Consider the following 144,179-nt stretch of genomic DNA (forward strand, 5'->3'; position numbering starts at 1 on the left):
AAAATGGAATTATTACAACCAATCCCTCAGAGATACAAACAATTATCCGGGAATACTATGAAAAATTATATGCCAACAAATTGGACAACCTGGAAGAAATGGACAAATTCCTGAACACCCACACTCTTCCAAACTCAATCAGGAGGAAAGAGAAAGCTTGAACAGACCCATAACCAGTGAAGAAATTGAATCGTTTATCAAAAATCTCCCAACAAATAAGAGTCCAGGACCAGATGGCTTCCCAGGGGAGTTCTACCAGACGTTTAAAGCAGAGATAATACCTATCCTTCTCAAGCTATTCCAAGAAATAGAAAGGGAAGGAAAACTTCCAGACTCATTCTATGAAGCCAGTATCACTTTGATTCCTAAACCAGACAGAGACCCAGTAAAAAAAGAGAACTACAGGCCAATATCCCTGATGAATATGGATGCAAAAATTCTCAATAAGGTACTAGCAAATCGAATTCAACGGCATATAAAAAGAATTATTCACCATGATCAAGTGGGATTCATTCCTGGGATGCAGGGCTGGTTCAACATTCGCAAATCAATCAACGTGATACATCACATTAACAAAAAAAAAGAGAAGAACCATATGATCCTGTCAATCGATGCAGAAAAGGCCTTCGACAAAATCCAGCACCCTTTCTTGATAAAAACCCTTGAGAAAGTCGGGATAGAAGGAACATACTTAAAGATCATAAAAGCCATTTATGAAAAGCCCACAGCTAACATCATCCTCAACGGGGAAAAACTGAGAGCTTTTTCCCTGAGATCAGGAACACGACAAGGATGCCCACTCTCACCGCTGCTGTTTAACATAGTGCTGGAAGTCCTAGCATCAGCAATCAGACAACAAAAGGAAATCAAAGGCATCCAAATTGGCAAAGATGAAGTCAAGCTTTCGCTTTTTGCAGATGACATGATATTATACATGGAAAATCTGATAGACTCCACCAAAAGTCTGCTAGAACTGATACAGGAATTCAGCAAAGTTGCAGGATACAAAATCAATGTACAGAAATCAGTTGCATTCTTATACACTAACAATGAAGCAACAGAAAGACAAATAAAGAAACTGATCCCATTCACAATGGCACCAAGAAGCATAAAATACCTAGGAATAAATCTAACCAAAGATGTAAAGGATCTGTATGCTGAAAACTATAGAAAGCTTATGAAGGAAATTGAAGAAGATTTAAAGAAATGGAAAGATATTCCCTGCTCATGGATTGGAAGAATAAATATTGTCAAAATGTCAATACTACCCAAAGCTATCTACACATTCAATGCAATCCCAATCAAAATTGCACCAGCATTCTTCTCGAAACTAGAACAAGCCATCCTAAAATTCATATGGAACCACAAAAGGCCCCGAATAGCCAAAGGAATTTTGAAGAAGAAGACCAAAGCAGGAGGCATCACAATCCCAGACTTTAGCCTCTACTCCAAAGCTGTCATCATCAAGACAGCATGGTATTGGCACCAAAACAGACACATAGACCAATGGAATAGAATAGAAACCCCAGAACTAGACCCACAAACGTATGGCCAACTCATCTTTGACAAAGCAGGAAAGAACATCCACTGGAAAAAAGACAGCCTCTTTAACAAATGGTGCTGGGAGAACTGGACAGCAACATGCAGAAGGTTGAAACTAGACCACTTTCTCACACCATTCACAAAAATAAACTCAAAATGGATAAAGGACCTAAATGTGAGACAGGAAACCATCGAAACCTTAGAGGAGAACGCAGGAAAAGACCTCTCTGACCTCAGCCGCAGCAATCTCTTACTCGACACATCCCCAAAGGCAAGGGAATTAAAAGCAAAAGTGAATTACTGGGACCTTATGAAGATAAAAAGCTTCTGCACAGCAAAGGAAACAACCAACAAAACTAAAAGGCAACCAACGGAATGGGAAAAGATATTCGCAAATGACATATCGGACAAAGGGCTAGTCTCCAAAATCTATAAAGAGCTCACCAAACTCCACACCCAAAAAACAAATAACCCAGTGAAGAAATGGGCAGAAAACATGAATAGACACTTCTCTAAAGAAGACATCCGGATGGCCAACAGGCACATGAAAAGATGTTCAGCGTCGCTCCTTATCAGGGAAATACAAATCAAAACCACACTCAGGTATCACCTCACGCCAGTCAGAGTGGCCAAAATGAACAAATCAGGAGACTATAGATGCTGGAGAGGATGTGGAGAAACGGGAACCCTCTTGCACTGTTGGTGGGAATGCAAATTGGTGCAGCCGCTCTGGAAAGCAGTGTGGAGGTTCCTCAGAAAATTAAAAATAGACCTACCCTATGACCCAGCAATAGCACTGCTAGGAATTTACCCAAGGGATACAGGAGCACTGATGCATAGGGCCACTTGTACCCCAATGTTCATAGCAGCACTCTCAACAATAGCCAAATTATGGAAAGAGCCTAAATGTCCATCAACTGATGAATGGATAAAGAAATTGTGGTTTATATACACAATGGAATATTACGTGGCAATGAGAAAAAATGAAATATGGCCTTTTGTAGCAACGTGGATGGAACTGGAGAGTGTGATGCTAAGTGAAATAAGCCATACAGAGAAAGACAGATACCATATGGTTTCACTCTTATGTGGATCCTGAGAAACTTAACAGGAACCCATGGGGGAGGGGAAGGAAAAAAAAAAAAGAGGTTAGAATGGGAGAGAGCCAAAGCATAAGAGACTGTTAAAAACTGAGAACAAACTGAGGGTTGATGGGGGGTGGGAGGGAGGAGAGGGTGGGTGATGGGTATTGAGGAGGGCACCTTTTGGGATGAGCACTGGGTGTTGTATGGAAACCAATTTGTCAATAAATTTCATTAAAAAAAAAAATTAAAAAAAATAAAAAAAATAAAAAATTAAAAAATAAAAAAAATAAAAATAAAACAAACAAACAAAAAAAATATACAACTAAATCTGTCCAAAGGGCCAAGCTTTATGCTGTACAGGTAGCCCTAAGAACTTACCCAAAATCTATAAATGTCTATTCTAACAGTCAATACGTTATCAAAGCCGTGTTACAGCTTCCCACTGCCTTTATACTGACAACAGATGAGAAGCTTTCTCATCTATTTCATGCTATACAAAAACTTCTTAATTCACAACACAGTCCAATTTATATTTCCCACATTCAAGCTCACACCGATCTGCCTGGTCCCCTAGTTGCTGGAAATCGGATAGCCAATGCAGCAACCCATTTATTACAAGTTCTGCCCATTACCACTCCTTTAAAAACAGCCAAAAAGAGTCATGATAATTTTCATCAAAATGCGGCAGCCCTTCGACAAAAATTCAAAATATCTCGTAAAACGGCCAAACAAATTGTTAAACAATACGACATCTGTCCACAGTTCTTCCCACAGCCGGTCTATGCCATTAATCCCCGAGGTCTTCGGCCCAATGACTTGTGACAAATGGACGCCACCCAATATTTATCTTTTGGAAAGTTACAATATTTTGTAGTGTATTTCCACTACAAGTGTCTGTAGATACTTGCTCAGGCTATATACATGCTTCAGCCCACTCAGGAAAAGCATCTGTTGATGTTCAGAATCACCTATTTTCTGCCTTTGCAGCAGTGGGCAAACCTCATAAAATAAAAACTGACAATGGTAGTGCTTATACTTCTAAATCTTTTGCAAAATTTTGCCGCCGACTCCAAATTGAGCATACAACTGGCATTGCTTATAATTCCACAGGACAGGCTATTGTTGAGCGAGCTCATCTGACTCTAAAACAGTATCTGCAAAAACTTAAAGAGGGGGAGATATTAAAGGGAAAGATAAAGTATTCCCCACATGTACATCTCACTCTTGTGTTGTATGTTTTAAATTTTTTAAATGTCAATGAAGCAGGGATGACTGCCGCAGAGCGTCGCTGGGGAAAGAGTCAAGAACCTCTCTTGATGGCAAGATGGAAAGATATGCCGGAAGGCATTTGGTGAGGCCCAGACCCAGTCCTTCGAAAAGGGAGAGGGTATGCTTGTGTGTTTCCACAGGATGAGGAAGCGCCACGCTGGGTCCCGCTTCGGCTCCTCAGAGACATTACGGTTGCGCCGAAAAATGGCCAAATTGACAATGACGGAGCCCCCCCAGAAGCGACAACGGTGGAGTCATAAGGCGGGTACACCCACCTGGGGACAGATAAAGAACCTGCTGACCCAGGCCACTGATGTAGTGATGGCCTCAGGTAGAGAGGTAAGGGCCACACATGTCTTCTTGGCATGCCTGTGCATTCTCACTACAACCGGGGAGTCTGCCCTCTATTGGGCATACATGGTAGGTCCTCCTGCAGTACAACCTGTAACATGGAGGGACCCCACACCCATAGTATACACCAATCTCACCTTTATGGGAGGGGAAGATGCAGGGTTTTTGCCCACTGTGTCGGCCTCTATAAATTGGACAGCACTCTCTGCAGGAGTACCCATCTGCCTGCAAAGGGAGTCTACGCCATACAAACTTGCTTATGGGTGTTTGGGTACAAAACCAGTAGGGCGGTCTATTACTTATACTATTTGGCAAAATGACAAGCGTCCTTCTGAATGGGTACCCCGCTCCGTTGCCGCTTATTGGCAAAAGAGAGAATTATTAGGAGAATGGATGTTTTTTGGACCCCGTGATCCCCCTCAGAATCTTCCTACATGTCCCTCAGCTGGTCAAGGCCTTACTGGGGACTCACCTTGGGGTATATGTGCCCAATCCTCTTCATTGAGGATGACTTAAACTATACCATTACAGATTATTCCCAAAAGGCCCGGCTAGCTCAGTCGGTAGAGCATGGGACTCTTAATCCCAGGGTTGTGGATCCACCTCCTAGCGAGGTACAGGTACACCATAAGATTATCCCACAAACCATTTTGCAATCCCCTGAAGGAAGAATTCATTCTGATCTTTGGAAATTATATGCTACCTTTGATAAAATATATACTAATGACAGCTTTAGTTTTCCAGAATATTATGTTTCTCCAGTTCTGCAATTGCATGCCTGTGTTCCTCCACCCTACTATCTGATTGTTGGAGATGGAACTATTACTCCAGTGAAAGAAGATGGTCATCAGTTATACTGGCTAACGTGTCCTGCTTGTGTTTTGACCAATTGTCTACCAGTAGATGGACCCTCTAGAAGTGGAATAAAGGTTTATCTGGTCTTACAACCTCCCTATTGAATGTTGCCAGTAAATGTTACAGGACCTTGGTATCCTAATTATGGGATGCAACTGGCTTTAGAAATCAGTAAACGGCTGTGCAGGACCAAACGGTTTCTTGGACTCTTAATTGCTGGACTCATAGCAGCAGTGACTGTAATTGCCTCTGCAACTGTATCTGTAATATCCTTACATAAAAGTGCCCAAACGGCATCCCATGTAAATAAATTAGCTCATAATGTATCCAAAGTGTTTGCCACTCAAGAACGAATAGACCGTAAATTGGAAGCCCAATTAGAGGCACTACAAGAAGGATTAATGTATCTTGGTGATCAGTTTGCTGTTTTGCATACCAGACTTTCTTTAATTTGTCATGATACATATAAGCATATCTGTGTTACCCCTTTAGAGTATACCAATGTAACATGGGGACAAGTGCGTCGTCATTTACAAGGGGTTTGGCATGATGCTAATACTAGCTTAGACCTCTTACAGCTATAAGAAGAGATAAATGTTGTTGCAAGTAGCTCACTCAGTTTCCCTAACCCTGGAAATCTCGCTGAAACCATACTGCACCAACTTAATGGGTTTAATCCATTTAATATTCTTCAGCATTCCTTTTGGATCTTTATTGGAATTGTTTCCGTAATATCTGTTACACTTGTCTTGCTGTGTTGTTTCTAGAGATGGGGTCTTACTGCCTTTACCACATACCAGGCCAGGATGCACATGTTGCAATTACAAACAATAGGGGGACATGTGGGGGGCCGGGCCCCGGTGCCAGGCTGAGACCGGGTCGAGCAATGTTCCCTGTTGACTCAAGCCAACCCGGTGGTTCCCCCTCCCATTCCCCCACTTTCAAGGGCATACAAAAGCCTTGTCAAGGCTGAGAAAGTTAATTCCTGAAGCCTGTGGTCTGCAGGTGTTGGCAGTAATGCTACCTCCCTTTTTCTACCCCGAGTCAGATAGAAACAAACATGGGAACTGTGTTTTGCTAGCAATCTATCAACAAGGTCTTGTGACCCGTTCAGAAAGTTCACAAGGTATACAGAACTAAATGTTTTGGCTGGCAGTGATCATGTGAAACCTGTTTATTCTTAGAATGACCTGATCCATAAGAGTCTTATATTATAAAAGATTGTGTACAGCAACAATAAAGCCGTCACTTGGGCCATCAGCCCAGGGGACCCTCCTGTTCCAAAACTTTCTCTCTTCTCTTTTTTTCTTGCATTCCCCTACCCCCAGGACCCTGACCTTGGTGTTTGTCGCACCGGTTGCGACATTTCACAGATGCGAGATACACAAAAAGCTTCCATGCTGTTCCGCCATCTTGGCTCCTCCTGGTAGACACTTTTCTAAAGAAGACATCCAGATGGCTAATAAACACATGGAAATATGCTCAACATCACGCATAATAAGGGAAATACAAATCAAAACCCCAATGAGATACCACCTCACACCTTTCAGAATAGCTAAAATTAACAACTCAGGCAATGGCAGATGTTGGTAAGGATGTGGAAAAAGAGGTACACTTTTGCAGTGCTGGTGGGAATGCAAACTTGTGCAGCCACTCTGGAATACAGTGTTGAGGTTCCTTAAAAAATTAAAAATACAACTACCCTATGACCCAGAAATTTCACTACAAGGTACTTATCCACAGATACAAATATGCTGATTCAAAGGGGCACATCCACCCCAATGTTTGTAGCAGCACTATCAACAATAGCCAAAGTATGGAAAGAACCCAAATGTCCAACTGATGAATGGATAAAGAAGATTATATATATATAATATATATATATATATATATATATAATATATATATATATATAAAATAGAATATTACTTGGCAATCAAAAAGAATGAAATGTTGACATTTGCAACAACTTGGATGGAACTAGAGTTTATTATGGTAAGCAAAATAAGCCAGAGAAAGACAAATATCATATTATTTAACTCATATGTGGAATTTAAGAAACAAAACAGGTGAACATGTGGGAAGAGAAGCAAAAATAAGATAAAACCAGAGAGAGATATAGAAACCATAAAACACTCTAAATACAGAAAATAAACTGAGGGTTGCTGGCAGGGTGTTTGGTCAGGGGATGAGCTAAATAGGTGATGGGCATTAAGGAGGTCACTTGTTGGGAAGAGCACTGGGTGTTATACGTAAGTGGTGAATCACTAAATTCTATCCCTGAAACCATTACACTATATGTTAACCAACTTGGATTTAAATAAAAAATAATAATAACAATTTTTTAAATCAAATAAAGGAATCTAGATCCTACATGTGTTTTGGTTTACTTGCTAAATGAAACTTGATAGAAAAAAAGAGAAAGAGAAAAGGAGAAAAAAACTAAAAATTAAAAAAATTAAAAATTAAAATATCATAAAATAATTAAATTAAAAATTTTGATCTTTCTGTATTCAAGAAACAAACGAAAACAACAATGACAACAACATAAACAAAAACAGAAGCAACAACAAAATGAACAAATGAACAAAGAAAAAAACCCATATGAACCTAGATCCAGTTTTTCCTAGAGCCGAAACATTGTAGCACTATGTATAGTAGACTAAGCACATAGAAGGGATTTGTGCTGGTCTTCTGGGTAAGAGCTTGCTTCTCTGTTTTTCCAGTCAATTTACCCTAGTGGAGATGTGCCTTTAGGGTGCAGAGAGCAGGACTTGTTGTAACAGCTACACTTGGTGGCATTGTTTAGATCACTGGGGTCAATCCTTGTTGGGCTAATGGTGAAAATGGCCTTGCCCTGCTCTCTATTCTCCAGAGCCGGATGTTCTCACACTCACACAGCATCAGTCAACCCTCCTGTGTCTCCCGCTTCCATTAGCTCAGAGCTGTCCACCTACCAGGCAGCGCCTCCCTCTAGAGTTTTATCTCAGGTGCAGCAGTGTTTCAAAACCCCACCCTTCAGAGACTTCTGAGGTTTAGATACTCAGTGATCCTCTCGTTGGGGATGAGGCAGACTCGCAGCATTGTGGTTGATGCTGGCTTGTCACAGGAAATGGTTGTGCAACCGTGCAGTGACAGCAGCTCAGAGTTGGTGGTAAATCACAACACACCGCTGGTGCCAGTGTTTTCTGCCCTCAGCCTCTGTCCTTGTTCCTATTCAGGTGAATGGGGCAGCCTGATGTTACCTGCTGGGTCTTTTGCCCATGGAGAGGCCATATCACCTCTACCAAATGCATTCCACGCAGGGGAACCGCTTCTCCAAATGTGACCTAGGGAATCCTCAGACCACACTCTTCGCTCCCAGGATTCTGCCCTGCATCCTCATCAGAACACCACCAGGCACTGATCTCTGAAACTTCAGACTCTGTGCTCCAGTGTTTATAAAAAAACTGACAGTATTGAAGCCCTGTCTTTTGGGAACAGTTTTCTTGTGTAGTCCCCTGCATGTGTTTTCATTTTATCTCTACTTGCTTTCAGGGTGCTTTCTTGTGCAAACCCAATATGTTGCTCTCTCTCCTGCTCTCTCTTTCTCCTCTCCATGAAAAGGGTTCCCTTCCCTCTGTGGAGTCACAGCTCTTCTCTTCCCCAATTCACCTGTCCACACAACGTACCTGCTACATTCTCTCCCTCAAATTATACAGATTGTTCTGTTAATCCTCAGATTGATTTCCTAGGTGTTCAAAATGGTTTCATGTTGATCTAATTTGTTTGAGGGATGAGACAGGCCTAGGGTCTCCTTACTACTCTGCCATCTTAACTCCCAACTTTTTCTTTAATAATACTGATATGTCTATAAAAATGACAAAGTTCTATAGTTCTGAATTTTGATTATTCAATATATTATATATACTAAAAAGGATAAATGTATCCTCATGAAAAACTAATTGTGATATCATTGTTACCTTAAATTTTTATTGTTCTTATAAAATAATTTTTTGTAACATTGGTAGAAATTAAAGATCTAAACATGAATTTATCATTTAACCCTTAAAATGATAGAGTAATGAAAACATAAAGGGATGGAATAAAATGTTATCCAAGTGTTAAAACAAAATTTGATTCCTCATATAATAAACATCATTTGGGGTGCCTGGGTGGCTCAGTTGGTTAAGCATCTGACTCTTTGTTTCAACTCAGGTCATGATCTCACAGTTCAACAACAGACTCCACACTGTCAGGGCAGAGCCTGCTTGGGATTTCCTTTCTCCCGCTTTCTCTGCCACTCACCCACTAGCTTGATCTCTCTGACAATAAATAATATACTTTAAAAAAATTTTAAACCAACATCATTTAACCTGTAAAACTTAAATACTAAAAACAATTTCTCTAAATTGGACACAATTACATATAATGTTAACTTGTTAATAGGAATTTTTAAAACATTTATATGTTAAGGAATATACCAACTAATTTTAGTTTCAAAACAATTAAAACTCCCTTCTCAATTTTTACTCAAGTATAGTTATCTACCTCAGACTGTCCATTTTGAATCTGTTGATGTATGGATGTCACCCAAGATTGAATCAATGATTAAATTAATTCTAGATCTTTTGGTGCCCAACTATAGAAAAGATAAAGAGATGAAGCAGCAAACTCTATTAATATGACATATCATGTGCACCAATTATTGGAAATTCTGATGAAAATGAATAGGTTAAGGGATGGGAGGGTATATATACACATACACATGCAAAGAGTTTGTTGCCATAGTCTCTATTTTAAAAATGTCATTGTAAGTTGTTTCAAATCTTGATCAATCAAGTCATTAGAATGAGCTGGAGAACAGTGACTTTTGCCATAAGTGAAACAAATTTTGTGGTAATACAAGAGAGATTTAAGTTAGCCTAAAGTGCTTTCCACTGTTGAGTAATCTAAAAAGAACATTAAGTCCATAGCTAGTCCCTATATCTATATCCTAGAAGGACATACACATTTTCCTGCTGGATATGCCCCCTGCTTCTTTATGAATCCCAATACTTTTCCTTTCAAAAAAAAAAATAAGAGTCTCTCATTTATAAAAAGTTGTATTTCCAAGCAAAAAGTATCCTAATACTGTATAAAAAACTTGATAAGGAAATGATGTAAGTAGTGACTAGAATTATGACATATGAACATTCTTTTAAATCAGTGTTACCAAGGATTTGTGAAACACAACAGTACACTTCATTTGGAAGACTTGCCTAGCTCCAAGAGGTTCTCTCTTGAGTAGCCTCTTTCTCCACCTTCAAAAGAATCATATTTTTCTTTCTGATTTTTGTCCAAGTGTTTATGGAATCAAGAATCTGGACTAATCTACCATATTTTATCACTTGTAGCCATCTACACATGAAGTATTTGAATCTGGAAATTATTTTAAGTTTAAAGGTTTGGGTTTGAAGCTTTGCATTATGCTTAAGATATTTGGTTTTAGTATCTAAGTTAAGGTAAATAGCTATGTTCCTATCCTTTTTAATAGGATCTAGTTAATTCTTACAGCCTTCTAATCCATATAAAGTCTTATTTGACCGTTAACATCATAGATTGGAAATTAACCGAACTTGATCTGAGTCAAATGACGAATGACTTAACTAAACCATTCTTCACACTGTGAAATAGAGCTATCTTCACTTGTTTTCATGAGTGAGGAGTGAACAAATCTCTGCACTCTATATTTCATATATTTTTATTTGTGAAAATCAATGATTATTTTGAAATGTTTCCATAAAACAATATCAGTTAAGTAAACATTTTCGGAGAGAAAAGTTATCTAAAATGGCTTTGCTAAGGACTATTTCATCAGGTTTTGTCATTTAAAATCACTACTTTGACTTAATTTGTTTAATCTTTCACTTTTAGAAACATCACTTACTGTAAAAGTCAATCTTTTTAGACATGGCTGAACATGGACTTGCACCTACTCTTACTGAAATACCTCCTATAGTTCCAGTTATCAATGGGGACTCCATGCAACAGGTAAGGATAGTTTTGCTTAAATTTTCATTATAACTGGACAATTTTTTCTTGAATCCAGTATTGGCTTTTATTTAGAAAAAGTGTGTCATTTTTATGTTTGGTCATTTAGTTCACAAGTTTCCAGTCTTTTCACCAACATTGATTAATCTTACTTGTAGGCCTTTTAAAATCCTTTTAGAGACATTTAACATTACCTTAGGCCACATATAACCTCTTTTTAGGTTGCTTTAGCTGTTTTTTCAGTCTCCCTTGATCAGCTCAAAACTCCTGGTGTTGAAAGTTTATACTATCCACAGACAGTATCTTCTGAAGAATAGTTTAAAAATATGACTCTAGGGCACCTGGGTGGCTCAGTCGGTTAAGCATCCAACTTCAGCTCAGGTCATGATATTGCGGTTCACAAGTTCGAGCCCCACATCGGGCTCTGTACTGACAGCTCAGAACCTGGAGCCTGCTTTGGTTTCTGTGTCTTCCTCTCTCTCTGCCACTCCCCCCACCCATGGTCTGTGTGTGTCTCTCTCTCTCAAAATGAATAAATATTTTAAGAAATTTAAAAACATGACTCTAAAGCAGACTAAACTTTTTTCATACTCATTCACAGCTGTGAGTTCAACTTTCTAATATTTAAAAGTAACATTTTGAGCTGCGATGACTTCTACCTACAGGACTGGTTTCAAGAAAGAAAGAGTATGGTTTACATTTGACATTTATTCACTTAAATTTTTTTAATGTTTATTTTTTAAAGAGAGAGACAGAGACAGGGCGTGAGTGGGAGAGGGGCAGAGAGAGGAGGAGACAAGAATCCGAAGCAGGCTCCAGGCTCTGAGCTGTCAACACAGAGCCCGACATAGGGCTCAGAACCATGAACTGCAATATCATGAGCTGAAGTCAGACACTTAACCCACTGAGCCACCCAGGGGCCCCTAACATTTATTCATTTAAAGTAACCTATTCAAGGGGCACGTGGGTGGCTGAGTCAGTTGAGCTTCTGACTCTTGATTTCAGCTCATGTCACAATCCTGAGGTCGTGGGATCAAACCCTGCACTGGGCTCCTCCCTGGGTGTGGCGCCTGCTTGGGACTCTCTCTCTCTCTCTCCCTCTAAAATAAAATATAAATAATTTTTAAAATCTATTCAAGAAAAGTCTTATCTATATACACAATGTGAAAATATCACTTAACTTTTCTTTGGAATTCAAAAAAGTAAATATTGTACTTCTGGCTTATACATTGGCTTGACATCACCATATCAAAAGGAACTGAGATAAAAATGACCATATTGAAATTAAAAGTCCTTTTTTACTAGATGGAGAATTATCATCTGGACACCACTGTTGGAACACAGTATACTACAAATTATTCACAAATGATGACTCATCCCAAGAGATATACAAGATGGCCTTCTTGTCCACAATACTGGATACAACAAGTATGTCTGAATTTTACCATCAGACAAATTTTGTTTTCTGTTTTTCTTTTTTTGTAGGGTTTTTTACTGGAGAGTGGGTGTTGGTCTTTCCATGTCAATGCACCTGTTTTCTATGACTTTATTAAGTTTCATTTGGGTTGGAAAGGACCCATTACTTAGGGATATTGAATTTCTCCTAAGTCCCCATTGATCCAATTGTACTCTTCTTCTTGAGCATTTCAAAACTTCAATAATTAGTGAATCTGAATATTTCTCAAAATGAAAATAATGAACCTCCATACTGTTTTCCAGAGTGGCTGCACCAGTTTGCATTCCCACCAACAGTGGAAGAGAGTTTCACTTTCTCCATATCCTCACCAACACCTGTTTTTTGTGTGTGTTGTTAATTTTAGCCATTCTAACAGGTGTGAGGTGATAACTCATTGCAGTTTTGATTTGTATTTCCCTGATGATGAATGATGTTGAGCATCTTTTCATGTGTCTGTTGGCAATCTAGATGTCTTCTTTGGGAAAATGTCTATTCATGTCTCCTGCCCATTTTTTAAATATAATTTCTTGTCAAACTGGCTTACATACAACACCCAGTCCTCATTCTAACAAGTGCCTTCCCCAGTGCCCATCACCTGCTTTCCCCTCTCCCCACCCCCATGAACCCTCAGTTTGTTCTCTGTATTTAAGAGTCTCTTTATGGTTTGCCTCCCTCCCTCTCTGTTTGTAACTATTTTTTCCCCTTCCCTTCCCCCATGGTCTTCTGTTAAGTTTCTCAAGATCCACATATGAGTGAAAACATATGATATGTCTTTTCCTGCCAATTTTTAACTAAATTATTTGTTTTTTGAGTGTTGAGTTTTATAAGTTCTTTATACATTTTGGATACTAACCCTTGATCAGATACGTCATTTGCAAATATCTTCTGCCATTCCATAGGTTGTCTTTTAGTTCTGTTGATTGTTTCCTTTGCTGTACAGAAGCTTTTTATCTTCATGAGGCCCCAATAGTTTATTTTTGCTTTTGTTTCCCTTGCCTCAGGAAATATATCAAGTAAGTTGCTGTGTGGCTAATGTCAAAGAGGTTGCTGTCCATATTCTCCTCTAGGATTTTGATGGCTTCATCACATTTAGGTCTTTCATCCATTTTGAATTTATGTGTGTGTACAGTGTAAGAAAGTGGTCCAGTTTCATTCTTTTTCACGTTGCTGTCCAGTTTTCCCAACACCATTTGTTGAAGAGCCATTTTTGCATTGGATATTCTTTCCTGCTTCGCCAAGGATTAATTTACAATATAGATGTAGGTTTCTTTCTGGGCTTTCTATTCTGTTCTATTGATCTATGTGACTGTTTTTGTGCCAGTACCATACTGTCCTGATCACTAGTTTTGTAATAGACCTTGAAGTCTGGAATAGTGATGCCTCCAGCTTTGCTTTTCTTTTTCAATGTTGCTTTGGCTTCTCAGGGTCTTTTCTGGTTTCATAAAAATTTAGGATTGTTTGTTCTAGCTCTGTGAAAAATGCTGTTGGTATTTTGATAGGGATTGAATTAAATGTGTAGATTGCTTTGGGTAGTATAGCCATTTACACAAATTTGTTCTTCCAATCCATGAACATGGAATGTTTTTCCATTTCTTTGTGCCATCTTCAGTTTCTTTCATCAGTGTTTTATAGAGTTCAGACCACAAGTCATTTACCTCTTTGGTTAGGCTTATTCCTAGGTATCTTACGGTTTTTTTGTGCAATTGTAATGTGATTGATTCCTTGATTTCTCTTTCTGTTGCTTCATTGCTGGTGTATAGAAATGCAACAGATTTCTGTATTTTGATTTTATTTTGTATTGTGTGACTTTACTAAATTTATGTATGAGTTCTAGGAATTTTTTGATGGATTTTTGGGGGGGTTTTTACATAGAAAACCATGCCATCTACATAGATGAATATAATGAATACCATGTCATCTACAAATAGTAAATGTTTGAATTCTTCTTTGCTGATTTGGATGCCTTTTATTTCTTTCTGTTGTCTTATTGCTGTGGCTAGGATTTCCAAAGCTAGGGTTAAAAAAGAATGGTGAGAATGGATATCCCTGTCTTGTTCCTCAAAAAATTAAAAAAAAAAAAAAGAACTACATTATGATCCACGAATTACATTGCTAGGTATTTATCCAAAGGATATAAAAATACAAATTTGAAGATATATGTGCATTCCGATGTTTATAGCAGCATTATCTAAAATACCCAAATCATGGAAACAGTCCAAATGTCCACTGACTGATGAATGGATAAATAAGGTGTGGTATATCTATACAATGGAATATTATTCAGCTATAAAAAACAATGAAGTTTTTCCATTTGCAATGACATGGACAGAGGTAGAGAGCATTATGCTAAGGTGAAATAAGTCAATTAGAGAAAGACAAATACCATATTATTTCACTCATATGTGGAATTTAAGAAACAAAACAAATGAGCAAAGAAAAAGAGAGAGAGAAACCAAGAAATAGACTCTTAACTGTAGAGAACCAACTAGTGATTAGCACAGGGGAGGGTCCTGGGGAGATGGGTTAAATAGGTGATGAGGATTAAGGAGTACACTCTTGTGATTAGCACTAGGTGTTGTATACAAGTGTTGAATAACTAAATTGTACAGCTAAAACTAATATTACACTTTATGTTAACTAACTGCAATTTAAATAAAAACTTTTAAGAATTACAATAATGATTTTTCATAGATTAACAGAAAAGTATGTCACCAAAGAATGGTTTATTTCTAGATTATATTGGTGCAAGTTAACCCTGGGGAGACCCTCACCCTCAAGTCTGATGATGGGAATATTCAGAATATCCAAGGTCAGTAAAAGTATAATCAGGTTTGTGTTACTTGAAAGCAAATAGATTACTAGTAATTAGTATCCTTTCCTGTTGGAGCCAGATGGAATGCTCTTAAATTTAATGTGTATTTATTTTTGAGAGATAGAGGCAGAGTGCAAGCAGGGGAGGTGCAGACAGAGGGGGACACAGAATCTGAAGCAGGCTCCAGGCTCTAAGCTGTCAGCACAGACCTCGACGCAGGGCTCGAACTCATGGACCATGAGATCATGACCTGAGCCGAAGTCGGATGCTTAACCAACTGAGCCACCCAGGGACCCTGGAATGCTCTTAAATTTATATAGTCCTCACAGGAGCATAGTATCAATAGAACAAACAGAGCTAGTCTTACTAGAAATCTTCATGTAAGATACTTTTTTAAATTGAAGATTAAATCAAGAATTCCATTTGAAAAATTTCACATTTGGAATATATTGATGGCCACCGATAGTTTTAGACTATGCTCTTATTGGAGGTTATTATGAGGCCTTCGGAGAGCTGATTCATTCATACATTCAAATATTTCTTTAGTGCCTATCATGTTCCAGCACTATACTAGATATTCAAAATATAATAATATACAACAAGGGGGTAAATTATTTATATATGCATATTAATTTGCTATATATGTATAAATATACATATAGAATTGATTCCACAGCAATATGAAATTAATATTTATGTACTATAAGATTTAGTATTATTTCAAATTGTGATGACTGTTTCTGTTCTTATGCCATTATTTTGTATCCTGAAGTGCTTTAGAGTTATGTCCCAAAAATTTTTTAAACATTCTCATTTAGCAATGGATTCCACATGGCTGCTATATAAAGTTTATTTCAAACTAATGTTTATTATTTTCCCCATTATTAAAAATAAATTGCCATTCTATGACTTGAAAGCCACATATATTATTTAAACTAAACATTAATTATAATAATTTCAAATAAAAGAATGATGACTCATGAAAGTTTCCATTCTATGTCTGATTTTTAGTTCCTATGCAATTGTATGTATAAGACGGTAAGAATACATAGTATAGAAGTAGGGTATCACATGAGTAGTATTGGGTGCTTCTCTATATTACTCTGTTTTCTAAAAACTATTTCACTTTACTATTATCACTGAAAAGCTTAAAATTTAAATTTTATAATGTAACATCACTATATGAAATATATTTTATGGTTCAGAGTAAAACTATTACTCAATATATACATAAGTAAAAGTACAATTATACTGGAAAGCTGATAGTTCATTTTTATTAGCAGTAAAATTTGCCAACATTTTTATAATATAAATTTTACCCAATCCACATTATGTGCTTTATTTTCCATCATTTGGATGAATTTGCATTGATTCATCTACATTCATACCTAGTCTCCTTTACAAGTAAACAACTTGCACTTTCAAAATGGCTGGCTGTTGTTAAAGTTTGCAGCTAGTTTTCACTGTGAAAAGTTAAATAGACTTTGTTTAAAGTTATTAAAGAGTTTATTAATAATAATTCTCTTTTAGGACCCGCTGATGTACCTCTAATGTCACCAAGTGGCACTTTGCCACCAATATATCTTCCTCCTGGTTACATGTCTCAGGTATACTAGTATGTTTTGATTTAATATTTAGCACTAAGGCATCATTCAACAGTTATTTTTGTGTCACTATATGATAAGAGAACTTCTGGAATACTATTTAGTTGTTCATTTTATTGTTATCATCATTGCTAAAAAGCAATTTCAGTGATGCTTAACCAAATCTCCCTTAGATTGTCTTGTAAATAATTCCTTATTCATCTAACGAATTTATATCTCTTCACATTTATTAATCCTCTATTGCTTTTTGTTTCCGAGTACCTTAACCAATCTTAATTATCTATTACAATTGCTGCAGTAATGGCTTCTGATAGTATGTAGGCTTTAGTCCCTAAAATTAGTATTTTCAGTTTAGTAGTATTTCATTCACAGATGCTAGACAACAAAGGACACTTTCTGTAAATTCCTCAAATATTTACTAAGCACTTAAATAGAAAAGGATGTTTGGCTTCCATAGATATTAACAAGATATTCCATGGCCTCAGAAGTTTATAATTGAGAATGTGTCTGTTTCTATTGCACAACTGTGGAAATCAAAAACATGCTTAAGTCAATATGGTTTGATTCTAAATGGAAATTATCTATTTCAACAATACCTAACAAAAATACAAATGCATATACTTTTTCACCTAGCAATTCCATTTTGAGGAATTTATCCTACAGATTTTTTTACAAATGTGGAATAATGAGTGTACAAGACTATTCATTACAATATTCTTTATAATCTCAGAAGGTTGGAAACAACTCGCGCTTGTTAATGGAGAACTGTGTATAATGGAGGACATCCATATAATGGAGTACTATGCAGCTGTGCAAAAACGTGGAGAAGTTCTATGTACTGATATAGAAAGATCTTTAGGATATATTGCTAAGTGTAAAAAGCAATCTACAGATGGTAATAGTGCAAATTATGCTACCTTTTATGCCATAAAAATGAGGAAAATAACAATCTGTATTCTTGCTTGTATAGACAAATTCTGGAAGGATTCATAAGAAACTAAGAACAATCATTATCTATTGGGGGAGCAGATAAGGTTTAGGAGGGAATTTACTCATATATAGTTTTTTATACTTTACGGTTTTAAACCATGTCAATATATTATCTATTGTCAAAAAATTACCTTTTTGGTGCCGAAGGGGTACTTGAAGAAATAATAGCTGAGAACTTCCCTGAACTGGGGAAGGAAAAAGGCATTGAAATCCAAGAGGCACAGAGAACTCCCTTCAGACGTAACTTGAATCGATCTTCTGCACGACATATCATAGTGAAACTGGCAAAATACAAGGATAAAGAGAAAATTCTGAAAGCAGCAAGGGGTAAACGTGCCCTCACATATAAAGGGAGACCTATAAGACTCGTGACTGATCTCTCTTTTGAAACTTGGCAGGCCAGAAAGAATTGGCACGAGATTTTCAGGGTGCTAGACAGAAAAAATATGCAGCCAAGAATCCTTTATCCAGCAAGTCTGTCATTTAGAATAGAAGGAGAGATAAAGGTCTTCCCAAACAAACAAAAACTGAAGGAATTTGTCACCACTAAACCAGCCCTACAAGAGATCCTAAGGGGGACCCTGTGAGACAAAGTCCCAGAGATATCACTACAAGCATAAAACATACAGACATCACAATGACTCTAAACCCGTATCTTTCTATAATAACACTGAATGTAAATGGATTAAATGCGCCAACCAAAAGACATAGGGTATCAGAATGGATAAAAAAAAACAAGACCCATCTATTTGCTGTCTACAAGAGACTCATTTTAGACCTGAGGACACCTTTAGATTGAGAGTGAGGGGATGGAGAACTATTTATCATGTGACTGGAAGCCAAAAGAAAGCTGGAGTAGCCATACTTATATCAGACAAACTAGACTTTAAATTAAAGGCTGTAACAAGACATGAAGAAGGACATTATATAATAGTTACAGGGTCTATCCATCAGGAAGAGCTAACAATTATAAATGTCTATGCGCCGAATACCGGAGCCCCCAAATATATAAAACAATTACTCATAAACATAAGCAACCTTATCGATAAGAATGTGGTAATTGCAGGGGACTTTAACACCCCACTTACAGAAATGGCTAGATCATCTGGACACACGGTCAATAAAGAAACAAGGACCCTGAATGAGACATTGGATCAGATGGACTTGACAGATATATTTAGAACTCTACATCCCAAAGCAACAGAATATACTTTCTTCTCGAGAGCACATGGAACATTCTCCAAGATAGATCATATACTGGGTCACAAAACAGCCCTTCATAAGTTTACAAGAATTGAAATTATACCATGCATACTTTCAGACCACAATGCTATGAAGCTTGAAATCAGCCACAGAAAAAAGTCTGGAAAACCTCCAAAAGCATGGAGGTTAAAGAACACCCTACTAACGAATGAGTGGGTCAACCAGGCAATTAGAGAAGAAATTAAAAAATATATGGAAACAAACGAAAATGAAAATACAACAATCCAAACGCTTTGGGACGCAGCGAAGGCGGTCCTGAGAGGAAAATACATTGCAATCCAGGCCTATCTCAAGAGACAAGAAAAATCCCAAATACAAAATCTAACAGCACACCTAAAGGAACTAGAAGCAGAACAGCAAAGGCAGCCTAAACCCAGCAGAAGAAGAGAAATAATAAAGATCAGAGCAGAAATAAACAGTATAGAATCTAAAAAAACTGTAGAGCAGATCAATGAAACCAAGAGTTGGTTTTTTGAAAAAATAAACAAAATTGAAAAACCTCTAGCCAGGCTTCTCAAAAAGAAAAGGGAGAAGACCCAAATAGATAAAATCATGAATGAAAATGGAATTATTACAACCAATCCCTCAGAGATACAAACAATTATCCGGGAATACTATGAAAAATTATATGCCAACAAATTGGACAACCTGGAAGAAATGGACAAATTCCTGAACACCCACACCCTTCCAAAACTCAATCAGGAGGAAATAGAAAGCCTGAACAGACCCATAACCAGCGAAGAAATTGAATCGGTTATCAAAAATCTCCCAACAAATAAGAGTCCAGGACCAGATGGCTTCCCAGGGGAGTTCTACCAGACGTTTAAAGCAGAGATAATACCTATCCTTCTCAAGCTATTCCAAGAAATAGAAAGGGAAGGAAAACTTCCAGACTCATTCTATGAAGCCAGTATTACTTTGATTCCTAAACCAGACAGAGACCCAGTAAAAAAAGAGAACTAAAGGCCAATATCCCTGATGAATATGGATGCAAAAATTCTCAATAAGATATTAGCAAATCGAATTCAATGGCATATAAAAAGAATTATTCACCATGATCAAGTGGGATTCATTCCTGGGATGCAGGGCTGGTTCAACATTCGCAAATCAATCAACGTGATACATCACATTAACAACAAAAAAAGAGAAGAACCATATGATCCTGTAAATCGATGCAGAAAAGGCCTTTGACAAAATCCAGCACCCTTTCTTGATAAAAACCCTTGAGAAAGTCGGGATAGAAGGAACATACTTAAAGATCATCAAAGCCATTTATGAAAAGCCCACAGCTAACATCATCCTCAATGGGGGAAAACTGAGAGCTTTTTCCCTGAGACCAGGAACACGACAGGGATGTCCACTCTCACCGCTGTTGTTTTTTTTTTTTTTTTTTTTTTTTTTTTTTTTTTTTTTTCTGAAATTTATTGACAAATTGGTTTCCATACAACACCCAGTGCTCATCCCAAAAGGTGCCCTCCTCAATACCCATCACCCACCCTCTCCTCCCTCCCACCCCCCATCAACCCTCAGTTTGTTCTCAGTTTTTAACAGTCTCTTATGCTTTGGCTCTCTCCCTTTCTAACCTCTTTTTTTTTTTCTTTTTCCTTCCCCTCCCCCATGGGTTCCTGTTAAGTTTCTCAGGATCCACATAAGAGTGAGACCATATGGTATCTGTCTTTCTCTGTATGGCTTATTTCACTTAGCATCACACTCTCCAGTTCCATCCACGTTGCTACAAAAGGCCATATTTCATTTTTTCTCATTGCCATGTAATATTCCATTGTGTATATAAACCACAATTTCTTTATCCATTCATCAGTTGATGGACATTTAGGCTCTTTCCATAATTTGGCTATTGTTGAGAGTGCTGCTATGAACATTGGGGTACAAGTGGCCCTATGCATCAGTGCTCCTGTATCCCTTGGATAAATTCCTAGCAGTGCTATTGCTGGGTCATAGGGTAGGTCTATTTTTAATTTTCTGAGGAACCTCCACACTGCTTTCCAGAGCGGCTGCACCAATTTGCATTCCCACCAACAGTGCAAGAGGGTTCCCGTTTCTCCACATCCTCTCCAGCATCTATAGTCTCCTGATTTGTTCATTTTGGCCACTCTGACTGGCGTGAGGTGATACCTGAGTGTGGTTTTGATTTGTATTTCCCTGATAAGGAGCGACGCTGAACATCTTTTCATGTGCCTGTTGGCCATCCGGATGTCTTCTTTAGAGAAGTGTCTATTCATGTTTTCTGCCCATTTCTTCACTGGGTTATTTGTTTTTCGGGTGTGGAGTTTGGTGAGCTCTTTATAGATTTTGGATACTAGCCCTTTGTCCGATATGTCATTTGCGAATATCTTTTCCCATTCCGTTGGTTGCCTTTTAGTTTTGTTGGTTGTTTCCTTGGCTGTGCAGAAGCTTTTTATCTTCATAAGGTCCCAGTAATTCACTTTTGCTTTTAATTCCCTTGCCTTTGGGGATGTGTCCAGTAAGAGATTGCTACGGCTGAGGTCAGAGAGGTCTTTTCCTGCTTTCTCCTCTAAGGTTTTGATGGTTTCCTGTCTCACATTTAGGTCCTTTATCCATTTTGAGTTTATTTCACCGCTGTTGTTTAATATAGTGCTGGAAGTTCTAGCATCAGCAATCAGACAACAAAAGGAAATCAAAGGCATCCAAATTGGCAAAGATGAAGTCAAGCTTTCGCTTTTTGCAGATGACATGATATTATACATGGAAAATCCGATAGACTCCACCAAAAGTCTGCTAGAACTGATACAGGAATTCAGCAAAGTTGCAGGATACAAAATCAATGTACAGAAATCAGTTGCATCTTATTCACTAACAATGAAGCAACAGAAAGACAAATAAAGAAACTGATCCCATTCACAATGGCACCAAGAAGCATAAAATACCTAGGAATAAATCTAACCAAAGATGTAAAGGATCTGTATGCTGAAAACTATAGAAAGCTTATGAAGGAAATTGAAGAAGATTTAAAGAAATGGAAAGATATTCCCTGCTCATGGATTGGAAGAATAAATATTGTCAAAATGTCAATACTACCCAAAGCTATCTACACATTCAATGCAATCCCAATCAAAATTGCACCAGCATTCTTCTCGAAACTAGAACAAGCCATCCTAAAATTCATATGGAACCACAAAAGGCCCCGAATAGCCAAAGGAATTTTGAAGAAGAAGACCAAAGCAGGAGGCATCACAATCCCAGACTTTAGCCTCTACTCCAAAGCTGTCATCATCAAGACAGCATGGTATTGGCACCAAAACAGACACATAGACCAATGGAATAGAATAGAAACCCCAGAACTAGACCCACAAACGTATGGCCAACTCATCTTTGACAAAGCAGGAAAGAACATCCACTGGAAAAAAGACAGCCTCTTTAACAAATGGTGCTGGGAGAACTGGACAGCAACATGCAGAAGGTTGAAACTAGACCACTTTCTCACACCATTCATAAAAATAAACTCAAAATGGATAAAGGACCTGAATGTGAGACAGCAAACCATCAAATCCTTAGAGGAGAAAGCAGGAAAAGACCTCTCTGACCTCAGCCGTAGCAATCTCTTACTCGACACATCCCCAAAGGCAAGGGAATTAAAAGCAAAAACGAACTACTGGGACCTCATGAAGATAAAAAGCTTCTGCACAGCCAAGGAAACAACCAACAAAACTAAAAGGCAACCAACGGAATGGGAAAAGATATTTGCAAATGACATATCGGACAAAGGGCTAGTATCCAAAATCTATAAAGAGCTCACCAAACTCCACACCCAAAAAACAAATAACCCAGTGAAGAAATGGGCAGAAAACATGAATAGACACTTCTCTAAAGAAGACATCCGGATGGCCAACAGGCACATGAAAAGATGTTCAGCGTCGCTCCTTATCAGGGAAATACAAATCAAAACCACACTCAGGTATCACCTCACGCCAGTCAGAGTGGCCAAAATGAACAAATCAGGAGACTATAGATGCTGGAGAGGATGTGGAGAAACGGGAACCCTCTTGCACTGTTGGTGGGAATGCAAAGTGGTGCAGCCGCTCTGGAAAGCAGTGTGGAGGTTCCTCAGAAAATTAAAAATAGACCTACCCTATGACCCAGCAATAGCACTGCTAGGAATTTACCCAAGGGATACAGGAGTACTGATGCATAGGGCCACTTGTACCCCAATGTTCATAGCAGCACTCTCAACAATAGCCAAATTATGGAAAGAGCCTAAATGTCCATCAGCTGATGAATGGATAAAGAAATTGTGGTTTATATACACAATGGAGTACTACGTGGCAATGAGAAAAAATGAAATATGGCCTTTTGTAGCAACGTGGATGGAACTGGAGAGTGTGATGCTAAGTGAAATAAGCCATACAGAGAAAGACAGATACCATATGGTTTCACTCTTATGTGGATCCTGAGAAACTTAACAGGAACCCATGGGGGAGGGGAAGGAAAAAAAAGAAAAAAAAGAGGTTAGAGTGGGAGACAGCCAAAGCATAAGAGACTGTTAAAAACTGAGAACAAACTGAGGGTTGATGGGGGTGGGAGTTAGGAGAGGGTGGGTGATGGGTATTGAGGAGGGCACCTTTTGGGATGAGCACTGGGTGTTGTATGGAAACCAATTTGACAATAAATTTCATATATAAAAAAATAAATAATAAAAAATTAAAAAAAATTAAAAACATAAAAAATATATATACACTTTACACTGCTCTCTTCTTTTAAAACTTTAATGTAAATTGCTACTAGGTGTTTAGTAGTTCCCCTGGTGATGATGTATTTGTAGTTGGATGATAGATATCTAACTTCTTTCTCTTGTTTTTGCCAATGTAATATTTTATTTTGGGGTTTTTTCTTTTAGAATGCATAACAGAAGGTGGAAAGTCATGCTGTTTCAGCATTGAGAAACCTATAGTAAGTAACTAAACTGAAAATTTAAGCATTCCTTTTAATTTACCTTTTCACTCTAAAATGTGCAAGTTCACTGATATTTTTCTCTAGTAAAGTGTTAATTTGAAGCCTTGACCTCGTTAAAATTTCATAATCTCCTTTAGCTATACATAAAGATTCAGAATGGCCTTATTAAAGATAATATTAATGGCATTGTTTAATCACAGTATTTAAGCACCTAATATGAGGAGAACAATATTCTTAGCATCAAAAAGATGTAAGGAAAGATTATATCATAAGTTACAGGTTATATTTTTTAAATGTCCCACTTGAATTTTTGTTATTTATTTTAGGTTTCTGATATTCAAACAAGATCTGCTGTTATTTCATGGAAACTACATGGTTCTAAGAAGTGTAATCACACCAAATCTCCTGTGACATTTGAACTGGCAATATCTAACAGTGGTAAAAATGGAAACTATAAAAATCTATATATGTAAGTCTCTTTCTTTTTAATCATCTCTCATTTCTCATAATTAAATTCAAATATTCTATCTAAATGTATAGACCTCAGTTTATACCTAGACTGAGTTCTAAAGATTTTATCTGAAAATTTTCCCAAGCTTTAAAAGCAATTTTCTACTAAAATAGTTTTACACGTGGTGGGAGGTTGCCAGGTCAAAATCCATGAAATTCAATGAATTGTAAGCATGTTAGTGCTGAGAAGGACCTTAAATATCAACTGGTCAATTCTCTTCAGTTTACAACTTTCCTATTTAACAAGTTTATAGTCCAGGAAGAAAATGTTCCCTCCAATTCTCCCTTCTGTTTTTTCACTTAGGTCATTTTAGGAAAAAAAAAGTCACTTTATGGTTGGCCTTTGGCGACACAAATGAGGTATTTGCACTGCAATGGGATTTATGACTTAGGCTTTTTTCAAATATTCATTACAGAAGCTAGTTATAAGGTGGAGCTATGACAGTAGCAGTATGAGCTTAGGAATGTGCCTAGAAGATAGAACCAGGACTAGGGAGGATAGAGTGGAGGACACAGCAAAATTATACCCAACCACTCTTAACAAACAGCTTCTCAACTGAATCAGGACATGCAGTCTGAAAAAGAACAAACTGAGAGACACAGTAGAAAGGAAATCACAAGTGAGGAAGAAGGAGAAATTATCTCGCCCACCAAACAATTATGCAAGATATGTCAGAGATCTGGAGCTGTCTGTACAGCACTTTAAAAATCATAACACATCTTAAACTTAATTTGCTAAAATTTGTCATCTTTACACAGAGACTCAAAGTGAAAATTTAAGTGTAATTAGTTATAATGAAAAGTTTTACTTCCTTTATAATTAGCAGGTGGAAATTTTAAATTTAAGAATTATAATACACAGTCTTCTACATTGGGTAGAGGGATGGGAAGATGTAAAATGTGATTAAAAGCTATTTATGAAATTAAGTTTTGCATAAGGTTACATGGTGGTCTTTTTCGGTGTTATGTATTTCATAAAAGTCTGTTTTTTATAAAAATACTCTAATCGCCCTACAACCTTGAGTGGCCTTTGCTTAGAAATATAAGTCTTTGCTTAAAAATAATAATCTTTTAGCACTTTTTGGAGGCTACTTCTGGGGTTAGAGCCTGAAGGAACTCTTTGAGTTGGTAGAGTACACCTACGTACTTATGACTGTTTCAGAAAGACATGGGTGTGAAAGCACAGCCACTTTATCCACTATAGCAAACAGATGCCCTCCCCAGAAAGATTTCCCTGTGTAACTGAATGAATAAATTGCACAATGCACAGTGTCCTTGAGGCTTTTCATATCAGCACTATTTAAAATAAGCTAATTAAAGATAAATCCGTATTATTACAGTGTGAAGAAGTTGTAGTGGTAAAATTATAAAATTTCATTTCTTAAAGCCATATTAATTTAGCATGCAAATGAAAAATTTGAAGTATTAGTATCACTTTTTTGCATTCATATAAAATGGGCCAAATTTATCTAAACTTCAAGAAAAATTGTGCTTCTTTGTTTATCACTTGAATATATAAGATTACGACTTAATCAGCTATTAAATATGTGTGAGATCATTTATAAACAAAGATTATGTTCACAGTGGTGATGGAGTTACATTTACTCTACTTGATCTACAACCATCCATGGCCTATTTTGTAAGGTAAGAACTCCATCCTACACAATCTCCACCCACCCTGTAGCCAGGAAGACTCCCCAGTCTGTATCAATTTACTACTTATGATTTCTGCAGTCAGGCTTGCTACTGCCAGGAGCATGGCCTTTCCTTCAAGCTTCAGAACAGCCCCCCAAAAATCCAACATTAGTTTACTTTTTGTCATTTAGAACTGGTGAGAGGGCGATTTGGGAACCATTATCTGTAACAATCCAAGTTTGCTCTATTCGAAAATGTTTTATCTCCTAAGGTATATATGGAAACTGAAGTACCCAATTTAGTACATGTTAGGATAAATATCTGAAAGCTTACAACAACTATCATTACATTTTTAGAATCACAACCATAAGAGGCTCAGCACACAGAACTGTGTCTGAACTGGTTAGCTTCACAACTCCAGGTTGTGAACCAGACCCTCCACCTGCACCCAAACTAATTAACCGATCCAAGAGCAGCCTGAATTTACAGTGGAAAGTAAGTATTCTACCGCCAAAGTCTCCTCCACTTTTTATTTAAAAACATTCTTTCTACTTTGTCCTGAATTTTAAATATGAAATTATGCATGCCCCACCTGATCTATTTCCCTAACACTTTCCCTTTTCCATAATCATCTTTCTCTTCAATCTATATCAAGCATCAAGTAAATTGAGAAATGTCAACCGGAATTTCAATTAGTAAAAGTTGAAGTGTCAATTTCCACAACTAAATTTATTTATAAGTACTGCATGCTAACCAATTGCGCCAATGGAGCTCCACTACAACCTAAACTTACTTATAATTGTACTTACCAATAAATCTACCTCTTAACTTATTTAAATACTAACTTCCTTTGTCACATAAAACTTGGAAAACACAAGACCTAGAATTTGAGCATGCCTTATAGACTGTTAAAAAAAAGTGCATTTTAACTTTAAAATCAGGATTGTTTTAAAAACAAAATGTAGGGGCGCCTGGGTGGCGCAGTCGGTTAAGCGTCCGACTTCAGCCAGGTCACGATCTCGCGGTCCGTGAGTTCGAGCCCCAAGTCGGGCTCTGGGCTGATGGCTCGGAGCCTGGAGCCTGTTTCCGATTCTGTGTCTCCCTCTCTCTCTCTGCCCCTCCCCCGTTCATGCTCTGTCTCTCTCTGTCCCAAAAATAAATAAACGTTGAAAAAAAAAATTTTTTTTAAATAAAAACAAAATGTAAGCAAGTTTAATTTTACAGTAATTTCAGTCGCTTAATTATATAGTGTGTGTATGTGTATATATATATATATATATATATATATATATCTACTGTGTAAAAACATCCCATCATAATTTAATCTTTTTGATATATTTAGGGTTCCAATGATAATGGTTCCAAAATAAATGGCTTCCTTTTGGAATGGGATGAGGTAAACTGTTTTATTTTGGAAAAGCACTTCTTTATAAATGGTTATTAATGTTATGGTAAATTTTTATATTTGCAACATTTTATAATATTCTAATATTTTGTGTCTATGATTAAGGGCAAAGGTGAAGACTTCAAAAGTTGCTATATGGGTACCATGAAACAGTACAAAATCCTTAAACTAAATGCTTCCACAAAATATTCATTCAGAATAGCTGCCAAAAATAACTTTGGCTTGAGGTATGTTGAATTATTGCAATATTTAAAAGTCTGCACTTCAATAAGAACCTGAAAATAATTTTTCCACATTAATTTATTTTTCAGTGATTTCAGTGAAATAGCAGTTTTCCATACATCAGGAACTATGCCTCCAACACCTTTACCTCCTAAGCTAAAAGAAGCAGGAATCTGTTATTTGTCACTAGAATGGTGTGCTCCAACTAACACAAACCCAAATGACAGTCTTACTTATGTACTAGAAATGGAGGAAGAAGGATCTGTAAGTTTTCTTTCCACATGTTTTAATCTTCAACTTCAGTTTTAGGTACAATTTATATGCATTTTATACTAAAAAACCTTAGATTTAAGCTAATTTATTTTTTTTAAGTTTTTATTTAAACTCCAGTTAGTTAACATACAGTGAAATATTAGTTTCAGGTATACAATTTAGTGACTCAACACTTACATACAACTCCCAGTACTCATCACAATAAGTGCATTCCTTAATCCTTATCACCTATTTAAACCATCCTCCTACCCACCTCTCCTCTGGCAATCATCAGTTTGTTCTTTGTAATTAAGAGTCTGTTTCTTGCTTTGTCTCTCTCTGTCTCTTATTTTTTCCCTTGGTTTGTTTTGTTTCTTAATATCACATATGAGTTAATCATATGGTATTTGTCTTTCTCTGAGTTATTTTGCTTAGCACTATACTCTGTAGTTCCATCCATGTCTACTAACAATCAGTTTATTCTCTATAGTTAAGAGTCTGTTTCTTGGTTTTCCTCTCCTTTTTTCTCCTATGACTAAGTTAATTTCTACTCAATCAAACTGTATGATTCCTGAGTCTCTGTGTTCTGGATGGGACCAATGCAGAGCCAAGGTTAGGCAAACCAGCGCAGGGAGATTTTCCCTGAAAATTAGCTAAAAGCAGCAGCACCCATAACAACACAGTAGATACTCAGTGAAATGTGTTAGTTCTTCAATTTTGGGCTTATCCCAGAGGACCTTGCATGGTCACAGAGATCGTCTGCATACTTCTACCTGGGCAAACTCTTTTCTTCATCTCCCTGGATTCCTGATGTGGGTGGGCAAACTGTTTCATTGCATTCTGAACTTTCAAGTCTATACTAAATAAGCTAGTCAAGTTAAAAAGCAGCTGTAAATTTTATATTATGTATATTTTACATTTTAAATGAAGAGACTAACATTAAGAAGAGTTCTGTATAATTAATATGCTAAGCACCTTCATATACATTATCTCATTATATCCTGAAAAAAAGAAAATGAGCCCTTTAAAGTAGAAAGTATCAGGGTGCCTAGGTGGCTCAGTCAGTTGAGCATCCAACTTGGCTTCAGCTCAGGTCATGATGTGGGTTTGAGCCCTGCATCCGGCTCCATGTGGAGCCTGCTTGAGATTCTCTCTCTCTCTCCCTCTGCCCCTCTCCCCCACTAACTCTCTCTATATAAAATAAATAAAATGAAAAAAAAGTTAAAGTATCTCCTTTTTTTTTTTAAGAGAAACTAAGGTTCAGAGAGACTAAGGGACTTGCTCAGGACTACCCAGATGGAAAATAGGTTGAAGTTGGAACTTGAACCCAGGCCTGCCTGATTCCTAAGTTTATTGTCTTTCATTTCCAGGGCTTGGGTTTTAAACCTAAATATAATGGAGAAGACCTCTCATGCACTATAAGAAATCTTCAGAGAAGTACTACATACAAATTTAGGGTATGTAGCTATAATTTCTAAATTTGTATCATATTTTAATATTAAATTATACTCATCACTGGAGATAAAAAGAAATGTCTTTTTTGGTTGAAATTAAATGTTATTTTGCATTTAGTTCTCAGAAATTTTTAGTCAAATAACTTGCTTTATAATATTATTTGCAAATTATGCACATTTTCAAATCAGACATTTATTTCCAGTCGTCAACCAAGGTATTCTCTTTTACTCAAACAGATTTTTGCCTACACTTTGGAAGGAAGGAGTAACCCCAGTGGAGAAGTAAAATACACTACTTGTCCAGATAAGCCTGGATCCCCTAAAAAACCATATATAAAGGGAAAGATCTATGCACACAGAGTAAAAATTGGATGGGGTAATGTTTTTGTATTTAAAATGTACTCTGTCTTAATATTAACTACTGAGGAGAAATCTTCCCTAATTGCCCTCAGCTTTATAAAATATTCTCTTAATTATTTACATAGGAAGTATTTCACCATATAAATTAGTTATAAATGATGTTTTTCCAGTTCTCTGTTGAGTTCTCTATTGCTATCTCATTAATTCACACATGAACAAATCATTAAATTTTTATGAGCCCTTAACAACTATAGTTATTCCAAGTAAAAGTATATCTAATATAGAGGCCACAATTAAAACAATACATCAATGATAAATGTCAACTTGACAAGAAAAATATTTTTATAAATTATTTTGCCTCTAAACTGGAAAAATCAAATTCAAGGTACAAATACTTAGTATTTTAGTCTTTTCCAAAGAACTTTAAAATCTCACCTTAAATGTTTCATGTCCAATATTAATATTCTATTGTGTCATGTTTATATTTTTTCTCCATAAAAAATTAATTTATAAATTTCCAGTGAAAGACTTTTAAGTTTATTCAAGAATAATTTTAATTTTATTTCTCTTTCCAGAACCACCACAAGATAATGGTGGTACATACATTTCAAGTTACAGTTTAGAAGTTAGTGAAAATTCAGATGGTAAGACATTATGATTTTTTTCAAAGATAAATTACAGGTTTTTTTTAAGTTTTTATTTAAATTCCACTCAGTTAACATCCAATGTAATATTAGTTTCAGGTGTACAATATTCAATACTTCCATACAACACTGGGTGCTCATCACAACAACTATGCATCATGATTTTTTTTTAAGTTTTTTTATGTTTATTCATTTCCTGAAAGAGAGAGTGTGAGCAGGGAAGGGGCAGAGAGAGAGCGAGACACAGAATCCGAAGCAGGCTCCAGGTTCTGAGCTGTCAGTGCAGAGACCAATGCGGGGCTCGAACTCACAGACTGGGAGATCATGACCTGAGCTGAAGTCAGATGTTTAACTGACTGAGCCACCCAGGCACCCCATATCATGATTTTTTTTAAGTTTTTATTTTGAAATAATTTATGCTTACCTAGAAGTTGCCAAAATAGTATAGAGAATTCCCATATATAACCTTCATTCAGCTTCTCCTAAAATTAATTTCTTACATAACCATAGTGCAATTATCAAAACCAGGAAATTGGCATTGGTACAATGCTATTAACTAAACCCCAGGACCTACTTATATTTCTCCATTTTTTAGTGACAAATTATGTTTACTTACTGATCTTTTATTATTTTATGTCTAGTTCTATAAGGAATATAATTATTGTAAATAGGTAACTGGACCTATTGTAAATAGGAACTGGACCACGGTTAATTTCCAAAATGCCTATTTCTTGGCGTATACATGAGATAATAATGGGGCCCATAGCATTTATAAGCTAACTATAAATAAATTGGATAAATTTGCTTTCATCCCTTCAGTGAATTCCTGGAAGATAATCTATAATGGAACCACAAAGGAATTTCTATATGATCACCTGCAACCTGGTAATACATATAAACTGAGAGTCTTTTGTACTTCACCTATAGGTCAAAGCCAGGTGAGGAAACAGAGAGGGAAATTTTTAAATTAAGGATTTGTGTTTTAAAAATTGTTTTAAAAACTTAACTTGAATTTAATATAATCATAAGGTATTTTGTACCTCTCTTAGCTTTCAGATATACTGACTACTCAAACACCTAATCTTTCTCCTGCATCTTGCCATCCTCCACCCTTGAATGGTGCGGCAAAGACCAGAGAAAACAACATCAAATGTGGTGAGTCTTCTTGTAGGATTTGAATGACTTTACCTAAATTACTTGTTTTGTAACTCCTGATTTTAATTAATTAATGTTACTAAGGGGCAACTGGGTGGCTCAGTCAAGCATCCAACTTCAGCTCAGGTCATGATCTCAGGGTCCATGAGTTTGGGCCCTGTGTCAGGATCTGTGCCGACAGCTCAGAGCCTAGAGCCTGCTTTGGATTCTTTGTCTCTCTCTCTCTCTCTCTGCCCCTCCCTGACTCACTTGTTCTCTCTCTAAAAAGTAAACATTAAAAAAATTAAAATTAATGTTATTAAAGCAGAGCAAGTAGGTTTTTTAACTATAAAATTGAATATTTAGAATATTTAGAAAACTGTTTCTTTGTAATTGAAATCACAAAAATTTCTGGAGTATAATTAACATTCAATGTTATATTAGTTTCATGTGTACAACATATTGATTCAAAGATTCTATATATCAGTGCTCACCACAATAAGTATAAATACCATCTGTCAATATTATTGATTATATATATTCCCTATGCTGTACTTTTCATCTCCATTACTTACTTTTTTAATTTATTTTTATTTTTATATTTATTTATTTTTGAGAGACAGAGTGAGACAAAGTGAGAGTGGGAGAGGGGCAGAGAGAGAGGGAGACAGGATCAGAAGCAGGCTCCAGGCTCTGAGCTGTCGGCACAGAGCCCGACGTGGGGCTCGAACCCACAGACCATGAGATCATGACCTGAGCCGAAGTCAGACACTCAACCAACTGAGCCATCCACGCGCCCCTTACTTACTTATAACTGTTAGTTTATACCTCTTAATCCCTTTTATATATTTTCCCATCCCCCCACCCACCTCTCCTCTGGTAATCACCAGTTTGTCCTTTGTATTTAAGAGTCTGGTTTTTTGTTTGTTCATTTTTAAAATCCACATATAAGTGAAATCATATGGTATGAAATCATATGGTCTCTCTGTATGACTCACATCACTTAGCATAATACCCTCTAGGTAAATCCATTTTTTAATGGATTTTTAAACTTTTTAAGTGTCTTTACATTAAATTTAAAAGTTAATTGACACAAACTAATATAATTTGTATTTTCTGTTACTTTATTATGTGCTTTGACATTGTGTCTTATAAAGTTATTTTGTGTTATTTTAAAGTAACACCCTTAAAATTATTTGCAATTTTTTAAGTTTATTTTGTACATTTTTGTAGTTTATTTTGTACATTTTTGTAGACAATCCTCCTACTAATGGAAACTCGGAAGCATTTGCAAATGTCAAAAAGGCAGAAGGTAACCAAGATGACAAACGAAGGCATCCTGGCTCCAAAGTGAGATGCACAGTGAGTAAATTAATTTCTGAAGAATCCAGTTTCTGGTTAAAAGCAGTGAATAGTGCTGGGGAAGTTATATTGTTCAGTTGGCCCATTCATCGTTCATTTCACTTTGGATGAATATATGTTTCTACTCCCTGTCAAGATAGAGAGTAACTATACCTGCACAATCATTTTTGTGTTTTCTTATTTGCTTGTGTTTATTTGTAGTCTGGATCTCATTCAATGAAGTGTGAAAGTGCACCAGTTCCAAGCCCTCCTTCTCAATGTGGTACACCTGTGGTAACCTGCAAGGGTCCAACCTGCATTGCTGTTAGTTGGGAGGTATGTTATCAACTTACTTTTATTAATTTTGTTCCATAAGAGCACAGCAATTGCTTTAGTATGTTTTTGAAAGTACACAACTCCCTAAGGAGTTAGAGTTTAGATTAAGGTCCCATAAGCCTTGGATCATGATTCTAGAACACACATAAAACCTGATACTAGTACTATTAGAAATGCTAAGACTATAGTAATCTTGCTTTCCAGATCCTATTTTTATGGAGATTATTAACTTGGAAAACCAAATAGACTATTAATAGGTAACTAATTTAATTCTTAAAACCAAAATATGAGGTAATAAAATTAAATGAATTTATAATAAAAAAACAAATAAGTAAATTTATAGAATCTATTATTTTTTAAAAAACTTCATTGGGAAATCTCTGGTCGTGTTTGTTTGCATGTAACTCTACAATATGACACATTAAAATGTGGCTATGAGATAATGAAGCTTAAAAAAATGTTTTGCATCACCAGAAGAGACTCTTAAAATTTTTTTAAATGTTTATTTATTACTGAGAGACAGAGACAGAGCATGAGCATGGGACGGGAAGAGAGAGGAGGAGACACAGAATCTGAAGCAGGCTCCAGGCTCTGTGCTACAGAGCCTGATGCATAGCTCAAACTCACAAACTGTGAGATCATGACCTGAGCCGAAGTTGGACACTTAACCGCCTGAGCCACCTAGGCGCCTCAAGAGACTCTTAAATACAGAGAACAAACTAAGCGTTGATGGGAGTGGGGGGTGGCGGGGTGGGGAAAATGGGTGATGGGCATTAAGGAGGTCACTTGTTGTAATGAGCACTGGGTGTTATATGTAAGTGATGAATCTCTGGATTCTACTCCAGAACCAAGACTACACTGTATGTTAACTAACTTGAAAATTAAAAATAATTAATTAAAAATGTTTTGCATTCATGTGAATACCTTCCCATTTAAGCAAGCTGAAAAAAGTCGGCCTAATTATTAAGCCACCTAGGTAACTTTGAATTTTTCTTCCATTTTTCCCAGACTCTAGCAGAGGGTTTCTAGTATTAACACAAAAGCTTTTAATCTGATAATAATAAAAGGTCTAATTACAGCACTGTACAAATTCCAGAGACTACTGGAATTTGTGTTTTATCCCACTATCATCAATAGTAATGTTAAGCAACATTAATATATCTAAGAGTGCTCTTTTTTAAGTAAGCTATTTGAGAATAATTTTTAAATTACAAACAGGAGGGACGCCTGGGTGGCGCAGTCGGTTAAGCGTCCGACTTCAGCCAGGTCACGATCTCGCGGTCCGTGAGTTCGAGCCCCGCGTCAGGCTCTGGGCTGATGGCTCGGAGCCTGTTTCCGATTCTGTGTCTCCCTCTCTCTCTGCCCCTCCCCCGTTCATGCTCTGTCTCTCTCTGTCCCAAAAATAAATAAAAAACGTTGAACAAATTTAAAAAAAAATACAAACAGGAATTTATCAAATATGTGCGATTAGCCAATCTTTTCTCTTAATTTTGAGACTTTTAATGTCAATTACAGTGCTCTTATGCTTAATTATTTCTATTCTTGTCTATATCTCATACCATTTAATATGAGTTTTGACATCAAAAGATCATATTGTAATGCTCCACAGTATCTAGTATAGTGACAATTTATAGAAAAAAAATCAATTTCTGTTTTTGTTGAATCTTTTAGATTCCTGTATGTAATGGTGCCGAAATCACAGATTACAGACTAGAGTGGGGAAAAACTGAAGAATCGATGCACTTGATATATACTGGCCCTTGTCTGAGCTATGAAGTTAAAGGTCTCATTCCTGCAACTACATATTTTTGCAGAGTTCAGGTAATCCTAACAGTTATTTCAATGTAAACAAGAGAACAGTTATTAACCTATGCTACCCACATCCATAATACTGGCACCATTTCCAGTGTAGTGAATAGAAGGGAGTCACAGAATTCCAAATGTTAAATATTCCTCATGTTCAGCAACATCATTCTGAGCTTCTTCATCTGGCATTTAAAGCCCCCCCATAATCTGGAACCTACTTTTATTCCAACTTGATCTGCCATTATCTTTTCTACAGTTCTGTTTCCCAAATTACCTTGAACTTAACAATAACCTGAAATGCTTGTTTAAAATAGATTCCTACACTTCCACTCAGACCTACTGAATCAAAATTTCTAATCCAGTGACTTGTTAATCCATAAAATTAAAAAGCACTGTAAGTGATAATTATCATTAATTAGGAAAAATGTCAGAAACCATTTCAAACAAACAAGTCTATTCTACCACCACCCCAAGTATGCCTCGTATATTTGCTCATACCTTGTTTTTTGCCTGTCTTGTCCCATAAAACCAAGCTTTTGCATGAATGCTTCCCTGAAAACCGTAGCTAGAAGTGATTTCTTTCTCCTCTGAATTACCATAATTGTAAGACTCATAACTTTAAGATTAGGGGAGACAATCCAAATTTATAATGATCTTATTTATTGTCCCTATCAACTTAAGTCATCAAATCCTAAGAGCCCTAATACTAAGAATCTAAGTTCCATCTCCCAAATTGTCTTCAGCACTGGAAGTAATTATTTAAAATCCGTTGTTAACTTTTTGGGTGTCTATATTTTTTGTTGGAAAAATGCTCTTACAATATATATTTATTAGTGAGGAGGCCACTGTGGTTGTCCAAAGGATGGGTGAATTTATGAATATTAAGGATGCTACAATGGGAATTCCGGGACATTAATGGATTTGAAACATATTAGAGAGGTAAAAATCAACGGAATAGGATCCTGCCAAGACAGAGTGTCCCCATACCTCCCAGACCCTCCCTTTTGTAACTAAAAAATCTGAACATAACACAACAAACAGCACAGGAAGACTCTGAATGGTGGAAAGAAAGAAAAATGTAGAAAGGCAAAGATCCTAAGACCTCATAACTTGAGAAAGAATACAGTAGTGAGCCCCCTGCTAGACTTATCTCCTCACACATGTCCCAGAAAGGGTATGGGAGAAGCCTCCAACTCAAAATTGCAAACAGGAACAGACAGGAAAAAAACCTCCAGAAAAAGCCTGCTTCCCCTCAACAAAGTGACTAGGAAAATGCTAGCCTAATCACAGAAAATCTCTTAAGTAATTCCCACCTTACTCCAGCCAAAAATCAATTGAGAAAGCACACACACTCCTGTCCTTCTTCACCCCTGAAGTTTCAACAGGCAGAGTGGGAAGTTGACCATCCAACCCACCCCAGAAACAACAAGGAACATGCTCCAATTTCCCTACCAAGTGGTTTCAGTTTCAGCAGGGCCAAGCATGGAATTGATCTTTCATTCCTTGCATATCAAAAGCAGGCAGTCTCTGCTCCCATTCCCCTGTCAACTGGTGTCAGTAATGGCCAAGTAGGGATCTTAAGATCTTCCATACCTCTCTGATGGAAGCATGAGGCAGCAATATAATCCCCTTGAAGGGTTAGTATTGGCAAACTGAACCTCCGCCACCCTCAACCAGCAGCAATAGACTGACCAAGACTGATATAATTCAGGCTAGTCAGCACTCTACTTTCTTCCTACTCCTGTGTCAATAAGGCCTAGTGAGAAGTTTAACCTAAATTTCCACCTACCAGCACTAAGACTGAATAACAATTTGGGAAATAGAGCTGGTCAACACTCATATTCCTCCTTCACCTGCTATCAGCAGGGTCTGCTGGAGAGCTCAGCCTTTATCTCTACTCAGCATCAAAGATGCAAATCTAGGTGGTGAGAGGCTATATTACTTGGCGCCCCACTCCCCCATTCCCTTCCCATGGTGTCATTTAGACCCTACTGGGAACTGAGACCCTACTGGGAACTGAGTTTCCACCTCCACCCTACAGGAACACAGAGATGTTAGTCAGATCTCCATTTCCCCCTTCGTGGTATCATCAGGAACCTGTGGGGGGCTGAGCTTAGTCCACACTCAGAGACAGTAATACAGTACAAATAGTTGCTCTACTTCTGTTAGAAAGGTTTCAAAAAGGTGTAGATAGGAGAGGAATTTCCACCTTACCCAACTTTGCACTATACTTCTAAGGGATACTGCTTACTATGATAAGGATTAAATATAACCCAGACTCTTATAATATAATATTAAAAATGTCTAGAATAATCATTTGTTATAATGAGGACCAGGGAAATCAGAACCTGAATGATGAAAACAATCAAAAACAATTAATTCATCTGTGATGAATCAGAAATTTGAAGTATCTGATAAGGATTTAAGTAACCATCAAAAAATGCTTCAACAAGCAATTATGAGATACCTTGTAATAAATTTAAAAAATATTAAAAATCTCAACAAAGAAATAAAATATATAAAAGAGATAAAAATTTATAGAAAAGAACCAAATGGAAATTATAGAACTGAAATATATAATAACAAAAATAAAAACCTTACTGTATGGGTTCAACGGTAGAGTGGAGATGACAGAAGATAGAATCTGTGAACTTGAAGGCAGATTAATAAAATCTTGAATACATAAAGGATTTTAAAAGAAAAAATTGAACAAGGTTTCAGGGACATATGAAAAAATAACAAAAGAGATAATAGTCATATCATTAAACTCCCAGAAGGAGAGAAGTAAAAGAGTGTGAATTAAAAACTTGCCCAAAGAAATAATGAAAACTTCCCAATTTGGGGGAGAACATAAGCCAAAATATTAAAAAAACAGAATATCTAAAATAGGATAAATGTGAAGAAATCCACACCACCAAAACAATTCATAATTAAACTTCTGAAAAAAAAAACAAAGAAAAAATCTTGAAAGCACACAGAAATGGTGCATTACTTATAGGTGAAAATCAATTCAAATGACAAATATATCTCTTTTGAAACCATTTTAATAAGTTGCATAACATTTTTCAAGTACTGAAAGAAAACTGTCAACTACAAACTATATTAGGCAAAAAATATCCTTCAGGAATGAAAATATAAAGACACTCTCAGATAAAGAAAAACTAAGAATTTGTTGCCAGTAACACTCCCAATTAAAATTGGTTACAAAAAGCACTCTTTAAAAAAAAAGGAAATGATAACAAAAGAAGGCTTAGAACTTCAGAAAAGCAATGACATTGGGATTCTGATCCAAGTTGGTGACACAAAAGGCTCCTGAAATCATCTCCTCCCACAGATACACTGAAACCACAGTTACATATACAATTTCCTCTGAAAGAAATCCAGAAAATAGCTGAGTGACTCATAAACACCAGGCAAATGAGAGAAAAACCACATCAAAATTGGTAAGAAAGGCTGAGATACACTCTCGGTATAAACTCCACACCAGCACAGCAACATACAATGAGGGAGGAAACACAACTGCCAACATCTCCGTGAGGAATCAAGATTTTGGACCCAACATCTAGTATACCAGGTTTGAAAACTTCCACCTAACAGACAGGGCTCTAAAACGACCTATCCTTTTTTTTTTTTCCTTCCCCTCCCCCATGGGTTTCTGTTAAGTTTCTCAGGATCCACATAAGAGTGAAAACATATGGTATCTGTCTTTCTCTGTATGGCTTATTTCACTTAGCATAAAAAAAAAAAAAGTTAGAGTGGGAGAGAGCCAAAGCATAAGAGACTCATAAAAACTGAGAACAAACTGAGGGTTGATGGGGGGTGGGAGGGAGGGGAGGGGGGGTGATGGGTATTGAGGAGGGCACCTTTTGGGATGAGCACTGGGTGTTGTATGGAAACCAATTTGACAATAAATTTCATATATTGAAAAAAATAAATAAAAATAAAATAAAATAAAATAAAATAAAATAAAATAAAATAAAAATAAAACGGCCTATCCTGAAATCCAATGGGGGCATGCATCCATGAGACCCACAACACTAACCAAACAAAGAAGCAGTCTTAATTGGCTTGTTAGGACTCACACTGGCTATTCCCTCAGGTCTCAGTGCAGAGGTAGTAGAAACACCCATCTCCCAGTCTTTCCCTGAAAAAGGGCCTAATTGAATAGTTTTAAGGCTGTAACCTGAGGGTCAGGCTCCTAATTTAGCACACATCTAAGGGATGACTGAAATCTCCCTCTGCCACACTCCAGGTCACCAGTATCTCCTTGAAAGGAGCTTGTGCACATGTATGGCACCCCAGCATTTTGGTTGCAACCCAGAGGATGCAACTATTGATTTCCTGGCTTTTGTGACCAGTGAAACTTGCATCTGTAGGTTTCAGAATACTGTATCAAACAAAGAAACAGTTCTTGACTGGCTATAACCCAAGATCTCAGTACAGAGGCACAAGTTAGAAATACTCATCTCCCAGTCTTTCCCTGAAAGAGACTGTTTTGCCTATCATAGAAGCTATAGCTGAGGGTCCAGCTTCCAATAAGCTCAAATTAAGTGCCAACTGGTATCCATCCTTTTCGGACACTGACAGATATTGGCAACAACTTCAACTACTGGAACCACTAAGAACAAAGATGCTAGCTTGCAAAATCACTAAGGTTTGAGAGAAAACTAAGAGCTAGGACGAGGCCAAATGATAATGTTCATACCCTACACAAGGCTACTCCTTCAAGATTGTGGGAGAAGTAGATGTTTTATATATTGCACAGAAAGTCAGGTAAAATGGGGAAACAATATGTTCCAAACAAAATAATAAGACGAAACTCCAGAAACAGCTTTTAATTAAATGGAGACAAGAGATTTACCTGATAAAGAGTTCAAAACAGTGGTCATAAAGATGCCCTCTAGATCAGGAGAACAGTGCATGGATAAAGTGAAAATTTCAACAAAGAGATAGAAAGTTAAAAAGTACCAAGGAGATATCACATAGGTGAAGAATATAAAAACTGACATGAAAAATTCAATAAAAGTGCTGAACAGCAGACAAGATCAAGTGTTAGAAAGGATCAGCAAATCTGAAGACAGGGCAGTGGAACTCATCCACCATAGAAGCAAAAATATGAAAAAGACAGGACTTATGGGATACCATAAAGCAAATAAATATATGCATAACAGAGATCCCCAAAGGAAAACAGAAAGGGGAAGAAAGTTTAGTCAAAGAAACAGTAGCTAAAAACGCTATAAACTGGGGAGGAAACAGCCATCCAGATTCAAGAAGCCCAGAAAGTCCAACTAAGATAATCCAAAAAAGACCCATATCCAGACACATAATTAAATTGTAAAAAGTTAAAGACAAGGAAAAAATCTTAAAAAGAGCAAAAGAAAAACAACTTGTTACATGCAAGAGAACCCCCCATAAAAGTATCAGCAGATTTTTCAGCAGAAACTTTGCAAGACAGAAGGGAGTGGCATGATATATTCATAGAGCTGAAAGAAAAAAACTTCCAACCAGGAATACTCTACCCAGAAAAGTTGTTCTTCAGAATTAGAAAGATCAAGTATTTCCCAGACAAGCAAAACCTGAAGGAGTTCATTACCAACAGACTGGTCCTACAAAAAATGTTAAAGGGACTTTTAAAACTGAATGAAAGGACACTAACTAGTAATAGGAAAACATGAAACTATACATCTCACTGGTTAAGGTAATTATATAGTTAAATTCTGAATACTATAATGTAATGGTGGTGGGTAAGACATGTATAAATCTATTATGAATGTTAAAAGATGAAAGTACTAAAAACAGTTACAAAAATTTAATGGATACATAAAATTAAAAGATTTAAATTGTGCCATCAAAGACATAAAATGGGGGGGGGGTACAGCAAAAATACATATCTTTAGTACACATTTAAATTTAAGTTGCTGTCAGCTTAAAATAAACTGTTATAAATATGCTTTATATAAGCCTGGAGGTAATCACAAAGCAAGAACCTATAATAGATACACAGGAGATAAAGAGAATAATCTAAGGATATGACTGTAGAAAATTATCAAATCACAAAGAAAGCAAGAGAAGAAAAAAGAAACAAGAGAATTCTGGCAAAACAGCCAGAAAACAATGAACAAAATGGCAGTAGTAAGCCCAAACCTATAAATAATTACTTTAAATGTAAATGGATTCAATTCTACAATCAAAAGGCACAGAGTGTCTGATAAAATAAGGCCCAGCTATATAATGTCTATAAGTGATTTGCTTCAGCTTTAAAGACACACACAAACTGAAGGTGAAGGGATGGGAAAAGATATTCCATGCAAAAGGAAATCAAAAGAAGGCAGGGGTAGATATACATATATTAGACAAAATAGACTTTCAGCCAATTGTCAATAAGAGACAGATAAGGTTACTATACAGTGAAAAATGGCTCAATCCATTACAATATCATTTGTAAATATTAATGAACCCAACACAAAGCACCTAAATATATAAGGCAAATGCTAACGGACCTAAGGGAGAAATAAGCAACAATGCAATAATAGTAGAAAACTTTAATATTCCATCTTCAACAATGGATAGATTGCCCAAACAGAAAATTAGTAAGGAAACATGGGACTTAACCTGCATGTTAGACCAGATGGACTTAACAGACATTTATAAAACATTCTATATAACAGTGGCATACACATTCTTCTCAAGCACATATGGAATACTCTCAAGGATAGATCATATGTTATGTCGCAAAAAAAGCCTTAATGAATTTAAGAAGATTGAAATGATATCAAGTATCTTTTCCAACCACAGTGGTATGGAACTAGAAATTAATTGCAAGAAGAAAATTGGAAAATTCACAAATATGTGGAGATTAAACCACATACCACTGAATAGCCAATAGGTCAAAGAAGAAATAAAAAGAGAAATAAAAAAATATCTTGAGACAATTGAAAATGTAAATACAACATACAAAAATTTAATAGGATGCAGCAAAAGCTCTAAGAGAGAACTTCATAGTGATAAATGCCTACAATAAAGAAAAAGAAAGAGCTCAAATAAACTAAATTTACACCTTAAATAAAACAAACTAAACAAACTAAAAAAAGAAAACAAACTAAGCCTAGTATAATAATGAAATCACAAAATGAACTAACAGTAAACTAGTAAGAGAAATGAAATAACAAAGATCAGAGCGGAAATGAATAGAGACTAAAAAGAAAATAGAAATCAACAAAACTAAGACTTGGATGTTTTTCTTAAAGATAAACAAAATAGACAAACATTTATCTAAACTTACCAAGAAAATAAGAATAAGGATTCAAATAGAAATGAAAGAGGAGACTTTACAACAGATGCCATAGAAATACAAAGCATCATAAGAGTTTACTATGAATAATTACATGCCAAGTTGAAAAACGTAGAAGAAATAGATATGTTCCTGGAAACATACAATCTACTCCAACTGAATCATGAATAAATAGATAATATGAACAGATCAATAATGAATAAGGAAATTGATTCAATAATAAAAAAACCTCCCAATAAAGAAAAGTCCAGGACCTGACAGCATTACTAGTGAATTATACCAAACACTTAAAGAACTAATAGCAATTCTCAAACTCTTTCAAAAAATAGGAGAGAATACTTCACAACTCATTTTATGAGGTCAGCAGTATGATACTATACCAGACAAAAGCAGTACAAGAAAATTACAGGCCAATATCCCTGAGAAAGATAGATGAGAAACAAAAAATCCTCAAAATAGTAGCAAACCAAATTCAACAGTACATTAAGTGTATAATGCACTATGATCAAGTAGAATTTATTCCAGGAATTCAAGGATGGTTCAACATCTGCAAATCAATCAATGTGATATACCACATTAATGAAATGAGGGATAAAAGTCATATGATCAAAAAAATCATATGATCCTCTCAATAGATGTAGAAAAAGCATTTGACAAAATTATACATCCATTCAAAATAACAAATACTTTCAACAAACTGCTTACGGAGGAAATATACCCCAACGTAATAAGGCCAGATAAGACAAGCTCACAGCTAACATTATTCTCAGTGGTACAAAGCTGAAAATTTTTCCACCAAGATCAGTTACAAGACAAGGATCAGTTACAAGAGTTGTCACTTTTTAGTCAGCATAGTCCAAGGAGCACTAGCCAGAGAAATTGGGGAAGAAAAGGAAAAGGCATCCAAATCGTAAAGAAAGAAGTAAAACCATCCTTATTTTCAGATGATACATTATATGGAGAACATTCTAAGGACTCCACCAAAAAATTGTTAGAAATCATAATTGAATCCAGTAAAGTTACAGCATACAAAATGAATATACAAAAATCGATTGTGTTTCTATACACTAATAACAAACAATATGAAAGAGGGAGTAGGAAGACAATCCCATTTATGATTGTATCAAAAAGAATAAAATACTTAGGAATAAATTTAGCCAACGTGAAAGATTTACTGAAACTATATAAGACATTGTTGAAAGAAACTGAAGAAGACACGATTAAATGGAAAGATATTCTGTACTCATGGATTAGAAGAATTAACATTGTTAAAATATCCATAACTATCACAGAATCTATAGATTCAATGCAACCCCTATGAAAATTCTAGTGACATTTTTCACGTCAATAAAGTAAACAATTCTAAAATTTCTATGGAACCACAAAAGACTCCAAATAGCCAAAGAAATCCTGACAAAGAACAAAGGAGAGGCATCATACTTCCTCCTATCAAACTATATTACAAAGCTATAGTAATCTAAACAGTATGGTTTTAGCATAGAAACAGATACATAAATAAATGGAACAGAATAAAGACCCAAGAAATAAACAGGATATGTGGTCAGTTAACTTATGTCAAAGGAGCCAGGAATATATAAGAGGAAATGGATTATCTCCTCTAAATGGTAAACTGGGCAGCCATGTGCAAAAGAATGAAACTGAACCACTATCTTACATCATACACAAAAATCAGTAAAAAATGAGTTAATGGCTTCAACATAAGAAATGAAACTATAAAAATCCTAGGAGAAAACATACGGGGTAGGCCTCTTGACATTAGTTGTGGCAATGATATTTTGGATTTGACACCAAAAGCAAAGGAACCAAAAACAAAAATAAATAAGTGGGACTACATCAAACTAAAATCCTTCAGCACAGCAAAGTAAACATCCAAAAAGTTAGAAGGCAACCTATAGAATGGGAGAAAATATTTGCAAATCATATATCTGATAAAGGGTTACTATCATAAACATATGAGGAACTCATACAATTCAATAGCAAAAAAACTAATAATTCAATTTAAAACTTAGTAGAGTAAAAGAATAGACATATTTCCAAAGAAAACATACAAATACCCAACAGGTACATGAAAAGATGATCAACATGACTAAACATCAGAGAAATACAAACAAAAACTACATGCGATATTAACTCACACCTGTCAGAATGGCAGTCATCACCCTTTTTTTTGTATTTTAATTCCAATATACCTAACATACAGTGTTATATTAGTTTCAGCTGTACAATATAATAATTCAACAATTCCATACATCACCCAGTACTCATCACAACAAGTGTATTCTTTAATCCCCATCATCTATTTAACTCATCCTCCCACCCCCTTCCCATCTGGTAATGAAAAGTTTGCTCTCTATAGTTATAGTCTATTAGTTTCTTTCTCTCTCATTTTTTCCTCTCATTTTTTTTCTTAAATTCTACATATGCATGAAATCATGTCATATTTGTCTTTCTCTCATGGACTTATTTCACTTAGCATTATACTCTCTAGCTCCATCCATGTCACTGCAAATGGCAAGATTTCATTCTTTTTTTCCTGGCTGAATAATGAGCCTATACATATACATATACATATATACCACATCTTTTTTTAATGTTTATTTATTTTGAGAGAGATAGAGTGCAAGTGGGGGAGGGGCAGAGAGAGGGAGGGAAACAGAATCCCAAACAGGATCTGCACTGCCAGCTCAGAGGCCAATGTGGGGCTCCAACTCACAAACTACGAGATCATGACCTGAGCCAAAATCAAGAGTAGGACACTGAACCAACAGAGCCACCAAGGCACCCCATACATACCACATCTTTACCATTCATCTATTGGTGGATACTTGGGCTGCTTACATAATTTGGCTATGTTAAATAATACTGCAGTACACAAAGGGGTGCATGTATCACTTTGAATTAGTGTTTTTGTCTTTTGGGGGTAAATACCCAGTAGTGTGATTACTGGACTGTAGGGAAGTTCTATTTTTAACATTATGAGGAGCCTCCATACTACTTTTCACCGTGACTACACCAGTTTGCATTCCCACCAGCAGTGCTAGCAGGTTCCATTTTCTCCACATCCTAGCCAATGTTTGTTGTTTATGATTTTAATCATTCTGACAGGTGTGAGGTGATATCTCACTGTAGTTTTTTTTTTTCATCACTGAAGTTTTGACTTGCATTTTTCCCTGATGCCTAGTAATGTTGAACATCTTTTTGTGTGTCTGTAATACATTTGAACGTCTTTTTTGCACAAGTGTATGTTCATATCTTGTTTCCATTTTTTACATGTTTATTTTGAGAGAGTGTGTGTGCAAGCAGGGAAGGAGCAAAGAGGGAGGGAGAGAGAGAAACCCAAGAAGACTCCACACTGCATGGAGCCCAATGCAGGGCTCAATCTCACAAACCATGAGATCATGACCTGAGTTGAAATCAAGAGTTGGACACTTAGCCAACTGAGGCACCCAGGTGCCCCTCCACTCCCACTTTTAATTTGATTATTTGATTTTGGGGCATGGAGCTGTACCAGTTCTTTATATATTTTGGATACTAACCCTTTTTCAGATATATCATTTGAAAATATCTTCTCCTATTCAGTAGGTTGACTTTTAGTTTTATGGATTGTATCTTTCATATACAGAAGGATGTTATTTTGCTGTAGCTCCACGAGTTTATTTTTGTATTTATTTCCCTTGCCTCAGGAGATATATCCAGAAAAATTATTTGATGGCCAATATTAAAGACATTTATGCCTATGCCTCCTTCTAGGATTTTTATGGTTTCAGGTCTCATATCTAGGTCTTTAATCCGTTTTTAGTTTATTTTTGTGTATGGTGTTAGAGAGTGGTCCAGTTTCACTGTTTTGTATGTAGCTGTTCAGTGTTCCCAACACCATTTGTTGAAGAGATGGTCTTTTTTCCCATTGAATATTCTTTCCTGCTTTGCTAAAGATGGATCATATAATTGTGGTTTCATTTCTGAGTTTTCCTTTCTGTTGCATTGGTCTGTGAGTCTATTTTTGTGCCAGTACCATACTGTTTTGATTACTATACCTTTGTAATATAACTTGAAGCCCGGAGTTGTGATGCCTCCAGCTATGCTTTTTTTTTTTTTCTCTCCAAAATTGCTTTGGCTATTCGGGTTCTTTTGTGATACCATAAAAATTTTAGAATAGTTTATTCTAGTTATGTGAAAAATGCCCTTGGTAGTTTGAAAGGGATTGCATTAAATCTGTAGATTGCTTTGGGTAGCATAGACATTATAATAATATTTGTTCTTCCAGTCCATGAGCATAGAATGTCTTTCCATTTCTTTGTGACATCCTCAAATTCTTTTAACAATTTTTTATAGTCTTCAGAGTTCAGCTCCCTCATACCTTTCATTAGGTTCATTTCTAGGTATCTTGTTTTTTTGTTGTAATTGTAAATTGGATTGTTTGCTTCATCTTTTTCTACTGCTTTATTACTGGTGTATAGAATACAGCAGATTTCTGTACATTCATTTTGTATCCTACAAATGGGAGTCTTTCGGGTTTTCAATACATAGTATGATGTCATGTGCAAATGGTGAAATTTTTACTTCTTCCTTACCAATCTGTATGCCATTTATTTTTGTTGTTATTGTCTGATTGCTGTGCCTAGGACTTCCAGTAGTATGTTGAATTAAAGTGCTGAGAGTGGACATCCTTGTCTTGTTCCTGACCTTAGGGGAAAAGCTCTGAATTTTTCCCCAGTGAGTATGATGTTAGCTGAGTGTTTTTCATATATGACCTTTATTATGTTGAGGTATATTTCCTCTAAACCTACTTGCTTGAGGGTTTTTATCATTAATGAATGATGTACTTTGTGAAATGCTTTTTCTTCCTCCATTAAAATGATCATGTGTTTTTAATATTTTCTCTTATTGATGTGATGTATTACATTGATTAATTTGCGAATACTGAACCACCCTTGCATCCCGAGAATAAATCCCACTTGATTGTGGTGAATGATTTTTAAATGCATTGTTAGATTCAGTTTGCTAGTATTTCGTTGAGAATCTTTGCATCTATGTACATCAGAGATACTGGCCCATAGCTCATTCTGTGCTGTCTTTATCTGGTTTTGGCAGGTGATAGTGACCTCATAGAATGAATTTGGGAGCCTTCCTTCTTCTATTTTTTGGAATAGCTTGAGAAGAATAGGTATTAACTTTTCCCTAAATGTTTGCTATAATTCATTTATGAAGCCATCTCGTCTTGGACTTTTCTTTGTTGGGGTTTTTTGATTATTGACTCAGTGTCTTTGCTGCTAATTGTTCTGTGCAAATTTTCTATTTCTTCCTGCTTCAGTTTTTGTAGGTTATATATTTCTAGGAACTTATCCATTTCTTCTAGGTGGACCAATTTGTTGACATATAGCTTTTCATAATATTCATTGACAATTGCCTGTTATTTCTGTGGTGTTGGTTATTTCTCCTCTTTCATTTGTGATTTTAAGTTCTCTCTCTCTTTTCTCTCTCTCTCTCTCTCTCTCTCTCTCTCTTGCTCTCAATAAGTCTGACTAGAAATTTACTGATTTTGTTGATCATTTCAAAGAACCAGCTCCTGATTTTATTGATCTGTTCTATTTTTTTTACTTTATATATCATTTATTTCTACACTGATCTTTATTATTTCCTTCCTTCTGCTGTTTTGAGTTTTGTTTGTTCTTCTTTTCTAGCTCCTTTAACAGTAAGATTAGGTCGTTTGAGATTTTTCTTGATTTCTGAGTGGGAAGGAAAGACAAAAAGTGACAAACACTAGAAAAGAACAGAGAAAATCTCTAGAAATGATAAAACCAGTAATAAAATGGCACTAAATACATATCTATCAATAATTATGCTAAATGTAAATGGACTGAACACTCTACTCAAAAGATATAGGGTGTCATAATGGATAAAAAACAAGACCCATCTATATGCTGCCTACAAGTGACTCAGTTTAGACCTACAGATACCTGCAGATTGAAAGTGAGGGGTGGAGAAACATTTATCATGCAAATGGACATCAAAAGATAGCTAGAGCAGTAATACTTATATCAGACAAACTATATTTTAAACCAAATATAGTAACAAGAGATAAGGAAGGTCACTATATCATAATAAAGGGGGTTATCCAATAAGAAGATCTAAAATTTGTAAATATTTATGCCAACAGCTTGGGAGCACCCAAATATATAAAATAGCTAATAACAAACATGAAGGAACTCAGGAACTCATTGGTAATATACAATAATAGTAGGGGACATTAACACCCTACTTACATCATTGGACAGATTATCTAAACAGAAAATCAACAAGGAAACAATGGCTTTGAATGACACAGTGGACCAGATTGACTTAACAGATATATTCAGAACATTACATCCTAAAGCAGCAGAATACACATTGTTCTCAAGTGCACATGGAATATTTTCCAGAATAGAATACATACTAGGTCACAAATCAGGCTTCAACCATTACAAAACATTTGAGATCATACCATGCATATTTCCAACCACAACACTATGAAACTTGAAGTCAACAACAAGAAAAAATTTGGAAAGACCACAAATATATGGAGGTTAAAGAACATGCTACTAAAGAATGAAGGAGTCAACCAGTAAATCAAAGAAGAAATTTTAAAAATACATGGGAACAAATTAAAACAAAAACACAATGATCCAAAACCATTGGGATGCAGCAAAAGTAGTCACAAGAGGGATATATAGCAATACACGACCAACCTCAAGAACCAAGAAGCATCTCAGATAAACAACCTAACCTTACACCCAAAGGTGCTAGAAAAAGAACATAAACAAAGCCTAAAGCCAGATGAATAAGTGAAATAACAAATATTAGAGTAAAAATAAATGTTATAGAAACAAATAAAAAAAAAAACCAGAACAGATCAATGAAACCAGGAGCTGGTTCTTTGAAAAATTTAATAAAATTGATTAAGCCCTAGCCAACCGTATCAAAAAGAAAAAAGACCATGGGGCGCCTGGGTGGCTCAGTCGGTTAAGCGTCTGACTTCGGCTCAGGTCATGATCTCACGGTCCATGAGTTCGAGCCCCACATCGGGCTCTGTGCTGACAGCTCAGAGCCTGGAGCCTGCTTCAGATTCTGTGTCTCCCTCTGTCTCTGACCCTCCCCCGTTCATGCTCTGTCTCTCTCTGTCTCAAAAATAAATAAACATTAAAAAAATTTAAAAAAAAAGAAAAAAGACCATAATCAATAAAATCACCAATGAGAAAGGAAAAATAACCAACACCACAGAACTACAAACAATTATAAGAGAATATAATGAAAAATTATATGCCAACAAATTGGACAACCTGCACAAAATGGATAAATTCCTAGAAACACATAAGCTACCAAAACTGAAACAGAAATAAATAAAAAACTTGAACAGGTCAATACCCAGCAATGAAAGTGAATCAGTAATCAAAAAACTCCCAACAAACAAAACTCCAAGACCAGGTGTCTTCACAGGGGAATTCTACCAGACATTTAAAGAACAGTTCATATCTATTATTCACAAACTATTCTAAAAATAATAGAAATTGAAGGAAAACCTCCAAACTCATACTATGAGGCCAGCTTATCCTGATGCCAAAACCCTACAGGGATTCCACTAAAAAAGCAAACTACAAGCCAATATCCCTTATGAACATGAATGTACAAATTCTTAACAAAATACTAGCATATTGAACCCAACAGTGCATTAAAAGATCATTCACCATGATCAAGTGCGATTTATTGCTGAGTTGCAAGGGTGGTTCAATATTCACAAATCACTTAATGTGATACACCACATTAATAAAAAATGGGATAAGAACCATATGAACAATAGATGCAGAAAAAACATTTGACAAAGTACAGCATCAATTCTTTTTTTTTTTTTTTAGTTTTTTTTAAGTTTATTTATTTTGAGAGAGAGAGTGCAAACAGGGTAGGGGCAGAAAGAGAAGGGGATACAGAATCTGAAGCAGGTTCCAGGCTCTGAGCTGTCAGCACAGAGTCCGATGCAGGGCTCGAACTCATGAACCATGAGATCATTACCTGAGCCAAAGTCAAACACTTAACCGACTAAGTCACTCAGGTGCCTCGTATCCATTCTTGCTTAAAAAAAAAAAAAGGAAAAAAAAAACTTCAACAAAGTAGGGATAGATGGAACATACCTCAACAAAATAAAGGCCATATATTAAAAAACTCATAGCTAGTATCATCTTCAATGGGGAACAACTGAGAGCTTTTCTTCCATGGTCAGGAACAAAACAGGGTGTCCACTCTCACCACTTTTATCTAACATAGTACTGGAAGTCCTAGCCTCAGCAATCAGACAACACAAAGAAATAAAAAGCATCTAAATTGTCAAGGAAGAAGTCAAACTTTCACTATTTGCAGATGACATGATACTATATATAGAAAACTCAAAAGACTCCACAAAAATATTGCTAGAACTGATACAGAAAACTCAGCCAAAATGAAATGGACATCTGAATATCCCTATAGCCATTAAAGAAGTTGAATTCATAACTAAAAAGCCCCTGAAAGAGAAATCTGCAGGTCGAGATAGTTTCACTGGAGAATTCCACAAAGTCTTTAAAGAAAAAGTAACACCAATTTAAAATAATATTTTCCAGAAAATAAAAGATGAGAGAGTTACCAATTCCTTTTATGAGGAAAGTATCGCCCTAAAACCAAAATCCAAGAGTGTAGAAAAAAACCCCAAAAACCAATAACTCATTTAGATGCAAAAAACCCTCAACAAAATAATGGCATATCAAATCCAGCACTGTACAAAAAGAATTATACACCAAGACCAAGTGGGATTTATTTCAGCTATGCAACCCTAGTTTGAAATTGAAAAACCAATGTAACTTTTTATACAAACAGGATGGAGATGAAAAATCATATGATCATATTAATTGACACAGAAAACACATTTAACAAAATCCAACACCCATTAGTGATGAAAAAAATCTCATAAAGTTAGGAATAGATGGGGACTTCCTCAACTTATACAGAGCATCTACAAAAAAACCTACAGCTAACATCATATGTACCAGTGATTTCCTCCAAAAACAAAGCAAAGATGTCAGCTCTAATCAGTCTTAATCTTAATTCAGCCATTGCAATAAGGTGAGTAAAGGAAATAAAAGGCATCCATGTTAGAAAGGAAGAAATAAAACTACTTATTTTGCAGATAATATGATTATCTACATAGACCACCACCTGGAATGTACAAAAATCTCCTAGAACTAATATGTGAGGTCAGCAAGGTTGCAGGACACAAGATCAACACCCCCAAAATAACCCACATTTCTAGTTACTAACAACAAACATGTATAAACAGACATTCAAAACAGAATACCATTATACTCTTTAGCTCCATCCATGTCATTGCAAATTGCTAGAGAGTATAACGCTAAGTGAAACAAGTTAGTTAAAAAAATACCATATGTTTTCCTTCATATGTAGCATTTAAGAAATAAAATAAAGGAGCAAAGGGAAAAAAAGAGAGAAAAACAAAGAAGCAGACTCTTAACTATGGAAAACAAAACTTATGCTTACCAGAGGGGAGGGGATGGGTTTATGGGTTAAATAGGTGATGAGGACTGAGGAGTGCACTTTTTGTGATGAGCACCAGGTGATGTATGGAATTGTTGAATCACTATATTGTGCACTTGAAACTATTATAACACTGTATGTTAACTGTACTGGAATTTGAAATAAGAATAAATAAATACATACATACATACATCGTATATACATATACAAATACATAAATAAATACATAAATAAAGTATGTATTTAAAAACACAGTACCACTTACCATCACTTCTAAGAAAATATTTAGGTATAAATCCAACAAAACATATACTGTACATGTATGCTGAAAATTGCATAATGCTAATTAATCAAGAAAGACCTAAATAACTAAAGAGACATACCATGTTCATAGATGGGAAGACTAAATATAGTAGAGATGTCAGTTTTCTCCAAGAAGATTTATAAGTTTAATGTAATTTCTATGGAAATCTCAGCAAGTTTATTTATAGATATGTGCAATCTCATTCTAACTTTCATTTGGAAAGTCACCAGACCTAGAAAAATCAATCTTGAAAGAGAAAAAGAAGGTGGACAAAACCACTCTACTTAATGTTAAAGCTTACTATTTAACTACAGTAATCAAGACAGTGTAGTATTAGTGGAGGGAAAGATACATAAGTCAATGAAACAGAATAGAGGACCCAGAGAGAGGAAGTATGGAAGATGGCAGCGTAGGAGGACACTGGGCTCACCTCGTCCTGCTGACTGCTGAGATTCTACCCACATCGACCTAAATAACCCAGGAAACCACCGGCAGACTAGCAGAATGTACTCTCTGGAGCCAAGCATAAACAAGAGGCCCACGGAAGAGGGTAGGAAGGGTAGAGAGGCAGTGCGTGCTACATGGACTGGCAGGAGGGAGCCAGGGCGGTGGAGGGGCAGTGTGCCGGGCAAGGCAGAGCCCCCGAAGTCTGGCTTCCAAAAGCAGAGGGGCCGGACTGTGTGAGTTCTGACAGCCAGCAGGACTTAACATCTGGAATGTTAAAAGTCGACAACTCTGCTCTCAGAGAGCAGTGAGGGTGAGAGGATGCTGGGAGGGAGAGTTGTTGAGCCCAGGAAGACAGAGTTCAGCTGCCGAAATTCCAAAGGGAACTAGTTCCTGTCACTGAACTTGCTTGCACCATGCACACGCCCAATGCTGTGTTTCTGTGGATCCACCCCTCCAACAGCCCTGTCTACTCCTGGTGCTGCAGGGCCCCTCCACAGGGGACCACCAATGGCAAAGCTAGCTAAGCCTACCCCTCCCGCCCCTGTGCACCTTGCAGATCATCCCCGGCTAATACGCCCTTGGGCAGATCTCCTCGAAGCAGCACCACAAGCCTGGCAGTGTGCAAGCAGCCCAGACAGGGGCCACACCACTCCACAGTGAGTCCTGACCCTGGGAGAGGGGAAGATAAGGTACACACCAGTCTGACTGTGGGCCCCACAGTGGGCTGGGGACAGACATCGGGTCTGACTGAAGCCCCGCCCACCAACACAAGTTTCTCCAGACAGCACAAGGGAAGTGCCCTGCAGTTGGGAGCTACCACAGGGACTAGCCAAAATGACAAAACGGAAGAATTCTCCTCAAAAAGACACTCCGGGAAGTAGCGACAGCTAACGAATTGATCAAAACCGATTTAGGCAATATAATGGAACAAGAATTTAGAACAATAGCCATAAAATTAACCGCTGGGCTGGAAAAAAGCATAGAGGACAGCAGAGAATCTACTACAAAGACCAAGGGACGAAGAAACAGTCATGAGAAACTAAAAAATTCTATAAATGAGGTGCAAAATAAAATGGAGGCGGCCATAGCACGGATTGAAGAGGCAGATGAGAGAATAGGTGAATTAGAGGATAAAATTATGGAAAAAGAGGAACCTGAGAAAAAGAGAGATAAAAAAAATCCAGGAGTATGAGGGGAGAATTAGAGCACTAAGTGATGCAATCGAACGGAACAATATCCATATCATAGGAATTCCAGACGAAGAAGAGAGAGAAAGGGGCTGAAGGTGTACTTGAACAAATCATAGCTGAGAACTTCCCTGATCTGGGGAAGGAAACAGGCATTGAAATCCAAGAGGCACACAGAACTCCCTTCAGACGTAACTTGAATCGATCTTCTGCACGACATATCATAGTGAAACTGGCAAAATACAAGGACAAAGAGAATTCTGAAAGCAGCTAGGGAATAAACAGGCCCTAACTTACAAAGGTAGACACATAAGGGTAGTAGCAGACCTATCTACTGAAACTTGGCAGGCCAGAGAGGAATGGCAGGAAATCCTCAATGTGATGAACGGATAAAATATGCAGCCAAGAATCCTTTATCCAGCAAGTCTGTCATTCAGAATAGAAGGAGAGATAAAGGTTTTCCCAAACAAACAGAAACTGAAGGAATTCATCACCACTAAACCAGCCCTACAAGAGATCCTAAGGGGGATTCTGTGAGTGAAATGTTGCAAGGACCACAAAGTACCAGAGACATCACTACAAGCATGAAACCTACAGACATCACAAGAACTCTAAACCCATATCTTTCAAAAATAACACTGAGTGTAAATGGACTACGTGCTCCAACCAAGAGACATAGGGTATCAGAATGGATAAAAACCAAGACCCATCTATTTGCTGTTTACGAGAGACTCATTTTAGACCTCAGGACACCTTCAGATTGAAAGTGAGGGGATGGAGAACTATCTATCATGCTACTGGAAGTCAAAAGAAAGCTGGAGTAGCCATACTTATATCAGACAAACTAGAGTTTAAATTAAAGGCTGTAACAAGAGATGAAGAAGGGCATTATATAATAATTACAGGCACTATCCATCAGGAAGAGCTAACAATTATAAGTGTCTATGTGCCAAATACGGGAGCCCTCAAATATATAAAACAATCGCAAACATAAGCAACCTTATTGATAGGAATGTGGTAACTGCAGGGGACTTTAATACCCCACTTACAACGATGGATAGATCATCTAGACACAGGATCAATAAAGAAACAAGGGCCTTAAAGGGTACATCGGATCAGATGGACTTGACAGATATATTTAGAATTCTGCATCTCAAAGCAACAGAATATACTTTCTTCTCGAGTGCATGTGGAACATTCTCCAAGATAGATCACATACTGGGTCACAAAACAGCCCTTCATAAGTATACAGGAATTGAGATCATACCATGCACACTTTCAGACCACAATGCTATGAAGCTTGAAATCAACCACAGGAAAAAGTCTGGAAAACCTCCAAAAGCATGGAGGTTAAAGAACACCCTGCTAAAGAATGAATGGGTCAACCAGGCAATTAGAGAAGAAATTAAGAAATATATGGAAACAAATGAAAATGAAAAGACAACAATCCAAACGCTTTGGGATGCAGCGAAGGCAGACCTGAGAGGAAAATACATTGCTATCCAGGCCTATCTCAAGAAACAAGAAAAATCCCAAATACAAAATCTAACAGCACACCTAGAGGAAATAGAAGTGGAACAGCAAAGACACCCCAAACCCAGCAGAAGAAGAGAAATAATAAAGATCAGAGCAGAAATAGACGATATAGAATCTTAAAAAAATGTAGAGCAGATCAATGAAAGCAAGAGTTGGTTTTTTGAAAAAATAAACCAAATGGATAAACCTCTAGCCAGGCTACTCAAAAAGAAAAGGGAGATAACCGAAATAGATAAAATCATGAATGAAAATGGAATTATTACAGCCAATCCCTCAGAAATACAAGCAATTATCAGGGAATACTATAAAAAATTATATACCAACAAACTGGACAACCTGGAAGAAATGGACAAATTCCTCAGCACCCACACACTTCCAAAACTCAAACAGGAAGAAGTAGAAAACTTGAACAGACCCATAACCAGCGAAGAAATTGAATCAGTCATCAAAAATCTCCCAACAAATGAGTCCAGGACCAGATGGCTTCCCAGGGGAATTCTACCAGACATTTAAAGCAGAGATAATACCTATCCTTCCCAAGCTGTTCCAAAAAATAGAAAGGGAAGGAAAACCTCCAGACTCATTCTATGAAGCCAGCATTACTTTGATTCCCAAACCATACAGAAAACCAGCAAAAACAGAACTACAGGCCAATATCCCTGATGAATATGGATGCAAAAATTCTCAACCACATACTAGCAAATCGAATTCAGCAGCATATAAAAAGAATTGTTCATCATGACCAAGTGGGATTCATTCCTGGGCTGCAGGCCTGGTTCAACATTCGGAAATCAATCAATGTGATACATCACATTAATAGAAGAAAATAAAAGAACCATATGATCCTGTCAATCGATGCAGAAAAAGCATTTGACAAGATTCAGCATCTTTTCTTAATAAAAACCCTTGAGAAAGTCGGGATAGAAGGAACATACTTAAACATCATCAAAGCCATTTATGAAAAGTCCACAGCTAATATCATCCTCAATGGGGAAAAACTGAGAGCTTTCCCCCTGAGATCAGGAACACGACAGGGGTGTCCACTCTCACCGCTGTTGTTTAACATAGTGTTGGAAGTTCTAGCATCAGCAATCAGACAACAAAAGGAAATCAAAGGCATCAAAATTGGCAGAGATGAAGTCAAGCTTTCACTTTTTGCAGATGACATGATATTATACATGGAAAACCCGATAGACTCCACCAAGAGTCTGCTAGAACTGATACATGAATTCAGCAACGTCGCAGGATACAAAATCAATGTACAGAGATCAGTTGCATTCTTATACACTAATAATGAAGCAGCAGAAAGACAAATAAAGAAACTGATCCCATTCACAATTGCACCAAGAACCATAAAATACCTAGGAACAAACCTAACCAAAGGTATAAAAGATCTGTATGCTGAAAACTATAGAAAGCTTATGAAGGAAATTGAAGAATACACAAAGAAATGGAAAAACATTCCGTGCTCATGGATTGGAAGAATCAACATTGTTAAAATGTCAATACTACCCAAAGCTATCTACACATTCAATGCAATCCCACGCAAAATTGCACCAGCATTCTTCTCGAAGCTAGAACAAGCAGTCCTAAAATTTATATGGAGCCACAAAAGACCCCGGATAGCCAAAGTAATATTGAAGAAGACCAAAGCTGGAGGCATCACAATCCCACACTTTAGCCTCTACTACAAAGCTGTCATCATCAAGACAGCATGGTATTGGCACAAAAACAGACACATAGACCAATGGAACAGAATAGAGATTCCAGAATTGGACCCACAAACGTATGGGCAACTAATCTTTGACAAAGCAGGAAAGAATATCCAATGGAAAAAACACAGTCTCTTTAACACATGGTGCTGGGAGTACTCGACAGAAATATGCAGAAGAATGAAACTAGACCACTTTCTTACACCATTCCCAAAAATAAACTCAAAATGGATAAAGGACCTGAATGTGAGACAGGAAACCATCCAAACCCTAGAGGAGAAAGCAGGAAAAAGCCTCTCTGACCTCAGCAGCAGCAGCAGCAGCAGCAGCAACTTCTTGCATGATACATCTCCAAAGGCAAGGGAATTAAGAGCAAAAATTAACTACTGCAAACTCATGAAGATAAAAAGCTTCTGCACTACAATAGAAACAATCAACAAAACTAAAAGCAACCGACAGAATGGGAAAAGATATTTGCAAATGACATATCGGACAAAGGGCTGGTATCCAAAACCTATAAATAGCTCGCCAAAATGCACACCCGAAAAACAAATAATCCAGTGAAGAAATGGGCAGAAAACATGAATAGACACTTCTCTAAAGAAGACATCCAGATGGCCAACAGGCACATGAAAAGATGCTCAACGTCACTCCTCATCAGGGAACTATAAATCAAAACCACACTCAGATACCACCTCATGCCAGTCAGAGTGGCTAAAATGAACAAATCAGGAGGCTCTAGATGCTGGCCAGGATGTGGAGAAACGGGAACCCCTCTTGCACTGTTGGTGGGAATGCAAACTGATGCAGCCGCTCTGGAAAACAGTGTGGAGGTTCCTCAAAAGTTAAAAATAGGCCTACCCTACGACCCAGCAATAGCACTGCTAGGAATTTGCCCAAGGGATACAGGAGTGCTGATGCATAGGGGCTCTTGTACCCCAATGCTTAGAGCAGCACTTTCAACAATAGCCAAATTATGGAAAGAGCCTAAATGTCCATCAACTGATGAATGGATAAAGAAATTGTGGTTTATATACACAATGGAATACTACGTGGCAATGAGAAAGAATGAAATATGGCCCTTTGTAGCAACGTGGATGGAACTGGAGCGTGTTATGCTAAGTGAAATCAGTCATACAGAGAAAGACAGATACCATATGTTTTCACACTTATGTGGATCCTGAGAAACTTAACAGAAGACCATGGGCGAGGGGAAGAGAAAAAAAAGGTTAGAGAGGGAGGGAGCCAAAACTTAAGAGACTCTTAAGAACTGAAAACAAACTGAGGGTTAATGGGGGGTGGTCGGGAGGGGAGGGTGGGTGATGGGTATTGAGAAGGGCACCGCTTGGGATGAGCACTGGGTGTTGTATGGAAAGCAATTTGACAATAAATTTCATATTAAAAGAATTAAAAATAAACTACTTTGTGTATTTAAAAAAATAAAATAAAGTGATTAAAAATGAATAAATTGCCTTGTCTTTATGCACAAAACAAATAACAATGAAGCTCTAACAGAGTATACTTCTTCAGGCTGTAAACGTAGCTGGAGTTGGACTGTTTGGAGGAACTGGCAGAGTAACCACACCAGCAACTGTACCAGCAGTAGTACCAATGCTACATGAAGTTGAAAACAAAGTTCCTGCCAAATTGGCATCATCTTGCATTGCTATTAAATGGGAGGAACCAGATTGCCATGGCTCTCCAATCACTGGATATAACATTGAATACGGAGACAGAAAAATTCAGACTGTTGATAGAGTAACAGAATGTCTTCTGAAAAACCTACAGCCTGATACCACATACATGTAAGTTGCTTATATCTTACTTTGGGTAGACACAAAGTTTTTTGAGAATTTTAAACAAGTCTACATCTCTATGTTTTATATAGTCTACATATTTTTTGAAAGAGAATTTTACTGGTTCAGAAAAATTTGACGTTACTAAAATCCAGTGTCTCTCATCAAAATTTGTCAATAGTGATTATGCAAATTCAAGATTTTGGCTTCACAAATTTGTCTCTAATTATTAGTATAATATGATGGTCAATACTCTTTCATGGGGTTGCCAGAGGCATAGCTTAAATGTAGAAATTTATTTTCCTTTCTAAACCCAAATTAATAAAGTTTAATTTTTTTTCTTCTTACCGCTAGAATCAGAATTCAAGCCATCAATCATTATGGACTAAGCCCTTTTAGCCAATCAATAAGAACCAAAACCAAGCCACTACCACTTGATCCTCCACATCTTGATTGTGTGGTCTATGGACACTAGAGCCTCAAACTGAAATGGGGTAACTCTTCAAGCAAAGGATTACTTTCCAACCTTATAAGCTACAATTTGTTAATAGGAGATCGATCTGGCAGTTAAGCTATTTGTACTATTAAACATGTATTACAATAAAAATGTTTTAAAATTTCTAAAATTTTAAAATTTCCTATGAAACCTATAATCCAAAGTGGTTTCAATGAACTGATAGATGTGAAATCAGTATATTATTATGTAAAGCATACTTTCTTAAATTCCTACTGATAATTTAGCTCTCTATTTTTGCCTCTTCCAAAACACTTCTTCCTTTATAAAACATACATTAATACCGGGGAATAGAAGTTACCAAAGGAATATGAAAGCCAACACCGTGCCATTATGATATGTACAACCTGATTTTTTTTCCTTTTATGTTGTACATACCTGGCTTCAAGTTGATTTATTTAGGCCTTACTGAGGTACCAGTTTCAAGTCAGATAAATAGAGTTATGTGTACTTGAATAACTGTTGACTAATAATATTGCTTCTCCCATATTGTTTCCCACTCCCAGATTTTCTATAATTTACCATGGACCTTGTCAGACTCACAAAGTGAACAGACTGAGTGAATATACTCAATACAAATTTAAAATACAAACATGCAATGAAGCTGGTGAGGGACCACTGTCTGGTATCTACACTTTCACTACAACCAAAACTCCACCAGCCGCACTTAAAGGTAAGTATTATAAGCCAGACAATGAAGGGTGCATTAATATGAGCTCCAATAGTTCATATATAAAACTCTGCAGTAAGGTTTATTTTAAATGTTCAAAAATAGCAAAAGACTGTGTTACTTAATTATGGGCTCAAGGGGCAATTAAAAATTTAATAAGACTCTGAAAATCTTATTTTACTTTTTGAGGATTTTATTTAAATTTGTTAGTAAATGCATAGTATACTACTAGTTTCAGGTCTACAATATAGTGATTTCAACACCCAGAGCTCATCACAAGTGTACTCCTTAATCCCCTCTCCTATTTAACCCATCTCCACACCCACCACCCCTCTGGTAACCATTAGTTTGTTCTCTATAGTTAAGAGTCTCTTTTGTCATTTAATTCTCACACTTTTCTCCCCTTTGCTCATATGTTTTGTTTCTAATATTCACCACATGAGTGAAATCATATGGTATTTGTCTTTCTCTGGCAACTTATTTCGCTTAGGATAATCTTCTCTAGTCCCATCCACATCCTTACAAATGGCAAGATTTCATTCCATTTTGTGAGTAATATTCCATTGTAAATATATACCACTTCTTCGCTATTTATTCACTAGTTAATGGAAATTTGGGCTCCTTCAATAGTTTGGCTATTCTTGATAATGCTGCTATAAACATCGGGGTGCATGCACCCCCTGAGAACCTGTATTTTTGTATCCTTTGGGCAAATACCTAGTAGTGCAATTGCTGGATCATAGGGAAGTTCTATTTTTAACTTTTGAAGAACCTCAATACTGTTTTCCAACGTAGCTACACCAGTTTTTATTCACACTTACCATGTAAGAGGGTTCCCCTTTCTCCACATTCTCACCAACACCAGTTGCTCGTGTTGTTGATTTTAGCTATTCTGTCAGGTATGAGGTGATATCTCATTGTAGTTTTGATTTGTATTTCACTGATGATAAGTGATGAGCATCTTTTCATGTGCCCGTTGGCCATATGACTGTCTTCTTTGGAAAAAATGTCTATTCATGTCTTCTGCCCATTATACTTTTTCTTATATGTTGAGTTTTACAAGGTATTTGTATATTTTGATACTAACCCTTTGTCAAATATGTCATTTGCAGATATATTCTCCTTTTCAGCAAGTTTCCTTTTAGTTTTATTGATTGTTCCCTTTGCTGTGCACAAGCTTTTTATCTTGGTGAAGTCCCAATAGTTTATTTTTAATTTTGTTTCACTTACTTCAGGAGACATACCTAGAAATAAGTTGCTGCAGCTGATGTCAAAGAGGTTACCGCCTGTGTTATCTTCTAGGATTTTTATAGTTTCCTGTATCACATTTAGGCCTTTCATCCATTTTGAATTTATGTTTGTGTATGGTGTAAGACACTGGTCCATACACAAACATAAATTTCACATGTTGCTGTCCAATTTCCCAACACTATTTGTTGAAGAGACTTTTTCCCACTAGATATTCTTTCCTGCTTTGTCAAAGATTAATTGACCATACAGTTGTGGAGTTATTTCATGGTTTTCTATTCTGTTCCCTTGATCTCTGTCTATTTTTATGCTGGTACCATACTGTTTTGATCACTAACACTTTGTAATATCACTTTCAGTCTGGAATTGTGATGCCTCTGGCTTTGCTTTGCTTTTAAGTTTGCTTTGGTTATTTGGCATCTTCTGTGCCTCCATACAAATTTTAGGATTGTTTGTTATAGCTCTGTGAAAAATGCTGGTGGTATTTTTGTAGGGATTGCATTAAATGTGTAGATTGCTTTGGGTAGTATACACATTTTAACAATATTTTTTCTTCCAATCCATGAGCATTGAATGTCTTTCCATTTCTTTGTGTCATCTTCAATTTCTTTCATCACCATTTTACAGTTCTCAGAGTACAGGTCTTTCATCTCTTCAGCTAGTTTTATTCCTAGGTATCTTATTGTTTCCAGTGCAATTGTAAATCAGATTGATTACTTACTTTCTCTTTTCACTGCTTCATTATTGGTGTATAGAAGTACAAAAGATCTCTGTACATCAAATTTGTACCCTGTGACTTCTCTGAATTCATGTATCAGTTCTAGCAATTTTTTGGTGGATTCTTTTGTATTTTCTATATACAATATCATGTCATCTGCAAAGAATGAAAGTCTGACTTCTTCCTTGCTGATATGGATTGATTTTGTTTCTTTTTGTTGTCTTATTGCTGAGGATGGGACTTCCAGTACTCTGTTAAATAACAGTGGTGAGAGTGGATATCCCTGTCTTATTCCTGACCATAGACAAAAAGCTCTCAGGTTTTCCCCATTGTGGATGATATTAGCTGTGTTTATATATATATATATATATATATATATATATATATATATATATATAGTCTTTATTATGTTGAGGTATGTTCCCTTTAATCCTACATTCTTTTTTTTTAATATGAAATTTATTGTCAAATTGGTTTTCATACAACACCCAGTGCTCATTCCAACAGGTTCCCTCCTCAATACCCATCATTCTTAAGGGATTTTATCATAAATGGATGTTGTACTTTGCCAAATGCTTTTTCTACATCTCTTGAAATAAACATGTGGTTCTTATCCTTTCTGTCATTAATGTGGTGTATCACAATGATTGATTTCTGAATACTGAACCACCCTTGCAGCCCAGGAATAAATCCCACTTGATCATGGTGAATGACTCTTTTAATGTGTTGTTGCAGTTGGTTTGTTAGTATTTTATTGAGAATTTTTTCATCCATGTTCATCAGGGATATTGGCCTGTATTTCTCTTTTTTTAATGGAGTCTTTATCTGGTTTTGGTATCAGGGCACTGCTGGCCTCATAGAATGAGTTTGGAATTTTCCTTTCTTCTCTGTTTTTTGGTGGTTTGATAAAAGGTATTAACTCTTCTCTAAATGTTTGGTAGAATTCCCCTGTGAAGCCATCTGGCCTGGACATATATTTGTAGGCTATTTTTTGACTACTGATTCAATTTCATTGCTGGTTATTAGTCTGTTGAAGTTTTTTTTTTTAATTCTTCCCGTTTCAGTTTTGGTACTTTATGTGTTTCTAGGAATTTATCCATTTCTTCCAGGTTGTCCAATGTATTGCCATATAGTTTTTCGTAATATTCTCTTACAATTGTTTATACTTTTGTGGTGTTGGATATTTCTCTTCTCTCATTTGTGATTTTATTTATTTGTGTCCTTTCTCTTTTCTTTTTGATAACTCTGGCTATGAGTTTGTTGATTTTATTAACCTTTTCAAAGAACGAGCCCCTGGTTTCATTGATCTGTTCTATTGTGTTTTGTGTGTTTGTTTGTTTGTTTCTTAGTTTCTATATCATTTATTTTTGCTCTAATATTCCTTCTGTTTAGGCTTTGTGTGATGTTCTTTTTCTAGTTCCTTTAAGTGTAAAGTTAGGTTGTTGATTTGAGATTTTTCTTGATATTTAAGGTCTGCATATATTTCTATATACTTCCCTCTTAGGACCACTGTTGCTGCATCCCAAAAGTATTGGACCATTTTGTTTTCATTTTCATTTTAATTTGCTTCCATGTATTCTTGAACCTCCTTTTTGATTTCCTGTAGCATGTTGTTTAACCTCTGTGTATCTGTGGCCTTTCCAAATCTTTTTTTCTGGTTGAATTCAAGTTTCTTAATGTTGTGGTCAGAAAATACACATAGTATGAGATCAATCTTTTTGTATCTGTTGAAGCCTTATTTGTGACCTGGTATCTGATTTATTCTAATGTCCCATGGGAACTTGAAAAGAATGTGTATTTTGCTGCTTTAGGATGGAATGTTCTGAATATATCTGTTAAGAACATCTGGTCCAGTGTGTCATTCAAAGCCATTGTTTCCTTGTTGATTTTCTGCATAGATGATCTGTCCATTGATGTAAGTGTTTAAGCCCCCTACTATTGTTGTATTATTATCAATGAGTTCCTTCATGTTTGTTATTGTTGTATATATTTGGGTTTTTTCAAAGTTAGGGACATAAATATTTACAATTGTTAGATCTTCTTGTTGGATTGTCTTCTTTATTATGATATAGTGTCCTTTATCTCTTGTTACAGTCTTCGTTTTAATGTCTAATTTGTGCAATATAATTATTGCAACTCTGGCTTTCCTTTGACATCCATTTGCATGATAAATGTTTCTCCATCCCCTCACTTTCAATCTACATGTGAGTTTAGGTCTAAAGTGAGTCTCTTGTAGGCGGCATATAGATGGATCTTGTTTTTTTTAATCCATCCTCACATGTCTTTTGATTGGAGTATTTAATTCATTCACATTCAAATTAATTATCGATAGATATGTATTTATTGCCATTTTATTACCTTTTTTGTCATTGTTTCTAGAGATTTTCTCTGATCTTTTACTGTCTTTGTTACTTTTAGTCTTTCCTTTCCACCCAAAGAGTCCCCTTCAATATTTCTTGCAGAACTGGTGTAGTGGTCACAAACCCTTTTAGTTTTGTCTGGGAAACTCTTTCTCTCTCCTTCTATTCTGTATGATAGGTTTTCTTGATGGAGTATTCCTGCCTGAAGATTTTTCCCATTCAGTACTTTGAATATACCATACCACTCCATTCTTGCTTGTCAAGTTTCTGTTGAGAAATCTCCAGCTAGCCTTATGGATCTTCCATAGTACATTAAGGATTTATTTTGTCTTGTTGCTTTTACGATTTTTTTATCACTATATTTTGCAAATTACAATATCTCTTGTTGTTGACTTGCTTTTTTTTTTTTTCCATTTTGATGGCAGTTCCCTGTGCCTCCTCGATCTGTTTCCTTCCCCAGATTAGGGAAGTAATCTATTATTTCCTCACATAAATACTCTATTATTTCCTCACATAAATTTTCTGCCCCTTTTTCTCTCTTCTTCTGGGACTCCTATAATATGAATGTTACTACATTTGATGGAATAAGTGATTTCCCTAAGTCTATTCTCATGTTCCATAATTCTTTCTTTCTTTTGTTCAGTTTCATTATTTTCCATTACTTTTTCTTCTATGTCATTAATTCATTCCTGTGCTTCTTGTAGCCTGCTGTTCATTGCTTTTAACCTATATCCAATCTCATTTATTGGATTTTACATTTCTGATTCTTTTTAAACTCTTTTATCACTGTGGTAAGGGTCTCTCTGATGTTTTCGAGTGTTTTCTCAAGCCCAGTGAGTACCCTTATGATTATTGCATTAAATTCTCCATCAGGCACATTACTTTTATCTACTTCACTTAATCTCTCCCATGGCCTTATCTTTTTCTTTCATATGGGATAAACTCCTCTACCTTGGAATTTTGTCTAAGTCTCTGCCTTCTTTGTGTTAGAAAAGCCAGTTATGTTCCTGCTCCTGGATATAGTGGTTTTATGAAGAAGAGCTCATGTGGTGTCCAAGATCTGGAAAGTCAGGGAGTGTCTCTGGTGTGTGCTCTGCTTTTGTGTTTTGGCTGCTTTATCCCTCAGACAAGTCATCTGCACAGTCCTCCCTTGCCTGGTCTGGGCAGTTTTTGGCTCTAGCCTGAATATGGTGAGAGTTAACTAGATGTGCTCTGGTCTGCTTGAAAAATGAGACCTGATACTACTTCTACGAAAACTGACTGCCTTGCAGAACTCTCTGATTGGATGATGTGGTGTGGGCAAGGGTTTCTGCTGGTCTTCTAGGGGAAGGGCCCATCACACTGGGACTGAAACAAACTTGGCTGAAAAGGGCAGCACTGCCAGAGCACAGGGGCATGGGGCTTGGTGTAAGCAAGTTAGGCAACCAGTGTAGATGCTGGGCTGCTTCCTGCAGGTGGCTCTGTGTTTATGCTTAGTGACAGGGAAGGAAACTTGGTGCCATCCAGCTGCTTTGTTCACAGAGGCATCTCCATAAATGACTGCCTCTCAGGGAAGCACTCCAAGAAGACTGAATAATCTCCCTTCCATGTGCCCCAGGCATTCTTCATATCCCTGTTTCCTTGCTGTATGCCCCTGGGTTGTTTGCCTGCCATCTCTCCAGGACCAGGACAGTGCCCCCAGGGCTCTATCCCACTCAAGCCCACTGACCCTAAAAACTCTAGGCTTTAAGGGGAAACTGGGTGGCTCAGTTGGGTGAGCATCCAACTTTGGCTCAAGGTCATGATCTCACAGTTCGTGGGTTTGAGCCCCGCGTTGGACTCTGTGCTGACAGCTCAGAGTCTGGAGCCTGCTTCAAATTTTGTGTCTCCCTCTCTCTCTCTCTACCCCTCCCATGCTTGCATGCTCTGTCTCTCAAAAATAAATATTAAAAATTAAAAAAAAACAAAAATTACAGGCTTTAAGCACCACTGGTTGAAGGAACTCACTTGCAAGAAATTCAAACTCTCTCATTTTCCACGCCAACAGCTTTGGGGAAACATTCTCTTTATATGTCTCTTTGTGTGCTTCTCTGTCACCCTTTGCAACCAGTTCCTCCCCGATGTAGTACTAGTGATCCATATCTCCCCTAAACCATGTCTCCACACATCCTACATTCTTTGCTGTGGCTTTTCCCTCCCGTTAACTGTAGAGTATTTTCTGTCAGTCTTCGGGTTCATTTCTGGGTTATGGATGATTTGATAGTTATCCAGGTGTTTTCATTGGACAAAACAAGCCTAGGTCCTACTACTCTGCCCTAAAAAATATTTTTTATATATTTGGGGGCTCCGGTATTCGGCGCATAGACATTTATAATTGTTAGCTCTTCCTGATGGATAGACCCTGTAACTATTATATAATGTCCTTCTTCATCTCTTGTTACAGCCTTTAATTTAAAGTCTAGTTTGTCTGATATAAGTATGGCTACTCCAGCTTTCTTTTGGCTTCCAGTCGCATGATAAATAGTTCTCCATCCCCTCACTCTCAATCTAAAGGTGTCCTCAGGTCTAAAATGAGTCTCTTGTAGACAGCAAATAGATGGGTCTTGTTTTTTTATCCATTCTGATACCCTATGTCTTTTGGTTGGTGCATTTAATCCATTGACATTCAGTGTTATTATAGAAAGATACGGGTTTAGAGTCATTGTGATGTCTGTATGTTTTATGCTTATAGTGATGTCTCTGGGACTTTGTCTCACAGGGTCCCCCTTAGGATCTCTTGTAGGGCTGGTTTAGTGGTGACAAATTCCTTCAGTTTTTGTTTGTTTGGGAAAACCTTTATCTCTCCTTCTATTCTAAATGACAGACTTGCTGGATAAAGGATTCTTGGCTGCATATTTTTTCTGTCTAGCACCCTGAAAATCTCGTGCCAATTCTTTCTGGCCTGCCAAGTTTCAAAAGAGAGATCAGTCACGAGTCTTATAGGTCTCCCTTTATATGTGAGGGCATGTTTACCCCTTGCTGCTTTCAGAATTTTCTCTTTATCCTTGTATTTTGCCAGTTTCACTATGATATGTCGTGCAGAAGATCGATTCAAGTTACGTCTGAAGGGAGTTCTCTGTGCCTCTTGGATTTCAATGCCTTTTTCCTTCCCCAGTTCAGGGAAGTTCTCAGCTATTATTTCTTCAAGTACCCCTTCAACACCTTTCCCTCTCTCTTCCTCCTCTGGGATACCAATTATGCGTATATTATTTCTTTTTAGTGTATCACTTAATTCTCTAATTTTCCCCTCATACTCCTGGATTTTTTTATCTCTCTTTTTCTCAGCTTCCTCTTTTTCCATAACTTTATCTTCTAGTTCACCTATTCTCTCCTCTGCCTCTTCAAGCCGAGCTGTGGTGGTTTCCATTTTGTTATGCATTTCGTTTAAAGCGTTTTTCAGCTCCTCGTGACTGTTCCTTAGTCCCTTGATCTCTGTAGCAAGAGATTCTCTGCTGTCCTGTATACTGTTTTCAAGCCCAGCGATTAATTTTATGACTATTATTCTAAATTCACTTTCTGTTATGTTATTTAAGGCCTTTTTGATCAGCTCATTAGCTGTTGTTATTTCCTGGAGATTCTTCTGAGGGGAATTCTTCCGCTTGGTCATTTTGGATAGTCCCTGGCGTGGTGAGGACCTGCAGGGCACTTCCCCTGTGCTGTGGTGTATAACTGGAGTTGGTGGGCGGGGCCGCAGTCAGACCCGATGTCTGCCCCCAGCCCACCGCTGGGGCCACAGTCAGACTGGTGTGTGCCTTCTCTTCCCCTCTCCTAGGGGCGGGATTCACTGTGGGGTGGTGTGGCTCGTCTGGGCTACTTGCACCCTGCCAGGCTTGTGATGCTGGGGATCTGGCGTATTAGCTGGGGTGGGTAGGCAAGGTGCTCGGGGGCAGGAGGGGCAGGCTTAGATCGCTTCTCCTTAGGTGATCCACTTCAGGAGGGGCCCTGTGGCAGCGGGAAGGAGTCAGATCCGCTGCCGGAGGTTTGGCTCCGCCGAAGCGCAGAGTTGGGTGTCGAGCAAGTTCCCTGGCAGGAACCGGTTCCCTTTGGGATTTCGGCTGGGGGATGGGCGGGGGAGATGGCACTGGCGAGCGCCTTTGTTCCCCACCAAACTGAGCTCTGTTGTCAGGGGGCTCAGCAGCTCTCCCTCTGGTTGTCCTCCAGCCTTCCCGCTTTCCGAGCAGAGCTGTTAACTTATGACTTCCCAGACGCTAAGTCGCGCTTGTTGTGGGAACACAGTTCGCCCGGCCCCTCCGCTTTTGCAAGCCAGACTCGGGGGCTCTGCTTGGCCGGCGAGCCGCCCCTCCGCCCCAGCTCCCTCCCGCCAGTCCGTGGAGCGCGCACCGCCTCGCCGCCCTTCCTACCCTCTTCCGTGGGCCTCTCGTCTGCGTTTGGCTCCGGCGAGTCTGTTCTGCTAATCCTCTGGCGGTTTTCTGGGTTATTTAGGCAGGTGTAGATGGAATCTAAGTGATCAGCAGGACGTGCGGTGAGCCCAGCGTCCTCCTAAGCCGCCATCTTGACGCAACTTCCTCAAAAATATTTTTTAAAAGATCTGTGAAATAAACTAATCCAGCCAATCAATCTATCACCACAGCCATTTTTTAATAGAAACAAGCAAACTCCCCAAATGGTAAGTAACCTAACTAAAGAACACTATGAGCCAGTAACAGAGTCAAAATTGGAATTGTAGGCTCCTGATCCCCATCACAGTTCTCCTTCCACTTTATCATGGTATCCATTCCTTGCTATATCTCACATTTTCTGATATGGATTAATACGTGAAAACATCACCTGATAGGTATAATTATACTAGTAAAGCTAAAAAACGGATTTAGTAAATAGTACATATTTGTACATATTTATTACAAATTTGTAATTTCATACGTCATAATTAGTACATATTTGGTAATTTCTGAAACTGAATTTAATCTCCTTGTTTGAACAGTGAAATAAACTGCTTTCTATAATACATAACAAGGCAAATTTACAGTCATGAAAGCTCAAGCTTTGAGTTTTTTCCTTCTCATATGTAAAATTCAGTTGTTTCTATCTTTCCACACATGAGTCAAATCACTATTATGAAGTAGTTTGTTCTCAGTGAAAAGCTAATTGGAATATACTGGAATTAAACATGACTTAGATCACAATACTGCCTTACTCTATTGTGACATATTTAAGCCCCGTTTTCCTGAAACGTAGAGAGGCTAATAATATGAAATAAAGATCCTTCCCTCCTTTCTTCACACAGTTACTGTGAACCTGAAATAAAATTTTTAATGTATGCGAAACGCTTTCAAATGTATGATGTACCATATAAGTACAATACAGAAGATTATAGCAGTAGGGATTAAACAATAGTAATAAAATTTGTAATAAGATCTTACTAAAAACCAAAACAGGCATTATTTTTTTCATCATTTATTTTTTTCATATGAAATTTATTGTCAAATAGGTTTCCATAAAATACCCACTGTTCATCCCAACCGGTGCCCTCTTCAATACCCATCACCCACCCACCCCTCCCGACCACCCCCCATTAACCCTCAGTTTGTTCTCAGTTCTTAAGAGTCTCTTAAGTTTTGGCTCCCTCCCTCTCTAACCTTTTTTTTCTCTTCCCCTCGCCCATGGTCTTCTGTTAAGTTTCTCAGGATCCACATAAGTGTGAAAACATATGGTATCTGTCTTTCTCTGTATGACTGATTTCACTTAGCATAACACGCTCCAGTTCCATCCACGTTGCTACAAAGGGCCATATTTCATTCTTTCTCATTGCCACGTAGTATTCCATTGTGTATATAAACCACAATTTCTTTATCCATTCATCAGTTGATGGACATTTAGGCTCTTTCCATAATTTGGCTATTGTTGAAAGTGCTGCTCTAAGCATTGGGGTACAAGAGCCCCTATGCATCAGCACTCCTGTATCCCTTGGGCAAATTCCTAGCAGTGCTATTGCTGGGTCGTAGGGTAGGCCTATTTTTAACTTTTGAGGAACCTCCACACTGTTTTCCAGAGCGGCTGCATCAGTTTGCATTCCCACCAACAGTGCAAGAGGGGTTCCCGTTTCTCCACATCCTGGCCAGCATCTAGAGCCTCCTGATTTGTTCATTTTAGCCACTCTGACTGGCATGAGGTGGTATCTGAGTGTGGTTTTGATTTATAGTTCCCTGATGAGGAGTGACGTTGAGCATCTTTTCATGTGCCTGTTGGCCATCTGGATGTCTTCTTTAGAGAAGTGTCTATTCATGTTTTCTGCCCATTTCTTCACTGGATTATTTGTTTTTCGGGTGTGCATTTTGGCGAGCTATTTATAGGTTTTGGATACCAGCCCTTTGTCCGATATGTCATTTGCAAATATCTTTTCCCATTCTGTCGGTTGCTTTTAGTTTTGTTGATTGTTTCTATTGTAGTGCAGAAGCTTTTTATCTTCATGAGTTTGCAGTAGTTAATTTTTGCTCTTAATTCCCTTGCCTTTGGAGATGTATCATGCAAGAAGTTGCTGCTGCTGCTGCTGCTGCTGCTGAGGTCAGAGAGGCTTTTTCCTGCTTTCTCCTCTAGGGTTTGGATGGTTTCCTGTCTCACATTCAGGTCCTTTATCCATTTTGAGTTTATTTTTGGGAATGGTGTAAGAAAGTGGTCTAGTTTCATTCTTCTGCATATTTCTGTCGAGTACTCCCAGCACCATGTGTTAAAGAGACTGTGTTTTTTCCATTGGATATTCTTTCCTGCTTTGTCAAAGATTAGTTGCCCATACGTTTGTGGGTCCAATTCTGGAATCTCTATTCTGTTCCATTGGTCTATGTGTCTGTTTTTGTGCCAATACCATGCTGTCTTGATGATGACAGCTTTGTAGTAGAGGCTAAAGTGTGGGATTGTGATGCCTCCAGCTTTGGTCTTCTTCAATATTACTTTGGCTATCCGGGGTCTTTTGTGGCTCCATATAAATTTTAGGACTGCTTGTTCTAGCTTCGAGAAGAATGCTGGTGCAATTTTGCGTGGGATTGCATTGAATGTGTAGATAGCTTTGGGTAGTATTGACATTTTAACAATGTTGATTCTTCCAATCCATGAGCACGGAATGTTTTTCCATTTCTTTGTGTATTCTTCAATTTCCTTCATAAGCTTTCTATAGTTTTCAGCATACAGATCTTTTATACCTTTGGTTAGGTTTGTTCCTAGGTATTTTATGGTTCTTGGTGCAATTGTGAATGGGATCAGTTTCTTTATTTGTCTTTCTGCTGCTTCATTATTAGTGTATAAGAATGCAACTGATCTCTGTACATTGATTTTGTATCCTGCGACGTTGCTGAATTCATGTATCAGTTCTAGCAGACTCTTGGTGGAGTCTATCGGGTTTTCCATGTATAATATCATGTCATCTGCAAAAAGTGAAAGCTTGACTTCATCTCTGCCAATTTTGATGCCTTTGATTTCCTTTTGTTGTCTGATTGCTGATGCTAGAACTTCCAACACTATGTTAAACAACAGCGGTGAGAGTGGACACCCCTGTCGTGTTCCTGATCTCAGGGGGAAAGCTCTCAGTTTTTCCCCATTGAGGATGATATTAGCTGTGGACTTTTCATAAATGGCTTTGATGATGTTTAAGTATGTTCCTTCTATCCCGACTTTCTCAAGGGTTTTTATTAAGAAAAGATGCTGAATCTTGTCAAATGCTTTTTCTGCATCGATTGACAGGATCATATGGTTCTTTTATTTTCTTCTATTAATGTGATGTATCACATTGATTGATTTCCGAATGTTGAACCAGGCCTGCAGCCCAGGAATGAATCCCACTTGGTCATGATGAACAATTCTTTTTATATGCTGCTGAATTCGATTTGCTAGTATGTGGTTGAGAATTTTTGCATCCATATTCATCAGGGATATTGGCCTGTAGTTCTGTTTTTGCTGGTTTTCTGTATGGTTTGGGAATCAAAGTAATGCTGGCTTCATAGAATGAGTCTGGAGGTTTTCCTTCCCTTTCTATTTTTTGGAACAGCTTGGGAAGGATAGGTATTATCTCTGCTTTAAATGTCTGGTAGAATTCCCCTGGGAAGCCATCTGGTCCTGGACTCATTTGTTGGGAGATTTTTGATGACTGATTCAATTTCTTCGCTGGTTATGGGTCTGTTCAAGTTTTCTACTTCTTCCTGTTTGAGTTTTGGAAGTGTGTGGGTGCTGAGGAATTTGTCCATTTCTTCCAGGTTGTCCAGTTTGTTGGTATATAATTTTTTATAGTATTCCCTGATAATTGCTTGTATTTCTGAGGGATTGGCTGTAATAATTCCATTTTCATTCATGATTTTATCTATTTCGGTTATCTCCCTTTTCTTTTTGAGTAGCCTGGCTAGAGGTTTATCCATTTGGTTTATTTTTTCAAAAAACCAACTCTTGCTTTCATTGATCTGCTCTACATTTTTTTAAGATTCTATATCGTCTATTTCTGCTCTGATCTTTATTATTTCTCTTCTTCTGCTGGGTTTGGGGTGTCTTTGCTGTTCCACTTCTATTTCCTCTAGGTGTGCTGTTAGATTTTGTATTTGGGATTTTTCTTGTTTCTTGAGATAGGCCTGGATAGCAATGTATTTTCCTCTCAGGTCTGCCTTCGCTGCATCCCAAAGCGTTTGGATTGTTGTCTTTTCATTTTCATTTGTTTCCATATATTTCTTAATTTCTTCTCTAATTGCCTGGTTGACCCATTCATTCTTTAGCAGGGTGTTCTTTAACCTCCATGCTTTTGGAGGTTTTCCAGACTTTTTCCTGTGGTTGATTTCAAGCTTCATAGCATTGTGGTCTGAAAGTGTGCATGGTATGATCTCAATTCCTGTATACTTATGAAGGGCTGTTTTGTGACCCAGTATGTGATCTATCTTGGAGAATGTTCCACATGCACTCGAGAAGAAAGTATATTCTGTTGCTTTGAGATGCAGAATTCTAAATATATCTGTCAAGTCCATCTGATCCGATGTACCCTTTAAGGCCCTTGTTTCTTTATTGATCCTGTGTCTAGATGATCTATCCATCGTTGTAAGTGGGGTATTAAAGTCCCCTGCAGTTACCACATTCCTATCAATAAGGTTGCTTATGTTTGCGATTGTTTTATATATTTGAGGGCTCCCGTATTTGGCACATAGACACTTATAATTGTTAGCTCTTCCTGATGGATAGTGCCTGTAATTATTATATAATGCCCTTCTTCATCTCTTGTTACAGCCTTTAATTTAAACTCTAGTTTGTCTGATATAAGTATGGCTACTCCAGCTTTCTTTTGACTTCCAGTAGCATGATAGATAGTTCTCCATCCCCTCACTTTCAATCTGAAGGTGTCCTGAGGTCTAAAATGAGTCTCTCGTAAACAGCAAATAGATGGGTCTTGGTTTTTATCCATTCTGATACCCTATGTCTCTTGGTTGGAGCACGTAGTCCATTTACACTCAGTGTTATTTTTGAAAGATATGGGTTTAGAGTTCTTGTGATGTCTGTAGGTTTCATGCTTGTAGTGATGTCTCTGGTACTTTGTGGTCCTTGCAACATTTCACTCACAGAATCCCCCTTAGGATCTCTTGTAGGGCTGGTTTAGTGGTGATGAATTCCTTCAGTTTCTGTTTGTTTGGGAAAACCTTTATCTCTCCTTCTATTCTGAATGACAGACTTGCTGGATAAAGGATTCTTGGCTGCATATTTTATCCGTTCATCACATTGAGGATTTCCTGCCATTCCTCTCTGGCCTGCCAAGTTTCAGTAGATAGGTCTGCTACTACCCTTATGTGTCTACCTTTGTAAGTTAGGGCCTGTTTATTCCCTAGCTGCTTTCAGAATTCTCTTTGTCCTTGTATTTTGCCAGTTTCACTATGATATGTCGTGCAGAAGATCGATTCAAGTTACGTCTGAAGGGAGTTCTGTGTGCCTCTTGGATTTCAATGCCTGTTTCCTTCCCCAGATCAGGGAAGTTCTCAGCTATGATTTGTTCAAGTACACCTTCAGCCCCTTTCTCTCTCTTCTTCGTCTGGAATTCCTATGATATGGATATTGTTCCGTTCGATTGCATCACTTAGTGCTCTAATTCTCCCCTCATACTCCTGGATTTTTTTTATCTCTCTTTTTCTCAGGTTCCTCTTTTTCCATAATTTTATCCTCTAATTCACCTATTCTCTCATCTGCCTCTTCAATCCGTGCTATGGCCGCCTCCATTTTATTTTGCACCTCATTTATAGAATTTTTTAGTTTCTCATGACTGTTTCTTCGTCCCTTGGTCTTTGTAGTAGATTCTCTGCTGTCCTCTATGCTTTTTTCCAGCCCAGCGGTTAATTTTATGGCTATTGTTCTAAATTCTTGTTCCATTATATTGCCTAAATCGGTTTTGATCAATTCGTTAGCTGTCGCTACTTCCCGGAGTGTCTTTTTGAGGAGAATTCTTCCGTTTTGTCATTTTGGCTAGTCCCTGTGGTAGCTCCCAACTGCAGGGCACTTCCCTTGTGCTGTCTGGAGAAACTTGTGTTGGTGGGCGGGGCTTCAGTCAGACCCGATGTCTGTCCCCAGCCCACTGTGGGGCCCACAGTCAGACTGGTGTGTACCTTATCTTCCCCTCTCCCAGGGTCAGGACTCACTGTGGAGTGGTGTGGCCCCTGTCTGGGCTGCTTGCACACTGCCAGGCTTGTGGTGCTGCTTCGAGGAGATCTGCCCAAGGGCGTATTAGCCGGGGATGATCTGCAAGGTGCACAGGGGCGGGAGGGGTAGGCTTAGCTAGCTTTGCCATTGGTGGTCCCCTGTGGAGGGGCCCTGCAGCACCAGGAGTAGACAGGGCTGTTGGAGGGGTGGATCCACAGAAACACAGCATTGGGCGTGTGCATGGTGCAAGCAAGTTCAGTGACAGGAACTAGTTCCCTTTGGAATTTCGGCAGCTGAACTCTGTCTTCCTGGGCTCAACAACTCTCCCTCCCAGCATCCTCTCACCCTCACTGCTCTCTGAGAGCAGAGTTGTCGACTTTTAACATTCCAGATGTTAAGTCCTGCTGGCTGTCAGAACTCACACAGTCCGGCCCCTCTGCTTTTGGAAGCCAGACTTCGGGGGCTCTGCCTTGCCCGGCACACTGCCCCTCCACCGCCCTGGCTCCCTCCTGCCAGTCCATGTAGCACGCACTGCCTCTCTACCCTTCCTACCCTCTTCCGTGGGCCTCTTGTTTATGCTTGGCTCCAGAGAGTACATTCTGCTAGTCTGCCGGTGGTTTCCTGGGTTATTTAGGTCGATGTGGGTAGAATCTCAGCAGTCAGCAGGACGAGGTGAGCCCAGTGTCCTCCTACGCTGCCATCTTCCATACTTCCTCTCTCTGGGTCCTCTATTCTGTTTCATTGACTTATGTATCTTTCCCTCCACTAATACTACACTGTCTTGATTACTGTAGTTAAATAGTAAGCTTTAACATTAAGTAGAGTGGTTTTGTCCACCTTCTTTTTCTCTTTCAAGATTGATTTTTCTAGGTCTGGTGACTTTCCAAATGAAAGTTAGAATGAGATTGCACATATCTATAAATAAACTTGCTGAGATTTCCATAGAAATTACATTAAACTTATAAATCTTCTTGGAGAAAACTGACATCTCTACTATATTTAGTCTTCCCATCTATGAACATGGTATGTCTCTTTAGTTATTTAGGTCTTTCTTGATTAATTAGCATTATGCAATTTTCAGCATACATGTACAGTATATGTTTTGTTGGATTTATACCTAAATATTTTCTTAGAAGTGATGGTAAGTGGTACTGTGTTTTTAAATACATACTTTATTTATGTATTTATTTATGTATTTGTATATGTATATACGATGTATGTATGTATGTATTTATTTATTCTTATTTCAAATTCCAGTACAGTTAACATACAGTGTTATAATAGTTTCAAGTGCACAATATAGTGATTCAACAATTCCATACATCACCTGGTGCTCATCACAAAAAGTGCACTCCTCAGTCCTCATCACCTATTTAACCCATAAACCCATCCCCTCCCCTCTGGTAAGCATAAGTTTTGTTTTCCATAGTTAAGAGTCTGCTTCTTTGTTTTTCTCTCTTTTTTTCCCTTTGCTCCTTTATTTTATTTCTTAAATGCTACATATGAAGGAAAACATATGGTATTTTTTTAACTAACTTGTTTCACTTAGCGTTATACTCTCTAGCAATTTGCAATGACATGGATGGAGCTAAAGAGTATAATGGTATTCTGTTTTGAATGTCTGTTTATACATGTTTGTTGTTAGTAACTAGAAATGTGGGTTATTTTGGGGGTGTTGATCTTGTGTCCTGCAACCTTGCTGACCTCACATATTAGTTCTAGGAGATTTTTGTACATTCCAGGTGGTGGTCTATGTAGATAATCATATTATCTGCAAAATAAGTAGTTTTATTTCTTCCTTTCTAACATGGATGCCTTTTATTTCCTTTACTCACCTTATTGCAATGGCTGAATTAAGATTAAGACTGATTAGAGCTGACATCTTTGCTTTGTTTTTGGAGGAAATCACTGGTACATATGATGTTAGCTGTAGGTTTTTTTGTAGATGCTCTGTATAAGTTGAGGAAGTCCCCATCTATTCCTAACTTTATGAGATTTTTTTCATCACTAATGGGTGTTGGATTTTGTTAAATGTGTTTTCTGTGTCAATTAATATGATCATATGATTTTTCATCTCCATCCTGTTTGTATAAAAAGTTACATTGGTTTTTCAATTTCAAACTAGGGTTGCATAGCTGAAATAAATCCCACTTGGTCTTGGTGTATAATTCTTTTTGTACAGTGCTGGATTTGATATGCCATTATTTTGTTGAGGGTTTTTTGCATCTAAATGAGTTATTGGTTTTTGGGGTTTTTTTCTACACTCTTGGATTTTGGTTTTAGGGCGATACTTTCCTCATAAAAGGAATTGGTAACTCTCTCATCTTTTATTTTCTGGAAAATATTATTTTAAATTGGTGTTACTTTTTCTTTAAAGACTTTGTGGAATTCTCCAGTGAAACTATCTCGACCTGCAGATTTCTCTTTCAGGGGCTTTTTAGTTATGAATTCAACTTCTTTAATGGCTATAGGGATATTCAGATGTCCATTTCATTTTGGCTGAGTTTTCTGTATCAGTTCTAGCAATATTTTTGTGGAGTCTTTTGAGTTTTCTATATATAGTATCATGTCATCTGCAAATAGTGAAAGTTTGACTTCTTCCTTGACAATTTAGATGCTTTTTATTTCTTTGTGTTGTCTGATTGCTGAGGCTAGGACTTCCAGTACTATGTTAGATAAAAGTGGTGAGAGTGGACACCCTGTTTTGTTCCTGACCATGGAAGAAAAGCTCTCAGTTGTTCCCCATTGAAGATGATACTAGCTATGAGTTTTTTAATATATGGCCTTTATTTTGTTGAGGTATGTTCCATCTATCCCTACTTTGTTGAAGTTTTTTTTTTCCTTTTTTTTTTTTTAAGCAAGAATGGATACGAGGCACCTGAGTGACTTAGTCGGTTAAGTGTTTGACTTTGGCTCAGGTAATGATCTCATGGTTCATGAGTTCGAGCCCTGCATCGGACTCTGTGCTGACAGCTCAGAGCCTGGAACCTGCTTCAGATTCTGTATCCCCTTCTCTTTCTGCCCCTACCCTGTTTGCACTCTCTCTCTCAAAATAAATAAACTTAAAAAAAACTAAAAAAAAAAAAAAAGAATTGATGCTGTACTTTGTCAAATGTTTTTTCTGCATCTATTGTTCATATGGTTCTTATCCCATTTTTTATTAATGTGGTGTATCACATTAAGTGATTTGTGAATATTGAACCACCCTTGCAACTCAGCAATAAATCGCACTTGATCATGGTGAATGATCTTTTAATGCACTGTTGGGTTCAATATGCTAGTATTTTGTTAAGAATTTGTACATTCATGTTCATAAGGGATATTGGCTTGTAGTTTGCTTTTTTAGTGGAATCCCTGTAGGGTTTTGGCATCAGGATAAGCTGGCCTCATAGTATGAGTTTGGAGGTTTTCCTTCAATTTCTATTATTTTTAGAATAGTTTGTGAATAATAGATATGAACTGTTCTTTAAATGTCTGGTAGAATTCCCCTGTGAAGACACCTGGTCTTGGAGTTTTGTTTGTTGGGAGTTTTTTGATTACTGATTCACTTTCATTGCTGGGTATTGACCTGTTCAAGTTTTTTATTTATTTCTGTTTCAGTTTTGGTAGCTTATGTGTTTCTAGGAATTTATCCATTTTGTGCAGGTTGTCCAATTTGTTGGCATATAATTTTTCATTATATTCTCTTATAATTGTTTGTAGTTCTGTGGTGTTGGTTATTTTTCCTTTCTCATTGGTGATTTTATTGATTATGGTCTTTTTTCTTTTTTTTTAAATTTTTTTAATGTTTATTTATTTTTGAGACAGAGAGAGACAGAGCATGAACGGGGGAGGGTCAGAGACAGAGGGAGACACAGAATCTGAAGCAGGCTCCAGGCTCTGAGCTGTCAGCACAGAGCCCGATGTGGGGCTCGAACTCATGGACCGTGAGATCATGACCTGAGCCGAAGTCAGACGCTTAACCGACTGAGCCACCCAGGCGCCCCATGGTCTTTTTTCTTTTTGATACGGTTGGCTAGGGCTTAATCAATTTTATTAAATTTTTCAAAGAACCAGCTCCTGGTTTCATTGATCTGTTCTGGTTTTTTTTTTTATTTGTTTCTATAACATTTATTTTTACTCTAATATTTGTTATTTCACTTATTCATCTGGCTTTAGGCTTTGTTTATGTTCTTTTTCTAGCACCTTTGGGTGTAAGGTTAGGTTGTTTATCTGAGATGCTTCTTGGTTCTTGAGGTTGGTCGTGTATTGCTATATATCCCTCTTGTGACTACTTTTGCTGCATCCCAATGGTTTTGGATCATTGTGTTTTTGTTTTAATTTGTTCCCATGTATTTTTAAAATTTCTTCTTTGATTTACTGGTTGACTCCTTCATTCTTTAGTAGCATGTTCTTTAACCTCCATATATTTTTGGTCTTTCCAAATTTTTTCTTGTTGTTGACTTCAAGTTTCATAGTGTTGTGGTTGGAAATATGCATGGTATGATCTCAAATGTTTTGTAATGGTTGAAGCCTGATTTGTGACCTAGTATGTATTCTATTCTGGAAAATATTCCATGTGCACTTGAGAACAATGTGTATTCTGCTGCTTTAGGATGTAATGTTCTGAATATATCTGTTAAGTCAATCTGGTCCACTGTGTCATTCAAAGCCATTGTTTCCTTGTTGATTTTCTGTTTAGATAATCTGTCCAATGATGTAAGTAGGGTGTTAATGTCCCCTACTATTATTGTATATTACCAATGAGTTCCTGAGTTCCTTCATGTTTGTTATTAGCTATTTTATATATTTGGGTGCTCCCAAGCTGTTGGCATAAATATTTACAAATTTTAGATCTTCTTATTGGATAACCCCCTTTATTATGATATAGTGACCTTCCTTATCTCTTGTTACTATATTTGGTTTAAAATATAGTTTGTCTGATATAAGTATTACTGCTCTAGCTATCTTTTGATGTCCATTTGCATGATAAATGTTTCTCCACCCCTCACTTTCAATCTGCAGGTATCTGTAGGTCTAAACTGAGTCACTTGTAGGCAGCATATAGATGGGTCTTGTTTTTTATCCATTATGACACCCTATATCTTTTGAGTAGAGTGTTCAGTCCATTTACATTTAGCATAATTATTGATAGATATGTATTTAGTGCCATTTTATTACTGGTTTTATCATTTCTAGAGATTTTCTCTGTTCTTTTCTAGTGTTTGTCACTTTTTGTCTTTCCTTCCCACTCAGAAATCAAGAAAAATCTCAAACGACCTAATCTTACTGTTAAAGGAGCTAGAAAAGAAGAACAAACAAAACTCAAAACAGCAGAAGGAAGGAAATAATAAAGATCAGTGTAGAAATAAATGATATATAAAGTAAAAAAAATAGAACAGATCAATAAAATCAGGAGCTGGTTCTTTGAAATGATCAACAAAATCAGTAAATTTCTAGTCAGACTTATTGAGAGCAAGAGAGAGAGAGAGAGAGAGAGAGAGAGAGAGAGAAAAGAGAGAGAGAACTTAAAATCACAAATGAAAGAGGAGAAATAACCAACACCACAGAAATAACAGGCAATTGTCAATGAATATTATGAAAAGCTATATGTCAACAAATTGGTCCACCTAGAAGAAATGGATAAGTTCCTAGAAATATATAACCTACAAAAACTGAAGCAGGAAGAAATAGAAAATTTGCACAGAACAATTAGCAGCAAAGACACTGAGTCAATAATCAAAAAACCCCAACAAAGAAAAGTCCAAGACGAGATGGCTTCATAAATGAATTATAGCAAACATTTAGGGAAAAGTTAATACCTATTCTTCTCAAGCTATTCCAAAAAATAGAAGAAGGAAGGCTCCCAAATTCATTCTATGAGGTCACTATCACCTGCCAAAACCAGATAAAGACAGCACAGAATGAGCTATGGGCCAGTATCTCTGATGTACATAGATGCAAAGATTCTCAACGAAATACTAGCAAACTGAATCTAACAATGCATTTAAAAATCATTCACCACAATCAAGTGGGATTTATTCTCGGGATGCAAGGGTGGTTCAGTATTCGCAAATTAATCAATGTAATACATCACATCAATAAGAGAAAATATTAAAAACACATGATCATTTTAATGGAGGAAGAAAAAGCATTTCACAAAGTACATCATTCATTAATGATAAAAACCCTCAAGCAAGTAGGTTTAGAGGAAATATACCTCAACATAATAAAGGTCATATATGAAAAACACTCAGCTAACATCATACTCACTGGGGAAAAATTCAGAGCTTTTCCCCTAAGGTCAGGAACAAGACAAGGATGTCCACTCTCAGCACTTTAATTCAACATACTACTGGAAGTCCTAGGCACAGCAATCAGACAATAACAACAAAAATAAATGGCATACAGATTGGTAAGGAAGAAGTAAAAATTTCACCATTTGCACATGACATCATACTATGTATTGAAAACCCGAAAGACTCCCATTTGTAGGATACAAAATGAATGTACAGAAATCTGCTGTATTCTATACACCAGTAATAAAGCAGTAGAAAAAGATGAAGCAAACAATCCAATTTACAATTACAACAAAAAAACAAGATACCTAGAAATGAACCTAATGAAAGGTATGAGGGAGCTGAACTCTGAAGACTATAAAAAATTGTTAAAAGAATTTGAGGATGTCACAAAGAAATGGAAAGACATTCTATGCTCATGGACTGGAAGAACAAATATTATTATAATGTCTATGCTACCCAAAGCAATCTACAGATTTAATGCAATCCCTTTCAAACTACCAAGGGCATTTTTCACATAACTAGAATAAACTATTCTAAAATTTTTATGGTATCACAAAAGAACCCGAATAGCCAAAGCAATTTTGGAGAGAAAAAAAAAAAAAGCATAGCTGGAGGCATCACAACTCCGGGCTTCAAGTTATATTACAAAGGTATAGTAATCAAAACAGTATGGTACTGGCACAAAAATAGACTCACAGACCAATGCAACAGAAAGGAAAACTCAGAAATGAAACCACAATTATATGATCCATCTTTAGCAAAGCAGGAAAGAATATTCAATGGGAAAAAAGACCATCTCTTCAACAAATGGTGTTGGGAACACTGAACAGCTACATACAAAACAGTGAAACTGGACCACTCTCTAACACCATACACAAAAATAAACTAAAAACGGATTAAAGACCTAGATATGAGACCTGAAACCATAAAAATCCTAGAAGGAGGCATAGGCATAAATGTCTTTAATATTGGCCATCAAATAATTTTTCTGGATATATCTCCTGAGGCAAGGGAAATAAATACAAAAATAAACTCGTGGAGCTACAGCAAAATAACATCCTTCTGTATATGAAAGATACAATCCATAAAACTAAAAGTCAACCTACTGAATAGGAGAAGATATTTTCAAATGATATATCTGAAAAAGGGTTAGTATCCAAAATATATAAAGAACTGGTACAGCTCCATGCCCCAAAATCAAATAATCAAATTAAAAGTGGGAGTGGAGGGGCACCTGGGTGCCTCAGTTGGCTAAGTGTCCAACTCTTGATTTCAACTCAGGTCATGATCTCATGGTTTGTGAGATTGAGCCCTGCATTGGGCTCCATGCAGTGTGGAGTCTTCTTGGGTTTCTCTCTCTCCCTCCCTCTTTGCTCCTTCCCTGCTTGCACACACACTCTCTCAAAATAAACATGTAAAAAATGGAAACAAGATATGAACATACACTTGTGCAAAAAAGACGTTCAAATGTATTACAGACACACAAAAAGATGTTCAACATTACTAGGCATCAGGGAAAAATGCAAGTCAAAACTTCAGTGATGAAAAAAAAAAACTACAGTGAGATATCACCTCACACCTGTCAGAATGATTAAAATCATAAACAACAAACATTGGCTAGGATGTGGAGAAAATGGAACCTGCTAGCACTGCTGGTGGGAATGCAAACTGGTGTAGTCACGGTGAAAAGTAGTATGGAGGCTCCTCATAATGTTAAAAATAGAACTTCCCTACAGTCCAGTAATCACACTACTGGGTATTTACCCCCAAAAGACAAAAACACTAATTCAAAGTGATACATGCACCCCTTTGTGTACTGCAGTATTATTTAACATAGCCAAATTATGTAAGCAGCCCAAGTATCCACCAATAGATGAATGGTAAAGATGTGGTATGTATGGGGTGCCTTGGTGGCTCTGTTGGTTCAGTGTCCTACTCTTGATTTTGGCTCAGGTCATGATCTCGTAGTTTGTGAGTTGGAGCCCCACATTGGCCTCTGAGCTGGCAGTGCAGATCCTGTTTGGGATTCTGTTTCCCTCCCTCTCTCTGCCCCTCCCCCACTTGCACTCTATCTCTCTCAAAATAAATAAACATTAAAAAAAGATGTGGTATATATGTATATGTATATGTATAGGCTCATTATTCAGCCAGGAAAAAAAGAATGAAATCTTGCCATTTGCAGTGACATGGATGGAGCTAGAGAGTATAATGCTAAGTGAAATAAGTCCATGAGAGAAAGACAAATATGACATGATTTCATGCATATGTAGAATTTAAGAAAAAAAATGAGAGGAAAAAATGAGAGAGAAAGAAACTAATAGACTATAACTATAGAGAGCAAACTTTTCATTACCAGATGGGAAGGGGGTGGGAGGATGAGTTAAATAGATGATGGGGATTAAAGAATACACTTGTTGTGATGAGTACTGGGTGATGTATGGAATTGTTGAATTATTATATTGTACAGCTGAAACTAATATAACACTGTATGTTAGGTATATTGGAATTAAAATACAAAAAAAAGGGTGATGACTGCCATTCTGACAGGTGTGAGTTAATATCGCATGTAGTTTTTGTTTGTATTTCTCTGATGTTTAGTCATGTTGATCATCTTTTCATGTACCTGTTGGGTATTTGTATGTTTTCTTTGGAAATATGTCTATTCTTTTACTCTACTAAGTTTTAAATTGAATTATTAGTTTTTTTGCTATTGAATTGTATGAGTTCCTCATATGTTTATGATAGTAACCCTTTATCAGATATATGATTTGCAAATATTTTCTCCCATTCTATAGGTTGCCTTCTAACTTTTTGGATGTTTACTTTGCTGTGCTGAAGGATTTTAGTTTGATGTAGTCCCACTTATTTATTTTTGTTTTTGGTTCCTTTGCTTTTGGTGTCAAATCCAAAATATCATTGCCACAACTAATGTCAAGAGGCCTACCCCGTATGTTTTCTCCTAGGATTTTTATAGTTTCATTTCTTATGTTGAAGCCATTAACTCATTTTTTACTGATTTTTGTGTATGATGTAAGATAGTGGTTCAGTTTCATTCTTTTGCACATGGCTGCCCAGTTTACCATTTAGAGGAGATAATCCATTTCCTCTTATATATTCCTGGCTCCTTTGACATAAGTTAACTGACCACATATCCTGTTTATTTCTTGGGTCTTTATTCTGTTCCATTTATTTATGTATCTGTTTCTATGCTAAAACCATACTGTTTAGATTACTATAGCTTTGTAATATAGTTTGATAGGAGGAAGTATGATGCCTCTCCTTTGTTCTTTGTCAGGATTTCTTTGGCTATTTGGAGTCTTTTGTGGTTCCATAGAAATTTTAGAATTGTTTACTTTATTGACGTGAAAAATGTCACTAGAATTTTCATAGGGGTTGCATTGAATCTATAGATTCTGTGATAGTTATGGATATTTTAACAATGTTAATTCTTCTAATCCATGAGTACAGAATATCTTTCCATTTAATCGTGTCTTCTTCAGTTTCTTTCAACAATGTCTTATATAGTTTCAGTAAATCTTTCACGTTGGCTAAATTTATTCCTAAGTATTTTATTCTTTTTGATACAATCATAAATGGGATTGTCTTCCTACTCCCTCTTTCATATTGTTTGTTATTAGTGTATAGAAACACAATCGATTTTTGTATATTCATTTTGTATGCTGTAACTTTACTGGATTCAATTATGATTTCTAACAATTTTTTGGTGGAGTCCTTAGAATGTTCTCCATATAATGTATCATCTGAAAATAAGGATGGTTTTACTTCTTTCTTTACGATTTGGATGCCTTTTCCTTTTCTTCCCCAATTTCTCTGGCTAGTGCTCCTTGGACTATGCTGACTAAAAAGTGACAACTCTTGTAACTGATCCTTGTCTTGTAACTGATCTTGGTGGAAAAATTTTCAGCTTTGTACCACTGAGAATAATGTTAGCTGTGAGCTTGTCTTATCTGGCCTTATTACGTTGGGGTATATTTCCTCCGTAAGCAGTTTGTTGAAAGTATTTGTTATTTTGAATGGATGTATAATTTTGTCAAATGCTTTTTCTACATCTATTGAGAGGATCATATGATTTTTTTGATCATATGACTTTTATCCCTCATTTCATTAATGTGGTATATCACATTGATTGATTTGCAGATGTTGAACCATCCTTGAATTCCTGGAATAAATTCTACTTGATCATAGTGCATTATACACTTAATGTACTGTTGAATTTGGTTTGCTACTATTTTGAGGATTTTTTGTTTCTCATCTATCTTTCTCAGGGATATTGGCCTGTAATTTTCTTGTACTGCTTTTGTCTGGTATAGTATCATACTGCTGACCTCATAAAATGAGTTGTGAAGTATTCTCTCCTATTTTTTGAAAGAGTTTGAGAATTGCTATTAGTTCTTTAAGTGTTTGGTATAATTCACTAGTAATGCTGTCAGGTCCTGGACTTTTCTTTATTGGGAGGTTTTTTTATTATTGAATCAATTTCCTTATTCATTATTGATCTGTTCATATTATCTATTTATTCATGATTCAGTTGGAGTAGATTGTATGTTTCCAGGAACATATCTATTTCTTCTACGTTTTTCAACTTGGCATGTAATTATTCATAGTAAACTCTTATGATGCTTTGTATTTCTATGGCATCTGTTGTAAAGTCTCCTCTTTCATTTCTATTTGAATCCTTATTCTTATTTTCTTGGTAAGTTTAGATAAATGTTTGTCTATTTTGTTTATCTTTAAGAAAAACATCCAAGTCTTAGTTTTGTTGATTTCTATTTTCTTTTTAGTCTCTATTCATTTCCGCTCTGATCTTTGTTATTTCATTTCTCTTACTAGTTTACTGTTAGTTCATTTTGTGATTTCATTATTATACTAGGCTTAGTTTGTTTTCTTTTTTTAGTTTGTTTAGTTTGTTTTATTTAAGGTGTAAATTTAGTTTATTTGAGCTCTTTCTTTTTCTTTATTGTAGGCATTTATCACTATGAAGTTCTCTCTTAGAGCTTTTGCTGCATCCTATTAAATTTTTGTATGTTGTATTTACATTTTCAATTGTCTCAAGATATTTTTTTATTTCTCTTTTTATTTCTTCTTTGACCTATTGGCTATTCAGTGGTATGTGGTTTAATCTCCACATATTTGTGAATTTTCCAATTTTCTTCTTGCAATTAATTTCTAGTTCCATACCACTGTGGTTGGAAAAGATACTTGATATCATTTCAATCTTCTTAAATTCATTAAGGCTTTTTTTGCGACATAACATATGATCTATCCTTGAGAGTATTCCATATGTGCTTGAGAAGAATGTGTATGCCACTGTTATATAGAATGTTTTATAAATGTCTGTTAAGTCCATCTGGTCTAACATGCAGGTTAAGTCCCATGTTTCCTTACTAATTTTCTGTTTGGGCAATCTATCCATTGTTGAAGATGGAATATTAAAGTTTTCTACTATTATTGCATTGTTGCTTATTTCTCCCTTAGGTCCGTTAGCATTTGCCTTATATATTTAGGTGCTTTGTGTTGGGTTCATTAATATTTACAAATGATATTGTAATGGATTGAGCCATTTTTCACTGTATAGTAACCTTATCTGTCTCTTATTGACAATTGGCTGAAAGTCTATTTTGTCTAATATATGTATATCTACCCCTGCCTTCTTTTGATTTCCTTTTGCATGGAATATCTTTTCCCATCCCTTCACCTTCAGTTTGTGTGTGTCTTTAAAGCTGAAGCAAATCACTTATAGACATTATATAGCTGGGCCTTATTTTATCAGACACTCTGTGCCTTTTGATTGTAGAATTGAATCCATTTACATTTAAAGTAATTATTTATAGGTTTGGGCTTACTACTGCCATTTTGTTCATTGTTTTCTGGCTGTTTTGCCAGAATTCTCTTGTTTCTTTTTTCTTCTCTTGCTTTCTTTGTGATTTGATAATTTTCTACAGTCATATCCTTAGATTATTCTCTTTATCTCCTGTGTATCTATTATAGGTTCTTGCTTTGTGATTACCTCCAGGCTTATATAAAGCATATTTATAACAGTTTATTTTAAGCTGACAGCAACTTAAATTTAAATGTGTACTAAAGATATGTATTTTTGCTGTACCCCCCCCCCATTTTATGTCTTTGATGGCACAATTTAAATCTTTTAATTTTATGTATCCATTAAATTTTTGTAACTGTTTTTAGTACTTTCATCTTTTAACATTCATAATAGATTTATACATGTCTTACCCACCACCATTACATTATAGTATTCAGAATTTAACTATATAATTACCTTAACCAGTGAGATGTATAGTTTCATGTTTTCCTATTACTAGTTAGTGTCCTTTCATTCAGTTTTAAAAGTCCCTTTAACATTTTTTGTAGGACCAGTCTGTTGGTAATGAACTCCTTCAGGTTTTGCTTGTCTGGGAAATACTTGATCTTTCTAATTCTGAAGAACAACTTTTCTGGGTAGAGTATTCCTGGTTGGAAGTTTTTTTCTTTCAGCTCTATGAATATATCATGCCACTCCCTTCTGTCTTGCAAAGTTTCTGCTGAAAAATCTGCTGATACTTTTATGGGGGGTTCTCTTGCATGTAACAAGTTGTTTTTCTTTTGCTCTTTTTAAGATTTTTTCCTTGTCTTTAACTTTTTACAATTTAATTATGTGTCTGGATATGGGTCTTTTTTGGATTATCTTAGTTGGACTTTCTGGGCTTCTTGAATCTGGATGGCTGTTTCCTCCCCAGTTTATAGCGTTTTTAGCTACTGTTTCTTTGACTAAACTTTCTTCCCCTTTCTGTTTTCCTTTGGGGATCTCTGTTATGCATATATTTATTTGCTTTATGGTATCCCATAAGTCCTGTCTTTTTCATATTTTTGCTTCTATGGTGGATGAGTTCCACTGCCCTGTCTTCAGATTTGCTGATCCTTTCTAACACTTGATCTTGTCTGCTGTTCAGCACTTTTATTGAATTTTTCATGTCAGTTTTTATATTCTTCACCTATGTGATATCTCCTTGGTACTTTTTAACTTTCTATCTCTTTGTTGAAATTTTCACTTTATCCATGCACTGTTCTCCTGATCTAGAGGGCATCTTTATGACCACTGTTTTGAACTCTTTATCAGGTAAATCTCTTGTCTCCATTTAATTAAAAGCTGTTTCTGGAGTTTCGTCTTATTATTTTGTTTGGAACATATTGTTTCCCCATTTTACCTGACTTTCTGTGCAATATATAAAACATCTACTTCTCCCACAATCTTGAAGGAGTAGCCTTGTGTAGGGTATGAACATTATCATTTGGCCTCGTCCTAGCTCTTAGTTTTCTCTCAAACCTTAGTGATTTTGCAAGCTAGCATCTTTGTTCTTAGTGGTTCCAGTAGTTGAAGTTGTTGCCAATATCTGTCAGTGTCCGAAAAGGATGGATACCAGTTGGCACTTAATTTGAGCTTATTGGAAGCTGGACCCTCAGCTATAGCTTCTATGATAGGCAAAACAGTCTCTTTCAGGGAAAGACTGGGAGATGAGTATTTCTAACTTGTGCCTCTGTACTGAGATCTTGGGTTATAGCCAGTCAAGAACTGTTTCTTTGTTTGATACAGTATTCTGAAACCTACAGATGCAAGTTTCACTGGTCACAAAAGCCAGGAAATCAATAGTTGCATCCTCTGGGTTGCAACCAAAATGCTGGGGTGCCATACATGTGCACAAGCTCCTTTCAAGGAGATACTGGTGACCTGGAGTGTGGCAGAGGGAGATTTCAGTCATCCCTTAGATGTGTGCTAAATTAGGAGCCTGACCCTCAGGTTACAGCCTTAAAACTATTCAATTAGGCCCTTTTTCAGGGAAAGACTGGGAGATGGGTGTTTCTACTACCTCTGCACTGAGACCTGAGGGAATAGCCAGTGTGAGTCCTAACAAGCCAATTAAGACTGCTTCTTTGTTTGGTTAGTGTTGTGGGTCTCATGGATGCATGCCCCCATTGGATTTCAGGATAGGCCGTTTTATTTTTATTTTATTTTATTTTATTTTATTTTATTTTATTTTATTTTTATTTATTTTTTTCAATATATGAAATTTATTGTCAAATTGGTTTCCATACAACACCCAGTGCTCATCCCAAAAGGTGCCCTCCTCAATACCCATCACCCCCCCTCCCCTCCCTCCCACCCCCCATCAACCCTCAGTTTGTTCTCAGTTTTTATGAGTCTCTTATGCTTTGGCTCTCTCCCACTCTAACTTTTTTTTTTTTTATGCTAAGTGAAATAAGCCATACAGAGAAAGACAGATACCATATGTTTTCACTCTTATGTGGATCCTGAGAAACTTAACAGAAACCCATGGGGGAGGGGAAGGAAAAAAAAAAAAGGATAGGTCGTTTTAGAGCCCTGTCTGTTAGGTGGAAGTTTTCAAACCTGGTATACTAGATGTTGGGTCCAAAATCTTGATTCCTCACGGAGATGTTGGCAGTTGTGTTTCCTCCCTCATTGTATGTTGCTGTGCTGGTGTGGAGTTTATACCGAGAGTGTATCTCAGCCTTTCTTACCAATTTTGATGTGGTTTTTCTCTCATTTGCCTGGTGTTTATGAGTCACTCAGCTATTTTCTGGATTTCTTTCAGAGGAAATTGTATATGTAACTGTGGTTTCAGTGTATCTGTGGGAGGAGATGATTTCAGGAGCCTTTTGTGTCACCAACTTGGATCAGAATCCCAATGTCATTGCTTTTCTGAAGTTCTAAGCCTTCTTTTGTTATCATTTCCTTTTTTTTTAAAGAGTGCTTTTTGTAACCAATTTTAATTGGGAGTGTTACTGGCAACAAATTCTTAGTTTTTCTTTATCTGAGAGTGTCTTTATATTTTCATTCCTGAAGGATATTTTTTGCCTAATATAGTTTGTAGTTGACAGTTTTCTTTCAGTACTTGAAAAATGTTATGCAACTTATTAAAATGGTTTCAAAAGAGATATATTTGTCATTTGAATTGATTTTCACCTATAAGTAATGCACCATTTCTGTGTGCTTTCAAGATTTTTTCTTTGTTTTTTTTTTCAGAAGTTTAATTATGAATTGTTTTGGTGGTGTGGATTTCTTCACATTTATCCTATTTTAGATATTCTGTTTTTTTAATATTTTGGCTTATGTTCTCCCCCAAATTGGGAAGTTTTCATTATTTCTTTGGGCAAGTTTTTAATTCACACTCTTTTACTTCTCTCCTTCTGGGAGTTTAATGATATGACTATTATCTCTTTTGTTATTTTTTCATATGTCCCTGAAACCTTGTTCAATTTTTTCTTTTAAAATCCTTTATGTATTCAAGATTTTATTAATCTGCCTTCAAGTTCACAGATTCTATCTTCTGTCATCTCCACTCTACCGTTGAACCCATACAGTAAGGTTTTTATTTTTGTTATTATATATTTCAGTTCTATAATTTCCATTTGGTTCTTTTCTATAAATTTTTATCTCTTTTATATATTTTATTTCTTTGTTGAGATTTTTAATATTTTTTAAATTTATTACAAGGTATCTCATAATTGCTTGTTGAAGCATTTTTTGATGGTTACTTAAATCCTTATCAGATACTTCAAATTTCTGATTCATCACAGATGAATTAATTGTTTTTGATTGTTTTCATCATTCAGGTTCTGATTTCCCTGGTCCTCATTATAACAAATGATTATTCTAGACATTTTTAATATTATATTATAAGAGTCTGGGTTATATTTAATCCTTATCATAGTAAGCAGTATCCCTTAGAAGTATAGTGCAAAGTTGGGTAAGGTGGAAATTCCTCTCCTATCTACACCTTTTTGAAACCTTTCTAACAGAAGTAGAGCAACTATTTGTACTGTATTACTGTCTCTGAGTGTGGACTAAGCTCAGCCCCCCACAGGTTCCTGATGATACCACGAAGGGGGAAATGGAGATCTGACTAACATCTCTGTGTTCCTGTAGGGTGGAGGTGGAAACTCAGTTCCCAGTAGGGTCTCAGTTCCCAGTAGGGTCTAAATGACACCATGGGAAGGGAATGGGGGAGTGGGGCGCCAAGTAATATAGCCTCTCACCACCTAGATTTGCATCTTTGATGCTGAGTAGAGATAAAGGCTGAGCTCTCCAGCAGACCCTGCTGATAGCAGGTGAAGGAGGAATATGAGTGTTGACCAGCTCTATTTCCCAAATTGTTATTCAGTCTTAGTGCTGGTAGGTGGAAATTTAGGTTAAACTTCTCACTAGGCCTTATTGACACAGGAGTAGGAAGAAAGTAGAGTGCTGACTAGCCTGAATTATATCAGTCTTGGTCAGTCTATTGCTGCTGGTTGAGGGTGGCGGAGGTTCAGTTTGCCAATACTAACCCTTCAAGGGGATTATATTGCTGCCTCATGCTTCCATCAGAGAGGTATGGAAGATCTTAAGATCCCTACTTGGCCATTACTGACACCAGTTGACAGGGGAATGGGAGCAGAGACTGCCTGCTTTTGATATGCAAGGAATGAAAGATCAATTCCATGCTTGGCCCTGCTGAAACTGAAACCACTTGGTAGGGAAATTGGAGCATGTTCCTTGTTGTTTCTGGGGTGGGTTGGATGGTCAACTTCCCACTCTGCCTGTTGAAACTTCAGGGGTGAAGAAGGACAGGAGTGTGTGTGCTTTCTCAATTGATTTTTGGCTGGAGTAAGGTGGGAATTACTTAAGAGATTTTCTGTGATTAGGCTAGCATTTTCCTAGTCACTTTGTTGAGGGGAAGCAGGCTTTTTCTGGAGGTTTTTTTCCTGTCTGTTCCTGTTTGCAATTTTGAGTTGGAGGCTTCTCCCATACCCTTTCTGGGACATGTGTGAGGAGATAAGTCTAGCAGGGGGCTCACTACTGTATTCTTTCTCAAGTTATGAGGTCTTAGGATCTTTGCCTTTCTACATTTTTCTTTCTTTCCACCATTCAGAGTCTTCCTGTGCTGTTTGTTGTGTTATGTTCAGATTTTTTAGTTACAAAAGGGAGGGTCTGGGAGGTATGGGGACACTCTGTCTTGGCAGGATCCTATTCCGTTGATTTTTACCTCTCTAATATGTTTCAAATCCATTAATGTCCCGGAATTCCCATTGTAGCATCCTTAATATTCATAAATTCACCCATCCTTTGGACAACCACAGTGGCCTCCTCACTAATAAATATATATTGTAAGAGCATTTTTCCAACAAAAAATATAGACACCCAAAAAGTTAACAACGGATTTTAAATAATTACTTCCAGTGCTGAAGACAATTTGGGAGATGGAACTTAGATTCTTAGTATTAGGGCTCTTAGGATTTGATGACTTAAGTTGATAGGGACAATAAATAAGATCATTATAAATTTGGATTGTCTCCCCTAATCTTAAAGTTATGAGTCTTACAATTATGGTAATTCAGAGGAGAAAGAAATCACTTCTAGCTACGGTTTTCAGGGAAGCATTCATGCAAAAGCTTGGTTTTATGGGACAAGACAGGCAAAAAACAAGGTATGAGCAAATATACGAGGCATACTTGGGGTGGTGGTAGAATAGACTTGTTTGTTTGAAATGGTTTCTGACATTTTTCCTAATTAATGATAATTATCACTTACAGTGCTTTTTAATTTTATGGATTAACAAGTCACTGGATTAGAAATTTTGATTCAGTAGGTCTGAGTGGAAGTGTAAGAATCTATTTTAAACAAGCATTTCAGGTTATTGTTAAGTTCAAGGTAATTTGGGAAACAGAACTGTAGAAAAGATAATGGCAGATCAAGTTGGAATAAAAGTAGGTTCCAGATTATGGGGGGGCTTTAAATGCCAGATGAAGAAGCTCAGAATGATGTTGCTGAACATGAGGAATATTTAACATTTGGAATTCTGTGACTCCCTTCTATTCACTACACTGGAAATGGTGCCAGTATTATGGATGTGGGTAGCATAGGTTAATAACTGTTCTCTTGTTTACATTGAAATAACTGTTAGGATTACCTGAACTCTGCAAAAATATGTAGTTGCAGGAATGAGACCTTTAACTTCATAGCTCAGACAAGGGCCAGTATATATCAAGTGCATCGATTCTTCAGTTTTTCCCCACTCTAGTCTGTAATCTGTGATTTCGGCACCATTACATACAGGAATCTAAAAGATTCAACAAAAACAGAAATTGATTTTTTTTCTATAAATTGTCACTATACTAGATACTGTGGAGCATTACAATATGATCTTTTGATGTCAAAACTCATATTAAATGGTATGAGATATAGACAAGAATAGAAATAATTAAGCATAAGAGCACTGTAATTGACATTAAAAGTCTCAAAATTAAGAGAAAAGATTGGCTAATCGCACATATTTGATAAATTCCTGTTTGTATTTTTTTTTAAATTTGTTCAACGTTTTTTATTTATTTTTGGGACAGAGAGAGACAGAGCATGAACGGGGGAGGGGCAGAGAGAGAGGGAGACACAGAATCGGAAACAGGCTCCGAGCCATCAGCCCAGAGCCTGACGCGGGGCTCGAACTCACGGACCGCGAGATCGTGACCTGGCTGAAGTCGGACGCTTAACCGACTGCGCCACCCAGGCGTCCCTCCTGTTTGTAATTTAAAAATTATTCTCAAATAGCTTACTTAAAAAAGAGCACTCTTAGATATATTAATGTTGCTTAACATTACTATTGATGATAGTGGGATAAAACACAAATTCCAGTAGTCTCTGGAATTTGTACAGTGCTGTAATTAGACCTTTTATTATTATCAGATTAAAAGCTTTTGTGTTAATACTAGAAACCCTCTGCTAGAGTCTGGGAAAAATGGAAGAAAAATTCAAAGTTACCTAGGTGGCTTAATAATTAGGCCGACTTTTTTCAGCTTGCTTAAATGGGAAGGTATTCACATGAATGCAAAACATTTTTAATTAATTATTTTTAATTTTCAAGTTAGTTAACATACAGTGTAGTCTTGGTTCTGGAGTAGAATCCAGAGATTCATCACTTACATATAACACCCAGTGCTCATTACAACAAGTGACCTCCTTAATGCCCATCACCCATTTTCCCCACCCCGCCACCCCCCACTCCCATCAACGCTTAGTTTGTTCTCTGTATTTAAGAGTCTCTTGAGGCGCCTAGGTGGCTCAGGCGGTTAAGTGTCCAACTTCGGCTCAGGTCATGATCTCACAGTTTGTGAGTTTGAGCTATGCATCAGGCTCTGTAGCACAGAGCCTGGAGCCTGCTTCAGATTCTGTGTCTCCTCCTCTCTCTTCCCGTCCCATGCTCATGCTCTGTCTCTGTCTCTCAGTAATAAATAAACATTTAAAAAAATTTTAAGAGTCTCTTCTGGTGATGCAAAACATTTTTTTAAGCTTCATTATCTCATAGCCACATTTTAATGTGTCATATTGTAGAGTTACATGCAAACAAACACGACCAGAGATTTCCCAATGAAGTTTTTTAAAAAATAATAGATTCTATAAATTTACTTATTTGTTTTTTTATTATAAATTCATTTAATTTTATTACCTCATATTTTGGTTTTAAGAATTAAATTAGTTACCTATTAATAGTCTATTTGGTTTTCCAAGTTAATAATCTCCATAAAAATAGGATCTGGAAAGCAAGATTACTATAGTCTTAGCATTTCTAATAGTACTAGTATCAGGTTTTATGTGTGTTCTAGAATCATGATCCAAGGCTTATGGGACCTTAATCTAAACTCTAACTCCTTAGGGAGTTGTGTACTTTCAAAAACATACTAAAGCAATTGCTGTGCTCTTATGGAACAAAATTAATAAAAGTAAGTTGATAACATACCTCCCAACTAACAGCAATGCAGGTTGGACCCTTGCAGGTTACCACAGGTGTACCACATTGAGAAGGAGGGCTTGGAACTGGTGCACTTTCACACTTCATTGAATGAGATCCAGACTACAAATAAACACAAGCAAATAAGAAAACACAAAAATGATTGTGCAGGTATAGTTACTCTCTATCTTGACAGGGAGTAGAAACATATATTCATCCAAAGTGAAATGAACGATGAATGGGCCAACTGAACAATATAACTTCCCCAGCACTATTCACTGCTTTTAACCAGAAACTGGATTCTTCAGAAATTAATTTACTCACTGTGCATCTCACTTTGGAGCCAGGATGCCTTCGTTTGTCATCTTGGTTACCTTCTGCCTTTTTGACATTTGCAAATGCTTCCGAGTTTCCATTAGTAGGAGGATTGTCTACAAAAATGTACAAAATAAACTACAAAAATGTACAAAATAAACTTAAAAAATTGCAAATAATTTTAAGGGTGTTACTTTAAAATAACACAAAATAACTTTATAAGACACAATGTCAAAGCACATAATAAAGTAACAGAAAATACAAATTATATTAGTTTGTGTCAATTAACTTTTAAATTTAATGTAAAGACACTTAAAAAGTTTAAAAATCCATTAAAAAATGGATTTACCTAGAGGGTATTATGCTAAGTGATGTGAGTCATACAGAGAGACCATATGATTTCATACCATATGATTTCACTTATATGTGGATTTTAAAAATGAACAAACAAAAAACCAGACTCTTAAATACAAAGGACAAACTGGTGATTACCAGAGGAGAGGTGGGTGGGGGGATGGGAAAATATATAAAAGGGATTAAGAGGTATAAACTAACAGTTATAAGTAAGTAAGGGGCGCGTGGATGGCTCAGTTGGTTGAGTGTCTGACTTCGGCTCAGGTCATGATCTCATGGTCTGTGGGTTCGAGCCCCACGTCGGGCTCTGTGCCGACAGCTCAGAGCCTGGAGCCTGCTTCTGATCCTGTCTCCCTCTCTCTCTGCCCCTCTCCCACTCTCACTTTGTCTCACTCTGTCTCTCAAAAATAAATAAATATAAAAATAAAAATAAATTAAAAAAGTAAGTAATGGAGATGAAAAGTACAGCATAGGGAATATATATAATCAATAATATTGACAGATGGTATTTATACTTATTGTGGTGAGCACTGATATATAGAATCTTTGAATCAATATGTTGTACACATGAAACTAATATAACATTGAATGTTAATTATACTCCAGAAATTTTTGTGATTTCAATTACAAAGAAACAGTTTTCTAAATATTCTAAATATTCAATTTTATAGTTAAAAAACCTACTTGCTCTGCTTTAATAACATTAATTTTAATTTTTTTAATGTTTACTTTTTAGAGAGAGAACAAGTGAGTCAGGGAGGGGCAGAGAGAGAGAGAGAGAGACAAAGAATCCAAAGCAGGCTCTAGGCTCTGAGCTGTCGGCACAGATCCTGACACAGGGCCCAAACTCATGGACCCTGAGATCATGACCTGAGCTGAAGTTGGATGCTTGACTGAGCCACCCAGTTGCCCCTTAGTAACATTAATTAATTAAAATCAGGAGTTACAAAACAAGTAATTTAGGTAAAGTCATTCAAATCCTACAAGAAGACTCACCACATTTGATGTTGTTTTCTCTGGTCTTTGCCGCACCATTCAAGGGTGGAGGATGGCAAGATGCAGGAGAAAGATTAGGTGTTTGAGTAGTCAGTATATCTGAAAGCTAAGAGAGGTACAAAATACCTTATGATTATATTAAATTCAAGTTAAGTTTTTAAAACAATTTTTAAAACACAAATCCTTAATTTAAAAATTTCCCTCTCTGTTTCCTCACCTGGCTTTGACCTATAGGTGAAGTACAAAAGACTCTCAGTTTATATGTATTACCAGGTTGCAGGTGATCATATAGAAATTCCTTTGTGGTTCCATTATAGATTATCTTCCAGGAATTCACTGAAGGGATGAAAGCAAATTTATCCAATTTATTTATAGTTAGCTTATAAATGCTATGGGCCCCATTATTATCTCATGTATACGCCAAGAAATAGGCATTTTGGAAATTAACCGTGGTCCAGTTCCTATTTACAATAGGTCCAGTTACCTATTTACAATAATTATATTCCTTATAGAACTAGACATAAAATAATAAAAGATCAGTAAGTAAACATAATTTGTCACTAAAAAATGGAGAAATATAAGTAGGTCCTGGGGTTTAGTTAATAGCATTGTACCAATGCCAATTTCCTGGTTTTGATAATTGCACTATGGTTATGTAAGAAATTAATTTTAGGAGAAGCTGAATGAAGGTTATATATGGGAATTCTCTATACTATTTTGGCAACTTCTAGGTAAGCATAAATTATTTCAAAATAAAAACTTAAAAAAAATCATGATATGGGGTGCCTGGGTGGCTCAGTCAGTTAAACATCTGACTTCAGCTCAGGTCATGATCTCCCAGTCTGTGAGTTCGAGCCCCGCATTGGTCTCTGCACTGACAGCTCAGAACCTGGAGCCTGCTTCGGATTCTGTGTCTCGCTCTCTCTCTGCCCCTTCCCTGCTCACACTCTCTCTTTCAGGAAATGAATAAACATAAAAAAACTTAAAAAAAAATCATGATGCATAGTTGTTGTGATGAGCACCCAGTGTTGTATGGAAGTATTGAATATTGTACACCTGAAACTAATATTACATTGGATGTTAACTGAGTGGAATTTAAATAAAAACTTAAAAAAAACCTGTAATTTATCTTTGAAAAAAATCATAATGTCTTACCATCTGAATTTTCACTAACTTCTAAACTGTAACTTGAAATGTATGTACCACCATTATCTTGTGGTGGTTCTGGAAAGAGAAATAAAATTAAAATTATTCTTGAATAAACTTAAAAGTCTTTCACTGGAAATTTATAAATTAATTTTTTATGGAGAAAAAATATAAACATGACACAATAGAATATTAATATTGGACATGAAACATTTAAGGTGAGATTTTAAAGTTCTTTGGAAAAGACTAAAATACTAAGTATTTGTACCTTGAATTTGATTTTTCCAGTTTAGAGGCAAAATAATTTATAAAAATATTTTTCTTGTCAAGTTGACATTTATCATTGATGTATTGTTTTAATTGTGGCCTCTATATTAGATATACTTTTACTTGGAATAACTATAGTTGTTAAGGGCTCATAAAAATTTAATGATTTGTTCATGTGTGAATTAATGAGATAGCAATAGAGAACTCAACAGAGAACTGGAAAAACATCATTTATAACTAATTTATATGGTGAAATACTTCCTATGTAAATAATTAAGAGAATATTTTATAAAGCTGAGGGCAATTAGGGAAGATTTCTCCTCAGTAGTTAATATTAAGACAGAGTACATTTTAAATACAAAAACATTACCCCATCCAATTTTTACTCTGTGTGCATAGATCTTTCCCTTTATATATGGTTTTTTAGGGGATCCAGGCTTATCTGGACAAGTAGTGTATTTTACTTCTCCACTGGGGTTACTCCTTCCTTCCAAAGTGTAGGCAAAAATCTGTTTGAGTAAAAGAGAATACCTTGGTTGACGACTGGAAATAAATGTCTGATTTGAAAATGTGCATAATTTGCAAATAATATTATAAAGCAAGTTATTTGACTAAAAATTTCTGAGAACTAAATGCAAAATAACATTTAATTTCAACCAAAAAAGACATTTCTTTTTATCTCCAGTGATGAGTATAATTTAATATTAAAATATGATACAAATTTAGAAATTATAGCTACATACCCTAAATTTGTATGTAGTACTTCTCTGAAGATTTCTTATAGTGCATGAGAGGTCTTCTCCATTATATTTAGGTTTAAAACCCAAGCCCTGGAAATGAAAGACAATAAACTTAGGAATCAGGCAGGCCTGGGTTCAAGTTCCAACTTCAACCTATTTTCCATCTGGGTAGTCCTGAGCAAGTCCCTTAGTCTCTCTGAACCTTAGTTTCTCTTAAAAAAAAAAGGAGATACTTTAACTTTTTTTTCATTTTATTTATTTTATATAGAGAGAGTTAGTGGGGGAGAGGGGCAGAGGGAGAGAGAGAGAGAATCTCAAGCAGGCTCCACATGGAGCCGGATGCAGGGCTCAAACCCACATCATGACCTGAGCTGAAGCCAAGTTGGATGCTCAACTGACTGAGCCACCTAGGCACCCTGATACTTTCTACTTTAAAGGGCTCATTTTCTTTTTTTCAGGATATAATGAGATAATGTATATGAAGGTGCTTAGCATATTAATTATACAGAACTCTTCTTAATGTTAGTCTCTTCATTTAAAATGTAAAATATACATAATATAAAATTTACAGCTGCTTTTTAACTTGACTAGCTTATTTAGTATAGACTTGAAAGTTCAGAATGCAATGAAACAGTTTGCCCACCCACATCAGGAATCCAGGGAGATGAAGAAAAGAGTTTGCCCAGGTAGAAGTATGCAGACGATCTCTGTGACCATGCAAGGTCCTCTGGGATAAGCCCAAAATTGAAGAACTAACACATTTCACTGAGTATCTACTGTGTTGTTATGGGTGCTGCTGCTTTTAGCTAATTTTCAGGGAAAATCTCCCTGCGCTGGTTTGCCTAACCTTGGCTCTGCATTGGTCCCATCCAGAACACAGAGACTCAGGAATCATACAGTTTGATTGAGTAGAAATTAACTTAGTCATAGGAGAAAAAAGGAGAGGAAAACCAAGAAACAGACTCTTAACTATAGAGAATAAACTGATTGTTAGTAGACATGGATGGAACTACAGAGTATAGTGCTAAGCAAAATAACTCAGAGAAAGACAAATACCATATGATTAACTCATATGTGATATTAAGAAACAAAACAAACCAAGGGAAAAAATAAGAGACAGAGAGAGACAAAGCAAGAAACAGACTCTTAATTACAAAGAACAAACTGATGATTGCCAGAGGAGAGGTGGGTAGGAGGATGGTTTAAATAGGTGATAAGGATTAAGGAATGCACTTATTGTGATGAGTACTGGGAGTTGTATGTAAGTGTTGAGTCACTAAATTGTATACCTGAAACTAATATTTCACTGTATGTTAACTAACTGGAGTTTAAATAAAAACTTAAAAAAAATAAATTAGCTTAAATCTAAGGTTTTTTAGTATAAAATGCATATAAATTGTACCTAAAACTGAAGTTGAAGATTAAAACATGTGGAAAGAAAACTTACAGATCCTTCTTCCTCCATTTCTAGTACATAAGTAAGACTGTCATTTGGGTTTGTGTTAGTTGGAGCACACCATTCTAGTGACAAATAACAGATTCCTGCTTCTTTTAGCTTAGGAGGTAAAGGTGTTGGAGGCATAGTTCCTGATGTATGGAAAACTGCTATTTCACTGAAATCACTGAAAAATAAATTAATGTGGAAAAATTATTTTCAGGTTCTTATTGAAGTGCAGACTTTTAAATATTGCAATAATTCAACATACCTCAAGCCAAAGTTATTTTTGGCAGCTATTCTGAATGAATATTTTGTGGAAGCATTTAGTTTAAGGATTTTGTACTGTTTCATGGTACCCATATAGCAACTTTTGAAGTCTTCACCTTTGCCCTTAATCATAGACACAAAATATTAGAATATTATAAAATGTTGCAAATATAAAAATTTACCATAACATTAATAACCATTTATAAAGAAGTGCTTTTCCAAAATAAAACAGTTTACCTCATCCCATTCCAAAAGGAAGCCATTTATTTTGGAACCATTATCATTGGAACCCTAAATATATCAAAAAGATTAAATTATGATGGGATGTTTTTACACAGTAGATATATATATATATATATATATATATATATACACATACACACACTATATAATTAAGCGACTGAAATTACTGTAAAATTAAACTTGCTTACATTTTGTTTTTATTTAAAAAAAATTTTTTTTTTCAACGTTTATTTATTTTTGGGACAGAGAGAGACAGAGCATGAACGGGGGAGGGGCAGAGAGAGAGAGGGAGACACAGAATCGGAAACAGGCTCCAGGCTCCGAGCCATCAGCCCAGAGCCCGACTTGGGGCTCGAACTCACGGACCGCGAGATCGTGACCTGGCTGAAGTCGGACGCTTAACCGACTGCGCCACCCAGGCGCCCCTACATTTTGTTTTTAAAACAATCCTGATTTTAAAGTTAAAATGCACTTTTTTTTAACAGTCTATAAGGCATGCTCAAATTCTAGGTCTTGTGTTTTCCAAGTTTTATGTGACAAAGGAAGTTAGTATTTAAATAAGTTAAGAGGTAGATTTATTGGTAAGTACAATTATAAGTAAGTTTAGGTTGTAGTGGAGCTCCATTGGCGCAATTGGTTAGCATGCAGTACTTATAAATAAATTTAGTTGTGGAAATTGACACTTCAACTTTTACTAATTGAAATTCCGGTTGACATTTCTCAATTTACTTGATGCTTGATATAGATTGAAGAGAAAGATGATTATGGAAAAGGGAAAGTGTTAGGGAAATAGATCAGGTGGGGCATGCATAATTTCATATTTAAAATTCAGGACAAAGTAGAAAGAATGTTTTTAAATAAAAAGTGGAGGAGACTTTGGCGGTAGAATACTTACTTTCCACTGTAAATTCAGGCTGCTCTTGGATCGGTTAATTAGTTTGGGTGCAGGTGGAGGGTCTGGTTCACAACCTGGAGTTGTGAAGCTAACCAGTTCAGACACAGTTCTGTGTGCTGAGCCTCTTATGGTTGTGATTCTAAAAATGTAATGATAGTTGTTGTAAGCTTTCAGATATTTATCCTAACATGTACTAAATTGGGTACTTCAGTTTCCATATATACCTTAGGAGATAAAACATTTTCGAATAGAGCAAACTTGGATTGTTACAGATAATGGTTCCCAAATCGCCCTCTCACCAGTTCTAAATGACAAAAAGTAAACTAATGTTGGATTTTTGGGGGGCTGTTCTGAAGCTTGAAGGAAAGGCCATGCTCCTGGCAGTAGCAAGCCTGACTGCAGAAATCATAAGTAGTAAATTGATACAGACTGGGGAGTCTTCCTGGCTACAGGGTGGGTGGAGATTGTGTAGGATGGAGTTCTTACCTTACAAAATAGGCCATGGATGGTTGTAGATCAAGTAGAGTAAATGTAACTCCATCACCACTGTGAACATAATCTTTGTTTATAAATGATCTCACACATATTTAATAGCTGATTAAGTCGTAATCTTATATATTCAAGTGATAAACAAAGAAGCACAATTTTTCTTGAAGTTTAGATAAATTTGGCCCATTTTATATGAATGCAAAAAAGTGATACTAATACTTCAAATTTTTCATTTGCATGCTAAATTAATATGGCTTTAAGAAATGAAATTTTATAATTTTACCACTACAACTTCTTCACACTGTAATAATACGGATTTATCTTTAATTAGCTTATTTTAAATAGTGCTGATATGAAAAGCCTCAAGGACACTGTGCATTGTGCAATTTATTCATTCAGTTACACAGGGAAATCTTTCTGGGGAGGGCATCTGTTTGCTATAGTGGATAAAGTGGCTGTGCTTTCACACCCATGTCTTTCTGAAACAGTCATAAGTACGTAGGTGTACTCTACCAACTCAAAGAGTTCCTTCAGGCTCTAACCCCAGAAGTAGCCTCCAAAAAGTGCTAAAAGATTATTATTTTTAAGCAAAGACTTATATTTCTAAGCAAAGGCCACTCAAGGTTGTAGGGCGATTAGAGTATTTTTATAAAAAACAGACTTTTATGAAATACATAACACCGAAAAAGACCACCATGTAACCTTATGCAAAACTTAATTTCATAAATAGCTTTTAATCACATTTTACATCTTCCCATCCCTCTACCCAATGTAGAAGACTGTGTATTATAATTCTTAAATTTAAAATTTCCACCTGCTAATTATAAAGGAAGTAAAACTTTTCATTATAACTAATTACACTTAAATTTTCACTTTGAGTCTCTGTGTAAAGATGACAAATTTTAGCAAATTAAGTTTAAGATGTGTTATGATTTTTAAAGTGCTGTACAGACAGCTCCAGATCTCTGACATATCTTGCATAATTGTTTGGTGGGCGAGATAATTTCTCCTTCTTCCTCACTTGTGATTTCCTTTCTACTGTGTCTCTCAGTTTGTTCTTTTTCAGACTGCATGTCCTGATTCAGTTGAGAAGCTGTTTGTTAAGAGTGGTTGGGTATAATTTTGCTGTGTCCTCCACTCTATCCTCCCTAGTCCTGGTTCTATCTTCTAGGCACATTCCTAAGCTCATACTGCTACTGTCATAGCTCCACCTTATAACTAGCTTCTGTAATGAATATTTGAAAAAAGCCTAAGTCATAAATCCCATTGCAGTGCAAATACCTCATTTGTGTCGCCAAAGGCCAACCATAAAGTGACTTTTTTTTTCCTAAAATGACCTAAGTGAAAAAACAGAAGGGAGAATTGGAGGGAACATTTTCTTCCTGGACTATAAACTTGTTAAATAGGAAAGTTGTAAACTGAAGAGAATTGACCAGTTGATATTTAAGGTCCTTCTCAGCACTAACATGCTTACAATTCATTGAATTTCATGGATTTTGACCTGGCAACCTCCCACCACGTGTAAAACTATTTTAGTAGAAAATTGCTTTTAAAGCTTGGGAAAATTTTCAGATAAAATCTTTAGAACTCAGTCTAGGTATAAACTGAGGTCTATACATTTAGATAGAATATTTGAATTTAATTATGAGAAATGAGAGATGATTAAAAAGAAAGAGACTTACATATATAGATTTTTATAGTTTCCATTTTTACCACTGTTAGATATTGCCAGTTCAAATGTCACAGGAGATTTGGTGTGATTACACTTCTTAGAACCATGTAGTTTCCATGAAATAACAGCAGATCTTGTTTGAATATCAGAAACCTAAAATAAATAACAAAAATTCAAGTGGGACATTTAAAAAATATAACCTGTAACTTATGATATAATCTTTCCTTACATCTTTTTGATGCTAAGAATATTGTTCTCCTCATATTAGGTGCTTAAATACTGTGATTAAACAATGCCATTAATATTATCTTTAATAAGGCCATTCTGAATCTTTATGTATAGCTAAAGGAGATTATGAAATTTTAACGAGGTCAAGGCTTCAAATTAACACTTTACTAGAGAAAAATATCAGTGAACTTGCACATTTTAGAGTGAAAAGGTAAATTAAAAGGAATGCTTAAATTTTCAGTTTAGTTACTTACTATAGGTTTCTCAATGCTGAAACAGCATGACTTTCCACCTTCTGTTATGCATTCTAAAAGAAAAAACCCCAAAATAAAATATTACATTGGCAAAAACAAGAGAAAGAAGTTAGATATCTATCATCCAACTACAAATACATCATCACCAGGGGAACTACTAAACACCTAGTAGCAATTTACATTAAAGTTTTAAAAGAAGAGAGCAGTGTAAAGTGTATATATATTTTTTATGTTTTTAATTTTTTTTAATTTTTTATTATTTATTTTTTTATATATGAAATTTATTGTCAAATTGGTTTCCATACAACACCCAGTGCTCATCCCAAAAGGTGCCCTCCTCAATACCCATCACCCACCCTCTCCTAACTCCCACCCCCATCAACCCTCAGTTTGTTCTCAGTTTTTAACAGTCTCTTATGCTTTGGCTGTCTCCCACTCTAACCTCTTTTTTTTCTTTTTTTTCCTTCCCCTCCCCCATGGGTTCCTGTTAAGTTTCTCAGGATCCACATAAGAGTGAAACCATATGGTATCTGTCTTTCTCTGTATGGCTTATTTCACTTAGCATCACACTCTCCAGTTCCATCCACGTTGCTACAAAAGGCCATATTTCATTTTTTCTCATTGCCACGTAGTACTCCATTGTGTATATAAACCACAATTTCTTTATCCATTCATCAGCTGATGGACATTTAGGCTCTTTCCATAATTTGGCTATTGTTGAGAGTGCTGCTATGAACATTGGGGTACAAGTGGCCCTATGCATCAGTACTCCTGTATCCCTTGGGTAAATTCCTAGCAGTGCTATTGCTGGGTCATAGGGTAGGTCTATTTTTAATTTTCTGAGGAACCTCCACACTGCTTTCCAGAGCGGCTGCACCACTTTGCATTCCCACCAACAGTGCAAGAGGGTTCCCGTTTCTCCACATCCTCTCCAGCATCTATAGTCTCCTGATTTGTTCATTTTGGCCACTCTGACTGGCGTGAGGTGATACCTGAGTGTGGTTTTGATTTGTATTTCCCTGATAAGGAGCGACGCTGAACATCTTTTCATGTGCCTGTTGGCCATCCGGATGTCTTCTTTAGAGAAGTGTCTATTCATGTTTTCTGCCCATTTCTTCACTGGGTTATTTGTTTTTTGGGTGTGGAGTTTGGTGAGCTCTTTATAGATTTTGGAGACTAGCCCTTTGTCCGATATGTCATTTGCGAATATCTTTTCCCATTCCGTTGGTTGCCTTTTAGTTTTGTTGGTTGTTTCCTTGGCTGTGCAGAAGCTTTTTATCTTCATGAGGTCCCAGTAGTTCGTTTTTGCTTTTAATTCCCTTGCCTTTGGGGATGTGTCGAGTAAGAGATTGCTACGGCTGAGGTCAGAGAGGTCTTTTCCTGCTTTCTCCTCTAAGGATTTGATGGTTTGCTGTCTCACATTCAGGTCCTTTATCCATTTTGAGTTTATTTTTATGAATGGTGTGAGAAAGTGGTCTAGTTTCAACCTTCTGCATGTTGCTGTCCAGTTCTCCCAGCACCATTTGTTAAAGAGGCTGTCTTTTTTCCAGTGGATGTTCTTTCCTGCTTTGTCAAAGATGAGTTGGCCATACGTTTGTGGGTCTAGTTCTGGGGTTTCTATTCTATTCCATTGGTCTATGTGTCTGTTTTGGTGCCAATACCATGCTGTCTTGATGATGACAGCTTTGGAGTAGAGGCTAAAGTCTGGGATTGTGATGCCTCCTGCTTTGGTCTTCTTCTTCAAAATTCCTTTGGCTATTCGGGGCCTTTTGTGGTTCCATATGAATTTTAGGATGGCTTGTTCTAGTTTCGAGAAGAATGCTGGTGCAATTTTGATTGGGATTGCATTGAATGTGTAGATAGCTTTGGGTAGTATTGACATTTTGACAATATTTATTCTTCCAATCCATGAGCAGGGAATATCTTTCCATTTCTTTAAATCTTCTTCAATTTCCTTCATAAGCTTTCTATAGTTTTCAGCATACAGATCCTTTACATCTTTGGTTAGATTTATTCCTAGGTATTTTATGCTTCTTGGTGCCATTGTGAATGGGATCAGTTTCTTTATTTGTCTTTCTGTTGCTTCATTGTTAGTGAATAAGATGCAACTGATTTCTGTACATTGATTTTGTATCCTGCAACTTTGCTGAATTCCTGTATCAGTTCTAGCAGACTTTTGGTGGAGTCTATCGGATTTTCCATGTATAATATCATGTCATCTGCAAAAAGCGAAAGCTTGACTTCATCTTTGCCAATTTGGATGCCTTTGATTTCCTTTTGTTGTCTGATTGCTGATGCTAGAACTTCCAGCACTATATTAAACAACAGCGGTGAAATAAACTCAAAATGGATAAAGGACCTAAATGTGAGACAGGAAACCATCAAAACCTTAGAGGAGAAAGCAGGAAAAGACCTCTCTGACCTCAGCCGTAGCAATCTCTTACTGGACACATCCCCAAAGGCAAGGGAATTAAAAGCAAAAGTGAATTACTGGGACCTTATGAAGATAAAAAGCTTCTGCACAGCCAAGGAAACAACCAACAAAACTAAAAGGCAACCAACGGAATGGGAAAAGATATTCGCAAATGACATATCGGACAAAGGGCTAGTCTCCAAAATCTATAAAGAGCTCACCAAACTCCACACCCGAAAAACAAATAACCCAGTGAAGAAATGGGCAGAAAACATGAATAGACACTTCTCTAAAGAAGACATCCGGATGGCCAACAGGCACATGAAAAGATGTTCAGCGTCGCTCCTTATCAGGGAAATACAAATCAAAACCACACTCAGGTATCACCTCACGCCAGTCAGAGTGGCCAAAATGAACAAATCAGGAGACTATAGATGCTGGAGAGGATGTGGAGAAACGGGAACCCTCTTGCACTGTTGGTGGGAATGCAAATTGGTGCAGCCGCTCTGGAAAGCAGTGTGGAGGTTCCTCAGAAAATTAAAAATAGACCTACCCTATGACCCAGCAATAGCACTGCTAGGAATTTATCCAAGGGATACAGGAGCACTGATGCATAGGGCCACTTGTACCCCAATGTTCATAGCAGCACTCTCAACAATAGCCAAATTATGGAAAGAGCCTAAATGTCCATCAACTGATGAATGGATAAAGAAATTGTGGTTTATATACACAATGGAATATTACATGGCAATGAGAAAAAATGAAATATGGCCTTTTGTAGCAACGTGGATGGAACTGGAGAGTGTGATGCTAAGTGAAATAAGCCATACAGAGAAAGACAGATACCATATGGTCTCACTCTTATGTGGATCCTGAGAAACTTAACAGGAACCCATGGGGGAGGGGAAGGAAAAAGAAAAAAAAAAAGAGGTTAGAAAGGGAGAGAGCCAAAGCATAAGAGACTGTTAAAAACTGAGAACAAACTGAGGGTTGATGGGGGGTGGGAGGGAGGAGAGGGTGGGTGATGGGTATTGAGGAGGGCACCTTTTGGGATGAGCACTGGGTGTTGTATGGAAACCAATTTGTCAATAAATTTCAGAAAAAAAAAAAAAAAAAAAAAAAAAAAAAAAAAAAAAAAACAACAGCGGTGAGAGTGGACATCCCTGTCGTGTTCCTGGTCTCAGGGAAAAAGCTCTCAGTTTTCCCCCATTGAGGATGATGTTAGCTGTGGGCTTTTCATAAATGGCTTTGATGATCTTTAAGTATGTTCCTTCTATCCCGACTTTCTCAAGGGTTTTTATCAAGAAAGGGTGCTGGATTTTGTCAAAGGCCTTTTCTGCATCGATTTACAGGATCATATGGTTCTTCTCTTTTTTTGTTGTTAATGTGATGTATCACGTTGATTGATTTGCGAATGTTGAACCAGCCCTGCATCCCAGGAATGAATCCCACTTGATCATGGTGAATAATTCTTTTTATATGCCATTGAATTCGATTTGCTAATATCTTATTGAGAATTTTTGCATCCATATTCATCAGGGATATTGGCCTTTAGTTCTCTTTTTTTACTGGGTCTCTGTCTGGTTTAGGAATCAAAGTAATACTGGCTTCATAGAATGAGTCTGGAAGTTTTCCTTCCCTTTCTATTTCTTGGAATAGCTTGAGAAGGATAGGTATTATCTCTGCTTTAAACGTCTGGTAGAACTCCCCTGGGAAGCCATCTGGTCCTGGACTCTTATTTGTTGGGAGATTTTTGATAACCGATTCAATTTCTTCGCTGGTTATGGGTCTGTTCAGGCTTTCTATTTCCTCCTGATTGAGTTTTGGAAGGGTGTGGGTGTTCAGGAATTTGTCCATTTCTTCCAGGTTGTCCAATTTGTTGGCATATAATTTTTCATAGTATTCCCGGATAATTGTTTGTATCTCTGAGGGATTGGTTGTAATAATTCCATTTTCATTCATGATTTTATCTATTTGGGTCTTCTCCCTTTTCTTTTTGAGAAGCCTGGCTAGAGGTTTTTCAATTTTGTTTATTTTTTCAAAAAACCAACTCTTGGTTTCATTGATCTGCTCTACAGTTTTTTTAGATTCTATACTGTTTATTTCTGCTCTGATCTTTATTATTTCTCTTCTTCTGCTGGGTTTAGGCTGCCTTTGCTGTTCTGCTTCTAGTTCCTTTAGGTGTGCTGTTAGATTTTGTATTTGGGATTTTTCTTGTCTCTTGAGATAGGCCTGGATTGCAATGTATTTTCCTCTCAGGACCGCCTTCGCTGCGTCCCAAAGCGTTTGGATTGTTGTATTTTCATTTTCGTTTGTTTCCATATATTTTTTAATTTCTTCTCTAATTGCCTGGTTGACCCACTCATTCGTTAGTAGGGTGTTCTTTAACCTCCATGCTTTTGGAGGTTTTCCAGACTTTTTTCTGTGGCTGATTTCAAGCTTCATAGCATTGTGGTCTGAAAGTATGCATGGTATAATTTCAATTCTTGTAAACTTATGAAGGGCTGTTTTGTGACCCAGTATATGATCTATCTTGGAGAATGTTCCATGTGCTCTCGAGAAGAAAGTATATTCTGTTGCTTTGGGATGTAGAGTTCTAAATATATCTGTCAAGTCCATCTGATCCAATGTCTCATTCAGGGTCCTTGTTTCTTTATTGACCGTGTGTCCAGATGATCTAGCCATTTCTGTAAGTGGGGTGTTAAAGTCCCCTGCAATTACCACATTCTTATCGATAAGGTTGCTTATGTTTATGAGTAATTGTTTTATATATTTGGGGGCTCCGGTATTCGGCGCATAGACATTTATAATTGTTAGCTCTTCCTGATGGATAGACCCTGTAACTATTATATAATGTCCTTCTTCATGTCTTGTTACAGCCTTTAATTTAAAGTCTAGTTTGTCTGATATAAGTATGGCTACTCCAGCTTTCTTTTGGCTTCCAGTCACATGATAAATAGTTCTCCATCCCCTCACTCTCAATCTAAAGGTGTCCTCAGGTCTAAAATGAGTCTCTTGTAGACAGCAAATAGATGGGTCTTGTTTTTTTTTATCCATTCTGATACCCTATGTCTTTTGGTTGGCGCATTTAATCCATTTACATTCAGTGTTATTATAGAAAGATACGGGTTTAGAGTCATTGTGATGTCTGTATGTTTTATGCTTGTAGTGATATCTCTGGGACTTTGTCTCACAGGGTCCCCCTTAGGATCTCTTGTAGGGCTGGTTTAGTGGTGACAAATTCCTTCAGTTTTTGTTTGTTTGGGAAGACCTTTATCTCTCCTTCTATTCTAAATGACAGACTTGCTGGATAAAGGATTCTTGGCTGCATATTTTTTCTGTCTAGCACCCTGAAAATCTCGTGCCAATTCTTTCTGGCCTGCCAAGTTTCAAAAGAGAGATCAGTCACGAGTCTTATAGGTCTCCCTTTATATGTGAGGGCACGTTTACCCCTTGCTGCTTTCAGAATTTTCTCTTTATCCTTGTATTTTGCCAGTTTCACTATGATATGTCGTGCAGAAGATCGATTCAAGTTACGTCTGAAGGGAGTTCTCTGTGCCTCTTGGATTTCAATGCCTTTTTCCTTCCCCAGTTCAGGGAAGTTCTCAGCTATTATTTCTTCAAGTACCCCTTCGGCACCAAAAAGGTAATTTTTTGACAATAGATAATATATTGACATGGTTTAAAACCGTAAAGTATAAAAAACTATATATGAGTAAATTCCCTCCTAAACCTTATCTGCTCCCCCAATAGATAATGATTGTTCTTAGTTTCTTATGAATCCTTCCAGAATTTGTCTATACAAGCAAGAATACAGATTGTTATTTTCCTCATTTTTATGGCATAAAAGGTAGCATAATTTGCACTATTACCATCTGTAGATTGCTTTTTACACTTAGCAATATATCCTAAAGATCTTTCTATATCAGTACATAGAACTTCTCCACGTTTTTGCACAGCTGCATAGTACTCCATTATATGGATGTCCTCCATTATACACAGTTCTCCATTAACAAGCGCGAGTTGTTTCCAACCTTCTGAGATTATAAAGAATATTGTAATGAATAGTCTTGTACACTCATTATTCCACATTTGTAAAAAAATCTGTAGGATAAATTCCTCAAAATGGAATTGCTAGGTGAAAAAGTATATGCATTTGTATTTTTGTTAGGTATTGTTGAAATAGATAATTTCCATTTAGAATCAAACCATATTGACTTAAGCATGTTTTTGATTTCCACAGTTGTGCAATAGAAACAGACACATTCTCAATTATAAACTTCTGAGGCCATGGAATATCTTGTTAATATCTATGGAAGCCAAACATCCTTTTCTATTTAAGTGCTTAGTAAATATTTGAGGAATTTACAGAAAGTGTCCTTTGTTGTCTAGCATCTGTGAATGAAATACTACTAAACTGAAAATACTAATTTTAGGGACTAAAGCCTACATACTATCAGAAGCCATTACTGCAGCAATTGTAATAGATAATTAAGATTGGTTAAGGTACTCGGAAACAAAAAGCAATAGAGGATTAATAAATGTGAAGAGATATAAATTCGTTAGATGAATAAGGAATTATTTACAAGACAATCTAAGGGAGATTTGGTTAAGCATCACTGAAATTGCTTTTTAGCAATGATGATAACAATAAAATGAACAACTAAATAGTATTCCAGAAGTTCTCTTATCATATAGTGACACAAAAATAACTGTTGAATGATGCCTTAGTGCTAAATATTAAATCAAAACATACTAGTATACCTGAGACATGTAACCAGGAGGAAGATATATTGGTGGCAAAGTGCCACTTGGTGACATTAGAGGTACATCAGCGGGTCCTAAAAGAGAATTATTATTAATAAACTCTTTAATAACTTTAAACAAAGTCTATTTAACTTTTCACAGTGAAAACTAGCTGCAAACTTTAACAACAGCCAGCCATTTTGAAAGTGCAAGTTGTTTACTTGTAAAGGAGACTAGGTATGAATGTAGATGAATCAATGCAAATTCATCCAAATGATGGAAAATAAAGCACATAATGTGGATTGGGTAAAATTTATATTATAAAAATGTTGGCAAATTTTACTGCTAATAAAAATGAACTATCAGCTTTCCAGTATAATTGTACTTTTACTTATGTATATATTGAGTAATAGTTTTACTCTGAACCATAAAATATATTTCATATAGTGATGTTACATTATAAAATTTAAATTTTAAGCTTTTCAGTGATAATAGTAAAGTGAAATAGTTTTTAGAAAACAGAGTAATATAGAGAAGCACCCAATACTACTCATGTGATACCCTACTTCTATACTATGTATTCTTACCGTCTTATACATACAATTGCATAGGAACTAAAAATCAGACATAGAATGGAAACTTTCATGAGTCATCATTCTTTTATTTGAAATTATTATAATTAATGTTTAGTTTAAATAATATATGTGGCTTTCAAGTCATAGAATGGCAATTTATTTTTAATAATGGGGAAAATAATAAACATTAGTTTGAAATAAACTTTATATAGCAGCCATGTGGAATCCATTGCTAAATGAGAATGTTTAAAAAATTTTTGGGACATAACTCTAAAGCACTTCAGGATACAAAATAATGGCATAAGAACAGAAACAGTCATCACAATTTGAAATAATACTAAATCTTATAGTACATAAATATTAATTTCATATTGCTGTGGAATCAATTCTATATGTATATTTATACATATATAGCAAATTAATATGCATATATAAATAATTTACCCCCTTGTTGTATATTATTATATTTTGAATATCTAGTATAGTGCTGGAACATGATAGGCACTAAAGAAATATTTGAATGTATGAATGAATCAGCTCTCCGAAGGCCTCATAATAACCTCCAATAAGAGCATAGTCTAAAACTATCGGTGGCCATCAATATATTCCAAATGTGAAATTTTTCAAATGGAATTCTTGATTTAATCTTCAATTTAAAAAAGTATCTTACATGAAGATTTCTAGTAAGACTAGCTCTGTTTGTTCTATTGATACTATGCTCCTGTGAGGACTATATAAATTTAAGAGCATTCCAGGGTCCCTGGGTGGCTCAGTTGGTTAAGCATCCGACTTCGGCTCAGGTCATGATCTCATGGTCCATGAGTTCGAGCCCTGCGTCGAGGTCTGTGCTGACAGCTTAGAGCCTGGAGCCTGCTTCAGATTCTGTGTCCCCCTCTGTCTGCACCTCCCCTGCTTGCACTCTGCCTCTATCTCTCAAAAATAAATACACATTAAATTTAAGAGCATTCCATCTGGCTCCAACAGGAAAGGATACTAATTACTAGTAATCTATTTGCTTTCAAGTAACACAAACCTGATTATACTTTTACTGACCTTGGATATTCTGAATATTCCCATCATCAGACTTGAGGGTGAGGGTCTCCCCAGGGTTAACTTGCACCAATATAATCTAGAAATAAACCATTCTTTGGTGACATACTTTTCTGTTAATCTATGAAAAATCATTATTGTAATTCTTAAAAGTTTTTATTTAAATTGCAGTTAGTTAACATAAAGTGTAATATTAGTTTTAGCTGTACAATTTAGTTATTCAACACTTGTATACAACACCTAGTGCTAATCACAAGAGTGTACTCCTTAATCCTCATCACCTATTTAACCCATCTCCCCAGGACCCTCCCCTGTGCTAATCACTAGTTGGTTCTCTACAGTTAAGAGTCTATTTCTTGGTTTCTCTCTCTCTTTTTCTTTGCTCATTTGTTTTGTTTCTTAAATTCCACATATGAGTGAAATAATATGGTATTTGTCTTTCTCTAATTGACTTATTTCACCTTAGCATAATGCTCTCTACCTCTGTCCATGTCATTGCAAATGGAAAAACTTCATTGTTTTTTATAGCTGAATAATATTCCATTGTATAGATATACCACACCTTATTTATCCATTCATCAGTCAGTGGACATTTGGACTGTTTCCATGATTTGGGTATTTTAGATAATGCTGCTATAAACATCGGAATGCACATATATCTTCAAATTTGTATTTTTATATCCTTTGGATAAATACCTAGCAATGTAATTCGTGGATCATAATGTAGTTCTTTTTTTTTTTTTTAATTTTTTGAGGAACAAGACAGGGATATCCATTCTCACCATTCTTTTTTAACCCTAGCTTTGGAAATCCTAGCCACAGCAATAAGACAACAGAAAGAAATAAAAGGCATCCAAATCAGCAAAGAAGAATTCAAACATTTACTATTTGTAGATGACATGGTATTCATTATATTCATCTATGTAGATGGCATGGTTTTCTATGTAAAAACCCCCCCAAAAATCCATCAAAAAATTCCTAGAACTCATACATAAATTTAGTAAAGTCACACAATACAAAATAAAATCAAAATACAGAAATCTGTTGCATTTCTATACACCAGCAATGAAGCAACAGAAAGAGAAATCAAGGAATCAATCACATTACAATTGCACAAAAAAACCGTAAGATACCTAGGAATAAGCCTAACCAAAGAGGTAAATGACTTGTGGTCTGAACTCTATAAAACACTGATGAAAGAAACTGAAGATGGCACAAAGAAATGGAAAAACATTCCATGTTCATGGATTGGAAGAACAAATTTGTGTAAATGGCTATACTACCCAAAGCAATCTACACATTTAATTCAATCCCTATCAAAATACCAACAGCATTTTTCACAGAGCTAGAACAAACAATCCTAAATTTTTATGAAACCAGAAAAGACCCTGAGAAGCCAAAGCAACATTGAAAAAGAAAAGCAAAGCTGGAGGCATCACTATTCCAGACTTCAAGGTCTATTACAAAACTAGTGATCAGGACAGTATGGTACTGGCACAAAAACAGTCACATAGATCAATAGAACAGAATAGAAAGCCCAGAAAGAAACCTACATCTATATTGTAAATTAATCCTTGGCGAAGCAGGAAAGAATATCCAATGCAAAAATGGCTCTTCAACAAATGGTGTTGGGAAAACTGGACAGCAACGTGAAAAAGAATGAAACTGGACCACTTTCTTACACTGTACACACACATAAATTCAAAATGGATGAAAGACCTAAATGTGATGAAGCCATCAAAATCCTAGAGGAGAATATGGACAGCAACCTCTTTGACATTAGCCACACAGCAACTTACTTGATATATTTCCTGAGGCAAGGGAAACAAAAGCAAAAATAAACTATTGGGGCCTCATGAAGATAAAAAGCTTCTGTACAGCAAAGGAAACAATCAACAGAACTAAAAGACAACCTATGGAATGGCAGAAGATATTTGCAAATGACGTATCTGATCAAGGGTTAGTATCCAAAATGTATAAAGAACTTATAAAACTCAACACTCAAAAAACAAATAATTTAGTTAAAAATTGGCAGGAAAAGACATATCATATGTTTTCACTCATATGTGGATCTTGAGAAACTTAACAGAAGACCATGGGGGAAGGGAAGGGGAAAAAATAGTTACAAACAGAGAGGGAGGGAGGCAAACCATAAAGAGACTCTTAAATACAGAGAACAAACTGAGGGTTCATGGGGGTGGGGAGAGGGGAAAGCAGGTGATGGGCACTGGGGAAGGCACTTGTTAGAATGAGGACTGGGTGTTGTATGTAAGCCAGTTTGACAAGAAATTATATTTAAAAAATGGGCAGGAGACATGAATAGACATTTTCCCAAAGAAGACATCTAGATTGCCAACAGACACATGAAAAGATGCTCAACATCATTCATCATCAGGGAAATACAAATCAAAACTGCAATGAGTTATCACCTCACACCTGTTAGAATGGCTAAAATTAACAACACACACAAAAAACAGGTGTTGGTGAGGATATGGAGAAAGTGAAACTCTCTTCCACTGTTGGTGGGAATGCAAACTGGTGCAGCCACTCTGGAAAACAGTATGGAGGTTCATTATTTTCATTTTGAGAAATATTCAGATTCACTAATTATTGAAGTTTTGAAATGCTCAAGAAGAAGAGTACAATTGGATCAATGGGGACTTAGGAGAAATTCAATATCCCTAAGTAATGGGTCCTTTCCAACCCAAATGAAACTTAATAAAGTCATAGAAAACAGGTGCATTGACATGGAAAGACCAACACCCACTCTCCAGTAAAAAACCCTACAAAAAAAGAAAAACAGAAAACAAAATTTGTCTGATGGTAAAATTCAGACATACTTGTTGTATCCAGTATTGTGGACAAGAAGGCCATCTTGTATATCTCTTGGGATGAGTCATCATTTGTGAATAATTTGTAGTATACTGTGTTCCAACAGTGGTGTCCAGATGATAATTCTCCATCTAGTAAAAAAGGACTTTTAATTTCAATATGGTCATTTTTATCTCAGTTCCTTTTGATATGGTGATGTCAAGCCAATGTATAAGCCAGAAGTACAATATTTACTTTTTTGAATTCCAAAGAAAAGTTAAGTGATATTTTCACATTGTGTATATAGATAAGACTTTTCTTGAATAGATTTTAAAAATTATTTATATTTTATTTTAGAGGGAGAGAGAGAGAGAGAGTCCCAAGCAGGCGCCACACCCAGGGAGGAGCCCAGTGCAGGGTTTGATCCCACGACCTCAGGATTGTGACATGAGCTGAAATCAAGAGTCAGAAGCTCAACTGACTCAGCCACCCACGTGCCCCTTGAATAGGTTACTTTAAATGAATAAATGTTAGGGGCCCCTGGGTGGCTCAGTGGGTTAAGTGTCTGACTTCAGCTCATGATATTGCAGTTCATGGTTCTGAGCCCTATGTCGGGCTCTGTGTTGACAGCTCAGAGCCTGGAGCCTGCTTCGGATTCTTGTCTCCTCCTCTCTCTGCCCCTCTCCCACTCACGCCCTGTCTCTGTCTCTCTCTTTAAAAAATAAACATTAAAAAAATTTAAGTGAATAAATGTCAAATGTAAACCATACTCTTTCTTTCTTGAAACCAGTCCTGTAGGTAGAAGTCATCGCAGCTCAAAATGTTACTTTTAAATATTAGAAAGTTGAACTCACAGCTGTGAATGAGTATGAAAAAAGTTTAGTCTGCTTTAGAGTCATGTTTTTAAATTTCTTAAAATATTTATTCATTTTGAGAGAGAGAGACACACACAGACCATGGGTGGGGGGAGTGGCAGAGAGAGAGGAAGACACAGAAACCAAAGCAGGCTCCAGGTTCTGAGCTGTCAGTACAGAGCCCGATGTGGGGCTCGAACTTGTGAACCGCAATATCATGACCTGAGCTGAAGTTGGATGCTTAACCGACTGAGCCACCCAGGTGCCCTAGAGTCATATTTTTAAACTATTCTTCAGAAGATACTGTCTGTGGATAGTATAAACTTTCAACACCAGGAGTTTTGAGCTGATCAAGGGAGACTGAAAAAACAGCTAAAGCAACCTAAAAAGAGGTTATATGTGGCCTAAGGTAATGTTAAATGTCTCTAAAAGGATTTTAAAAGGCCTACAAGTAAGATTAATCAATGTTGGTGAAAAGACTGGAAACTTGTGAACTAAATGACCAAACATAAAAATGACACACTTTTTCTAAATAAAAGCCAATACTGGATTCAAGAAAAAATTGTCCAGTTATAATGAAAATTTAAGCAAAACTATCCTTACCTGTTGCATGGAGTCCCCATTGATAACTGGAACTATAGGAGGTATTTCAGTAAGAGTAGGTGCAAGTCCATGTTCAGCCATGTCTAAAAAGATTGACTTTTACAGTAAGTGATGTTTCTAAAAGTGAAAGATTAAACAAATTAAGTCAAAGTAGTGATTTTAAATGACAAAACCTGATGAAATAGTCCTTAGCAAAGCCATTTTAGATAACTTTTCTCTCCGAAAATGTTTACTTAACTGATATTGTTTTATGGAAACATTTCAAAATAATCATTGATTTTCACAAATAAAAATATATGAAATATAGAGTGCAGAGATTTGTTCACTCCTCACTCATGAAAACAAGTGAAGATAGCTCTATTTCACAGTGTGAAGAATGGTTTAGTTAAGTCATTCGTCATTTGACTCAGATCAAGTTCGGTTAATTTCCAATCTATGATGTTAACGGTCAAATAAGACTTTATATGGATTAGAAGGCTGTAAGAATTAACTAGATCCTATTAAAAAGGATAGGAACATAGCTATTTACCTTAACTTAGATACTAAAACCAAATATCTTAAGCATAATGCAAAGCTTCAAACCCAAACCTTTAAACTTAAAATAATTTCCAGATTCAAATACTTCATGTGTAGATGGCTACAAGTGATAAAATATGGTAGATTAGTCCAGATTCTTGATTCCATAAACACTTGGACAAAAATCAGAAAGAAAAATATGATTCTTTTGAAGGTGGAGAAAGAGGCTACTCAAGAGAGAACCTCTTGGAGCTAGGCAAGTCTTCCAAATGAAGTGTACTGTTGTGTTTCACAAATCCTTGGTAACACTGATTTAAAAGAATGTTCATATGTCATAATTCTAGTCACTACTTACATCATTTCCTTATCAAGTTTTTTATACAGTATTAGGATACTTTTTGCTTGGAAATACAACTTTTTATAAATGAGAGACTCTTATTTTTTTTTTTGAAAGGAAAAGTATTGGGATTCATAAAGAAGCAGGGGGCATATCCAGCAGGAAAATGTGTATGTCCTTCTAGGATATAGATATAGGGACTAGCTATGGACTTAATGTTCTTTTTAGATTACTCAACAGTGGAAAGCACTTTAGGCTAACTTAAATCTCTCTTGTATTACCACAAAATTTGTTTCACTTATGGCAAAAGTCACTGTTCTCCAGCTCATTCTAATGACTTGATTGATCAAGATTTGAAACAACTTACAATGACATTTTTAAAATAGAGACTATGGCAACAAACTCTTTGCATGTGTATGTGTATATATACCCTCCCATCCCTTAACCTATTCATTTTCATCAGAATTTCCAATAATTGGTGCACATGATATGTCATATTAATAGAGTTTGCTGCTTCATCTCTTTATCTTTTCTATAGTTGGGCACCAAAAGATCTAGAATTAATTTAATCATTGATTCAATCTTGGGTGACATCCATACATCAACAGATTCAAAATGGACAGTCTGAGGTAGATAACTATACTTGAGTAAAAATTGAGAAGGGAGTTTTAATTGTTTTGAAACTAAAATTAGTTGGTATATTCCTTAACATATAAATGTTTTAAAAATTCCTATTAACAAGTTAACATTATATGTAATTGTGTCCAATTTAGAGAAATTGTTTTTAGTATTTAAGTTTTACAGGTTAAATGATGTTGGTTTAAAATTTTTTTAAAGTATATTATTTATTGTCAGAGAGATCAAGCTAGTGGGTGAGTGGCAGAGAAAGCGGGAGAAAGGAAATCCCAAGCAGGCTCTGCCCTGACAGTGTGGAGTCTGTTGTTGAACTGTGAGATCATGACCTGAGTTGAAACAAAGAGTCAGATGCTTAACCAACTGAGCCACCCAGGCACCCCAAATGATGTTTATTATATGAGGAATCAAATTTTGTTTTAACACTTGGATAACATTTTATTCCATCCCTTTATGTTTTCATTACTCTATCATTTTAAGGGTTAAATGATAAATTCATGTTTAGATCTTTAATTTCTACCAATGTTACAAAAAATTATTTTATAAGAACAATAAAAATTTAAGGTAACAATGATATCACAATTAGTTTTTCATGAGGATACATTTATCCTTTTTAGTATATATAATATATTGAATAATCAAAATTCAGAACTATAGAACTTTGTCATTTTTATAGACATATCAGTATTATTAAAGAAAAAGTTGGGAGTTAAGATGGCAGAGTAGTAAGGAGACCCTAGGCCTGTCTCATCCCTCAAACAAATTAGATCAACATGAAACCATTTTGAACACCTAGGAAATCAATCTGAGGATTAACAGAACAATCTGTATAATTTGAGGGAGAGAATGTAGCAGGTACGTTGTGTGGACAGGTGAATTGGGGAAGAGAAGAGCTGTGACTCCACAGAGGGAAGGGAACCCTTTTCATGGAGAGGAGAAAGAGAGAGCAGGAGAGAGAGCAACATATTGGGTTTGCACAAGAAAGCACCCTGAAAGCAAGTAGAGATAAAATGAAAACACATGCAGGGGACTACACAAGAAAACTGTTCCCAAAAGACAGGGCTTCAATACTGTCAGTTTTTTTATAAACACTGGAGCACAGAGTCTGAAGTTTCAGAGATCAGTGCCTGGTGGTGTTCTGATGAGGATGCAGGGCAGAATCCTGGGAGCGAAGAGTGTGGTCTGAGGATTCCCTAGGTCACATTTGGAGAAGCGGTTCCCCTGCGTGGAATGCATTTGGTAGAGGTGATATGGCCTCTCCATGGGCAAAAGACCCAGCAGGTAACATCAGGCTGCCCCATTCACCTGAATAGGAACAAGGACAGAGGCTGAGGGCAGAAAACACTGGCACCAGCGGTGTGTTGTGATTTACCACCAACTCTGAGCTGCTGTCACTGCACGGTTGCACAACCATTTCCTGTGACAAGCCAGCATCAACCACAATGCTGCGAGTCTGCCTCATCCCCAACGAGAGGATCACTGAGTATCTAAACCTCAGAAGTCTCTGAAGGGTGGGGTTTTGAAACACTGCTGCACCTGAGATAAAACTCTAGAGGGAGGCGCTGCCTGGTAGGTGGACAGCTCTGAGCTAATGGAAGCGGGAGACACAGGAGGGTTGACTGATGCTGTGTGAGTGTGAGAACATCCGGCTCTGGAGAATAGAGAGCAGGGCAAGGCCATTTTCACCATTAGCCCAACAAGGATTGACCCCAGTGATCTAAACAATGCCACCAAGTGTAGCTGTTACAACAAGTCCTGCTCTCTGCACCCTAAAGGCACATCTCCACTAGGGTAAATTGACTGGAAAAACAGAGAAGCAAGCTCTTACCCAGAAGACCAGCACAAATCCCTTCTATGTGCTTAGTCTACTATACATAGTGCTACAATGTTTCGGCTCTAGGAAAAACTGGATCTAGGTTCATATGGGTTTTTTTCTTTGTTCATTTGTTCATTTTGTTGTTGCTTCTGTTTTTGTTTATGTTGTTGTCATTGTTGTTTTCGTTTGTTTCTTGAATACAGAAAGATCAAAATTTTTAATTTAATTATTTTATGATATTTTAATTTTTAATTTTTTTAATTTTTAGTTTTTTTCTCCTTTTCTCTTTCTCTTTTTTTCTATCAAGTTTCATTTAGCAAGTAAACCAAAACACATGTAGGATCTAGATTCCTTTATTTGATTTAAAAAATTGTTATTATTATTTTTTATTTAAATCCAAGTTGGTTAACATATAGTGTAATGGTTTCAGGGATAGAATTTAGTGATTCACCACTTACGTATAACACCCAGTGCTCTTCCCAACAAGTGACCTCCTTAATGCCCATCACCTATTTAGCTCATCCCCTGACCAAACACCCTGCCAGCAACCCTCAGTTTATTTTCTGTATTTAGAGTGTTTTATGGTTTCTATATCTCTCTCTGGTTTTATCTTATTTTTGCTTCTCTTCCCACATGTTCACCTGTTTTGTTTCTTAAATTCCACATATGAGTTAAATAATATGATATTTGTCTTTCTCTGGCTTATTTTGCTTACCATAATAAACTCTAGTTCCATCCAAGTTGTTGCAAATGTCAACATTTCATTCTTTTTGATTGCCAAGTAATATTCTATTTTATATATATATATATATTATATATATATATATATATATATATTATATATATATAATCTTCTTTATCCATTCATCAGTTGGACATTTGGGTTCTTTCCATACTTTGGCTATTGTTGATAGTGCTGCTACAAACATTGGGGTGGATGTGCCCCTTTGAATCAGCATATTTGTATCTGTGGATAAGTACCTTGTAGTGAAATTTCTGGGTCATAGGGTAGTTGTATTTTTAATTTTTTAAGGAACCTCAACACTGTATTCCAGAGTGGCTGCACAAGTTTGCATTCCCACCAGCACTGCAAAAGTGTACCTCTTTTTCCACATCCTTACCAACATCTGCCATTGCCTGAGTTGTTAATTTTAGCTATTCTGAAAGGTGTGAGGTGGTATCTCATTGGGGTTTTGATTTGTATTTCCCTTATTATGCGTGATGTTGAGCATATTTCCATGTGTTTATTAGCCATCTGGATGTCTTCTTTAGAAAAGTGTCTACCAGGAGGAGCCAAGATGGCGGAACAGCATGGAAGCTTTTTGTGTATCTCGCATCTGTGAAATGTCGCAACCGGTGCGACAAACACCAAGGTCAGGGTCCTGGGGGTAGGGGAATGCAAGAAAAAAAGAGAAGAGAGAAAGTTTTGGAACAGGAGGGTCCCCTGGGCTGATGGCCCAAGTGACGGCTTTATTGTTGCTGTACACAATCTTTTATAATATAAGACTCTTATGGATCAGGTCATTCTAAGAATAAACAGGTTTCACATGATCACTGCCAGCCAAAACATTTAGTTCTGTATACCTTGTGAACTTTCTGAACGGGTCACAAGACCTTGTTGATAGATTGCTAGCAAAACACAGTTCCCATGTTTGTTTCTATCTGACTCGGGGTAGAAAAAGGGAGGTAGCATTACTGCCAACACCTGCAGACCACAGGCTTCAGGAATTAACTTTCTCAGCCTTGACAAGGCTTTTGTATGCCCTTGAAAGTGGGGGAATGGGAGGGGGAACCACCGGGTTGGCTTGAGTCAACAGGGAACATTGCTCGACCCGGTCTCAGCCTGGCACCGGGGCCCGGCCCCCCACATGTCCCCCTATTGTTTGTAATTGCAACATGTGCATCCTGGCCTGGTATGTGGTAAAGGCAGTAAGACCCCATCTCTAGAAACAACACAGCAAGACAAGTGTAACAGATATTACGGAAACAATTCCAATAAAGATCCAAAAGGAATGCTGAAGAATATTAAATGGATTAAACCCATTAAGTTGGTGCAGTATGGTTTCAGCGAGATTTCCAGGGTTAGGGAAACTGAGTGAGCTACTTGCAACAACATTTATCTCTTCTTATAGCTGTAAGAGGTCTAAGCTAGTATTAGCATCATGCCAAACCCCTTGTAAATGACGACGCACTTGTCCCCATGTTACATTGGTATACTCTAAAGGGGTAACACAGATATGCTTATATGTATCATGACAAATTAAAGAAAGTCTGGTATGCAAAACAGCAAACTGATCACCAAGATACATTAATCCTTCTTGTAGTGCCTCTAATTGGGCTTCCAATTTACGGTCTATTCGTTCTTGAGTGGCAAACACTTTGGATACATTATGAGCTAATTTATTTACATGGGATGCCGTTTGGGCACTTTTATGTAAGGATATTACAGATACAGTTGCAGAGGCAATTACAGTCACTGCTGCTATGAGTCCAGCAATTAAGAGTCCAAGAAACCGTTTGGTCCTGCACAGCCGTTTACTGATTTCTAAAGCCAGTTGCATCCCATAATTAGGATACCAAGGTCCTGTAACATTTACTGGCAACATTCAATAGGGAGGTTGTAAGACCAGATAAACCTTTATTCCACTTCTAGAGGGTCCATCTACTGGTAGACAATTGGTCAAAACACAAGCAGGACACGTTAGCCAGTATAACTGATGACCATCTTCTTTCACTGGAGTAATAGTTCCATCTCCAACAATCAGATAGTAGGGTGGAGGAACACAGGCATGCAATTGCAGAACTGGAGAAACATAATATTCTGGAAAACTAAAGCTGTCATTAGTATATATTTTATCAAAGGTAGCATATAATTTCCAAAGATCAGAATGAATTCTTCCTTCAGGGGATTGCAAAATGGTTTGTGGGATAATCTTATGGTGTACCTGTACCTCGCTAGGAGGTGGATCCACAACCCTGGGATTAAGAGTCCCATGCTCTACCGACTGAGCTAGCCGGGCCTTTTGGGAATAATCTGTAATGGTATAGTTTAAGTCATCCTCAATGAAGAGGATTGGGCACATATACCCCAAGGTGAGTCCCCAGTAAGGCCTTGACCAGCTGAGGGACATGTAGGAAGATTCTGAGGGGGATCACGGGGTCCAAAAAACATCCATTCTCCTAATAATTCTCTCTTTTGCCAATAAGCGGCAACGGAGCGGGGTACCCATTCAGAAGGACGCTTGTCATTTTGCCAAATAGTATAAGTAATAGACCGCCCTACTGGTTTTGTACCCAAACACCCATAAGCAAGTTTGTATGGCGTAGACTCCCTTTGCAGGCAGATGGGTACTCCTGCAGAGAGTGCTGTCCAATTTATAGAGGCCGACACAGTGGGCAAAAACCCTGCATCTTCCCCTCCCATAAAGGTGAGATTGGTGTATACTATGGGTGTGGGGTCCCTCCATGTTACAGGTTGTACTGCAGGAGGACCTACCATGTATGCCCAATAGAGGGCAGACTCCCCGGTTGTAGTGAGAATGCACAGGCATGCCAAGAAGACATGTGTGGCCCTTACCTCTCTACCTGAGGCCATCACTACATCAGTGGCCTGGGTCAGCAGGTTCTTTATCTGTCCCCAGGTGGGTGTACCCGCCTTATGACTCCACCGTTGTCGCTTCTGGGGGGGCTCCGTCATTGTCAATTTGGCCATTTTTCGGCGCAACCGTAATGTCTCTGAGGAGCCGAAGCGGGACCCAGCGTGGCGCTTCCTCATCCTGTGGAAACACACAAGCATACCCTCTCCCTTTTCGAAGGACTGGGTCTGGGCCTCACCAAATGCCTTCCGGCATATCTTTCCATCTTGCCATCAAGAGAGGTTCTTGACTCTTTCCCCAGCGACGCTCTGCGGCAGTCATCCCTGCTTCATTGACATTTAAAAAATTTAAAACATACAACACAAGAGTGAGATGTACATGTGGGGAATACTTTATCTTTCCCTTTAATATCTCCCCCTCTTTAAGTTTTTGCAGATACTGTTTTAGAGTCAGATGAGCTCGCTCAACAATAGCCTGTCCTGTGGAATTATAAGCAATGCCAGTTGTATGCTCAATTTGGAGTCGGCGGCAAAATTTTGCAAAAGATTTAGAAGTATAAGCACTACCATTGTCAGTTTTTATTTTATGAGGTTTGCCCACTGCTGCAAAGGCAGAAAATAGGTGATTCTGAACATCAACAGATGCTTTTCCTGAGTGGGCTGAAGCATGTATATAGCCTGAGCAAGTATCTACAGACACTTGTAGTGGAAATACACTACAAAATATTGTAACTTTCCAAAAGATAAATATTGGGTGGCGTCCATTTGTCACAAGTCATTGGGCCGAAGACCTCGGGGATTAATGGCATAGACCGGCTGTGGGAAGAACTGTGGACAGATGTCGTATTGTTTAACAATTTGGCCGTTTTACGAGATATTTTGAATTTTTGTCGAAGGGCTGCCGCATTTTGATGAAAATTATCATGACTCTTTTTGGCTGTTTTTAAAGGAGTGGTAATGGGCAGAACTTGTAATAAATGGGTTGCTGCATTGGCTATCCGATTTCCAGCAACTAGGGGACCAGGCAGATCGGTGTGAGCTTGAATGTGGGAAATATAAATTGGACTGTGTTGTGAATTAAGAAGTTTTTGTATAGCATGAAATAGATGATAAAGCTTCTCATCTGTTGTCAGTATAAAGGCAGTGGGAAGCTGTAACACGGCTTTGATAACGTATTGACTGTTAGAATAGACATTTATAGATTTTGGGTAAGTTCTTAGGGCTACCTGTACAGCATAAAGCTTGGCCCTTTGGACAGATTTAGTTGTATATTTTTTTTGTTTGTTTGTTTTATTTTTATTTTTTTTATTTTTTAATTTTTTATTTTTTTTATTTTTTTTAATTTTTTTTTTTAATGAAATTTATTGACAAATTGGTTTCCATACAACACCCAGTGCTCATCCCAAAAGGTGCCCTCCTCAATACCCATCACCCACCCTCTCCTCCCTCCCACCCCCCATCAACCCTCAGTTTGTTCTCAGTTTTTAACAGTCTCTTATGCTTTGGCTCTCTCCCATTCTAACCTCTTTTTTTTTTTTCCTTCCCCTCCCCCATGGGTTCCTGTTAAGTTTCTCAGGATCCACATAAGAGTGAAACCATATGGTATCTGTCTTTCTCTGTATGGCTTATTTCACTTAGCATCACACTCTCCAGTTCCATCCACGTTGCTACAAAAGGCCATATTTCATTTTTTCTCATTGCCACGTAATATTCCATTGTGTATATAAACCACAATTTCTTTATCCATTCATCAGTTGATGGACATTTAGGCTCTTTCCATAATTTGGCTATTGTTGAGAGTGCTGCTATGAACATTGGGGTACAAGTGGCCCTATGCATCAGTGCTCCTGTATCCCTTGGGTAAATTCCTAGCAGTGCTATTGCTGGGTCATAGGGTAGGTCTATTTTTAATTTTCTGAGGAACCTCCACACTGCTTTCCAGAGCGGCTGCACCAATTTGCATTCCCACCAACAGTGCAAGAGGGTTCCCGTTTCTCCACATCCTCTCCAGCATCTATAGTCTCCTGATTTGTTCATTTTGGCCACTCTGACTGGCGTGAGGTGATACCTGAGTGTGGTTTTGATTTGTATTTCCCTGATAAGGAGCGACGCTGAACATCTTTTCATGTGCCTGTTGGCCATCCGGATGTCTTCTTTAGAGAAGTGTCTATTCATGTTTTCTGCCCATTTCTTCACTGGGTTATTTGTTTTTTGGGTGTGGAGTTTGGTGAGCTCTTTATAGATTTTGGAGACTAGCCCTTTGTCCGATATGTCATTTGCGAATATCTTTTCCCATTCCGTTGGTTGCCTTTTAGTTTTGTTGGTTGTTTCCTTTGCTGTGCAGAAGCTTTTTATCTTCATAAGGTCCCAGTAATTCACTTTTGCTTTTAATTCCCTTGCCTTTGGGGATGTGTCGAGTAAGAGATTGCTGCGGCTGAGGTCAGAGAGGTCTTTTCCTGCGTTCTCCTCTAAGGTTTCGATGGTTTCCTGTCTCACATTTAGGTCCTTTATCCATTTTGAGTTTATTTTTGTGAATGGTGTGAGAAAGTGGTCTAGTTTCAACCTTCTGCATGTTGCTGTCCAGTTCTCCCAGCACCATTTGTTAAAGAGGCTGTCTTTTTTCCAGTGGATGTTCTTTCCTGCTTTGTCAAAGATGAGTTGGCCATACGTTTGTGGGTCTAGTTCTGGGGTTTCTATTCTATTCCATTGGTCTATGTGTCTGTTTTGGTGCCAATACCATGCTGTCTTGATGATGACAGCTTTGGAGTAGAGGCTAAAGTCTGGGATTGTGATGCCTCCTGCTTTGGTCTTCTTCTTCAAAATTCCTTTGGCTATTCGGGGCCTTTTGTGGTTCCATATGAATTTTAGGATGGCTTGTTCTAGTTTCGAGAAGAATGCTGGTGCAATTTTGATTGGGATTGCATTGAATGTGTAGATAGCTTTGGGTAGTATTGACATTTTGACAATATTTATTCTTCCAATCCATGAGCAGGGAATATCTTTCCATTTCTTTAAATCTTCTTCAATTTCCTTCATAAGCTTTCTATAGTTTTCAGCATACAGATCCTTTACATCTTTGGTTAGATTTATTCCTAGGTATTTTATGCTTCTTGGTGCCATTGTGAATGGGATCAGTTTCTTTATTTGTCTTTCTGTTGCTTCATTGTTAGTGTATAAGAATGCAACTGATTTCTGTACATTGATTTTGTATCCTGCAACTTTGCTGAATTCCTGTATCAGTTCTAGCAGACTTTTGGTGGAGTCTATCAGATTTTCCATGTATAATATCATGTCATCTGCAAAAAGCGAAAGCTTGACTTCATCTTTGCCAATTTGGATGCCTTTGATTTCCTTTTGTTGTCTGATTGCTGATGCTAGGACTTCCAGCACTATGTTAAACAGCAGCGGTGAGAGTGGGCATCCTTGTCGTGTTCCTGATCTCAGGGAAAAAGCTCTCAGTTTTTCCCCGTTGAGGATGATGTTAGCTGTGGGCTTTTCATAAATGGCTTTTATGATCTTTAAGTATGTTCCTTCTATCCCGACTTTCTCAAGGGTTTTTATCAAGAAAGGGTGCTGGATTTTGTCGAAGGCCTTTTCTGCATCGATTGACAGGATCATATGGTTCTTCTCTTTTTTTTTGTTAATGTGATGTATCACGTTGATTGATTTGCGAATGTTGAACCAGCCCTGCATCCCAGGAATGAATCCCACTTGATCATGGTGAATAATTCTTTTTATATGCCGTTGAATTTGATTTGCTAGTACCTTATTGAGAATTTTTGCATCCATATTCATCAGGGATATTGGCCTGTAGTTCTCTTTTTTTACTGGGTCTCTGTCTGGTTTAGGAATCAAAGTAATACTGGCTTCATAGAATGAGTCTGGAAGTTTTCCTTCCCTTTCTATTTCTTGGAATAGCTTGAGAAGGATAGGTATTATCTCTGCTTTAAACGTCTGGTAGAACTCCCCTGGGAAGCCATCTGGTCCTGGACTCTTATTTGTTGGGAGATTTTTGATAAACGATTCAATTTCTTCACTGGTTATGGGTCTGTTCAAGCTTTCTCTTTCCTCCTGATTGAGTTTTGGAAGAGTGTGGGTGTTCAGGAATTTGTCCATTTCTTCCAGGTTGTCCAATTTGTTGGCATATAATTTTTCATAGTATTCCCGGATAATTGTTTGTATCTCTGAGGGATTGGTTGTAATAATTCCATTTTCATTCATGATTTTATCTATTTGGGTCATCTCCCTTTTCTTTTTGAGAAGCCTGGCCAGAGGTTTGTCAATTTTGTTTATTTTTTCAAAAAACCAACTCTTGGTTTCGTTGATCTGCTCTACAGTTTTTTTAGTTTCTATATTGTTTATTTCTGCTCTGATCTTTATTATTTCTCTTCTTCTGCTGGGTTTAGGCTGCCTTTGCTGTTCTGCTTCTAGTTCCTTTAGGTGTGCTGTTAGATTTTGTATTTGGGATTTTTCTTGTCTCTTGAGATAGGCCTGGATTGCAATGTATTTTCCTCTCAGGACTGCCTTCGCTGCGTCCCAAAGCGTTTGGATTGTTGTGTTTTCATTTTCGTTTGTTTCCATATATTTTTTAATTTCTTCTCTAATTGTCTGGTTGACCCACTCATTCGTTAGTAGGGTGTTCTTTAACCTCCATGCTTTTGGAGGTTTTCCAGACTTTTTTCTGTAGTTGATTTCAAGCTTCATAGCATTGTGGTCTGAAAGGAAGCATGGTATAATTTCAATTCTTGTAAACTTATGAAGGGCTGTTTTGTGACCCAGTATATGATCTATCTTGGAGAATGTTCCATGTGCACTCGAGAAGAAAGTATATTCTGTTGCTTTGGGATGCAGAGTTCTAAATATATCTGTCAAGTCCATCTGATCCAGTGTCTCATTCAGGGCCCTTGTTTCTTTATTGACCATGTGTCTAAATGATCTATCCATTTCTGTAAGTGGTGTATTAAAGTCCCCTGCAATTACCACATTCTTATCGATAAGGTTGCTTATGTTTATGAGTAATTGTTTTATATATTTGGGGGCTCCGGTATTCGGTGCATAGACATTTATAATTGTTAGCTCTTCCTGATGGATAGACCCTGTAACTGTTATATAATGTCCTTCTTCATCTCTTGTTACAGCCTTTAATTTAAAGTCTAGTTTGTCTGATATAAGTATGGCTACTCCAGCTTTCTTTTGGCTTCCAGTCGCATGATAAATAGTTCTCCATCCCCTCACTCTCAATCTAAAGGTGTCCTCAGGTCTAAAATGAGTCTCTTGTAGACAGCAAATAGATGGGTCTTGTTTTTTTATCCATTCTGATACCCTATGTCTTTTGGTTGGCGCATTTAATCCATTTACATTCAGTGTTATTATAGAAAGATACGGGTTTAGAGTCATTGTGATGTCTGTATGTTTTATGCTTATAGTGATGTCTCTGGGACTTTGTCTCACAGGGTCCCCCTTAGGATCTCTTGTAGGGCTGGTTTAGTGGTGACAAATTCCTTCAGTTTTTGTTTGTTTGGGAAGACCTTTATCTCTCCTTCTATTCTAAATGACAGACTTGCTGGATAAAGGATTCTTGGCTGCATATTTTTTCTGTCTAGCACCCTGAAAATCTCGTGCCAATTCTTTCTGGCCTGCCAAGTTTCAAAAGAGAGATCAGTCACGAGTCTAATAGGTCTCCCTTTATATGTGAGGGCACGTTTACCCCTTGCTGCTTTCAGAATTTTCTCTTTATCCTTGTATTTTGCCAGTTTCACTATGATATCTCGTGCAGAAGATCGATTCAAGTTACGTCTGAAGGGAGTTCTCTGTGCCTCTTGGATTTCAATGCCTTTTTCCTTCCCCAGTTCAGGGAAGTTCTCAGCTATTATTTCTTCAAGTACCCCTTCAGCACCTTTCCCTCTCTCTTCCTCCTCTGGGATACCAATTATGCGTATATTATTTCTTTTTAGTGTATCACTTAATTCTCTAATTTTCCCCTCATACTCCTGGATTTTTTTATCTCTCTTTTTCTCAGCTTCCTCTTTTTCCATAACTTTATCTTCTAGTTCACCTATTCTCTCCTCTGCCTCTTCAAGCCGAGCTGTGGTGGTTTCCATTTTGTTATGCATTTCGTTTAAAGCGTTTTTCAGCTCCTCGTGACTGTTCCTTAGTCCCTTGATCTCTGTAGCAAGAGATTCTCTGCTGTCCTGTATACTGTTTTCAAGCCCAGCGATTAATTTTATGACTATTATTCTAAATTCACTTTCTGTTATGTTATTTAAGGCCTTTTTGATCAGCTCATTAGCTGTTGTTATTTCCTGGAGATTCTTCTGAGGGGAATTCTTCCGCTTGGTCATTTTGGATAGTCCCTGGCGTGGTGAGGACCTGCAGGGCACTTCTCCTGTGCTGTGGTGTATAACTGTAGTTGGTGGGCGGGGCCGCAGTCAGACCTGATGTCTGCCCCCAGCCCACCGCTGGGGCCACAGTCAGACTGGTGTGTGCCTTCTCTTCCCCTCTCCTAGGGGCGGGATTCACTGTGGGATGGCGTGGCCTGTCTGGGCTACTTGCACACTGCCAGGCTTGTGATGCTGGGGATCTGGCGTATTAGCTGGGGTCGGTAGGCAAGGTGCACAGGGGCAGGAGGGGCAGGCTTAGCTCGCTTCTCCTTAGGTGATCCACTTCAGGAGGGGCCCTGTGGCAGCGGGAGGGAGTCAGATCCGCTGCCGGAGGTTTGGCTCCGCCGAAGCGCAGAGTTGGGTGTTTGCGCGGAGCGAGCAAGTTCCCTGGCAGGAACCAGTTCCCTTTGGGATTTCGGCTGGGGGATGGGCGGGGGAGATGGCGCTGGCGAGGGCCTTTGTCCCCACCAAACTGAGCTCTGTTGTCAGGGGGCTCAGCAGCTCTCCCTCCCTTTGTCCTCCAGCCTTCCCGCTTTCCGAGCAGAGCTGTTAACTTATGACTTCCCAGACGCGAAGTCGCGCTTGTTGTGGGAACACAGTTCGTCAGGCCCCTCCGCTTTTGCAAGCCAGACTCGGGGCTCTGCTTGGCCAGCGAGCCGCCCCTCCGCCCCGGCTCCCTCCCGCCAGTCCGTGGAGCGCGCACCGCCTCGCCGCCCTTCCTACCCTCTTCCGTGGGCCTCTCGTCTGCGTTTGGCTCCGGCGACTCCGTTCTGCTAATCCTCTGGCGGTTTTCTGGGTTATTTAGGCAGGTGTAGATGGAATCTAAGTGATCAGCAGGACGTGCGGTGAGCCCAGCGTCCTCCTAAGCCGCCATCTTGCCGCAACTCCTAGTTGTATAATTTAAAGTGATCAAATTTTTATGTTGAGAAGTGACATAATATACTGTAATTTTACCCTCTTTACTAGCATCCACAAAAATGGAAGCAGTATCTTTAATCGGCTGACAAACAATAGGATTATAGGGCAAAATATCTATAAGACTGAAACCTTGTATTAAAGAATTAGAAGGTAAATGAAATTTAATTTGACCTGTAAAATTAGCCAAGGCAAGTTGTCATTTGATGGACTGAGCAAAAGCAGCGTCCACCAGCTTTTGTGTCAGAAAGGCACATGTAATAAATTTTGGATCGTGTCCAAAGAGCTGAACAGCTCGGGATCTTTTTCTAATGATGAGAAGACAAACCATAGATAGCAAAGGATTAATGACATGCATAGAGTGTAAGGCTAAATGTAGCCATTTAAGTGGACCATGAGATTGTCACAGAATTGTAAAGGGGATGACCTGAGGTTTTAATATTATTAGATACAAAGGCTGAGAAGGGTCAATTTTAGTGACTTGGGCCTGTTGAATGGCCTGTTCTATATGTCTTATAGCTTCTTTAGCTTTTTGAGTGAGACTTTGCGGGGATGCTGGAGAACTCTTTTTAGAATATTAAACAAAGGTAGTAATTGTTTTGTGGTGACCCCTAGTGTATTTTTAATTTAGTTTATATCTCCTAATAATTTCTGAAAATCATTTAAAGTAGTCAAATGTCCGGTTCTAATTGATACTTTCTGAGGTCGGACAGTTGATTTGGAGATGAGATACCCTAGGTATTTAAAAGATGCTTTTCTTTGAACTTTTTCAGGGGCAACAATCAAATTATATGCTTTAAGGCATCTTTGAAGAGAAATAAAAGTCTCCTGTAATAATTTCTCAGTTTTAGTAGCCAAAAGTAAGTCATCCATATAATGGATATAATATATATGGGGAAAACTCTGTCTAAAAGGGGTAATTGTTCCGGCCACAAACTCTTGACATAAAGTCGGACTGTTAGCCATGTCTTGCGGTAAGACCTTCCACTGATACCGCTTAGCAGGTTCCTGTAAGTTAGTGGAAGGCAGGGAGAATGTAAAATGTTTTCTGTCACTAGGGGCCAACGGAATGGTAAAAAAACAATCTTTTAAGTCCAAAACTAGCAATTGATATTGTAAAGGAATGGCCGATGGGGAAGGGAGGCCAGGTTGTAAAGCCCCCATGGGCTTCATGACAGCATTAATTGCTCTTAAATCTTGTAGTAACCTCTATTTATTTGACTTTTTTTTAATCACAAAGATTGGGGTGTTCCAGGGACTGGTGGAGGGAACTAAATGACCTAATTGCAGTTGTTCCTCTATGAGGTGAACAGCAGCCTCCCTCTTAACAGTAGGTAAGGGCCATTGGTCAACTTACATTGGAGTGGAAGTCATCCACTGGAGAGGCATAAGGTGGGGAATTTTTAATGGCCCTAGGAAAAACCCAATCCGAAATGGCCTCTTTTAGGCTCGGGGACATATGGCTCAGGATTCTCCTGCAACTCCTTTCCTAAGCCTTTTCCCTCAATATAGCCCATTTTCTTCATAAGGTGTATAGCAAGATTAGTCTGTTTTTGAATCGGGACTGCCTTAGTCTCCAGAGTCAAATTCATTGCAGTTAATATGTCCCTGTCACAGAGATTAAGATCTATATTCAAAACAAAAGGCTGAAAAGTTCTAGTCATACCATCAGGCAGTCTCTAATGTAAATAATCAGAGCTTTGCAACGGAGCAGAGGCATACCAACACCTTTAATTGGAATATTAGTCACTTGAGTAGGCCATGTGACAGGCCAATTTTTTTGAGCAATAACTGAGACATCTGTACCTGTATCCACTAGTCCCTCAAAAGGGACTCCTTGGATATACAATGTAAGCATGGGCTTTTTTACAGAGATCACTTTAGCCCAATAAAGATCTGTGGAGCTGAACCCTTGATTTCCCCGATAAGGTTTAACAGCCTTATTATTGGAGGATATCCGGGGTATCAAGATCAATTGTGCTATGGGAGTCTTGGGCTCAAGCACCAAAGTTCCCATAGTTAAGCTGGCAAAAATTTTTATTTCTCCAGTGTAATCTTCATCAATAATTCTAGGATAGATCATCAATCCCTTAAGAGTCCAGCTGGATCTTCCCAATAATAACCCCCAAGTATTCCTGGGTAGAGGCCCCCATATCCCTGTGGGGATGGCTTTAGGGGGCTGTCCTCCTTCTAGGTAAATGGACTGAGCTGGGGTAAGATCTAGTCCTGCACTGGCAGGAGTACCGCGGTGTAGTTGGCTAATACCTGGGAGGTCTCCAGTGTTGGACACAATGGGTGGGAAGGTGCCTGTGGGAACATTGCCGCAATTGTTTGAGGGGCCTGCGGCTGGCCCTGCTTCCAGTTTCCCTGAAGAGGTTTGCCATTATAATCAGTTTTAGAGCGGCATTCATTGGCCCAGTGATACCCCCGTCTACATCTGGGACAAATAATTGTCGGCTTATTATTAATGTTAGGGCCACTTGGCAAACCGGGGGTGGTTGGAATTATTTCTGTACTATGACATTGGGCCTTCATATGGCCCTTTTGGCCACATTTGAAACACACTATTCCACCCAACTTCCTTGGATTAGTTCTTACGTTTTTACCCTGAAGCTGGGCATGTACCTGTAAGGGGTCTATTCCCTTTAAGGCATCTGCCAAGGTAATGCCCTGAATATAAGATGGTCCAATCTCAGCACATAGTCTGACATAATCCTCCAAGGTACCCTGATTTTTCCAAGGACGAATGGCTGCCTGACATGTAGAATTAGCATTTTTATAAGCCAGTTGTTTTACAATAATGGTACCTGCCTCCCCATCAGTAACGATACGTCTGACTGCAGTCAAAAGGTGCCCAACAACATCCTGGTATTTCTTATCTGGCCCTTGCCTAATTTTAGACAATTTCTCAGTTCTGCCCCCTGTAGAGGGGAGTTTTTTCCAAGCTGCAATGGCACAGGTATTAATTTGATTATACGCAATTTCAGGATAATTTAGCTGGAGGCCCACATCATAATATTGCCCTGTACCTGTGAGCATGTTAAAATCCACTGGTATGTTAGTTCTTTTATTATACATAGCCTGTTTTTCAGCATTCTCTGCAAATTCTGCTTTCCACAAGAGGTTATCTCCCACACTCAAACAAGCCTGAGTAACGACCTTTTAATCTCCTGGGCATAATGCCTCCCTGCTCAAATTATCAAGCATAGACAGGGTAAAGGGAGCTGCTGGACCATACTGGGCTGTAGAGGATTTCAAATCTTTTAGCAATTTAAAAGTTAGGGCGGAGTACACTCTCTGTCCCCCCTGCTGAATAACAGGGTAAGCGTGAAAAGCAGAGGTGTCTTCCCCATACTGCGTTGCTTGATACAGAGTCCGCTGCAAAGGAGTAGTTTCCATAACAGGGTAAGGTTCAGTGGACTGTTGATTCTGAGTAATAGGGAAAGCCAGCCGAGGTAAGCCTCTATCTTATGTCTGAAAAGAAGGTCGTTTTAAAGGTACCTTCTGGACCAGAGGGGCCAAGAAGGCAGGCTTCCTCTGATCTTTAAAATATGGCCCATCATCTCCCTGATCCCCAAAAGGAGAGTCATCATTATTTTCTGGATCTTGCACAGATAACTGTTCTAGGAGGGGGAGAGGAGGTAAAGGTGAAGGCACCCGTGACTGTCCCAAAAGGGCATTGAAAGTAGTTTCTGGAGAGAGGAGCATCTGAAGTCACTAAGGGTTGGGCTACTTCCGAGCTAAGAGAAACTATTTCAATAGAATCCTGTGGATCAAGGACCTCCTTAATACAGGTCCAAGTAGACCACAAAGTCCCTGGAACTGCAGCTCCACGAATCTTCATTTGATTTTTAAGTTCCTCACCAACTCGCTGCCAATCCTTTAAATCAACTGTACCCCTCTCTCGAAACCATGGGCAATAATCATGCACTATGTCAAAAAATTCCCTAAGGGCTGACTGAGAAACCTTAATTCCCTTCTCCTTCATAAGAGCCTGCAAGGCACTTATAAAATATCCCTGTTCCATAGACTGTTTCTGTCCCATAGTTTTACTCCCGTCGTCTGTGCTGCTGGCACAGTTCCCCTACCTGAATTAGACGCCGCGCGGTCTGCTTTCGCTTTCCTCCTTGTTGTCTCAGGTCCCTGTTCGGGCGCCACTTGTCGCGACCGGCGCGACAAACACCGAGGTCAGGGTCCTGAGGGTAGGGGAGTGCAAGAAAAAAAGAGAAGAGAGAAAGTTTGGGAACAGGAGGGTCCCCTGGGCTGATGGCCCAAGTGACAGCTTTATTGTTGCTGTACACAATCTTTTATAATATAAGACTCTTATGGATCAGGTCATTCTAAGAATAAACAGGTTTCACATGATCACTGCCAGCCAAAACATTTAGTTCTGTATACCTTGTGAACTTTCTGAACGGGTCACAAGACCTTGTTGATAGATTGCTAGCAAAACACAGTTCCCATGTTTGTTTCTATCTGACTCGGGGTAAAAAAAGAGAGGTAGCATTACTGCCAACACCTGCAGACCACAGGCTTCAGAAATTAACTTTCTCAGCCTTGACAAGGCTTTTGTATGCCCTTAAAAGTGGGAAAATGGGAGGGGGAACCACCGGGTTGGCTTGAGTCAACAGGGAACATTGCTCGACCCGGTCTCAGCCTGGCGCCGGGGTCCGGCCTCCCACATGAATGGGAGGGGGAACCACCGGGTTGGCTTAAGTCAACAAAAAACATTGCTCGACCCGGTCTCAGCCTGACACCGGGGCCCGGCCCCCCACAGTGAAATACAGCCAGACCAACACTAAACCATCCTACACACCTAGAAAACTGATTGGAAGATTAGCAAAACAATCTGCACAACCTGAACCACAGAATTCAGCAGGTATGCGACATGAAGAGCTGAACTTGGGGAGCAAGAAGCCCTGAAAGGTAGGGAACTGCTTTTGTGGGCGGAGAGAGGATGGAGACTGGGGAGGGGCAGAGCATACGGGAAAAGCACCCCTCCCCAAAAGCAGCTGGAGAGAAAGTGGAAAATTGGAAACAGCTGCAGGGACTAAACTAAAAAGGGAAAAAGGAGAAATGAGAGGGTTTAAATTCCATTAAGACTGTAAACAAGGGGAGTGCAAAGGCTGCAACTCTGCAGCTCGAGACCTGGCGGTGCTCTGGTGGGAAAGGTGAATCCCTAGGAACAGAGTGGGGGCCGGGAGGTTCTCAGTCCACATGGGGAAAAGCAGTTCCACTGCTGGAAGGACATTTGGTAGAGACTGTTGAAACCATCTGGTCCCAGCAGACCCTGGAAGGCAGCCACATTCGCTGGTGCTGAGGCAAGGATGTTGAGGGTGAAGCCTGGTGTCAGATGTGTGTTGCGATTTTCCATGGTCCCTGAAATGCTGAGGCTACACTGTCTCGCGATTATTTTGGGAGGCGGGCTGGCACCTGGCTGCAGTCTCAGGGCACCGACAACAGCAGGATCCAGCAGGTGTTCCTGGGTGCAGCTGACATTCGGCCATTGCTCATTTGGCCATCGCTCGGTGATACCCTCCTACAGACGGGTGGAGCGGGTCAAAGCCGCAGTCCTTCGGAAGTAAGGGGCTGGGGAAAACAGCCACATCTGAGACAAAACTTGGGAGAGAGGTACTGCCTGGGGCCTGGTCACGGATAGTGGAAAAGCGGGGAGTGGACAAGAGCTGAAGATGGAGGACTGGTGAGCGATTGCTGATCTGGGACAACAGACCGGGTGGCTGGGTGGCGCCATTTTTCACCGCTCCCGCGCATGCGCACTGACGAGCACTGCAACAATCCACCCCAGTAGGCTAGCAGTGCCATCTAGGGGAGAGCGGAGCTGTTACACCGATCCCTGCCCAACTCGGCCAACTTTGCTCTTCAAGAACACAAACCTCACTGCCGGCTTAATCTATGGACTATAAAGAGCTACATGGACTGACCTCTAGGGGAAAACAAAGCAATTGCAGTCCTACCTCAATCTGTTAGCAGGTTCATGTATTCAATTTTTTTTCTCTCTTTCTCCTTTTTCTCTTTTACAATTCTTTTCTTTTTCTTGAATACAGAAAGAGAAAAAACTCATTTTTATTTTCAATTTTTATTAAAAATATCTGTCTTTAATTTTTATTACTATATTTTTTACTTTTGTGTAAATTTTTCAAATTCTACTTTACTTCCATCACTTTATTTTAGTCTACTTCAGTGTACTCACCTTTTCAAATTTTCGAACAATTTCCTTTTTTGTCTGTTTCTTTACCCTTTTTTTCATTTCTTTTTCTTGAATGCAGAAAGAGAAAAACATTTACTTTCAATTTCTTTAAAAAATATTTTTATTTAATTTTTATTACTATATTTTTTGCTTTTATGTAAATTTTTTCAAATTCTATCTTACTCCCATCATTTTATTTCAGTCTACTACAGTGTATTAACTTTATCAAATTTTCAAACGATTTCTTTTCTTTTGTCTTTTTCTTTTATCTCTTTTTATCTTTTTTCTCTTTTTCATTTCTTTTTTCTTAAATACAAAAATTAAAAAAATTCATATTTCCTTTTAATTTTTATTAAAAATATTTTTCTATAATTTTTTTCTACTATATTCTCTACTTTTGTGTATTTTAGTCTACGTTAGTGTATTCATTTTTTCAAATTCTCAAGCGATTTCTTTTTTTTGTTCTCTCTCCCCCCCTTTTTTTGTTTGTTTCTCTAATCTGTCAAACCACTTTCTACACCAGACCAAAACACACTTAATATCTAGCATCATCTATTCGACTTTGTGTGGGTGTGTTTTTAATTTTTAATTTTAATATTTTTTTAATTTTAATTTTTTAATTTCAATTTTTCTACCTCATGAATTCCTTTTCCTCCTTCAAAATGACAAAACGAAGGAATTCACCCCAAAAGAAAGAGCACGAAGAAACGACAGCCAGGGATTTAACCAACACAGACACAAGCAAGATGTCTGAACCAGAATTTAGAATCATGGTAATAAGAATACTAGCTGGAGTCGAAAATAGATTAGAATCCCTTTCTGCAGAGATAAAAGAAGTAAAAAATAGCCAGAATGAAATTAAAAATGCTATAACTGAGCTGCAATCACGGATGGATGCAGCGGCGGCAAGGATGGACGAGGGAGAACAGAGAATCAGAGATATAGAGGAAAAACTTATAGAGAATAATGAAGCAGAAAAAAAGAGGAAGATTAAGGCAAAAGAGCATGATTTAAGAATCAGAGAAATCAGTGACTCATTAAAAAGGAAAAACATCCAAATTATAGGGGTCCCAGAGGAGGAAGAGAGAGAAATAGAGGTAGAAGGGTTATATGAGCAAATCATAATGGAAAACTTTCCTAACCTGAGGAAAGAGACAGACATCAAAATTCAGGAAGCACAGAGGACTCTCAGTAGATTCAACAAAAACTGACCATCAACAAGGCATATCATAGTCAAATTCACAAAAAACTCAGGCAAGGAGAGAATCAAGAAAGCAGCAAGGGAAAAAATGTCCCTAACCTTCAAGGGAAGACAGCTCAGGTTTGCAGCAGACCTAGCCACAGAAACCTGGCAGGCCAGAAAGGAGTGGTGGGATATATTCAGTGTACTGAATCAGAAAAATATGCATCCAAGAATTATTATTCCAGCAAGGCTGTCATTCAAAATAGAAGGAGAGATAAAAAGTTTCCCAGACAAACAAAAATTAAAGGAGATGTGACCACTAAACTAGCCCTGCAAGAAATATTAAGGGGGACTCTCTGAGGGGACAAAAGATGAAAAAAAAATATGTATATAATAAATGCCAAAAGCAACAAAGATTAGAAAGGACCAGAGAACACCACCAGAAACTCCAACACTACAAGCATCATAATGGCAATAAATTCATATCTTTCAGTACTCACTCTAAACGTCAATGGACTCAATGCTCCAATCAAAAGACATAGGGTAACAGAATGGATAAGAAAACAAGACCCATCTATATGCTGTTTACAAGAGACCCACTTTAGACCTAAAGACACCTACAGATTGAAAATAAGGAGATGGAGAACCATCTATTATGCTAATGGTCAACAAAAGAAAGCCAGAGTAGCCATACTTATATCACACAGTCTACACTTAAAAATAAAGACTGTATCAAGAGATGCAGAAGGGCATTACATCATAATCAAGGGGTCTATAGACCAAGAAGACCTAACAATTGTAAGCATTTATGCACCAAATGTGATAGAACCCAAATATATAAATCAATTAATCACAAACATCAAGAAACTCATTGATAGTAATACCATAATAGTAGGAGACGTCAACACCCCACTCACAGCAATGGACAGATCATCTAATCAAAAAACCAACAAGGAAACAATGGCTTTGAATGACACACTGGACCAGATGGACTTAACGGATATATTCAGAACATTTCATCCTAAAGCAGCAGAATATACATTCTTCTCCAGTGCACATAGAACATTCTCCAAAATAGACCATATACTGGGACACAAATCAGCTCTAAGTAAGTACAAAAAGATCGAGATCATACTGTGTGTATTTTCAGACCACAATGCTATGAAACTCGAAATCAACCACAAGAAAAAAATTGGAAAGGTAACAAATACTTGGAAACTGAAGAACATCCTACTGAAGAGTGAATAGGCTAACCAAGCAGTTTAAGAAGAAATTAAAAAGTATATGGAAGTCCATGAAAATGATAGCACCACAACCCAAAACCTCTGGGATGCAGCAAAGGCGGTCATAAGAAGAAAGTATCTAGAAATCCAGGCCTTCCTAAAGAAGGAAGAAAGATCTCAGATACACAACCTAACCTTACGCCTTAAGGAGCTGGTAAAAGAACAGCAAATAAAACCCAAAACCAGCAGAAGACAGGAAATAATAAAGTTTAGAGCAGAAATTAATGCTATCGAAACCAAAACAAACAAACAAACAAAAAAACCAGTAGAACAGATCAATGAAACCAGAAGCTGGTTCTTTGAAAGAATTAACAAAATTGATAAACCACTAGCCAGTTTGATCAAAAGCAAAAAGGAAAGGACCCAAATAAATAAAATCAAGAATGAAGGAGGAGAGATCACAACGAACACAACAGAAATAAAAACAATAATAAGAGAATATTATGAGTAATTATATGCCAATAAAATGGGCAATCTGGAAGAAATGGACAAATCCCTAGAAACGTATACACTACCAAAATTGAAACAGGAAGAAATAGAACATTTGAACAGCCCATAACCAGGAAGGTAATCAAATTAGTAATAAAAAATCTGCCAAAAAACAGGAGTCCAGGGCCAGATGGCTTTCTAAGGGAATTCTACCAAACATTTAAGGAAGAGTTAACACCTATTCTCTTGAAACTGTTCCAAAAAATAGAAATGGAAGGAAAACTTCCAAACTTTTTCTATGACGCCAGCATTACCTTGATTCCAAAACCAGACAGAGACCACACTAAAAAGGAGAACTATAGACCAATTTCCCTGATGAAGATGAATGCAAAAATCCTCAACAAGATATTAGCCAACCAGATCCAACAATTCATTAAAAAAGTTATTCACCATGACCAAGCGGGATTTATACCTGGGATGGAGGGCTGGTTCAATATCTGCAAAACAATTAACGTGATTCATCACATCAATAAAAGAAAGGATAAGAACCATATGATCCTCTCAATAGATGCAGAGGAAGCATTTGACAAAATAAATTGGGTGCATACATATTTACAATTTTTAGATCTTGGTGGGTAGACCTCTTAATTATGATACAATGCCCTTCTTCACCTCTTGTTACAGTCTTTGTTTTAAAATCTAGTTTGTCTGATATAAGTATTGCTACTCCTGCTTTCTTTTGATGACCATTAGCATGACAGATGGTTCTCCATACCCTTACTTTCAATCTGCACATGTCTTTAGGTCTAAAATGAGTCTCTTGTAAGCAGCATATAGATGGGTCTTTTTATTCTTATCCATTCTGATACCTTATGTCTTTTGATTGGAGCATTTAGTCCATTTGTATTTAGAGTAATTATTGATGGATATGAATTTAGTAACATTGTGTTGCCTGTAAGGTTGGTTTTTCTAGTGATGTTCTCTGGTTCTTTCTAGTATTTCTTGCTTTTGGTCTTTTTTATTTTGTTGTCTCTTTTCTGCACTCACAGAGTCCCCCTTAAAATTTCTTGCAGGGGTGGTTTAGTGGTCACAGACTCCTTTAGTTTTTGTTTGTCTGGGAAACTCTTTATCTCTCCTTCTATTTTCAATGATATCCTTGCTGGGTAAATAATTCTTAACTGTATATTTTTCCAATGCAGCATGTTGAATATATCCTGGCACTCCTTTATGGCCTGCCACGTTTCTGTGGACAGATATGCCGTGAACCTCATCTCTTTTCCTTTTTAGGTTAAGGACTTTTTTTCCCTTGTTGCTTTCATAATTCTTTCCTTGATGGTGTATTTGGTGAATTTGATTATGACATGCCTTCGTGATGGTCAGATTTTGTTGAACCAAATGGGAGTTCTCTGTGTTTCTTGGATTTGATGTCTGTGTCCTTCCCCAGATTAGGAAAGTTTTCCACTATAATTTGCTCACATAATCCTTCTGTGCCTTTTCTCTCTCTTCGTCTTCTGGGATTTCTATGATTTGGATGTTATTTCTTTTTAATAAGTCACTGAGTAATCTAAGTCTTTTATCATGATCTTTTGCCTTTGTTTCCCTCTTTTTTCTGCTTTATTATTTTACATAATTTTATCTTGTATATTGCTGATTAGCTTCTCTAATATGTTCATCCTTGCCATTGTGGCATTCATTTGAGATTGCATCTTGGTTATAGCAATTTTAATTTTGGCCTGACTGGATTTTATTTATTTTATTTCCCAAGAAAGGAATTCTTGGTGACTTATATGATTTTTTTCAACCCCAGCTAGCGTTCTTATTATCGTGTTTTTAAATTCTATTTAATATGTCTTACTTACATCTGTGTTGATTAAGGCTCTGGGTGTCATTTCTTTCTGTTCTTTTAGGGTGAATTCTTTCATTTTGTCATTTTGGAAGAAAAAAAAAATTAGTAAAATAAAAATTAAGAATTAAAAAATTAAAAACAAAACAAAATCAAATAAAGGGAGCTAGACCTCAGGTGTGTTTTGGTTTGCTTGTTGAACGAAGCTTGGCAGAATAGAGAAAAAGGAAAAGGAAAGAATAAAATGGTAGGGAAATTTTAAAAATTAAAAAAATATATCTAATAAAATAGAATAAAATAAAGAAAGTAAAATCAAATAAAAGTTTAAAAATAAAGTGAAAAACAGGGGTACCTTGGTGGCTCAGTCAGTTAAGTGCCCAACTTCGGCTCAGGTCATGATCTCACAGTCCGTGAGTTCAAGCCCTGCATCAGGCTCTGTACTGACAACTCAGAGCCTGGAGCCTGCTTTGTATTCTATGTGTCCCTGTGTCTCTGTCCCTCCTCTGCTCATGCTCTGTCTCCCTCTGTCTCTCCAAAATGAATAAACTTAAAAAAATTAAAAACAAAGTAAAAAAACATTTTACTCTTTCTGTAAATTTCTCTTTATGTAATAAAGAAAGATAAAGAAAAGAAAGAAAAAAGAAAATAATTTAATGAAAAGCAGAAGCAAAGAAAATGAACAAACAAATGATCCAGGAAACAGAATGAAACCCGAATGAAGTTACATCCAGTTTCTCGAAGAACTGAAACTATGAAGCACTCTATAGTCCATACACTAAGGAGGTGGAGTGATATGTATTGGTCTTCTGTGCATTGTACTTGGAGGGTGTAGTTGGGTAGGGCTTGGTGTATGGCTCTGTTCTCCGCTATTTGGTGCTACTTAGCTTACGGGGGTGGATCAGTGTGTGTGTACACATGGGAGAGGTGGAATTGCCTTCACACAGCTCCCTTGTCTCTGGTGCAGGAACTTCCATCTCTCAGTGACCCAGTGAGCAAGCACCCTTTCTTTGTCTCAGGCCTCTGTCCACTCCCTGCCTTTACCTGGTCCATGTCCAAACTGCCTGTAAGGTGGCACGTCCCTCCCGTTTTATCTCAGATGGGGTTATATTTCAAAACTATACACTTCAGAGACCCCTGAATCTTGGAGGCATACCAACTCTCTGGGGGAGGGTCTCACTGAGCAATGGTGGGTGCTGGCTTGCCCCAGAAAATATTCATGTGATCATTCATGACAGAGGTTCAGAGATTATGCCAAATCACAACACAGACGACACCAAGTTTTGCTGCACTCTAGCGTCTTTGTCCCAATACTAGCAAATGTGGCTGCTCTCTGGGGTCCAATGAGACCTTTGCCTGCTAGGA

The 144,179-nt window shown here is 37.3% G+C and overlaps 3 protein-coding genes across 4 annotated transcripts; 1 reads left to right on the forward strand and 2 right to left on the reverse strand.

The window, feature by feature from the left end:
- Positions 1 to 10,343: 10,343 nt before the first annotated feature.
- Positions 10,344 to 90,276, forward strand: LOC125156982 (fibronectin type III domain containing protein 3C1-like). Its single transcript, XM_047843258.1, is given in 25 exon segments — positions 10,344 to 10,526; positions 10,998 to 11,114; positions 12,420 to 12,542; positions 15,304 to 15,379; positions 16,913 to 16,989; positions 17,650 to 17,881; positions 24,113 to 24,165; positions 24,495 to 24,637; positions 26,263 to 26,322; positions 26,670 to 26,808; positions 27,656 to 27,709; positions 27,824 to 27,945; positions 28,030 to 28,204; positions 29,563 to 29,649; positions 29,884 to 30,022; positions 30,582 to 30,650; positions 31,470 to 31,588; positions 31,700 to 31,805; positions 33,040 to 33,146; positions 33,348 to 33,461; positions 35,133 to 35,282; positions 58,851 to 59,125; positions 59,471 to 59,680; positions 60,134 to 60,303; positions 90,158 to 90,276. Coding segments are annotated over 24 exon segments (3,000 nt in total). The 5' UTR covers positions 10,344 to 10,526; positions 10,998 to 11,033.
- A 2,998-nt stretch (positions 90,277 to 93,274) lies between these two features.
- On the reverse strand, positions 93,275 to 118,450 carry LOC125156983 (fibronectin type III domain containing protein 3C1-like). Its single transcript, XM_047843259.1, has 19 exons — positions 118,268 to 118,450; positions 117,680 to 117,796; positions 116,252 to 116,374; positions 113,415 to 113,490; positions 111,805 to 111,881; positions 104,187 to 104,298; positions 102,471 to 102,543; positions 101,985 to 102,123; positions 101,084 to 101,137; positions 100,848 to 100,969; positions 100,589 to 100,763; positions 99,145 to 99,231; positions 98,772 to 98,910; positions 98,144 to 98,212; positions 97,206 to 97,324; positions 96,989 to 97,094; positions 95,648 to 95,754; positions 95,333 to 95,446; positions 93,275 to 93,661 (listed from the first exon to the last, which is right to left on the reverse strand). The coding sequence occupies exons 2-19, from the start codon at positions 117,758 to 117,760 to the stop codon at positions 93,485 to 93,487; spliced, it is 1,950 nt and encodes a 649-aa protein (XP_047699215.1). The 5' UTR covers positions 117,761 to 117,796; positions 118,268 to 118,450; the 3' UTR covers positions 93,275 to 93,484.
- Positions 118,451 to 122,751: 4,301 nt separating this feature from the next.
- LOC125157323 (endogenous retrovirus group K member 6 Env polyprotein) lies at positions 122,752 to 136,078 on the reverse strand. 2 transcript variants are annotated; one of them, XM_047843923.1, is made up of 2 exons: positions 135,960 to 136,078; positions 122,752 to 124,757 (listed from the first exon to the last, which is right to left on the reverse strand). In XM_047843923.1, exon 2 carries the CDS (start codon positions 124,754 to 124,756, stop codon positions 124,031 to 124,033), a length of 726 nt encoding a protein of 241 aa, XP_047699879.1. In that variant the 5' UTR covers position 124,757; positions 135,960 to 136,078; the 3' UTR covers positions 122,752 to 124,030. The 2 variants fall into 2 exon arrangements, with proteins under 2 accessions (XP_047699879.1, XP_047699878.1); XM_047843922.1 differs by having other exon boundaries at positions 122,752 to 124,900; positions 135,960 to 136,063.
- Positions 136,079 to 144,179: the final 8,101 nt, after the last annotated feature.

This window comes from Prionailurus viverrinus, chromosome X, assembly GCF_022837055.1.
Source record: "Prionailurus viverrinus isolate Anna chromosome X, UM_Priviv_1.0, whole genome shotgun sequence".
In the NCBI taxonomy this organism is placed as follows: domain Eukaryota; kingdom Metazoa; phylum Chordata; class Mammalia; order Carnivora; family Felidae; genus Prionailurus; species Prionailurus viverrinus.

Excerpts from the sequence above, each read along its gene's own strand:
- LOC125156983 (XM_047843259.1), bottom strand. The coding sequence starts at position 117,760 with ATGGCTGAACATGGACTTGCACCTACTCTTACTGAAATACCTCCTATA. Across the intron at positions 101,138-101,984 it reads GCCTGAATTTACAGTGGAAA|GGTTCCAATGATAATGGTTC; the intron begins GTAAGTATTCTA and ends TGATATATTTAG. Across the intron at positions 98,213-98,771 it reads CAGAGTAAAAATTGGATGGG|AACCACCACAAGATAATGGT; the intron begins GTAATGTTTTTG and ends TTCTCTTTCCAG.
- LOC125157323 (XM_047843922.1), bottom strand. The coding sequence starts at position 124,777 with ATGCTTGTGTGTTTCCACAGGATGAGGAAGCGCCACGCTGGGTCCCGC.